The sequence below is a fragment of the Diospyros lotus genome, chromosome 2 (genome assembly GCF_014633365.1).
Source record: "Diospyros lotus cultivar Yz01 chromosome 2, ASM1463336v1, whole genome shotgun sequence".
Lineage (NCBI taxonomy): Eukaryota > Viridiplantae > Streptophyta > Magnoliopsida > Ericales > Ebenaceae > Diospyros > Diospyros lotus.
This window is the reverse complement of record NC_068339.1, coordinates 40,921,060-41,065,238: the sequence shown is the minus strand read 5'-3', so window position 1 is coordinate 41,065,238 and position 144,179 is coordinate 40,921,060. Positions and strand designations below refer to the sequence as shown.

The following is a 144,179-nucleotide window of genomic DNA, read 5'->3' as shown; positions in this document are numbered from 1 at the left end:
TTCTATATAATGTAATCCTTTGATATTGTTTATTTTTATGATTTCTAAAATTTAAAATAAATAAAATTTCAATAATATTATGATTTTTAAACTTTTTATTTATTTTTCAAATGTTGTGTTTGTTTATATTTTGTACATATTTAATAAATATTACAAATAATTAATTATTATACATTTAATATATTTTTTATTTTATGCACATGAAATATATTAATTGATATAGTTAGAATTTAGCAATATTATGATTTTTAAACTTAATATATTTATTTAAATTTTATAAATTATTTTTTTTATATTCATCTCATGTTTAAATGTATATTTAATTTTTTATAAAATTTAAATATATATATATTTAAATATTCATCCCAAATTCAAATATTTATAAATTAATTGAATAAAAATAAAAAATAAAAAATAAAAAATTAACATTAGCAATGGATTGAATATTATGTCGCTAAATCAGCAACGGATTTGGATAATTCGTCGCTAACTTTTATTTTTTTATATTTTTTATTTAAATTAATTTTAAATTTTTATTTTAAAGTTAGTGACAAAAATAACTATTTTAGCGACGGAAAGTTATTTCCATTGCTAACTTTAAAATAAAAAATTTAAAATTAAATTTTATTTTGTAGCGACAAAAAGATTTTTTTGTCGCTAAAATTAGTGACCGAATATTAAATCAATTGCTAAAATTATTTTTTTTCATTTTTTTGTTTTTAAACTAATATTAAAATTATTTTTTATTAAATTTGGGATGGAATTTATTTTCCGTTGCTAATATTAGCGACATAAATTAAATTCCGTCGCTATATATAAATATAATTTTTATTTTTTAATATTAAAATTTAGCGACGGAAATAATATTTCGTCGCTAATTTTAGCCACGGATTATTTTGTTCGTCGTTAAAAAGTTAATTTTTTAAAATTTTTGTTTTTTTATGGATTAATTTTTTTTATTGCTAAATTCCGTTGCTAATTCTCACAAAAAAAAAAAAAAATTTCACAATCCGTCACAATTTTATCACTGTTCCGTCACAAAATAGTGAAGGAAATTTTCATCGCTAAATCCCGAATTCCTTGTAGTGTGCCATCACCTCCCCCTTCCCCACACTGCCACTTGGACCGCCCTCACTCCCTCGCCAGCCGCACTTGCATGGTTCCCTTCTCTAGTTAAGTTTGTCATTTGAGTGTAAATTTAGTCTTTAAAAAATTAAAATTTATGTAATTAATTTTATATTATGAAATTCATATAATATAATTAATTTTATATTGTGTAATATATTTGAAAAAATATTATTTGTGAGATTTTATGTAATATATATAATTAATTTTATATTATGTAATTAATGTACTTAAAAGCTACAATTCATGAAATTCAAAAGAGTGTTTCTAAGTTCACTCTAAATCTCGATAGAATCAGAGTCACACTATTCTCGTTTAAAAAGCTTACAACAGTTTTATTTTCATAAGTTCATTTGATTTTGAGATTTCCCAATTCCCCCCCCCCCCCCCCCCCCCCAACCCAAAGAAATCATTCTAATCTTTGTGCTAGCATGATGCACATGGGTAAGTAGAAGATTTAAAGCAAAATTCTAATCTTACTTAACTATGTATTGGCATTTGGTATGATAAGACAAGAGAGTGGAAACAGTAACCCTTACACTCTTTATTTTTGTTTCCTTCAATTCTTAGCCCATGTATTGGCATTTGGCAATATACTTTGCTGCATATCAAACTTTATTCATTCCTCTGCGGTCTTGTGCCAATAGGAAAGTCCTTCATTGATAACTTGTCATGCTATGGTACCCTTTATTGCCTTATTTTATGTTTCCTCCATTTCTTAACTATGTTTGGGGAATGAGAAATCCTACTTGTATAGAAATGCCAATACATAGTTAAGTAAGGGGTGCGACTGGCGTGGCGACGGCGGATCGAGCGGTGGAGGAAGGGAGGGAGGGCGAATCGAGTGACAGTTAGTAAGTAAGGGCTAACTGCGAATCGGGCGGAGGAGGGAGGGACGAATGGCGCGAGCACGGGTACAAACAAAGACTTCCAAAATTTAGGCAACCTTCCCATGATATAAACAAAATTACCTATTGGAATCAAGAAAATGAAGAAAATCTTCAATGCTGATACTATACTAGACCAAAATACTAGGAAATCTCGGGCAAAAAACTGCAATCTATTAAATACTCAAGTCCCATAGAAAGTAGACTTGGCCAACAACATGATACCTTAATCCCACTCAGCTATAAGCACTATAGCTCATCAGAAAGTATACGCAGCCAAAATAAATCCCATAGAAAGTAGGAAAGATAAGTTAAAACAAGAATATACACCTAACTAACATTGGGCATTCTTTATCAATCCTGGGGAATTTGATTTTCATGTAATGTTTTCTGGTTCACATTCATCCACATACCACTTAATAACATTCAGACATAATAATTTGTGGAACTATCAATACCTCACTACTGAGGTACTTCCCACAATGAACATAGGCATCATATACATTTAGATCTCTAAATCCAATTCAATGTCCAGCTCCTAAATGAAAAAAAATTCAAAAATCATCAGCATATGAAACATCGGAGCAACAAATCTCCGTGTTGAATCCTTATTTGCACACATTGTACTTCAACTAAATGCCAAATATAGTAAGAATGCAAACAGAATGACGGATCGAGCGACGATGACAGGGATGATAGTCGATCAAGTGGCGGAGGGTGGGGGCAACGGTAGATCGAGCAAAGGAGGGAGAGACGAAGGACGCGAGCGACGATGCGGGTGCGACGCGATTTCTATGAGATTGGCGTTGGCGGGGTGACGCTAGTGTGAGCGGCGATCGGGGGCGACGACAATGTAAGTAGTGGTGGGTGGCGACAACGACGTAAGCAGCGAGGGTGGGGGCGATTGCAACACGAGTGACGGTGGGGGCGACGGCAATGCGAGCCGCAGTAGGGGGCGACGGCAATGCGACAAGATGGACAAACCACATAATTAAGATAAGATGTAGAAAGAATTTACCTTTACTATGTTTCATCCAATTCTATAAATATTCTATGCATTTTTTGCGTGTATATATATATATATATATATGCACCCATTTGGAGAGAACATTTTATATTTTTTAAAATAGTAATGTTAAGAATTTACTTTTTATTTTTTTAATGAAAATGTGTCAACTAGGTTTTGAAATCATTTTTTAGTGTAGATAACAACATTAGTACTCTTTTCAAAATTAGAAACATTAAGTTGGAAAGAGACGTACGGGAAGGACTTGAACCTGAACCGGGCCTCCGTCTTTCCACTGAGTCTAAGGTATCATCATTAGCTAATTCATTCCAACTGTTTTAAGAGACTAATGTATATAATGTAATGAGCAGTTGGCAAAGAGGATAGAAAGAATAAAAGTATTAAGGGCTAGCCTGATGCTTATATATACAAGTCTTTTGATAATTGACATATATAATCATTAATGAAGAAAACAGTTATTGATCATCGATCCCATAACTAATTTGCTCAATCAAATCGAAAAAGAGATGAGCAGTTTGCATCTGCAGATCAGGAATATACAATTAATATTAATGGGCGAATGAGAAGGAACACTGAATGGTACGAGGAAATTAGAGATCGACGCCTCCCAACCGATTAGTCATCACCACCTCAAAATCAGCATCAGTATTGTGATTGAAGCCATGAACGCCTGCAACTTAGGACGACTCGAACAAATCAAAACCCACAAACCGCGCGCAATACTGTCATGGAAATTAAGTGGAAACCCTAAAAGGAAAACCAGAGAAGGAAAGCCATATATACCTTGAAGGTGAGAAGACAGGACAATGTTGCTGGAGAAGAAGAAACCATTCCCTGAAACCCAATGTGGTAAGTGACGCTGCCGTCCGGCTTAAATAGCCCGAAGTTCCTCTCCGATGTCGGCCCCGGCTTCTGATTCTCGTTAAACAAGGCGAAGACGTAAGCCTTCACCCTCTTCTTCGGCCGAAACGGCGTCCCTTTCTTGCTCGCCAGCCGCTTGCGGAGGTTTCGGTTGTAAATCCTGGCGTTCTTCAAATTGGCGCCGGCCTCGTTCTCATCGCCGCGAGACGCCCATCCGGTCTCCGACACGATGACCTCCGTCTTAGCAAACCCAGCCTTCTCCAGCGCCGCGTAAGCGGCGTCGACCATTGCGTCGAACATGTTGTCGTAGTGCAGCCTCGTCTTGGCGTCGAACACGCCGGCGTTCGACTTGAAGAGTGCGTAGTTGAGGTCGATGTGCTCCGGGTCGCTCTTGTAGGCGAGGAAAGGGTACGCGTTGATGTAGAATGGGGAGCCGATCTGGGAGAAGAATTGCAGAAGCGGCTTCATGATGGGGAGAACGGTATCCTTGAAAACACACGCCGACGGCGGATAGGAGTTGGCGAAGACGGCCTCCGAGTGCGGCGACGAGACCTCGATGGTGCGGGCCAGGCCTAGGCTGTCGAGGGCGTTGTACACGTTCTTGGCGGCCGGCAAGAGGACCTCCCCGAGCTCCTGGATGTCCGGATTGCCCAAGACCTGTATGTATGTATGTATGTATGTATGCATGCATGCATGCATGCAAAAGATAAAAGTTTAATTTTTAATTTTTAATTTATCAGGACAAGTTTTCAAATTTAAAAGAGATGGCGATTAACCTCGTTGCCGACGGCGATTCCTCGGATTTTAGTTCCGGGTAGGAAGGCCTGGACGTTATCCTTGACCCAGGACATAGTGCGGTCCTGGCTGACGGCGAAGTCCTTCAAGAACTCGTTGCCGAGGCCGACAATGATTTCGATGCCGGAGCCATGGAAGGCCTTGAGAACTTCATGATCGGCGTCGTAAATTCTTATGTTCTTGATCTTGTTGGCTCTGAGGAGCAAGGCCACGTTTCCTGGCTTAGGGAGATTGTCGGCGATCCTGCCGTAGTTCACTCCAAACGTCCCGGTGAGACCATGATTAGCTGATCATATCATCATCATCATCGTCATCCATCACCACAACATTGATTATCAACATTAACGAAGATTTAGAATTAATTAAACAAGCAAACAATTCAGTCATTAATTAATTATTTAGAGAACTAATAATAGAAAGTATAGAATTATTATGTAATTAATTAAAAACGAAGACTGATGAAACAACAATATATGTGTGTGTGTGTGTATATATACCGCGAGGAAAGTGGAGGAGCAGGAAAAGGATAAGGAAACCGAGGAAGCGCATGATTTTGATTGTTTGGAAGAGAAATTAATAAGGAGCGATGGAGATGGTGAAGCAGCTGGGAATGGGATGCATGTATATGAAACAGGTTAGAGGGGGAGGTGTGGAAATAGCAAATGCAAGGAGAGAGCTATGGTTGCATATCAGTACGGCATATAAATGGATTGGATGATGGCAGATTCCTGCAGGGGATTGAGATTAATGATGCAAATGGATTACCACTTACTTTGGCTTTGATTTTAGGACTTGGAATCTGATTCCATTTCCACCCTTTCTGCTTTCTTTTCTCTATCGTTGTCTTGTCTTTCTCTCAAAGTATTCCTTTTTCTCTTCGTTTGCTTTCTTGTTTTGGTCGGGGGAATAGAATATTCTACGTACGTCTTTGTATGTATTTGGTAGACAGTGACTGCGTGTATACTATAAAGGCTAAATTTCCTCTACATATAAATCATTTTTGAGTTTTGTTTAAATTATATAATTAAACTATCGTCGTATTTTTTAAAATTAACACAAATCTTTCATAAGTTTTAAGATCATGAAGTACTTTGCCCCCTGCTGGTCAATAAGCGATTGTTAATTCCTTGTAAATCTCTAAAATGCAATCACTCTCTTTTTTTAATATAATTACAAACAAAAAATAAAAATGACAGCTAGTGGCAGTCGATCGACCACCATCTAATGGGAGAAAAAATACGTCAAATCAATAACTTAATATAAGAAGTCAAATATTTTGTTTTCTCCCTTCTTGAGTGAATCTCATAAGAGTTAAATCAAACAGATATAGAGTAATATAAAATAAATGCAATAATTACTAAATCACAAGAATACCAAAATTTTATGTGAAAAACCTTGTCAATGTGAGGAGTAAAAATCACGAGACCATAATCCATCCAAAACTTTTATTATAATAAAATAATGGGTACAATCATTCTTCTCTAGATAACACTAAAGGCATGCTAAATTCTCAAGAATTCAATAATTCTTGGGACATTAAAATCCCCAAAAGCAACAAAAAAAAATTAACCCAATCATAATTTTCTTAAGAATAAAGATTCTTGGAATACCATTAAAAAACAATAAGGAAATATCTCACCAAAAAATGCCACTATTCAGATAATGATTCCACCCAAATTGACTGTTGGATTTGAAGAATAATGAGTTGCGAATGTGCTATCCAAAAATCATAACGATCGGACCAAGGGATGCAGAGTATCCACGATTAACCAATGACTGTCCAAACTGCCCAAGTATCTTGAACTCACAACCATTGCCTTTAGGGGGCGTTTGATACGGGAGAGATTTTTAGATTCCTAAGAATGTTCTTGTGAATCTTTGATTGACAGAATTTATGCAATTCTATATTTGGTTATATTTAAACAATTCTTAGAAATGTTGGGTACTCTTTTTTGGAAATATTATATTTTTATGTTTGGTTTAAATGTAACATTCTTGAGAATCTATATTTTTTTTCAAAATTACCCTTATTTGATTTTTTGTTTAAAAATGAAAAATTCTTTCTAATATAAAAAATATTAAAACTCACAACCTTTTAGGACGTCATTTTTTTTACACATTATGTTTATATCTGTGTGTATATTTATATACATAATATGTATGTTTATATGAATATATACATATATATATATATATTTGTAAGAAGCAAGTTATGGCAAAGATAATCGTGGCTATGGGGTTATAAAAGGGTAATGGATGTTTTAAACTTTTTATTTGTTAAAATTTTTCCCAAATCCATGGGAGTCCAAAATTCTCAACTCCCTTATGAAAATCTTTTTGTAGGAAAGTTGATTAAAAATAAATCTTGCGAATGTTATTTTTCCAGAATTCTTTTTTAAATAAGTTATACTAAACATAAGAATATAGATTCCTAACCTAACATTCTCAAGAATCTGAAAATTTTTCCTATATCAAACGCTCCCTTAGTTTTGATAGAAAGTTGGCGATTGAAACTAGGATTTTCTCACACAATCACACACACATGCACAAGCATACGGTTGCCCTAATTTTGTTCCATATATATAATGGAGTCCTTTATCCACCAAATTAATAATCCTTGGACCCTTTTTCAACTAAACCAATTTTTTAGGCTTAGGCCTTGATCCACCACACATGTAGACAAATACCAAACAAATTTCTCTATTCGTCTTATGTAGTGGAAGGAGTTTCCATCCAAGCAATGGAACGACAAACATTAAGCTTCTCAATCAGCAAGGCCTTTGTCATCATGTTTGAGCCATTATGATCTGTATGATTCTTCTCAAGTTCTAATGACTTGGAATTTAATGCATCTTTAATCCAATGACACCTCACATCAATATGCTTCAAACTTACATGAAATGCAGCATTTTTGTCAAGGTGGATTGCACTCTGATTGTCACAAAATAATACATATTTCTCCTACTTGAACTCAAGCTCTCTAACAAAATTTTTCATCCACATTTCTGTAACCTTGATTGTCATGACACTGCTTCTGTGGTCGAAAGTGCAACACATTTCTGTAACCTTGACTGCCATGACATTGCCCTACTTGAGAAAGTAACAAAATAACCAGAAGTGGACTTATGAAAATCAACATCTTCCGCAATGTTTGTATCAATGTAGCCAATTAACACTGGTTTTTCACTCCCAAAACCAAGTTTCAGATCAAATGTGTCACGAAGGTATTGCATAATTCACTTGATTGCATTCCAATGCTCTCTTCCTAGATTAGTAAGAAATCGACTAACACTGCCAACTACATAAGCTATATCCGGTCTTGTCCACACCATGGTGTACATTAAACTTCCCACTACGGAGGCATATGGAACTCTTTTCATATCTTCTTTCTCTTCATTTGTTGAAAGACTTTGCTTAATGATTAATCTGATATGAGTAGCAAGAGGAGAGCTAGAAGTTTTACTCTTATCCATGTTGAACTTCTGGAGTATTTTCTCAATGTATTTCTCCTGTGATAAATATAACTTCTTGGCCTTTCTGTCTTGAATGATTCGGATGCCAAGAATCTACTTTGTTAGCCCTAAGTCTTTCATAGTGATTAGTGGTTAATTTTGTAAAAATTATATTATAATTACACATTTCTTTTGATCTTAAAAATGGCTTAAATTAGATATTAATATATATTTTATGGTTATATACAAGTTTAAATTGAAAAAATGAATGAAATGAAGTTCTAAAGTAAAATTTAAAAATAATAATAATATATAAATATATATAATACATATACATCATTATATGTGTGCATGTAATATAAATATATATAATATATAATTTATTAATAACACTAAATTATTTTTTTTGTAGGCATGAAGAAGGTGGGATTGGAGATTCAAATTGGATTAAAGAATGAAGAATTAAAGTCCATGAAAAATTAAAACCCATGAAGAATTAAGGCCCAATTTGAGCAATCCATGGAAGATATCATTTGGAGAATGCCCAAGTATTATTTTTAATCCTAATGAAGATCAAAAACCTAATTATAGAAATCTATTTTTATTTTTTTAATGTGAGTGCTTTATTATGTGTGTTTTTTAGCTAAAATCTATTTAACTATTAGGTGTGTATTATAGCTAAAATATATTTAACTTTATGAGTGATTTATTAGGTATGTATTTTAGCTAAAATCTATTTAATATTAGGTGTGTATTATAGCTAAAATTCATTTAATATTAGGTGTGTATTATAGCTAAAATCCATTTAACTTTAAGTGTGTGAGTGTCCATTAGATATAATTATGTCTTGTTGAATAATTGAAATTGTGTGGTTTATATTGCATCTTGTGCCTTATAAATAGCTCACTTGATTGCATTTGTAAGTGTGATTATTATTCTTGAATCAAAGTTTAGTTGTTTCCTTAGAATTCTCTCTTTGAGAATTGCTTTTGTTCTCTCTTATTTTCTCTATTGTGTTCTTTTGTGATCTTACTTCCTTTATTTCTTCTTTTAAATTCTTATGTCATTTATTGTTACTTTATTATTCACCACCTAAATGGCCGGTTAGTTTATACTTTTAAATTTCTACAATTTTAATTATTGTCTTTTAATTATCTACCGCCTAAATGGCCGGTTAGTTTCTGCTATTTTAATTCCTGTCATTTAAATTCTGTTATTTAAATTACGTCATTTAAATTCCTGTCAATTAACTTTCAAATGGAAATGAGTAGCTAAATCTAATCTTGGGTTAAGGCAAGGACAGCGTCCAACGCCAATGATTCCCAAAGAAAGCTGCACTTTAAATGAGTAACATTAATTTAAATTTCAGTATGAGTGTGTCTTAATTATTGAGAAATCACTAGGTTTGGATTGGAGCGTAAGCCTAACTTAGAGCTTTCATGTCACGCATGAGAGTTACTAGAACTGGAAACGCTATCATACCCAAACCCGGATGATTAATTTAGTTATTTTGTGTATTAATTGCAATTGAATTTATGGTAGTTTTTTAAATTAGAATCCTGCATATCATGTATGAGGATTGCTTAAACTAGAACTATTATCATCTCTAATTGCAATTAATAACAAACCCTCATATCTGAAATTCAATTAATGTGCTAATCTTTTCTGCTAAAAGTTGGGAATTAACGGGTTGGCACCGAAATTGTCTTAATTCAAATACTATCCAATTTTATATTCTCACATTCAATATTTATTTCAACTTCTGCCTTGCTTTATTTTATAGTATTTGTTATCTAAAAAAAATCATAAAAAATCTTGTTATCAATCTATCTAAATGTGTGTGCGTGTGTGTGACATTCTTTTTCTTTTGCCATAAATAAATCTCTCAGTGGACGACCTGCACTCATCCAGAAAGTATAAATTTAAATTTGGACTACAACTGCACTCGTACACTGACGAGTATAAACCTCTCACCTAAATAAAGAAAAAAATATAAAATTTTTATTATGTTTTTTTTTGTGTTTTAATTACATGGTGAGAGTGCAGTCACATAGCAAAAACCAGACTCAATTCTCAATCCTCGAGGCACTCATGCCAATAATCAGCTTGTCATCAATATAGAGTAAGAGAATGATAAAGTCATCATCGAAGAATTTTAATACAAATACACAATGGTATGAAATAGTTTTTATGGAGCCTTTCTCCCCCATAACTGATTTAAACTTCTTATACCACTATCTTAGGACATGCTTTAGATTGTATAAACTCTTTCTCAATCTGCAAACATAATTCTCCTTTCCTTTTACTTCAAAATGCTCTAGCTGCTCCATATATATTTCTTCTTCCAAGTTATCATGAATGAAGGCTATTTTCACATTCATCTGTTCAACTTCTAAGTCAAGATTAGCTGCCAAACCAAAAACCACACAAATAAAAGACATTTTCACAACCAAAGAAAATATCTCATCAAAATCGACTCCATTTTTCCTAAGTGAATCCCTTTACAACCAATCTAGCGTTATACCTCGAACATGAACTGTGTTCATCTTCTTTCACTCTGTATACCCATATATTTTTAAAAGCTCTCTTTTCTTTGGTTAATTTCACCAACTCAAAAGTATAATTCTTGTGTAGTGATGGCATCTCATCTTTCATTGCATCGAGCCACTGCTCCTTATGTTCATCTTTCATAGCTTCCTCAAGGCTCTGTGGTTCTCCCCCATCAGTTAGCAATACATATTCATCAGGAGAATATTGAGTGGAAGGTTACTAGTCTCTAGTAGACCTATGGCTGCACTCTCACCCTGCAATTAAAACACAAAACAAAATACAATAAAAATTTTATATTTTTCTTTTCTTTATTTTGGTGAGAGGTTTATACTCATCAGTGTACGAGTGCAGTTGTAGTCCAAATTTAAATTTATATTTTCTGGATGAGTTCAGGTCGTCCACTGAGAGATTTATTTATGGCAAAAGAAAAAGAATGTCACACACACGCACACGCATTTGGACAAATTGTCAACAAAGGTTTTTTTTATGGTTTTTTTAGACAACATAAAGCAAGGTAGAAATTGAAATAAATACTGAATGTAAGAATATGAAATTGGATAGCACTTGAGTTAAGACAATTTCAGTGTCAACCCGTTGATTCCCAAATTTTAGCAGAAAAGATTATCAACCTTAATTTAATTTCTGATATGAGGGTTTGTTATTAAATGCAATTAGAGATGATGATAGTTCTAGTTTAAGCAATTCTCATATATGATATGTGGGATTCTAATTTAAGCAACTACCATAAATCCAATTACAATTAATACACAAAACAATTAAATTAATCATCCGAGTTTGGGTATGATAGCATTTCCAGTTTTAGTAACTCTCATGTGTGACATGAAAGCTTTAAGTTAGGCTTACGCTCCAATCCAAACCTAGTGATTTCTCAATAATTAAGACACACTCATACTGAAATTTAAATTAATGTTACTCATTTAAAGCGCAGCTTTCTTTAGGAATAATTGGCATTGGACATTGTCCTTGCCTTAACCTAAGATTAGATTTAGCTACTCATCTCATTTAGAAGCTAATTGACAGAAATTTAAATGACGTAATTTAAATAATAAAATTTAAATGACAAGAATTAAAATAGCAGAAACTAACCGACCATTTAGGCAATGGATAATTTAAATGACAAGAATTAAAATTGCAGAAATTTAAAGGCATAAATTAACCGGCCATTTAGGCAGTGGATAATAAAGTAACAATAAATGACATAAGAATTTAAAAAAAGAAAGAAATGAAGTAAGATCAAAAGAGAAAACATTAGAGAAAAGAAGTAAGAACAAAAGCAATTCTCAAAGAGAGAATTCTAAGGAAACAACTAAACTTTGATTTAAAAATAATAATCATACTTACAAATGCAATCAAGTGAATTATTTATAGGCCACAAGATGCAATACAAACTACACAATTTCAATTATTCAATTAGACATAATTATATCTAATGGGCACTCACACACTTAAAGTTAAATGGATTTTAACTATAATACACACCTAATATTAAATGGATTTTAGCTAAAATACATACCTAATAAAGCACTCATAAAGTTAAATGAATTTTAGCTATAATACACACCTAATAGTTAAATGGATTTTAGCTAAAAAACACACCTAATAACACACTCACATAAAAAAAATAAAAATATATTTCTATAAATTGGTTTTTAATCTTCATTAGAATTAAAAATAATCCTTGGGCCTTCTCCAAATGATATCTTCCATGGGTTGCTCAAGTTGGGCCTTAATTCTTCATGGGCTTTAATTCTTCATGGGTTTTAATTCTCATGGACTTTAATTCTTCATTCTTCAATCCTTCATGGGCTTTAATTCTTCATGGACTTTAATTCTTCATTCTTCAAGCCCACCTTCTTCATGCCTACAAAAAAATAATTTAATGTTATTAATAAATTATATATTATATATATGTATTACACATGACACATATATATATTAGATTATATTATATATATATATATTACATGCACGCATATAATGATATATATAATTTTATATATTATTATTATTATTATTATTATTATTATTATTATTTTTAAATTTTACTTTAGAACTTCATTTCATTCATGTTTCGATTTAAACTTGCATATAATCATAAAATATATATTAATATTTAATTTAATCTATTTTTAAGATCAAAAGAATGGTGTAATTATAACAAAATTTTTACAAAATTAATCACTAATCAACCTGTCTCTAGTAGACCTCCTTAGAGGAACACATGTTGGAGTTTCTTATATAAGTGACTGCTCATGAGCATCATCATCTATCTCAATCTGAACAAGATTATCTACATCATCAGTACCCTGTCGATTATCCTGAACTTCTTCAATTTGTGTCTGTGTCGATTCCGATGTCAAAGGAATTAGATCCAACTCAACTAAATCATCAGAAGAATTTGGCATTGGCTTCTTAGTTCTATCAATATCCTCTATAGTTTGATCTTCAATAAACACAACATCTTGACTCCTAATGATCTTTTTCTTAATTAGATCATATATCCTGTAGCCAAACTCATCCTGACCATAGCCCACAAATATACACTATCGTGTTTTGACATAAAGTTTATACCTTTCATCTTTGGGAATATGCACGAATGTCTTACATCCAAACACACGCAAATGATCATAAGAGACATCTTAACTCGTCCAAACTTTATTTGGAACCTCCAAGTCTAATGGAACACATGGTGAAAGATTCAACAACCAGATATATAGCTGTATTTAATGCTTTACCTAAAAAATAATACAACAACCCTGTATGCAAAAGTAAGCATTTGACTCTTTCAACTAATGTCATGTTTATTCTTTCAACCACACCATTCAATTGAGGGGGGTTTGGTGGTGTTTTCTGATGTTGAATTCCCTATTTTCTACAATATTCATCAAACAGTCCTAAATATTTACCTCCATTGTTAGTTCGGATGCACTTTAATTTCTTTTCAATATCTCTCTCAACTGAAGCCTGAAACTACTTGAACACATCTAATACTTGATCTTTTGTCCTCAAGGTATAAAACCACATCTTCCTTGAATGATCGCCAATAAAGGTCACAAAAAATCAATCTTGTACCATTGTCAATCTCCAAACACATATCTCCAATACCCACAACTTTTGCCAAACCATCATTTCCCATATTTACAACTCCATAACCACAGGTTGTGTAAGATGCGAAGAAATCTCTACGAGATTTGGCATGAATGGTAGCACCACTATCAACCACCAAAAAGGTATTATGACAAGTTAAATTGACAACATCAGTATCATAGATAATGTAGAAATCACCTACAACAGTTGCTGCTTGATTACTATCAGCTTTGTCATCTTTCTTCTTTTCTTTACTTTTGTCACTTTTTTTTGTCTCTTTTCAACAATCGACAATATTTCTTAATATGTCCATTTTTACCACAATTATAGCACTCGATGTTGGCAAATTTATTGGACTTACTTTGACTTTTACCTCTGTTCTCAGAACCTTAGTTTGGACTCATCCCCCGCTTTTCAACAACTAAATCATTTGACTGTGAAGAACTCCTATTTGTCTTTCTTCTCATCTCTTTGTTCAAGACACTACTTTTTGACAAGTCCATAGAGATCACACCATTTGGAGCTAAGTTAGACAACGATGTCCTGAATGTTTCCCAAAAGTCTGACAAAGTATCAAGGAACCACAATCATTGTATCTCGTCTTCAAATTTAATACCTATCGTAGTCAACTGATTAATAATACCCTGAAAAGCATTCAAATGATCTGTCAAAGGAGTTTCATCCCAATACCGCAAAGCCATCATTTGTTTTATCAAGAAAGCTTATTATTTCTAGTCTTTCGAGCATACTATTACTCGAGCTTACTCCACAAACTATGTGCATGTGATTCTTCACTGACATGATTTAATACATTATCATCCACCCATTGCCTAATATAACCACAAACTTGTCGATGAAGTAAGTTTCATTCATTATCTGCCTTATTAGCAGGTTTCTCCTCAGCAAATACCAATTAATAATAATTTTTCATATAAAGAAGATCCTCCATCTTCCTTTTCCAAATATAATAATTCGAACTATTCAATGTAATCATTCTACTTGTATTAACCTCTATCGTTCACCACAAGAAATAATCCTAAACAAATAATCTTGCTCCGATACCATTTGTTGGGAGAAAAGACACGTCAAATCAACAACTTAATATAAAGATTCCTAAATATTTTGTTCTCTCCCTTCTTATGTGAGCCTAGTAGGAGTTAAATCAAATAGATATAGAGTAATATAAAATAAGTGCAACAATCACTGAATTACAAGAATACCAAAATTTTACATAAAAAATCCCCTTAATGCGAGGAGTAAAAACCACAGGACTGGAGTCCACCCAAAACTTCCAATATAATAAAATAATAGGTACAATCATTCTTTTCTATATAACACTAGAGACATACCAAATCCTCAATAATTCTTGAGACACTAAAATTCTCAAAAGCAACAAAAAAAATTAACCCAATCACAACTATTTCAAGAATAAAGATTCTTGAAATACCACTCAAAAACAATAAGGAAAGATCTCACCAAAAAATGCCATTGCTCAGATGACGATTCATCCCAGATGGACTGTTGGATCTTGATTTTAACTATTGGATTTGAAGAATAATGAGTTGCAAAGGTGTTGTCCAAAAATTGTGACGATTGAACCACGAGATACAGAGATATCAAGGATTAATCGATGACTACCCAGATTGCCCAAATATCTTGAACTCACAACTATTGCTCTAGGTTTTGACAGAAAGTTGGCAGCTGAAACTAGGATTTTCTCACACAATCACACACATGCACATGCATACGGCTACCCTAGTTTTGTTCCATATATATAATGGAGTCCTTTATCCACTAAATTAATAACCCTTTGGCCCTTTTTCAACTAAACCAAATTGTTGGGCTTAGTCTTTGATCCACCACACAAGTAGGAAGATACCCAACACCACCACCATTGTCATCGATCCTTTGAACCCAAAATGGGTTTGAGGGATTCGAACTAAGTGAAGACAAGTTTAGGTTCCTTCGTATAGGTTCAATAGATCTAATTATATAAAGAAAAGGGGAGATTAACTAATCTAAGAACCCAACTGTTGACAAAGAAGGGAGATATGCATGCATGGTATTAGCCAATAGTGAAGGCAAAGATGGTGCTCGTCAGCGATGAAGGCAAGAATGTGGTAAACAGTGATAAAAATAAGTATCAATAAGAGAAAGATGAAAAAGAAATTAAATGAGCGAGGGAAGAAAAAGAGATAACAAAGAGACACAAAGGGAGTATTTTTAGAATAGGGTAAAATGTACATTAAAATTCTTCTTTGGTACTAAGATATGTATAAAAATAAAATAACTATTAGTAATTATATATGTAATAATTAGATATATTTTCCCATCTTTGAATATGTAAAGTAAAACTAATAGAACATACTGATCACTTCATTTATGTTTGTCAATTATATGAACAGATAATTAATCTTTGGGTTAATCCCGAAGTGTCTTATAATGTAAACTTCAATTTACTCATAAACAAGTATCATACATAATCTTAATGTCATCATCAAACATAAGGTTTGTGGCTAATTAAAAACAATTTAACTTGAAATTTAATTACTTTAAAATTTTGGCCACTTTGATGATTGACAAATTATTCCTAATATAAATTTAAAATTATAATTTTTTTCATAATTTTCATTTTTTATTCATTTTTTCGATGGGTTCGTTATTGGATCGGGTTAACCCAATCCAAATATGCCAAGATCTAGTTGGATTCGGTGGGTTAAACCTCTTTAATAGGCTGGGCCAACCCAACAAATCGAGTTGACGACTTGTGTAATGACCCTAACTTGAGTCTAGGTATTTTTTTTAATATTTAATTTTAACTCAAGGGCATTCTAAATGTGGGTAGAAGTATTTTAACAATTTACTTTGATGGCATAAAATGATTTTGGATTAATATGAAATTTTCTTGGTGCATGTGATCATGAATTTAAGTGTATGGGTCTAATTTTTAAGAATTTGGGAAATTAATATTTTGGACTCCATTTAAATAGTTAAATGAGAGTTCATGGGTTTATCAGATGGGTTAAATAAATTGTTGGGTTGGGCTTGGGCCCAATAGTAAAAGAGATTTAAATTTTATAATGTGAAAAAAAAAGAGAAAAGAAGAAAAAGAAATTAAAATAAAAATAGTCACCAAATGTCAAAAACGCCCCCAAAAGCTTGTATGTTACCAAAAAAGGAGGGGCAAATCAATCTTTTGGGGGGGAACAGTGCAGTCCAACCTTCTCTACTTGTCTTTTACTTTATGCACAGATCATATCTCCACTTTTCAGTGCCTATAATATACCCATGTTACCCCCCACTGTTGCATTACTTCTTCTTCTTCATTCGTTGCTGCGTGTTTCTGTTGTTGGTTGAGTGTTGCACCTTTCATCAGGCAAGTTTATCCTGTATTTCTATTATGTTCTCAAGTCCAATTTCTATCCATACACTCTTTATGTATTACGTGAAATATGATCAACTGTTGTTTTGTTTCTCTATATTTCAACTATGGCTTTGTTTCTCTATTCCCTGTGAGTCCCTTTGATGTATCCAAATGGGGTTTGATTTACTCCAAGGTTTACTTCTGGAATGGCCTACTTCTATTTCTTATAGGAGTTTTGTTCTTTTGTAAGTCTGAAACAGCAAGTTTGGGGGCTCTTCCCCTGTTCCAAGCAAACACACACACACACACACATATATATTGTCGACGTCCGAATTTGGTCGACCGCGATTCGTTTTGCTCGTTCTGATAAATGAATGCGAAAAGGGGAAAGAGAAGACGTACCAGGGAGATTTGAATGATTCGGTCAGCGCTCCGACGATCGGTACCTGCAAGCACTCCGACGCCCAAGAAAGTAAGGGAGTACGCTGTGTATTAGCAAGTCAGAGAGTGAGAATGTACCTTGTCTCTGAAGAGAACCAACTAAATATAGGAGAAGGAGATGTCCTCTCCACATGTCTTGTCTTTTGTAGGTGATGGGACTGTATACCGGCGCTAGTGAGGTTTCCTAGGTGGCAGCATGGCGTTGATTGGTTCCTTATTAATGTGGATGGGATTTGAGACAGACGCACGAATACCTAGTAGAGGCTGTAATAATATTGATGCAGGATGGTATGGGGCTAGGATGGGACCTTCATGGGCTAAGAGATAGGCAGAGAGAGAGGCCAGATTGGGGCCCAGATGGCTCAGCTAGAATGATGCCTAGCCCATCATTATTCTGCAGTCTCCTCGCTCATGCAAGCTGATTAGTCGGTCTGTGAGCTGATAGCGTCATTGGGAGATTGAACTAAATGATCCCACTGTCTGCGAACTGAGAGTGTCGTTGAGAGCTCACATGGTTCGCGATTCAAGCTCGAAGTTAGGTGCCGTGCGACCTAGAACTAACAACCTCAAGCTTGGGTCCGTTGGGCCTCGAGTGATTGGGCCAGCCTGCAGGGTTGAGTCCATCCTGCTTCATGCGAGCAGAAAATACATATAACATTAGCCCCCCAGCTCTTAGTATGATCTACGGACTAAGAGCTGACGTATGCTGACTGAAGCGGGCTATGCGATTTGTCGATCTGCCTTTTCAACTTTTGCCCGATCATTTCAGATTATGCCATCTCGTGCCGACGTCCAGCAGATCGTGGACTATAATTTTGTGGCGAGCAAGAGCATACCATGATGAAATAACATATGGGTCATACTAAAGACCTCGCCAAGATATATGTCCAGATAGATCATATCACGAACTCAACTAACATACCATAGTTTCGTAGAAAACTTGATAGAGTTGTATTCTGTTGAAATTAATCAGCATTGCCAAGCTATATGTCTAGACAGATCGTGTTATGATCTCAACTAACATACCACGACTTTCAACTGTAACGACAAGATAATAATAGTTGATTTATGTGATGATAATCAGATTGATCTGAGTCTTGGTTGATACGTCATAGAGAGATAATATCTGGATCATATCAGAAAACCCGCCAAGATATATGTCCGGGTAGATCGCGATGCAGTCCCAGCTAACATACCATGGCTCTGTCGAGAGTTTAATCTGCGTCGCCAAGCTATATGTCCAAGTAAATCGTGTTGCGATCTTAGCTAACATCCCATGGTTTTTGCAAGTTTAACGAGCTGAGAGGGAACATCCAGGTAGGTCGCAGACCATGACTTGAGTCAAGATGAAAGGACCCCATCTAGTGAACCCTTAGTTCGGAATGATTAATGGAAGTGGTTTCCCAGTAGGTACCAAATCATGACGTTAAGTCAAGATGAATGGTCCTCAGCTTGCAAACCACGACCTGGGGAGGGACCAAGATGAATGCTCAGATAAGCTGCAAACCATAGCACAGAGGCTAAGAGGAATGGGCCCCAACTCGCAAACCATGGTATTTCTAACCCCAATTTTAAGGACATTCAATCGAACATCAAACATGAGTAAAGAGCAATAAGCTTACAGAATGAAAATCAATAAATTCCAATCAGAATTATTTATAAAAGAAAAGCTGGAGCATAAGTAAGAATCAGTTACGCTCATTGGGAGTAAGGATGGGAATGCTCCGCATTCCAAGTACGTGGGATAATAGCCCCATTGATACGATCTGTTTCCCAGGCTTTGTTTGATAATATAGGGGCGTTCGTAATTCTAGCCTAGTGTCCGATCACTGGCCTTTTGAGCTCTATGAAGAACAAAGCGCAACCCGATATCACCGACGTTATAACACCGAACTCGAATCTTTATGTTGTAATTTTTGTAGCTCGTTGTTGATGATAGCCATCCTCATGTGATCGTAGGTGCTCAATCATGCTCGAGAGCTCGACAAGGCTCTGGTTGAGCCGATTGCTGAGGCTTCTAGTATTTTGGTCACACCACATAATCATGTAAGCGGCCATTTCCGAACAAGTCCTCGATTGCGTCCTTCAATGCTTGACACTCGGAGGTGTTGTGACCCACTTCGTCGTGGTAAGCACAGGACTTGTCCTTATTTCTGAATCTGTTGGGGGTCCTTATGGGATTAGGCCTCCCAAAATCCTCCTCGCCCTTCTTAGTAGCGAAGATCCTATCCTGAATGTTGGACATGATATTGTAGTTGTTATAGCAACCTTGGTGCGCAGGTCGTTTGTAACCTAGCTCGCTCTTTGAGTTCTTAGCGACCTGATCATCGTCGCCGTTGTCACTCTTCTTGTTGTGGCTGGTGCTTCCAATCTCATTCTTTCAGGCCATCCAGCTTCCTAGAGCAAAAGGTTTCCTCCCATCTGACCTCCTTCGTAGCTCGTTCATAGAACTCGCCCAGGTCCCTTACGGGGGATTTGTAGATGCTTTCATAGAGCTTCTCATCCTTCCGAAGCCCCACAGATATCGTAGTCAAAGTACTTTCATCCGATGGAAAATCAACAGTATTGACTTCATGCCTGAACCTCTTAATATAATCCTTCAGGGATTCATTGGGCTGCTAGAACACGATAGTGAGGTGACAGGTTGGGCGAGCTACCTCCTAAGCGACCTGTATTAACTTATAAACTTTCTCTAACACTCCTCCCAGCTACAGATGCTGCGAGGACGGAGACTCCCCAGCCAGGTCCGAGGTATATCTCCCAAGGTCGTGGGGAAGACACAACATTTCACCAGTAAACTTAAAGTCTAGAGGTCCATCAGGACGTTGAAAGCATCTAAATGGTCTTATGGATCGCTATCTCCGTTGTATTGAGGGATATTAGGGGTCTTGAATTTACGAGGGAGAGGCTCCAATTCGATTTCCCTGGAGAGTGGGGTCCTTTCTTCGTGACCTTCCCTCCGATCATGAATCCCGTATCTTGCCTCCAGCTGTTAGACCCTCTGCAGTAGTCCTTCCATGATGGGGTCCTAATCCATAAACTGCCCAATACGAGATCGCTTCTCCAGTTCCCTAGCTTGCTCTGGCGAATAGCGATCTCGCAGCATATGCCACCTCTTATTCTCGAGGTCTAACGAGTTGCAGTATGTGGCACGGCTTGGGCTAACCCTGGTCGAACTTTCTCCATAAGGTGAATTCCCGTGTTATCGGGGTGGCGTGGCCTCCGCCTACATTTGGGCAATGTGAACTTGCGCTTGGGCCAACGTCCTAACTGTATCAGCGAGTTGCATGACTATGCACTCTAGCACTTTTTGACACTCCTACAAAGCCTGTATCGCCTCCGTTCCAGGGGTAGGGGCCGCAGATTGGTAGGGAACCCACGTAGGGATGGCAGAGGCGACTCCAAAATGTGGGGGTACAGAAGTAGTTGCAGCGGTTGCGACTGCGCCCTCAACTGGTGGAACTTCCGATAGTTGATTAACATGGTTTCAAGATTGATTGGTCACCACTTCAAAACTTCTGGTGTTTCTTGCTCTTGGCATTGCTATCGATCAGAACGGGCCCTCCTTCTAGCGCCAAAATGTCAACGTCTAGGTTTGGTCGACCGTGATTCATTTTGCCCATTCTGAGAAATGAATGCAAAAAGGGGAAAGAAAAGACGCACCAGGGAGATTTGAATGATTCGATCAGCGCTCCGGAGGCCGGCACCTGCAACCACTCCAATGCCCAAGTAAGTAAGGGAGTACATTGTGTATTGGCAAGTCAAAGAGTGAGAATGTACCTTGGCTCTGAAGAGAGCTAGCTAAATATAGGAGGAGGAGATGTCCTCTCCACATGTCTTGTGCTTTTGCAAGTGATGGGACTGTATAGCGACGCCGATGAGGTTTCCCAGGTGGCAGCATGGCGTTAACTGGTCCCTTATTAATGTGGATGGGATTTGAGATGGGCGTACGAATACCCAATAAAGGCTGCAATAATATTAATACAGGATGGTATGAAGCCAAGATGGGATCGTCATGGGCCAAGAGATGAGCCAAGAGAGAAGCCAGATTGGGGCCCAAACGGCCCAACTAGAATGATGCCTAGCCCATTATTATTCAGCAGTCTCCTCGCTCATGGAGCTGATTAGTCAGTCTGCGAGCTGATAGCGTCGCTGGGAGCTCGAACTGAATGATCCCGCTGTCTACGAACTGAGAATGTCATTGAGAGCTCGCATGGTTCGCGATTCGAGCTCGAAGTTAAGTGTCGTGCGACCTGGAACTAATAACCTCGAGCTTGAGCCAGTTGGGCCTCGGGTGATTGGGTGGGCCTACAGGGTTGAGTCCAGCCCGCTTCATGCAAGCAGAAAATACATATAACATATATATATATATATAACAGCCTCCATTGTTGTACCAGTTGAGTGACCCACTTGTATATCCATATATATATTTGCTAACAGCCCTTATATATACATGTACACACGCCTCCTGTTTCTGTCCCAGCCAATCCATCATTTACATATTCATATATAGATATATATGCGCAACAGTGTAGTCTCTCTCTCTCTCTCCCTCCTTGTTTCATTTAATCCTCACCCACTTATATGTATACATATGCTCGCACGTTGAAACACCCACTATGGACATAAGCACCCAAATAATATATATATATATGTATATATATGTTTAATACCATGTTCAACACTCACTGAAAGCGTAAGACACTTAAATAATATATATATATCTGTATATGTATGGTTGCTACTCTTTGTAAGTTTAAAAACAAACGTAAGGCACTTAAATAATATATATATGTATAGTTTGATACTCTCTGTAAGTTTAATGTAAGGCACTTAAAATATATGTATATATATATATATGTATACATATGTTTAATACTCTCTATAAGTTTAAGAGCACCCAAATAATATATATATATATATATGTATACCCATGTTTAACACCCACGCACCCATTGTATATTGCCATGAGCATTATTTAATTATCTATTAAATGATTTTTGAATATGCCCAAATTTATGAGAATTCATATCAAAATTTTCCTTACATTCTTTTAATAGTGATTGGAATATGGCCAATAAATTAAATGTCATCGTGTGTAAAGATTAATAGAGTTAATGTACGTGATGTGGTTCTTTTAGTTGCATGGGAACTCTAATCATAAATTTGAGACTTTTTGTGGAGGTATACTTGTCATCAATACGTGGTATTAAACCATAGAGATACTTATTATGCATTTGAGAGCATGGCATCAAGGTTGGTAACCTTGCGTGATTTCATAAATAGCTTGTCAAAATATGATATATATATATATATATACTATTGTTATTAAATTTTGCGCACCTATTATTTTGCGCGGAGGGAAGGGTACCCTAAAGCACCTGACACAGGACGAGGTGGCCATAGCCTAGCAGGTTGGCTCTATATTGAATGTGAGTTTTTATTCTCTTGATGCATTTTAGCATATGTTGTTTGATGGCTTGCGAGTCTACGAGATTTGATTCTGATACTTAATCTCATGTTCATATTTGCATAGTAATATATGGTGACATGATGCATTTAAATTGAAATTTATAAAGTCATAAATTACGAATCTTGTATAAAACTGTGGAGTTCTTGATTACTCTTTTTGGTATCACCATATTCTTGATTCCTGTTCACTATTCATTGCTTCTCGAACTTACTGAGCCTTGTGGCTCACTTAATCTTCCTTGTCATTCTAGGTAAAGGGAAGGCCGTTTTCAGGGGCGAGTCTAGTAGGACTAAGGCCCAGGGATAGTGGTGTACGGAGACGCGTCCTAACTTAAAGATCCTATTAAGCATTTTGATGAGGCTTGAGATAAAATGATTTTTATTTTTTTAGTTAACATTAGAGCCTCTTAATTATTTTGTATGGCCTTCGAGCCCCAAACTTATGAGATATTAGAAGTGTAACTGAACCTTAATTTAGTTTCCGCTGCTAGTAATGAATTGAGTTTTTGTTTTATTATGGTTTATTCTATATCATCTCTGTGATGACCTCCTTTCGAATATCCTACGCTAGCGGGAATATTCGAGAGTGGGCCCTTATAACTTGCCTTCCTTAAAAGGCTCTACGGTTTTATCTTATCCCTTCTATAACCACCACTGTTATCGCATTTTCCTTTTTCTCCTATGCTATTTCATTGCCACTTTCAATGATTGGAGGAAGAAGGCCAACGGCCAAAGGCCATCGACAATGGCTTACGCGACATAAGCCTCCAATGCCACTCACTGTGTCAGCAGCCAGGCGAAGGCCAATAGTTGAAGACTTGCAGGTCATAACAACCATGGTAAGGACATAAGGTCCACTATTGGTCAAAAATTGCGAAGAAACCCGCAACTGATCAGACAAGGCAAAGGCAAACAATCATAATTGGCGGCAACACAACGAAATAACAAGCCACGGTAGGTAATGACATGATAAAAGCGAGAACCCACGACTAGAAATGGCGTGGTGAAGGAGGAGACCATAACTGGCGACAACACGAAGCATAAGGCCATGGCCAGAAGACAATGAGGCATGGGGTAAAGGCAAAAAGCTACAATCAAGAAGAACATGAAAGATCCTTGTCTATGGCGAACACCAAGGACCCACAACCAGCCGACGACAACAGAAACACAAAGAAGATAAAGAGTTGCGACCCAGAACCACTATTAGCCATTCGTCGTCGTCAGCAACTACCACAAACCTTTTTGTTCCAACGTCTAACGATAAGACTCTTCAACCATCATCTCCTTTCCTTTTTTTTATGTGCAGATTTATTCATGTAAAGGTAGAAATCATACAACTTTAAATGGAGAAACATGAGTTTCTAAGCTTGGCTATGATACCACATGTAAGATATAATATTACTTGTAAAGATAACAATAAAAACATACTACGAAATGAGCCCCAAGGAGCACACAACCTCTTGAAAGTACACACACTGACATTTGTGGACCTTTTAATGCTCCATCTTTTGGTGGAGAAAAATATTTTATCACCTTTATTGATAATTTTTCATGTTATGGTTACATTTATCTATTACATGATAAATCTCAATCAATTTACGCACTTGAGGAGTATATTAAAGAGATTGAGAGATAATTAGATAAAAAAAAAAAAGTGAAAATTATAAGATTATAGTATTTGTGCCCAATATACAATGACGGGTACACCACAACAAAATGGTGTTACAGAAAGACATAATCATACATTAATGGAAATGGTTAGGAGTATGATAAATCACTCTTCTTTACCCTTATTTTTGTGGATGTATGTATTAAAGGCTATCATGAATTTGCTAAATAGTTCCTAGTAAGGCAATTCCAAAGATTTCTTTTGAACTGTGAACAGGTAAGAAACCCAGTTTAAGGCACTTACATGTTTGGGGTTACCCAGCAAAAGTAAGAATTTATAATTAACGTGAAAATAAATTGGACTTTAGAACAATCAGCAGTGGTTATTTTATTAAATATTTGGAAAAGTCCAAGATGTATAGATTTTTTTATCCTCAACATAGTACTAAAATTGTTGAATCTAGAAATGCTAGGTTCATTGAAAATGGTGACATTAGTGGGGGTGAAGGAATGCATGATGTCAACATTTAAGAAATTAGGGTGGAAGCTTCTACACCCAAAATTGATACAATTGTTGTTCCTCAAGTTATGATGCAACCAATAATAGTCAAGAATAAAAAATGAATGATCAAACACTCCATAATGAAAATGTCAATAATTAACCAACAGTAGTTGAACCACAAGTAGTATTATTAAGAAATCTCAAAAAGAAAAGGGATCTACTATTTTTGATGACTATGTGGTTTATCTACAAAAGTTAGAATTTGACTTAGAAATTGATAATGATCCAGTTTCATTTACGCAAGCCATGGAATGTGATGATTCTACTAAATGATTAAATATCATGGAAGAGTAGTTAAAATATATGGATCAAAATTAAATTTGGGATCATGTTGATTTGCCTGAAGGGTCTAAAATGGTTGGATGTAAATGGGTTTGTAAAACCAAACATGATTAAAAAAAACATATTTAATGACATAAAGCCAAACTTATTACCAAAGGTTTTACTTAGCTGGATGTCATTGATTATAAAGAGACATTTTCATCAGTCTTTAAGAAAGATTATCTTAGAATCATTATGTATTTAGTGGCTCATTATGATTTAGAATTACATCATATGGATGTCAAAATTGTCTGACTTAGTAGAATTTGGAGAAAGAGATTTATATGGATCAACTTGAAGGTTTTTCAGTTAAAGGAAAGAAACACATAATGTATAAATTAAAAAAATAATATACAAACTTAAACAAGCCCCCCGTCAATGGTATCTTAAATTGAATAATACCATTGTTGTATTACCCGAAAAACTTTCAGGTAAGAAATATGAGGTTTCAAAGGAAATCGGTATCAAAATAGCCCAAGAAAATGTCCGAATCGACTAGAGGGAATGCTTGGGGGCTCATATACCTAAGGAAATAGGCATATACCTATTAATAATCTCAAAAAATGATTTTTAGCATCTAGAGAAATTGGATCAAGAATGATTTTCGGTACAGTTAAAATACAGCTACAATTCTGGTTGAAAAATTGAATTATCGTAGGAGACTTTCGAGAGGTCAACGGAACCCCAATAAATCTCATATTTAGTATGTAGAACAACCCTTTAGTGGTTTCAAGAAGAAACAAAAGGATTTATGATCAAAATGAAGATTCAGGCCTAAGTGCAATTTCTCAAATTTGCCCGAGGGAAGTCGAAATGTCATTTTTTCAGAATTTTAGAGGAAGAAATGAAGAGTTCAAAGCTTGAGGGACTCAATAGAAGTTATAGAAAGTTCAAGGGTTTCATGGAAAGGACAAAATGTAAAGAAGTGAAAATGAAGGGGTAAAAGTGATATTTTCAAAACTTGGAAGCTGTCATGGCAGACCAAGCTTCTGGCCACCCTTCCCATCACCGAATTTGGTGGCAGAAGACCCAAGAAATTGGCAAGGGATGTCGGGGTAAGGCCCCATAATCAATCTTAGCTGACAATCGGCCTTGGCTTGGTCGAGAACGGCAAAATTTTTGATCGAAATCAACAATAATTTACCCTCAGTAAATCAACTTTTGGGGAACTTTTGGTGCATTTTGGACTGATCTAAGGCACAAGAAGGCCTTAGTGGCTTTGGGTGAAGCAAGATTCGTCGTTTTGGGGTTCGAATTTGACTATAAATAGAGGATATAATGGTCGAGTGTTTTACAAGATTTGACCTTCAAATTGACCTCATTTTTTAACAAATTGAAGTACAAAACCATAGGGTTTTTGTTGCTCATGAGGTGAGGATCATTTCTAGAGATTTTGAGGAATTTTGGAGTTCATTTGAGTGGTGATCGGAGCTTTGCCAAAAAATCAAATCTCGCCGGAGTCGGACTGATTTTTGCTTAGAGGGAGGTCTTTCGGATGTTGTTTCAAGATCAAATTTGGACAGAGTGATCGACTCAAGGTAAGCTATCTTCTGGTATAGTCAGTTTAATTTTCCAGTGTGCGGGCACCAGAGAAGATGATCGAAGATAATTTTTATTATTTTTAAATGCTGAAAATAAAGGAAAATAGAGTAAAAATAGAAATAAGATGGAAAAAAATTATAAAAAAATATCCAAAAATACAGAAAAAATGAATAGTTTACGTTTATGAATTTTTATTTGAGGAATTTCATGAGAAAATAATTATTTTGAATTTTTGAAAGGAAACTTAATTAGAAAAAAAATAGTAAGAGGTTTTGAAAAATTCTTAGAAAATTTCTGGAGATTATTTAGGAATTTTCATGATGAACCATTGAATAAATTACTTGATTAGGTATTTATTTTAAATTTTAAAAGAATTTATGGCTATGAAAAATAGAGAAAAATTATGAAAAATTCTGGAAAAATTATATTATTGATTTTAGTTGAAAGTGATTGGCCAGGAAGTGATTGGCCAAGGAGTTTGAGGATTTGCATGATTTTTGAGGTTGACACCTTCTGTTCAAAGTGAGTGGTTTTACCCCAAAAACTTATACATGTTATATTTTGGCTATGTTGAGCATGATAGTCATGAAAATGGCTAAGTTATATGCATTATATGAACAACTTATCATATTTATACATGTATTGTCGCATCGATGTATTATAATTTCTGCATGGCACGATATTATTGGCATATTGATATTCGTGTCGGGTCAAGATGTTGCCTTGATAGTGTAGTCATAAATTCCCTAAGGGCAAATGATGGAACAACGTTAGGATTATCCTGAAAGTAGGTCGGGATTCTGCCTAGGGTTCCGTGTCGGGCTGGTGGGTTAGAAAAGTTGCACTAAGGCACATGTTTATTCACGTTATTGCATTATGCATTCATGTAACTGTCATTTTAACCCTCATCTATGAAATTCATCTTCTAATGTTGGACGTATGTCCCTGGAATATTCCACATTCCAGGTGAGTCGACCAATCGAAAGGGCAAAGGACTAATCGAGACATGAGCATGATGGAGATTGTGATAGGTCCTAAGCCAAGGCTAGGACAAGTTATCCTATTTAATTGATTTACTTTATTTCAGTTATTGTAATATTATGCTGATTAAGTAATATACATAAACTCGTGGATGTTATGATTCGTTAGTAAGGTTTTTTAGGTTTCGATCTTATTTCGCTAGTAATTATGAATTTCATTTCCTTAATATTAATTTTGGGAATTGATATTATGCAAATGTGTTGAGGATTTTAACTTGATTCATGTATAAAAAAAAAAAAAAAAATCCTAGAACACTGTTGATTGGTTGGTGTTACAATCATTTTTTGCTTTCAAGAGAACACTGTTGATTGGTGTATATATATGATGGTCAGTAAGAGCAAATTTTTTTTTCTAATTCTATATGTTGATGATATATTATTAATTGCTAATGACTTTGGTTTGTTACATGAAACCAATAAATTAATATATCTCTAAGAATGTTGAAATGAAAGATATAGGATAGGCAACCTATGTGATAGGAATAGAAATATTCCGTGGTAGAACACAAGGATTTTTAGGCTTGTCTCAAAATGACTATATTAATAAAATTTTAGAGAAATTTAAGATAGATAAATATTTTCAACTGAGGTAGTTCCAATTCAAAAATGAGATAAATTTAAGCAATTCAGAAATGAGATAAATTTAACTTTATGCAATGTCTAAAAATGAATTGGAACAAGAGCAACTAAAAAATATTCCTTATGCATTTACAATTGAGAGCTTAATATATGTTCAAAGTTACACCAGACCAAACATTAGTTTTGTTGTCAGAATGTTGGGCAGGTATTAATGTAATCTAGGTCTGGATCACTGGAAAGCTATAAAGAAAGTTCTCAGATACGTACAAGAAAAGAATGATCATGTGCTCACTCATATGAGATTCGATCATCTTGAGGTGATTGAATATTCAGATTCGAATTTCGCTGGATGTGTTGATACCAAAAAATCTACATTTGGCTACCTATTCCTATCAACTAGAGAAGTAGTTTCATGCAAAAGTGTGAAGTAGTTTGTCATCGTTGCATCCACTATAGAAGCTAAGTTTGTGGCATGCTTTGAGGCCACAATTCATAGTTTATGGCTACAAAACTTTATTTCAGGACTTTGAGTTGTCAACAATATTAACAAACCATTGAAAATTTATTGCGATAACTTTGCAGCAATATTCTTATCTAAAAATGATAAGTATTCTAAGGGTGTTATGCATATGGAAATAAAATACTTGGCCGTTAAAGAAAAAGTTCAGAAACAAAAAGGGTCAATTGAATACATTAGCACCAATCTTATGATTACAAATCCTTTAACAAAAAGACTGTCACCCAAAACATTTAATAAACATGTTAAAAGACTAGGTATTTTTGGACATCATTAGAGACATTGTATTATGACTCTATTAAATTTATACATTTGACACTTTGAGCTCATTCACGTGTTTATGATATTTCCTGTTTTTTTATTTGTATACATAATTGTTTTGGAGTGATATTGATAGGAATAGTCTTATAAGAAAGACATTAAAGTTGGACCATTATGACTATCTTCATTAAAAGTCATGTTAAGTTAAAATTTAGTATTATGATACATGGAAGGGACTCTGTCAGAGAATTGGCATACAATTGTCATGACTCACATTAATATTTCAACTTAATAGTGATATAACATTATAGCCAAAGTAGAAAAAATTCTAGTATGATATTTGCCCACAATATGTTCTTATTAAATCATGAAAGTAATATCATATGAGTCAAGTGAGAGAATATAAGAATTATTTGTGGCTCACATGATAATTGAGATATGTATTTTATCATATATGATTGTATTTATCTAATGAGATAATTACAAGATTTAATAAGATAATTGATTACTAAAATTTTATTTAGTTTAGAAGATATATATAACTCTTAATAAGTCTTAATGGGATGCTACATTTACACTTATAAATAAGAATTTGGTCCTTTCTCTACCATAATCACAGAAAAAACACAAATTATCTTTCTATTTGTTGTCCATCATCAAGATCAGGGGTTAAAAGGGAGAAATCACATTCTTCAATTCTCTCTATCGACAAACGTCTTTTACATCTTGAAATCTTAATGGATCAAAGTACGTTTTCTTTATGAAATACATGAAGTTTCTAGATTTATGGGCATTATATTTTGTTGTTTGTTGTTATCTTTACAAACAATATTATAGCTTAGATAAAATTGTCAATTAAGGTACTCTTTTAAAGGCGGGGAAGGTTGGTGACTTTTTTAAAAATATAGACTTAGTCGGTGCAATTTAGACAAGGTTCAAAAGTGATATGCAAAATTTACCTTAAAATAAGATAACATAAAAAATTTTACAAATGGATTATTTTTAATATTGGGTAAGTTTTACACACTCTTCTTGAGGTTTGATACAAGGGCACTGACTACCCAATATTTTAAAAAATGACACTAATTTCTCCTAACTTTCATCAATTTCTCCCTTGTTGTTCAAAAACTATTGTTTTATAAATGCCTAAAAAAAAGCCTCATATTGATATCATTCTATTGTTTTTTCTCTCTCCACTTCACCTCACTTATTTCTTTCTCTTATATATCTCATTAGCAAAGTCAGTGAGTTTGTCAATAATAGACCCCCTTTATTTCTTTCTTTCTCTTAACGGCACAATGGATAAAAGCTACCTATCTCAAATGAGGTTGTAGAAGGGTTTTACAACCCTATCGTTGGTGGGTATGCAAAAACCTTATCGTTGGAAATATTGGGGAAGTGAGTCACAAATTGGAAAGATGAAAAGGAAGAAAAAAGATGGCGACGATAACACATTTACTACATAGCGCTAATAGATATAGCTCTCTTTCTCTCTTCCTAAGTTGGTTGGGTTTCCAGCCTCTCTTTCTTTTTGTCTATCTCTCTTTGTCTTTTTCTCCTCTATCTTTTATTTTTTCTTTTTTGTACATCAAGTGATTTGATATATTGAGACAAGATCTATCGAACTCAAAGTTAGATTTGAGATATGAACAAATGAAATCAGAGGATTTGGATTTTTTTTTTATCAATTTATTGAATCTAGATGCGGTTTCAATCTAGGTTTAATTAGCCAACGATGAAAAATGAGAAATGTTAGAGATCGAGAGGCAAGAGAAAAAAAAAAAGGTAATTTAGTTAGGGATAAAATAGTCATTTTCCTTCACAACAAGGGAGGTTAGTGATCGATGACTTTTTATCAAATCTCATGGCTAGTGTGGGAAAGTTACCCTTTAATATTTTGTGTTTTTTATATTTATATTTTAATATATCTGCAACATACATAAATACATTTTTTATCAAACTGAAGAGGTTAGTTTAGAGAGGAAAAAAAAAACAAATCATCAGGATCTAAAATATTGAAAATAAATCATATGAAATATTTATAAAAATAACCTAAATTACCACCAATATTAGAGTGGGATTGACATCACTTGAATGTCATTTCAATATAACATTTTACATGAATTCTGCAATAATAATACCAATTCTTAGGTTTGGCAAAGTAAGAATCTGTGACTATGTTAGAAAAAAAACAAAATCGTTCACTATATATCGACAAAGAATTAATTCCCCTAGTCACCATTTCACGCTCATTTTAATAAACACTAATTTAACAATTAAGATTTCTAGTTGAATAATCAAGTATTGACATCATAAATGTCAATATTTATGTAAAAAAACCTTTAAGTTCTTACGGAGATTTAACAAACGAAGATTGAGAGATCGTTTTTTGGAGATCAACCTTTTTAAATCTTCCTCTGACGTTATGTGTAGTTGTATGCAGGTTTTTTGTCATGTTTGAAGGAATAGTCTTTATTCGCTATTTTAGTCTTTTTCTTTTTAATTGTAGTTGTATTATTTGAGATATGTCCTAACATAAAATTGTAGATGCTTTTGATTTATCAATGAAATTTTTATTTATATAAAAAAATAATTAAGATTTAAATTGTTCGTTATTGTTATTTTGTTGTCATTAAAAATGATTAAAAGTATTTTTGCAAAAAATATTTTAGAAAATTAATTTTTATCTAAGTCATATAAAATAGACTCCATATAATATATAATCAAAAAAATACTTTTACCAATCAAATTACTATAAAACATATATAGCAAAGAGAGAGGATTGCCAAGTTTATGTGTAGGTCTTCTTTGGTGTTTGATTTGTGTTTGGGCTGTGTAGGATTTTGTTGGACCCCTTTTGCAATTGTTAGTAGGTTTTTTGTTTAAACCTAAAGAGAAAGTATGTATTTTGTGTTTTGGAAGTATTATATTATTGTATTCTAAATGAATCGCATATTTTTAAATGTTTGTGATAAAAATACTTTTGTAAATATTAAAAACATGGCGACAATTGATAATTTGAGAAGAAAAATTAGTGGTTAAAACTCCTTGTTCGTTTAGGTATACAAATTATACTGTATCGTCAAAATTAGACGAGGTTTAAATATTCAATAAAATTTTATAAACCTCTTTAAGTTTGGTTTTAGTTGTTGGATCCAATCATCTAACCTAAACAAGGGCGGATCTAGCAATTCAGGGTGGTGTGGAGTGAAAAATATTGGGTTGGGTTGAATTCAAATTAGACTGGGCTATTATTAAAAATTCAAAATTTTTATCTTCAAAATTTAAATTTTATTATAGGTTGTCTTGAACGGGCAACTCACACATAAATTCGCCCTTAAATTTAAATTTTTGAAAATATTATGTTACTCATATCAGATAATATAATATTTGTTCGACATAGATAAAATGAGAGAGGGGTATGGGCTCTAACCCCTTCCCAAACACCCTCCTTACATGTCTACGTCGGACAAACTCGAGATCGACAAGAGAACAAATTTTCCTAAACTTCAATCCAACTTAATCTTAACTCTATTTCTTTTCAAAGTAAACCTGAATCACATTTAAATTAAAAAAAATAAAGAAAAAAGCTGAAACCACATGAACCCTGTATGTAAATCTCAATTTTAGAGCATCTATACCGTATTAATTAAAATTAATTATTGTCTTAATAGAAATAGTTAAATAACAATAAATATACTTTATTTTTAAATAAAATACATATATTATATCTTATTTTTAATATTTAAATCATTTTTAAATTTATGATAAAGGCATGAACTATTTAGTCAATTAAAAATTTTATTTAAATATAATAAATATACCTTGACTAAAAATAAGATATATTTATTAATATTTAACTGTTGTGACAATAATTAACATTATCTATTTATTTATATTAATAAATTTTTACAAATTGTATTGAATTTATTTGAACCTTACAAATTCCTTTCAATGACAAAAGTTAAAAAAAAAATGAAAAGATACTCAACAAATAAATTTATTTAAAAGCATGTAATTTTAAAAATCCTATTGCTTCAGTTATTTCCAATAACGAAAAATGAGAAAATAAAATGACACTCATACATAACTTTATTTGCATTAATAATTTTAAAAATTCCATTGAAATCATTAAAATATTACAATTTCCTTTTAATGATAAAAATAAAGAAAAATGTAAAACACTCATTAAGCAGACATATTTACAAAAAAATGGCAGTCCTTAAAGGATTTTATCTTTATTAATAAATTGTACAATTTTTGTAAAATTTATTTAAATATTACAATTTTATATTAATAAATTTTTAAAAAATCTATTAAAATTATCTAAATCTTACAATTTTATATAAGAGAAATTAAATAATAAAAGAAGACAAATTCCTATACTCTCCCACTAGTAGTTTATAGATTAAGCACATTATTACATTGCTCATGTCTGACAATATAAAATTTATCAGGTAAATTTAATATATATTCATTAAACTTTAAAAATATAATTATTTATTCATTGAATTTTGAATTGTTACTATCTATTTACTGAACTTTATTAAATGTCAATCATCCATCACCTATTATATTTTATAAACAGAAAATGTCTAGGTGACTAATGAAATTCAAAAAAATTTAACAAACACTCACTAAATTTAAAAAATGTAACTATTTACTCACTGAATTTTAGATTGTTACTACCTAGTTATTGAGCTTTATTCAACGTTAACCATCTATCACCCATTACATCACTATCTGGTCTTACAAACAAAAAATGCACATGTGGCTAACGAAATTCGAAATGGCCCAATCAAATCCTTATTTTCGATCAACTCAGCTTCAGCAGCGACGATTGCTACTGACCCTTTCATTGCCCTCGCCTTGCCTTGCCACCTTACTACCTGGTGCCTCATCGCTTCACCTTTCGCGAGCCAACCACCGTTGTTGGATGACATAGAGAGATAACCCTCTCACCATGACCTGGTGCCTCGTCGCTGCCTCACCTCTCGTTGTCTTACCGCTCGCGTCCGAACCATCGTTGCTAGAGTAAAAGAAGGAAAACGATAGAGATAGAGGGATGCTGCTGAATTGGCCGAAAATAACGATTTGATTGGGCCATTTTGAATTCCGTTAGTCACATAAATATTTTTCGTTTGCAATATCAGACAATGATGTAACGAGTGGTGGATGATTGACGTTAAACAAAATTCAATAAATAATAATAATCTAAATTTTAGTAAGTAAATAATTATATTTTAAAAATCTGTGAGTGTTTATTAATTTTTTTTTAATTTCGTTAGTCACGTGGACATTTTCTGTTTATAAGATATAATGGGTGATAAATAATTAATATTGAACAAAGTTCAGTAAACAGATACTAACAATTCAAAATTAAATAAGTATATTTTGAATAAGTAATTATATTTTTAAGTTTGGTGAATATACATTAAATTTACCCAAGATTTGTCTAATGGGGACAAAAGGCGTGGTCCCAACCCGGCACCCCCGCATACCCGCGGGTTGTTAGACACGGACAGATCATTGCCCTGTAGATCAGTTGTTGTTATTTACATAAATGCACCTCCAATTAAAAATAGCAATGCCAGATGCAAAGCGAATCTATAACTGATTAAACTCCTCGCAGCTAAATCAACCCCAGAAATACAACACTAATTGGGGCATCAACGTGGGAAGCAAAGCAAAAGTCAGACGAAACACAAAAACAGCGGTCATTATTTATACAGAATAAGATCATATAATGACGACGACGACGATGACGCCGCCTCCACCACCACCACCACTAAATGCATTATTATATGGCTATCAAAAAAGGGTAGGACTAACCCAAGAGAGATTTCCAGCAGCGGAAGCAAAACAGGAGCTGGAGGGCGTGCGGAAGCCACTTGTTCATCGTGGACGGTGAAGCCAAAGCGGCGGCGGCGGCGGATCGGCCGCAGTAGTTGAAGCCATACCAGACGTTGTTCGGAATCAAAGTGTTGTAGTAGAAGGTGTCGCAGCCGGTGTTATAGCTGCACACCTGCACCGACTCCGGCCGCCAGCCGTCGTATCCGCTCCTGTACAGATACAGATAACACACCTGGTACAAGCACGAGCCGCTTATCTCGTACGTGTCCACCGAACACCGCTCAAACGTCCCCGACGCCGGATCATCCAGCCCCGGCGCGTACACCTGGTAAGGAATAAAAACAAACCGCCATGATTGACGTTCAACAACAACGAAGAAGTAACAGATCCACGAGCAGAATTGCAAAAATCTAGATGCAGAAATTTCAAATACTATTTCATATATATATATATATAATAGGTATATCGGAGAAGCATACGGATTGACGGAACCTGATAGCCATAAGCGTCGCCGAAGGAGAGACTGATGTGATCTCTCGTGTACTGAGGAGAAGAGCAGCTCGTCTTGATAGTCACCGTGTAAGAACAGCTCGAAGAACTCTGCAAAAGCTAAAGGCAAAGCCGAAACTTTCAATCACCTATAGTTTTTCTCAGGAATGTGAAAATCCCTCGTTTGTTGTTACCAATAGGCGATTGATTTCCTTACCAGAGTGTCGTTGATATTGACGGATAAGTCGGATGACAGAGATTGAGGCTGAAGAATGATCGATTGAGCTTCGGAGATGGCGACGATGAATAAGATCGGTGCAAGGAAGAGAACAGCCCGCACTGATTTGCTCATCTTCTCCAGAAACCCTTTGTTGACTTCTCCTCTGCTCACTTCGGAACCCCTGTTCTTCAACTCCTTGGTAATCAATCGGACAAGGGTAAATCGGTCATTTACTTTTCACAGCAACAGGCGCGTTTGGATGTAGTGTTTTCCTTGGTATTATTATTTTTGCTTGGAGTGGCTGCCACGACTCCCACGAGCAACTTGAAAATGTTTTTTTTAAATAAATAAATAAAATTACTTGTATACTTTTTATTTAAAAATAATAAAATTAGATAAAAATTACAGAAAAATATTTTGAAAATTTTCAACCAATGGCCCAGAAACGACGCTGCGGCCTCCACGTGGAATCGTATATTTCCAGAACAAGGGAAGTTGCTGCTGAGAAGAAAGAAGGGCATAAATATCAGACCACGGGCTCATCGTCGTCTCTCGTTATTCACAGCTTTGCCTACACGTGCAACCATGCGTCTGGGAAAAGCATCTTTCAATGCCTGTCTATTTATATAAAATAGCCTGAACTAATAAAAAATAAGATAAATATGATGAAATCTTATAATTTAAGTAGCTGTAAAATTTTAAAAATTATAAATAAATCTCGAGTGCTAGCGGAGCCAAAGTTCAATTTACTTGAACTAATCAAATCAAACCTATTCAACTTATTGGTTCGTTTCGATTTTTTTTCTTTCATTAGTTTAATTTGATTAATTTTTTTCAAAAATTTAATTTTTAATTTTTGATTCAATCTTTTTATTAGAAGAACCAAATTAATTAAACCAATCAAATTTTAAAATAATATTATTTTGATATTTATAAAATGACATCATTTTCTTTAATTTTGTTTATTTTCTATTAGTTATTTCGATTTTTTTCAATTTCTTCGATTTAATCAGTTTGGTTTAATTTATACAATTTGAGTTCGATTTTTTCAATTATTAATTTGCATTTCTCGACAAAGAGAAATGATACAATGATGGTCGACGTGAGAAGAGACAACGAGAGAAAGGTGGTTGCTGGAGACAACCATGGGAAGGGGAAAGAGAAGGTGACCAAAGGATGTAAAACTAAATTTATAATTGAATAAAAGATATTTTTATCATTTGAGAGCCTCTCGTGACAAAACTCTAACTTAACAAATTCTAATTAGAATGCTTGAGGACACATAAAATGCAAGACTAAGTAACACTAGTCCTTCTCATCATTTCAAAAGTAACATCAATTTTTCTATCATAATGAATCATTTTGTCTCTATATTTATCTCTCTTCTCTCCTCTCGCTCTCTCTCATATCCCTCCCACCCTTCACCAATGCCTAATCCCATCATTTCTCTTTCTTTCTCTCCCCTAACAACATTAATATTGTTGTCAAAATAATTATTATTCTATCTTTTTCTCTATTCTTCCTTTTTTTTTTTTTTTTTTTGTCATGCTCTCTCATCTTCCATTTTGTTTTCTTGTTTATTATCAACCAAAGCCATCACCATTTGATGGCCGAAATCTTATCACAATTTGATGGGGTTTCAAGGTTGCAGCCATCAATTCCTATTCAACCACTAATAGAGAATAATGCCAGATGAAATTAAGAGTGTGTTTGATTGCACATATTTTCTATGAAAAATATGTAATTATTACACATTTTTTATGAAAAACAATCAAACACTCTTAATTTTTCCATAAAAAAATATGTATGGTACAACCATTTAAAGCTTTTTTTCATGAAATTTATTTTCCAATGGGATGAGATGATTTTTGTTTTCTAGATAATATTACCTAGAATTAAATTCTAGGTAATGCAATCAAACATACCTTAAGAGTGTGTTTGATTCTAAATAATATTTAATTTTAAATAATATTTGCCTAGAAACTAAAAACCACCTCACCCTCTTAGAAAATGAATTTCATGAAAAAAAATTTAAATGTTTATACCATTTATATTTTTCTATAAAAAAGTTAATAGTGTTTGATTGCTTCCATATAAAATATTATAATAATTACACATTTTTTATGGTAAATATGTGTAATCAAACACACTCTAAGTGAAAAAAACTAAGAAAATGAAAAAAAAGAGTAAATAAAGGGAAAAAGGATGGACAGTTGACCCGTCGATCACTACCACCACAATCATCATTTCTAGATAAGTCAATTGGCCATAGACGAGGTATTCTCTCTCCCTTCTCTACATATATATATATATATATATCATTCATATAGGTTCTAATATGGAATCCATCAACTATTCTTGGTTTGAAAGGTTTGCGTGTGAGATAACAAAAAAAAAAAAAAAAGGAGAAGGGAGTAGTAGCCATGGTTTTTCGACAATTCTCCAACTATGAGGCAAATAGGACAAAGAACGGAATAAAAGTAAGTGAAAAATTATTTAATCTTTTTAAAAAATTTAACTACATTTAATTAACAATAAAGGAAAAATGTTGTGTAGTCATTAAAATCAAAGGAGGTCAATCTTACATTTCAAACAATAAGGGCTATTGTGTTTTTTTTGGCTAAACCCCAAAGGTACTATGTGAAATTTACCCTTCTCAACGTATCAAAAATGGTAATGATCCCTCTTGAGGTTATTAACCAAGCATCACTTTCCCCTGTTGGTAAATAGGTGTTAATTTTTTGTAAGTACCTAATAAAGACTTGATTCTCTCCTTCTATTTCTTATGTAGTTATTGAGAGAAAAAAATAATAATCTAGGAATCAATTGCATTACCAACCACCACCATCAACAAAACTACTATACGGGTTGCTTTTCAACTCTACTAGCAACAATTGGATCTCTAATTCTTCTCTACTCATAATCAATTGGCAAAATCTCTACAACTTATGTTTTGTGGCTAGGCATCGCAAGGACATATATCTTTCTTCAACAATAAAAGTTAATCCTCTTTTTAATCGGGCGTTACACTTCATCCTCGCAGCATACCAATGGTAAGCAACACACTTTCTTCTCTAGGATGGCTTTAACTAGCATGTTTTGGCTTCTTTAATGACGATCGCGATGTGTTCTAGATAACAAGGATTGTTCTGCATTTCTAATGTTTGTCATTTTCAATATATTTGATAAACTTATCTTGAGACTTTTGAAAAAGAAGTCACGTGATTTCTTATTTTGATTTTTCTAAATATGTTAATCTCTCTTTTCCCCCCTCAAGATAGACATATTTTGATCCTTACAGATAAGAAAAAAAATGACGCTAGTATCCTTTAGTGCATTCCAAAAAATTTAGCAGACAATTTGATAAAAAATTTAGAATACTTTTTAGACTTATTTTGATTATTTCATATCTTAGTCTGGAAAATATTCTGACCTTATTTTAATACTTCATTATCTTGCTCATTTTAACAAACTCTACCTAAATTGAGTAATGATTTCTATCTCCCTAACTGCAAAGATGTAACATCACATGGCACTATAAGGGACTAACCATATAATAGTGTTATGTTAGAACTAAGACACTATGTATGAAACTAAGAAAATTAACCATGAACAGAAAACTAGCTATAAACAAAAGGCAATTTATCAAACAACCCCTCTACAAAATAAATCCACACCACATAATGAAATCCAAGCCATGAATACTATAAGATAAAGGATTACTATACTATTAACTTCCACGATTAACAAAGTATTATAAGATAAAGAAAGATTACCTAAGTAGATTAAGATGTGGAGGTTTGATCTTAACTCTTAGATTGGTTAAATTGTTTAAATGCAACTTTTAAAACTTCCACATAGTACGTAAGTCTTCTATATCTCTTCTTTCAATTCACTATTGCTTGAAGTTGAAAATGCATGTTTTAGTTCTTTTTAGTTTGATTCTTTATATGTCAGGGCCCGCTTTCGGATATACCCGCTAGTATAGGACATCCGAAAAAGAGTCCTTTCAAAATGGATTATAAAAGCAAACATAACCAAAAACTTCATATAATAAACAAGCTCATTTCCAATATGAGCGATAACCATTTTTACAACATTTCTTAAGGTTTTTGAAGTCATATACTTCTCAAAATAAACAAAGGCGCCATTAATCATACAAAGATAAATAACCTTCGACACCGGCCCTCCACACAAATCCCAAAATCTTTAGGTCGGGGGAAATCTCTGTACACATCTGCAATTAACTTCACGCCCCACTAAACTCCCCTTCTGCTATAGATTTTCCCTTACCTAAAATGATAATAAGTAAACAAGTGAGCCACAAGGTTCAACAAGCATAAATACAACAAAGGAGATAAGATATATGGATTCCTAAAGGCATGCACAAAATAAGAGTCAATGGAAGACTTTTACCCGACATTTAGGACAAAGCTTTGGATCATGCCTTCATCATTATTAATACCTCAATAATTGGTATTTCCTTACTTAGCAACAAAGCACACATGCAACTCATAGAGTGATATTTGCACAATTTAAGTGCTGGCATAAAACCCATTTCTTTCCATATGTGACTCATAGCACAAAAAGCCACTAACTCATGCTCATGCAATTTTATATAATGATAGAAAAATACATGCGCCACATTGGTCCTCTAGGCCTCCACATTCATGACAAGAATGCATACATATATAAGAAATCCATCAGCCACCACAGTGACAGGAGCATCAACTACCAGGTTTATGGCCACCTCACCCCGTGCCAAGCGCTCATTGGGATATCCTGTCTCACACTTGCGGAACTTAACTGCCGCGCAAAAATAATATTAAGAGGTGCTAAGATAATGATAGCCATGCATCACACAAGATAAGAGAGTTCCGCGGAGAAGCCAACCAAAAGCATAACATAACAACTTCCCAAAACATGATCATTATGGGTAATATAGATTTAGGAAAGCCTTAAACCACTCAAAACATAACCAAAATATATCATATTATATATCAAATTAAATCCCTTGAAGTCTAGTTTATGAAGTTTCAAACGGATCGCAATTCCAAGTTCTACGTCAAAAGTTATGGTCGAAAAAGCAAAACATGCGCAGAGTAGTCAAAGCTGCGACCGAGTCGACTTGACCCGAGTGACTCGCCCAAAATCGAGTCGACTCGACCCGAGTCGACTTGACCTCCTGGACGAGTCAACTTGGCCAAAAACGCACAAAAAGGGTAAAAAACCCACCAAAAACACTCAAAATGCTCACTAAACACCCCAAAACCATCTCAAAACAACCCATGGCTAATCTCCTAACCCCCAAGTTGTCATTCCATGAAAGAAATATGAGGAAGAACAAGCCCCATGGAGACCCAACAAAAAGACCCATTGACCTCTTTGAAGGAAACTCACATTTAAGAAAAGATGAAAGCCAACCATTTAACTCAAGCTTTTCAAACACCATTTGAGGATATGAATATACATAACTTGGATCACTCATATGAGTTTAACTTGCATCAAAATAGAAGAAATGGAGAGAGATGCTTGCCTTAAAATGGAGAGACGAACAAGATGATGAAGACCCTCCACTTGAGCTTGCTTCCCAATCAACAATGGAAGAAAAAGATGAAGAAGATGATGGAGAAGAACTGTCGAGAGAGCCAAGAGAAGAGAGACGAAAAAGAAGGAAAATTGCAAAAGAAGCAAGAGGGTATGGACACCCTCTCGCCAACCACCCAAAAACCCACCAAATCCTTATTTTCTTACCCTTTTTTTTCCCTCTTACACCACACACACACACATCACTTTATGAAGCCCCTTATGGACTTTTAGCCTTTATTTTCTTTTAACAACCAATTTACACACAAAATTAACACACATATATATATGTATGCAAAGGCCCACTTATAAATAACCCAAGCCCACTCAAGAGCCCATCCATGCTAGGCCCATAAAATCTTTCGACCCATCACTTTCTTTGGACTACAAACCCTTGGTCCAAACCCACTACATAACCACCACACAACACTTTAACAAACCCTTTTTTGGATTTTGTTAATTTTATTTTATTTTCCTTTCCAATTTCTTTATTCACTTCATTATACAATTTACCACATTGCCCTTGCCTTTTTCTCTCACCACATACAAAAGATATGCCATCTTTAGACATTTGCTTCTTATTTCATTTCCTTTCTCTTTTACTTTAATCAAACATTTTACACACAAAATTATATATAATAAAATTCATTATCAATACCCACTTGCTACATGGACCAAGCCCATCTAAATAAAATAGCCCAATTCATTCTTTGTCCAATGGATTAACATAGAAAATATTTAACTTATATTAGGCCCAAAGGCCTCAACTCATTTATCATATAATTTCAAATCCACTTTTATTGGGCCTCTCCATTCTTGGCCCACTATCCATTAAAGTTAAATTTCTCAAGCTTCCACTTTTATTGGGCCTTTTAACCCTTGGCCCAAAACCCATTACACAATACACATAACCCATATCTTAAATATTCACCTGCACATTATTTCACTTATTTTCATTTTCTCAAAAATAATACTCTCAATAATTACCTCTTTATCAACACCCAAAATATTTATACATTTTTCTCCACATCTCTTTAATTCATATTTACCCAAATTTAGCATTTCACTAATGGCCTCATGGATCACCATGCTTCAAATGCTCAGTTCGACCACTAATATTCCCATAAAATAATTACATCATTAAATTCGCATAGCGCCTGGAATAAAATATCAATGATGCCTAGACCCATTAACGGGTCGTTATATTATAAAAGAACATAATTATTTAATTAAGAGTTAAAACAAGTCTCAATGATTTGAAGATTCGACATTTAAGGATTTAATTGGATAGTTTGAACTAATTCATTCTACAAAACAAAGTTCATGGTATAATTTAATATAAATTAAATATACTTGGGTGTGAAAAAATTGAAAAGGAGACTAAAGCGAAGTGTCATTACTATTTTCTTCTCACCTTTCTCTACAAGAAAAACAGGATTTAGCGACGGACATTTTCGTTACTATTTTGCTACGGAATTGCGATTGATTGCGAAATTTTTTTTTTTAGAGAATTAGCAACATATTTTAGCGATGGAAAAAAATTCCATCGCTAAAAAAAATATATATATTTTTTTAGTGATGGAAATAATAATTCGTCGCTAAATTAATATTAATTGAAATAATTAAAATTAGTTTAAATAAAAAAAATTAAAAAATTAACAATCCGTCGCTAACGTTAATTTTTTAATTTTTAATTTTTTTATTCAATTAATTTAAAAATATTTAAATTTGGGATGAATGTTTAAATATATAAATATTTAAATTTTATAAAAAATTAAATATACATTTAAACATGAGATGAATATAAAAAAATTAATTTATAAAATTTAAATAAATATATTAATATTAAAAATCATAATATTGCTAAATTCTAACTATATCAATTAATATATTTCATATGCATAAAATAAAAAATATAGTGAATGTATAATAATTAATTATTTGTAATATTTATTAAATGTGTACAAAATGTAAACAAACACTACATTTGAAAAATAAATAAAAAGTTTAAAAACCATAATATTATTGAAATTTTCTTTATTTTAAATTTTAGAAATCATAAAAATGAAACAATATTGAGGGATTACATTATATAAAAAGGAGTCTAAGAGCTATTTGTCAATCTCTTTTTCTTGATAAATAGGAGAATTTTTCGCTAAGTTAAAAAGTTTAAAAACCATAATATATGGATGGCATTGTGTCTTATACTTGATAACAATATCATATGTCACTATCTAATATATATAAACATTGTAACACAATTAAATATATAATTAATTCATTTATAATGAACAACTAGAGAAGTGACATGTATTGATCAGGATAAGAGAGTATCAAGATAAGTCCAAAATAGTTTTTGGACGAAAATATGGAATGGTTTCCCCCCTTAATAGTTATACTATAAAAAAACTATAAGGGTTAATTTTTATTTTTAAAGTTTAAGTGTTATGTATAAAACATTAATGTTGACCAAGAAAAAAATAAATATATCTCTTTATTATTTGTGCTCTTTAATTTTGTCTTTGAATTATAGATGAAATTCAGCAATCTAGAACCCACTATATTCATCAAATGGGTTCTGCCATTAGTATCATTCTACTCTGTAATTGGGAATCCTAAATGCGATGGAAGTTTTGGATTTTTATTTTTTAATTTTTTTTGTGAAACTCGAAATTTACCCTAGTAATTTATAGATGTTATCTATGTTTCGTTTAATATAATTTTTATTTATAGAAAAAAATATATTTTTAAGATAACAAACTATTAATAAATAATTCAATATATCAAATTAATTTATTATAATTATTATATTTATAATATAATTAAATTTTTAGATAATTACAATAAGATTTTATTTAAATTATTTTTATAAATTATATTATTTTTTATTTAATTAGTAAATATTAAAAAAAATAAATTCAAGTCTTTCCTAACCAAATCGCCCCTCCCATCCCTTCCCCCCAAAAATCCCTTAATCCCCAAACCTTCCTCCAAATCTCTAAATCCCCCATTCTCCCAAATCTCTAACCCTTTCTAGCTCTCTCGCCCTCACCCCTGCTTTCGCTTGCTGCCTCGCCCTCACCCCTACTCTCGCTCTCGCTCGCTGCTTCACCCTCGTTCGATCTCGCTGGCTATCTCGCTCTCGCTCTCGCTTGCGACCTCGCCCTCCCTCTCGTTGTCTCGCCCTCGCTCGTGGCTCACCCTCACCCTCACTATCTCGCCATTACTCTCTCACTCTCACTTGCTGCATCGCCCTCACCTCTCTCTACTCGCCCTTGTTTCTCGCTCGCGGCTCGCCCTCGTCTCTCGCTTGCTCGCTCTGTCTCTCTCGCTTACTACCCCTCACCCTAGCCCGCGTCTCTTGCTTGCAGCCTCTTGCCCTTGCCCTCACCAAGGTTAAAATTTTTATTTTTTATTTTTTGGATATTTATTTTACTTTTTATTTTTAAAATTTGTTTGCTACTCATGTTAAATTTAGTAAATTTATAGTGTTTTGAGTATTAGTTTATTTTTTTCTATTTAATTTTTTTTTCTTTCTTTCCAAACAAAAAAGAAAGAAATTATTTATTTCTTTTATATGTTTTTTCAGTAAAAGAAATGTTCTTTTATTTTTTTATATGTTTTTTTTATGTTATTTCATTAAACAATTATTTATTATGTTGTTTGCTCCTCATATATTTTTTATATGCTTCTTTCTTTTTTTTGTGTTATTTTATTTATTTATATATTTTATTTTTTTCAGTAAATTATTAGAAATGTTTGTAGGATTTTAATTTTATTCTATTTTTGATTATATTTAAAGTTTAAATATTTAATATTAATTAATTATCTTCTTTTTTAATAATTTTATGTTTGTCTGTCAGGATTGTAGTTTTTTTCTAACGTAGTGAAAATATTTTTTTATTTTTTAATTATTATTATTATTTTTTATTTTAATTTTTTATTTTATTTATTTATTAATATGCTAAAATACTTTTTAATTTTTTATTTTATATTTTAAAAATAAAAAATATATTTTATAAAAAAATTTAAAAAATAGCGACAAAATATTCCATCACTAAAATAAATTTTTATTTTTCTATAATTTTTTTTAAATAGGGACGAAAATTTTCGTTACTAAATTTAAAAAAAAAATACATTTAACGATGAAATTTTCAGTTGCTAATTCGTCGCTAAATTGGCGACGAATCCGTCACAAAAAAAGATAGCGACAGGAAAAGTCCGTCATTAAATTGATTTAGTGACGAATTTTTGGATTTAGCAACGAAAATATTCCGTCGATAAAATCCGAAGTTCTTGTAGTGTTTCTTCCTCTTCGCAAACCACATATTTGCTACATTTGGTTCTTCACCATTTTTGTGTCCTTAAATAAAAAGAAAAGTTATACACTAATCACCATCTAATAGAAATATTGATATATACATATAAAAAAAAATATTAAAAGAATATTTTATAGTACCATTCGGTATGCTATCTTCCAGGTTGGCTTGCTTCCTGTCTTGGGGGCATGCACAACTTCTCTTTGTTTTTTGAATTTCTCTCACCTTTTTCTTATTTAAATTCAAAGAAGTTAGTTAATAATAGTCAACATGAAGTATATCAATGAGACAAATAATTGATAAAGTTAATTAGAAAGCAATGGTACTCATTAAAAAAGTAGAACTCGAATTACTAAAGACTACTAAACCTAATTAAGAAAATTCAAACTTGAATACTTTATTCTTAATTAATTCGAGATTGTTTACCTCGAATGATGAAACTTAAAAATGATGTTCAACAAGCCATTCTCAATCTTCTTGATCTTGAATCCGCTCAGGTTTTCTTTTAGAATTTCTTATACATTATTGTAAGACTTGATATGATTTTTGACAAGTCATTCCCACTACCTTTTTTGCATCATAATATGAAATCTAATAAGAAAGACTCTTCCATAAGAGTTCTTTCAACAATTGTAATAACATAATAAATGACTTGTTACTCCATCAACCTAAACTCTTCATATGCAACAATTTTAAAATTGTAGATAATCTTAAAACTTGTGAACCTAGATATATCGATCACTCAAAGTCATCTATCAACTCATAAAATCGTTTGACTTCATTATTTAATTTTATTTCAAGCAATTTTTGGGCACTTGAAAGAGCTAGCATCTCCACTATTTTCACCTAATCCTTTAGATAGAGGGATAGAGGATACAAGTCCATTATAAATTGTTAGAACTCATCATTACTATCATCTAGAGCACTATTATCATCTTCTAATATCTTATTTTTTTCACCATCAAGTTTAGATTGAGGCTCATTTCTCATTTTACCATGATGATACCAAGATGTATACCCTTTAGATATTCAGTGTATAGATGTGCTTCAATAGACTCATGGATTCCAAACTTAATATTGTAACATTTCGTACATGGACACCAAATCTTATTTTTGACACCTAACTTCTTGAAAGTATAATTAAGAAGCTTTTTGTACCTCTACTTGATAAGTATCATTGAGTCGATAATTGACAAGATTCATCCACTTTTCCCTAGGTGACATCATCTCATAAAAGAATGAAAAAACATTGGATTTCACCTAAATGATAGAATAATAGAATAATTTAGCTAAACCATGAGTAATGGAGTCGGATAACCATTCGCTCTTATTCTCAAAGGAGTAGAAGCATGGAGAAGAAAAATAAATTAAATTACAGAAGCTATACGAGGAGACAAGTTAATAAATATGTGTCCTATAGCACATCATTACCTATTAGGTGTTTTTTTTTTTGGTTACATGTGAAACAAATGTAAATGTCTATGCTAAATGGTGTGTTGATGATATATATGCTAAAAGTATATAGACATGTTAATCTTATCCTATTAAGTTCTTGAATGTGGTTTCATATTAGAATTCTAAATGCATGCACGCATGTCATTTGTGAATTTTCATCAAATCATAAGAAAAAATAAAAAACTATGTCAAGAAAATGGTTAAAATTTTAGAAATAGTGATCAAAAGATGTATAGAAGTGATAAAATGGTAAAAACTTATGTTGATGAAAAATAAGAAATGGGAGCGATTCCCACCAACTTCTTTAGGAACATTATGGGAAATCATACCCACGATGACATCATTACATTATTTTCAATCGATGGGTGACTTCCTTACAATTGATAGGGGAATGGAGGGCTTCTTCGCCATCCACCTAAGTTATGCAGAAAAGTGAAAAGGGCATTTCTATCGTGAAGGATTCAATCTAGCCACTCACAAGTCATCTTTCTTTGGCTGTATTTTAAGAATTAATCTCATTCTTTTTTTTCACCTTGAAATATTCCTTCGAAAAGGCTATATAGATTAATCTTTAGATGAATGTCTCGATATTGACAATCTTTCATAAGGCAAGAAGATTGACAGACAGAGAAAGAAAATATTATCTTTCAAAGAAGAGAAGCAAAAGCAAACTAAGTACATACATAAATAACACATGATTGCTACACAACAGCTACTAACTGTAGCCGCTGTGCGACAAGCAAACACTAACCTTCTTGCATACCAATCAACAAGCGTATGCTTGTTGCAATGTGGCATGGCAACCTCTCCAATCATCCAACTCTCCAACATCTTCCAAGTTATATTTTTATTTTTTCACCATAGTGTAATTTCAACTTATCAACAATCATTCAAGTAATTGTTTACTTAAAAGTGAAAAATCCCCATAAAAAAACAAACTCTAAGACATCTAATAGCTACCTACGCTAAATGTCAACTGTTACAAACTTGAATAAGAAACACAAATATCGAAAGACATCTAAAGACAAACAATATATACAGAGATGAAGATTGAAAAAGACGACACTAAAACACAAAAAGAAATAGAGAATAAGGGGTACAAACCTAAAGATGAAGAACTTCTAATTGTCGGAAAACTAACGCTAACGCAAACACTGAATATGACTATCTTAAAAGAGAACTAAAGGTGTAATTGGTGTTATGCACACATAAATAAAAAGTTGCATTTAACAATTTAAATTTAATTTTTAACTTAATTATATATTTGATGTTAAAAATAATTCACAATGTTAAAAATAAATCACAAAAAAATCATAAAATAACTCAAATTTATATAAAGTTTGAATTCAAAACCCGAGCTGGGGCGGGGCCGGGCCTCTGGACCCCCAAAAGGGAAGTTGGATTTAGACAATTGGGCTAATCAAGCGGACTGCAACAGGAATGGTGATCTTACTAGTTCTTCTGTTCGCTTAAACTACGGGCCTCAAATCAATCCCCATTAAATCATCGTCGCCTTCTCAGCTTCTTCGATTCGATCTACCCTTCTTCTGTCGGCCTCTTCTTCTTCTACTCTTCACCCACCCATTTCAAGAAGAGGAAGAAACAGAGTTTATCCAGAAGAAAGTTGTAGGAGAAAATGTCGCTGTGCAGCGTGAAAATGGCGGAGGAAGTGTGGTTAACGTGTCTCACCCACGCTTTATCTACTGAGACCGAAGAGATCATGGGCCTTCTTCTCGGCGACATTCAGGTCCCCGCATACCCTACCCTTTCTCTCCAATTGTTCCTGCTCACATTAAGTTTTTGCTTTCTGCGGTTTTACTTCTTTCCCCAAATGGCCTTCACGCCCTAGGCTAGTCTTCTCTCTATCTAAACAATTGGGATCACGAGCGAACTGAACTTTCATTTGTTTTCGCTTTTCTTCTATTTGTGGTTTCGTCTCTATTTGTTCCTTTCTCATGAACTCACGCTATTTCTCCTCAAATTATTCTGTGCATTTCTCGATGAATTTTACCTTAAATTTACATTTCTTTTGAATTAAACCTGTCTGGTTTATCGCACCTTTCGCTGTATTTCCAGTGTTTCTGAATTTGCAGATGGAGAATGCAATGTTGTATTAGTTCCTAATTTCCCCCTTTTCTAACCTTAGGTTCAGATGGACTCAATTAGTTTATCATTCCCCTTTGTTTGTTCATAGCTTTGCGTTTTCTGGTACTGATCGAACAACACAGTTATAGAAGAAGGACGAGTTGTGAGATTTTTAGCATGCAGCTTTTGCTGCCTTTAGTTGGAATCAATTTGAAAAAAGCTTATAACTACTATGGTTGGTTTTGATATGTGCTATTTCAGAACTCACAAAATGGGGGTGTGACTGCACTAATTTGGGGAGCATTGCCACAACCACGTTCTGATCGGCGGAAGGACAGAGTAGAAACTAATCCTGAACAGTTGACTGCTGCTTCTGTTCAGGCTGAAATATCCTTCCCCTGTTGCTTTCTATTTTCCCTTTGACCCTGAAAATTTTCTTATTTATGGTTCTTTTAATATTTGTTTTTGCATTTCCTTTCGATGACAATCATTATGTTGCTTTTTGGATGATGTTATCTCTGTAAGTTGCAGCATCATTAATGTCGTTTTAGTTGTACAACTTAGGTGGCAAGAGTGAGAAATATTGTTGGTTGATAAGCATCTTTATAATAATAGCAATACTTCTCTGCCTAACCCACCCACCCGACACCTGTTTTAATAGCGATCCACTTTGGGACACATGCAAGTGGTAAGCACCTTGGATTGTAATTTCTATGGTTCTCTGAGAATCCACCCATCTGAAACCCCTTCATATATGGGGACATGGAGAGGGAATAGATGTCAATACTTGTGATTTAACTGTTCTTGTTTTCCCTTCCTGTTTCAACTGAACCAGTTAAGATTTGCTTGTCTAGCTAATTAAATGTGGTATTTCTGGGGAGAAAATATGTTCTTTTTGTTACTATTTTCTCAGTTTACAAAATTCTCATAGCTGTCTTAGACTCTTGCAAAGTGAGATTTGGCCGAATTTGATTGCTTAAAGTAATGATATTTAATCATTATTGCTCCGCTTAAAATGGGATAAGCTTCCATTAGTAAGAACCACAAGTGTGGATATGACATGCTTACAAACTAGGAATATAATGATTTGGAGAGACCTAGGGTAGTAACACGGTGAGGATATTCAAAAAAATATATTTATGGTAGCTATGTCTACAAAATAATACCCAGAGTTTACCAAATATTGAAAACTGCCATTAGTCAATATAATCCATAAACTCAAATATCATGCTACATACAGAAGTAACAGTTTCATCACACAACCGTTGTACCGTAATTATAAGAAAATATATGAATTCTATTTTTCACAAGCAGAAACATCTCAAAGTTAAAAAAGAAACAAACACACGTTCATGCATGCAAAAGTAAGGTAGGACTTTTGTACTCAAGATTCACAAGATAAGGGGGGACGGGTTGTGGGAAGGAGGGAGAGGAAGAGAGGTGTGCATGGTGCGATTTGGTTCGGTTTGGAAGAATGTAGAAATCTTGAAACCAAACCATAAAATTGTGGTTTGGTGTGGTTCAAACCATGGTTTGGATAATATAGGAGTTATGTGCGTGTATATATATTATAAACAAGATTTCTGATTAATAATAATACTAAAAAAAATTATTTTTTTCCTGACAACTGCAATAATTTGATAAGCATTTGGAAGCAACATCAATTAGTTTGATATTTAAATTAGTTTATATATATTTTTAATTTGCTTGATTTTTTACTCTTCGTGCTGCTTTACTCTTTGTTTATTCTTTTAATTAATTTAGATTTTTTTACTCTTTGGTTTTATTCTCTTGCTTTAGTTTCTACTCTTAGTTCAGGTTAGTATCTGCTCTAATATTTTTTTTACTGTCTTAGGTTGGTTTGTTTAGGTTAGTTTTTTATTTAAATTTTTTATGAAAAGTTAAAGAAAAATTATTTGTATAATTTATTTATAAAAAATTTATGTGCTAATTTGTATAGTTGATTAACCCTCAAGTGTAATTTTGAAGTATTATTTTTTTTTATTTTATTTGTCTTTCATTTTTGCTTTTTTTGGGGTACTCTACCAGACATTATTTCTATTAAGTGATTTTATTTGTTGACCTTAAAGCATTTTTAAGAAAAAGGATGATGGACTCAAAGAGGAAGAAATGGCATGTAATTTTTCATGAAATGGTTGAAACTACTTCATTTCTTGATGCATTTGAGTGGAGTAGAGAACACATTTGAACAATAATTACTATGAGATTGTATGTCAGAACATTGTTTATCCTCTATTTTAAGGTGGTGAAAAATTCTGTTGTTGACAAATCCAGCTAAGTTCTAGGAAGTTTTCAGTAAAGTCTTCAGATGAAATGAAAAAGTAATGGAGGTATTTTTAATTTGGTGGACTAGTCTGAATAAGATTAGATTGTTGGGGTTAGAGCAAATATTTTAGGTGCCAAATTGGGAATGGTTGAAGAAAAAGTTTTGAAAAAAAAAACAGAAGATAAAGTTGGTCAAATGGAAGATCACAGACCATCTAAATGATAAAGGCAGAATAAAATTGCTTGAGCTTCTAAAAAGGAGTATAGATTTTTGGTTGCTCATACAGCTTGAAAGCCCTAAAATAAAATGTCTGGTATCATACCCCAAAAAAAGCCAAAATGAAAGACAAATAAAACAAAAAAAATATATTTTATGAATATTGGAACATGTTACCGAATAAGGTAATCTGACCAGCAGGTATATGTACATCAAGAGATCTTACTTTGTAAAATATATCTCTTATTTCCATGCAAATTTCTAGTCTTATTTTCCCTTCTAATTTTCAGAACTGTGAAGAAATATTACAGCTAATGATACCATGAATTTGCAGTTTTCCAAATGAAACACAATTTTATGTAATAATCCAATTGGACAACCATATCTAGTTACTCGCATGGAGGCAAGAACTCTTTCCCCAGGGCTGTAGTGGGATTTCAAATTACAGAAATCCATCTCTGCAATTTTGGGTGGTAAATTTGCCTATCCTGTACAACTCCAAAGTTCTAATTGCAAGCAAAAGTTTTGTGAATTCTGACAGCCTTTTTAGGCAATCTGTACTTTACAACTTTATAGAAATTTCTTTTTTTATTTATTTCCTTTTTCTGGATGAGTAAAATATGTGGATGGGCACTCGGTTGTCTTTTTAATCTGCACAGTATAATCTTGTTAGTCTGCTGTGATCTGAACTTAATACCTTTTTACTTGTTTGCTAATTGAATTTATTACGTGACCTTGTGCAATTAACTGCATAGAACAAAATGACTTCAGCAACAGGAAGAACAACAAGAGTAATTGGTTGGTACCACTCGCATCCTCACATCACTGTTCTTCCTTCCCATGTTGGTAAGTCAAATGTTCTTCTGTGAATAACAAAATATTTTTATATTTTGATTTTATTGGTCGCATAATATTAAATTCTTCTATTCATACTTAATGTGGTGAATCGGCAAGTTCTCTATTTCATAGAAGAAAAGTTCCTTTCTTTTGTATGTACATTCTATTGAACAAAATGTCCCCACAGAGAGTGAGAGAGAGAGAGAGAGAGAGAGAGAGAGAGAGAACTGTCAGCAATGAAGGACCAGATCTGGTTTCTATTCTCGGTCAAGAGCAAATCAGTGAAATCAGTGATTGGTTGATATGTTTCCTAAAATAAAGATAGTATTTTTTTGATTTAGATATCTGCTGTATATTTCTCCTTCATTGGCTGTATCTTTTTTATTAGCTGTTGTATTTTAGGATTGGGTGTACTTTCCTATCCATACTTGTAGTCTTTCTTATTAGGAACCTCCTGATTTAGGAAAGGAGTTTTTGTATATAATTTGTCCTACCCATCTAAGGGAAATAAGATTGAAGAAGAGCATTTTTTCATCTTTCTTGACAACAACAAATTCAGAACTGCATGAGTTTGAGCGGAGTTGACCTAAGTTTTGTAAATCTAGGCAATTTAGTAATTGCCTTTGCAATATAATCTATCAATAACATCCATCTTTTGTGCAACTCACAAGGCCCTTTTATGTCCATATTATGCATGGGCATAGGGGCAAAGGGTATTGATGCTTTAAACTAGGTATGGGAATTAATATTTGTCATATAAATTATGCATGCAAGTGGGGACAGATATCACTATTGATTGAGTAAAAGACTCTTAAGGCACTAATGTCAAAGAGAGAGAGAGAGAGAGAGAAGAACAACAAATTTAGAATTGCATGAGTTCGAGCTGAGTTTACGTAAGTTTTGTAAATCTAGGCAATTCAGTAATTGCCTTTGCAATATAATCTATCAATAACATCCATCGTTTGTGTAACTCACAACAAAGCCCTTTTATGTTTTGTCCATATTATGCATGGACGTAGGGGCAAAGGTATTGATGCTTTAAACTAGGTATGGGAATTAATTGTCATGTAAATTATGCATGCAAGTGGGGACATATATCACTATTGATTGAGTAAAAGACTCCAAAGGCATTAATGAGAGAGAGAGAGAGAGAGGAATAATAAATTCAGAGCTGCATGAGTTTGAGCTGAGTTGACCTAAGTTTTGTAAATCTAGGCAATTTAGTAATTGTCTTTTTATTATAATCTATTGTTATGTCATTTGTATTAGATTAGAAGTTATGTAAACAAATATTCTGTATGCTTGCATTGGTATGTTTCCTTTTCTAGGTTAAGGTTAGAATAAATAGTCTTCTAGAAGGCATGTTTCTAGAAGAGTGGCCGACCGATTTAGTTAGCCGGTTAATCTTGGTCAGTTGGTTAGTTATTGTAACCCACGACCCTATAATCTATAAATAGCGATCGTGGGGCAAGTCAAGGGAGTGTGTTTCATTCCGAGAAAGGTTGTTTCTTCAGTTTCTATCTTGTGGGTTGGGATTGAGTGAGAGATCGAGAGGAAGGCTGAGAATAAGTCTTGTAATCTCTGGAATCCTGGTAACTTTCAAGGTATATGGGCAAGGTGGATTTGGGAAACTCTTTGTAATCATTCTCAAGTGTGTTTTCAAGATAGTAGATTGGAAGGCGAAATTGCAGTCTGAACGTAGGTCTCATTTTGAGACCGAACCAGAATAAATCCTTCTTGTGCTCTTACTGTTTTCTCGGTTCTTGTTTGTGTTGCCTATATCATTTGTATTCTTGGGTGTGGGAGTGATTAGGGTGAGCTATTGAGTTGCGAGAATTATTGAGATTGTTGTGCTTCTACTCTAACATCTATCAATAATGTCCATCTTTTGTGCAACTCACAAGGCCCTTCTACGTTTTGTCCATATTATGCATGGGCATAGGGGCAAAGGGTATTGGTGCTTATGTTGAATTGATCACATAATCATGGAATTGGTTGCAAATTATCTCTCAATCTAGCTTTCCTAAATCAAAACAGATTTTATCTTCAGAATTTAGAAAGAAGTCTTGTTTTTGGATATTTCCTATTTTTGTTTTGTATCTTTTTCCTTCTTTGTATAGTGTACAACATATTTTTCCTTTTTATGTAACTTTCCTATGTTGTATTCCGCTTCCATATTAATAGGGGATGTAATACTGTGCATATTAATCAAGAATACAAAATTGTTCTTGTTTCTCCTACATCTATGGTATCAGAGCCTATTATCTCTGATTATCAATTGTGAGCCTTTATTGCCATGGTCACTCCTTTGTTTCTCCTTCATTATCCTGCTGCTATATCTCCCTATAATGTCGGAAATTTTTTAAATTGCTTCTCCCATTTCAAGGAGAAGCAATGTCGATTGAGCAATTTGTTAGTGGGGCTCTAGCTAGTGAGCTACCAGGAATGCCCCATTCCTACTGTCTAGATGGTGGGAACTATCTTCAGTGGTCTCAGCTGGTGAGAACTTTTCTGAAGGGCCGAGGGAAAATAACTCATCTCATTGGATCAACACCTAAGGCTTTAGATCCTAATTTTGTTGCTTGGGATGCGGAAGACTTAATGTTAATGTCTTGGCTTTGGAGTGCAATGCTTCCCGAGGTAAGTAAAAACTATATGTTTTTATCTACCGCTAGAGATATATGGGAAACAATTAAGAAGACCTACCCTAAGGTGCAAGGTGCATAAGTTGCATATGAAATAAAAACAAAAATTAGTAGCACAAAACAAGGGTCTTTGTTTGTAACTGAGTATTACAATCGGATGAATGGATTTTAGTTGGAATCGGACCATTATCAAGACATAAAAATGGTGTGTAGTGAGGATGCTATTATTTTGACCTCTATGCTGAAGAGAGATAGAATAGTAGAGTTCTTGGTAGGCCTTAACCTTGAGTTTGATAAGGTGAGAGCACAAATACTTAGCAGGGAAAAGATGCCATCATTAAATAGGGTCTATTTTATAGTAAGAAGTGAGGAGCACAATGTTGTGTACCTAGGGTTTAGTCTAGGGTTGGATTGGAAATTGAGAGAAATCAGAGGGCAATTAGATGAAGAGGGAGGAAAATGCAACAAGAAATAGGGGAAGGATTATAGAGGAACAGCAAGGAGATGGAATCGAAACAGAGAAGGGGAGTAATTAGAGAGAGCAGAGGGAAACGAGAGGGAGATTGGGAGAGAATTCTAGAGAGAGAAATCAAAGCTTCATTTATCAATTCAAAACATAATTCCTCCCATCCTCAATTGTGGCTTATACATAGTCTAACAGCCTCCCCACATAATCCCATATGCAATACAACAAATAGCCTAATTGCCTATAACTAAGGACAAAGCCTTATAATAGAAAAAAGAAAAGGAAATTACAATTATTGTGTAATGCATGTAAGCTATCTACTAATATAATGACAATTATAGCTGTGGGGATCCTTGGGATTGTGACACACATGAGGACAACCATGTTTAATGATCATAACATGGAGGGATTGACCATGGTAACTAACAAGGTGTAGAAGTCTCTGCAAGGTAGAGATCAGTCTTCCTCAAAGCAAACTAAGGTGGGGCTATGGCGTACTTACTACAAGAAGCCAAGACATACAAGAGAAATATGCTTTAAATTGCATGGAAAAAAGGTAGTGTTAAAATAAATGGGAGGTTTCAAGAACTTGTAGCCTAAGAACCAAGCAAAAGCCTACCTCTCAACCAAAGAACCAAAGGAGCCAACTGAGAAAGTTGACTCAACTGTCTTCTCATACTTGGGAGAATTGAATGCAGAGGAGATTGGGAAACTGAAGTCTTTCTTAAAGACTCTTCAAGGAGAATGTTCTTTGGCTCAAGCAGGTATGTGCTTTAATTCTGAACTCTCTATTACCTCATATATAGCTAGGAATGAACTATGAATCTTAGATTCTGGAGCTACTGATCACATGACACCTAACCTGAAAGTGTTTGAAAATTATAAATCAGTAACCAACTCCAGAAAAATCACAGTTGCTAATGGCCAAGCTATTCCTATAGTTGGGCAAGGGAATGTATGTTTGAACCCCTCTCTACTTGACCAACATGTGCTTTATGTGCCTAGCCTCTCCACCAATCTACTTTCAATCCACAAGCTTACCCAAAGTCTTAATTGCCATGTGATTTTTTCACCTCATGATTGTGTGTTTTAGGATCTAGCCACAGGGATGATGATTGGTGCTGCTAAGGCACTAAATGGGTTGTACTACCTACAAAGGAGTAGTGAATCACCTTCAGGAGATCAACCTAGCCCAACCTACTCCTCTCTGCTCACTTCTACTCAATCTGATGTTTGGTTTCAACATTTTAGATTAGGGCATCCATTTTTTACTTTGTTAAAAACCATGTTTCCAAATCTGTTTGAAGGTGTAGATGTCAGTAATTTTCATTGTGATGTGTGAATTATCTAAACACCATTGAGTGCCTTATGCTATTAGCAATAAACTCTTATTGTTTCCTTTCTCCTTAGTGCAGTCTAATGTGTGGGGGCCTTTTAAAGTTCCCAATTGTTTTGGGATTAAATGGTTTGTATCATTTATTGATGACTACACTAGAATGACATGTGTATATTTACTTAAAGATAAAACAACTATTAGTAACATCCTACCTTCGTTTCATAAGATGATTCTCACTCAATTTGGGGTTTCCATTAAAAGGTTCAGAACTAATAATGAAAGAGACTACTTTAATCAATAAAGGGGGATTATCCATAAATCCTCGTGTTGATACCCCCCAGTAGAATGGAGTTGCTGAGAGAAAAATGAGGCATCTCCTAAATGTTGCTAAAGCTCTCTTGCATCAACCTTCTTGTTGTACTTAGGACCGCCACACACACAACCTACTATCCCTCCAAGAACTCACCAATTAATGAAAGAGACTACTTTAATCAATAAAGGGGGATTATCCATAAATCCTCGTGTTGATACCCCTCAGTAGAATGGAGTTGCTGAGAGAAAAATGAGGCATCTCCTAAATGTTGCTAAAGCTCTCTTGCATCAACCTTCTTGTTGTACTTAGGACCGCCACACACACAACCTACTATCCCTCCAAGAACTCACCAATTACACCCTCAGAAATTAAGCCACGCAACACTCGATAGAAATCACAAGAAATAGGAACACAAACAACAACTAATCACACAAGAAACACAAGATTTTATCCTGGTTCAATCTCATAGATGAGACCTACATCCAGACTGCCTTAGGCCCGGCCCATGAAAACTCCACTATCTTGAATCCTTACAGCGATTACATGCACTAGAATAATCCTCTCTTTCTCTCAATCTAAAACCCTAGACTAAACAGAGAAGAACACCCCAAGAGAAAATACAAATCAACCCTCCTCTCGGCCTAGCACATACTCGCTCAACTCTCTCAAGACAACCCAAATGTTTTCATGATACTTCCAAGCCCTCCCAACCCCTATTTATAGACCATAGAGGCGGGCAAGGTAGTTACAACCAATTGCCCATCCTAACTGAAATAAAACACCTTCTGGCCAGCTAAAACAAACTAACAACCACTCATTACAATAAGAAAATTATGCTAACAGATTTACTAAAGAAAAATGCTAAGTACAGAAAATTAATCTAAGACAAATGTTTTCACACTTCTGTTCCAAAATCCTTTTAGGGTGAAGCAATGCTAACTGCAGCCTATTTAATCAATAGGGTCCTCTCAAGAGTGCTAAATCAGCTTACCCCATTTCAGTGTCTCTTTTCCCACTTTCTAGAAATTGGTCTTCATACCTCTCTTCCTCTCAAGGTATTTGAGTGTGTGGCTTTTGTTCATGTCTCTAAACATCACAGGGATAAGTTTGATCCTCGAGCCCTTAGATGTATTTTTCTTGGCTATTCTCCTATCAAAAAGGGTACAAGTGCTATCATCCTTCCACTCAAAAGATCCTTGTGTCTAAAGATCTGACTTTTGTGAAAAATCAATCCTTTTTCGAGTCTCCTACTTCTTGCCCTCAGGGGGAGATTATAGCTGATGACCATGATCTACCTTTTTTGAAGACTCTTCTTTAGAATCTCGGCCTCATCAACCACATTCTTCTCCAGATCCTATCTCTTCTAGTTTTCCTACTTTGCCTAACCCCAAGTCAGCAGAATCAGGAGACTTGGAAACATCTCCTGATTCTCCAATATCAGTCCAACCAAGGACATCTCCTGTGAGGTTCAAAGGCTCACCATATGTGTACAAGAGGGAGGAACAACCTAATCCATGTGCCAAGCAGGGCCCATCATCTGTCCCATAGTCAGGTTTGGAACTAACTCAGTCCTTTATTTTTCTTGATCTTGTACACAGTGATCTGGATTTACCTATTGTTATTAGAAAAGGTGTTAGGAGCTGCACACAACATCCTATAGCCCATTTCATTTCTTATCACAGGTTTTCCCCTAAACACTAAGGATTTTTGTCTTCCCTTGATTCCATAGTTATTCCTAAGTCTGTAGAAGAGGCATTACAAAATCAGAATTGGGTACATGCTATGCATGAAGAAATGAGGGTCTTGAAGAAAAATCAAACATGAGAAATGTTGCCTAGATCAAAGGGAATTCAACCTGTAGGGTGCAGATGGGTGTTTAATGTGAAATATAATGCTGATGGTACATTGGAAAGGTAGAAAGCCCGGTTGGTAGCTAAGGGGTATACCCAAACTTATAGCATAGATTACTTGGAGACATTTGCACTCGTGGAAAAAATGACTACAATGAGAATCCTCTTATCTTTAGCTAGTTGTTATGGCTGGGAGTTGATGCAATTAGATGTCAAAAATGCCTTTCTACATGGTGATTTAGAGGAGAAGGTCTTTATGGAGCCACCACCTGGTTTTACTAATGGAGTATCAGGTCATGTTTGCAGATTAAAGAAGGCTCTTTATGGGTTGAAGCAATTCCCAAGAGCCTGGTTTGATCAGTTTTCAAAGGCTATAAAGGAAATGGGGTATTGGCAAAGCAAGGGAGATCACACCCTATTCATCAAGCATTCAAAGAAAAGCACTCTAATAGATTTACTTGTGTATGTAGATGACATTATTGTCACTGGAAATGATGATGATGGACAGAAGCTATTAAAGGAGAATTTGGCCCGTGTTTGATATTAAAGACCTTGGTAGACTTAAGTACTTTTTGGGGATAGAGGTTGTCTACTCTAAGAATGGTATATTTCTTTGCCAAAGAGAATATACCATGGACCTATTAGAAGAGATAGGGCTGCTAGGTGGCAAGGCATGAAGTACACCCTTAGAACCTAATCTGAAGTTGGGACCAAATGACAGTCTAGTGGTTGATAGGGGGAGATATCAGTGACTAGTAGGCAGGTTAATCTACCTATCTCACACTAGGCTTGACAGAGCGTTTGCTGTTAATTTAATGAGTCAATATATGCATAATCCTACTGAAGAACACATGCAAGCAGTGAAAGAATATTGTGTTATCTTAAATCAACACCAGGGAAAGGTCTTTTATTCAAATCAGGGAAGGAATTGGAAGTTATAGGCTCTCTTGTTTATAGATGATCTAGTGCAGGCTACTATGTATTCTTGGGAGGAAATTTGGTGTCTTGGAGAAGTAAAAAACAAAGTGTAGTAGCCTGGTCTAGTGCTAAAGCTGAGTTTCGGGCAATGGCTCTTAGTTTATGTGAGTTATTGTGGCTGAAAATTGTGTTAGATGATCTACAAATCCCTAGTCATGGTGTCCAATGAAATTTTTTTTTGACAATCAATTAGCAATTAGCATTGCACATAATCCAGTGCAACATGACTGCACCAAGCATATTGAGATTGAACGCCATTTTATCAAAGAAAAGCTAGAAGCTAGGAAAATTTGTTTACCCTTTGTTACTTCAGAAAATCAGCTAATTGATTTACTAACAAAGGGTCTACCTATCAAGAGGTTTGAAGAGCTTTAGGGGGAGTGTTGAATTAATCACAGAATCATGGAATTGGTTGCAGATTATCTCTCAATCTAACTTTCCTAAATCAAAATAGATCTTATCTTTAGAATTTAGAAAGAAGTCTTGTTTTTGGATATTTCATATTCTTGTTTTGTATCTTTTTCTTTCTTTGTATAGTGTACAACATATCTTTCCTTTTTATGTAGCTTTCCTATGTTGTATTCCTCTCCCCTGTTAATAGGGAATGTAATACCATGCATCTCAATCAAGAATACATAATTGTTCTTGTTTCTCCTACATCCTTTAACCTATTTTTCTACATTTTAAACTAGGTATGGGAATTAATATTTGTCATGTAAATTATGCATGCAAGTGGGGACTGATATCACCATTGTTTGAGTAAAAGACTCTAAAGGCATTGATGTCAGAGAGAGAGAGAGGAACAACAAATTCAGAACTGCATGAGTTTGAGAGTTGAGATGACCTAAGTTTTGTAAATCTATGCAATTTAGTAATTGCCTTTGCAATATAATCTATCAATAACATCCATCTTTTGTGCAACTTACAAGGCCCTTTTATGCTTTATCTATATTATGCATGGGCATAGGGACAAAGGGTATTGATGCTTTAAACTAGGTGACACGACCCTAGGATATTAGAAGGGTAATACTATAATTGGGCTGCATACTGTTGTAATTCGGTTAGATCATATTGTTGTAATTCAGTTAGATGCCTTGGTTGTTTCTTTGTTTGTTGAGCTTTAGTTACAATAATTGAAGAACAAATAGGTATGCCTATAAAAGGCAAGTTGCGAGGGGATTTTTTTTTTTTTTTTTTTTTGGGGGGGGGGGGGGGCATTTAGACAATTAAAGATTGAATCTTCCCTATTTTCCTAATTTCTCTCTTATTCTCTTTCCAACTTTCTCTCTACTTCCAATTTCTCTTGAATTTTACCGAAATTGCCACTGTTAGATTTGAGGATATGATAATTGGTATTAGAGTCGACGCCCTTGGTAGGCAAGTCGATAGGCGAGCACATCGGAGGCGACTCGAATAGACAAGTGTTCACGATTGGTGCGGGAGTTCCATTGAAGGTGGTGACGTGGACAGCCAGGAGGTTTGCGATTGGTGTGGGAGTTCCGTTGAAGGTGGCGATGCGGATAGATAGGGGGTTTGTGACTGGGGCAGGAGTTCCGTTGACAGTGGGATTTGAAGATGACAGGTAGGCCTATCGAGACAATTAACTAGGCCAAACAAGAAGGAAGTGTGTGTTAACCGAGGGTGGTAGTCGGTGGAGACATGGCAGAAGAAACAAAAATGAAACAATTGGAAGCCCGATTGGATGCGATGGAGATTGGCCTTTGCCAAACTTAGGAGCAACTGGAGGGTTGATTCGAATGATGGAACTCTGGCTCTGCCAAATGTAAAAAGAGGTGAGTTGTGGCAGGGCCGAGAACACGATGACCAAAGATATGTTGATGTCGGTAGAGAAAAATGTGAAGGCTGAGATTATCGTTGTTCATAAGGATGTTTCTAGTCTTCGGGAGGAGTTTTCCGAGTTCGGGCAGCAATTGAGGATTGTTCTGAGTTTATTTTTGAGGTTTCCCAATGCAAGTCTGCCAACATGTTTTCCCCTAAGAATGGTCACAACTCCAATCTTGGAAGGAGCAGGGATTCATTACCGTACTCCAAATCCTCTAGGAATAGGGGATCAACCAGAATTTGTAGCAGGGGCCTCCAATCAAGGGGGATATACAAGCCAGACCAATACACCGATGCCAAGGCTGGAAATACCGGCATTCGATGGGGCTAGTCGGATCTGGCGCTGTGAAAGGTTCTTTTCATTTCCATGTGGTCGAAAGTCAAAAGGTAAATTTGGCAGTGTCTTAACGACGTGGTGGATGTGTGGATTCAGGGGTGGGCAAACGGTCAGAATTGAGTTGGCATGAATTTGCGAGAGAATTTTGTGTTCGCTTCGATGAAAGAGCAATGACAGATGTGGTAGAGGAGTTCAACAAATTGAAACAGGAAAGTGCATTGGATGCTTATCTAATCAGGTTTGAAGAATTGAAATCATTGTTAACTCTCTCTTACCTGACTCTGGATGAACCCTACTTTGTGTCCAATTTTATCAACGACTTGAACGATGAACTAAGGCCGACGGTGAAGATGATGCAACCAGCCACCGTCAAGCAGGCTGCAGAGAAAGCCAAGCTCCAGGAACTTGCATTGAGAACGATTGTCAAGAAGTACACGCTCTCCATGGAAGTTCAGCCTTCGTTCAGTCAACAAGTGGAAGGAAATCAAGGGAATTCTCAAGATTATCCTAACTTTAATACAACTAAATCTTCTACTATGGAATAGCGAAGGAAGTTAGGATTATGCTTAAAATGTGGAGACAAATTCAGTCCCAGCCATCAATGTCGGAGGCTGCTACAGTACTGCACATGGAAGGATTAGAAGAAGGAAAGGAAGAAGGTGAAAAAAAGGTTGTTTTCCAAGAAGAAACCGGTGGCTACAAGATATGACCGAAGAAGTGTGGCAGAAATTATTACAAAAAGAGATTCCAGAGGCTCAGCTACACTCGATTCATGCTGTTGAGTTAAAAGACGGAGAAAGAACATTCAATGACTGTGAACACTACTACTCTTCAGCTGCCCCATGAAGAAGTGTTAGAGGAGAAAGGAAGAAAGCATGATAAATAAGGCAGTAAAGGCTGGTATCGGTTGATGCATCAATCTATAGCTAGATTTGATACTTCTTAGGGACAAGAAGTCGTTCAAGAAGAGGGGATTTGTCATGACCCTTGAATATTAGAAGGGCAATACTGTAATTGGGCTGCATACTGTTGTAATTCGATTAGATCATATTGTTGTAATTCGGTTAGATGCCTTGGTTGTTGCTTTGTTTGTTGAGCTTCAGTTACAAAAACTGAAGAACAACCAGGTATGCCTATAAAAGGCAAGTTTTAAGGGGACGGGGAGCACTCAACCAATTAAAGATTGAATGATCCCTCTTTTCCTAATTTTTCTCTCATTCTCTTCCCAACTTTCTCTCTCCTTCCAATTTCTCTTGAATTTTACCGAAATTACCGCTGTTAGATTTGAGGATATGACACTAGGTATGGGAATTAATATTTGTCATGTAAATTTTGCATGTAAGTGGGACAGATATCACTATTGATTGAGTACAAAACTCTAAAGGCATTAATGTCACAAAGAGAGAGAGAGAACAATAAATTCAAAACTTCATGAGTTTGAGCTGAGTTCACCTAAGTTTTTTAAATCTAGGCAATTTAGAAATTGCCTTTGCAATATAATCTATCAATAACATCCATCTTTTGTGCAACTCACAAGGCCTTTTACGTTTTGTCCATATCATGCATGGGCATAGGGGCAAAGGGTGTTGATGATTTAAACTAGGTATGGGAATTAATATTTGTCATGTAAATTATGCATGCAAGTGGGGACAGATATCACTATTGATTGTGTAAAAGACTCTAAAGGCACTAATGTTAGAGAGAGAGAGAAGAACAACAAATTCAGAATTGCATGAGTTTGAGTTGAGTTGACGGAAGTTTTGTAAATCTAAGCAATTTAGTAATTGCCTTTGCAATAAAATCTATCAATAACATCCATCATTTCTGCAACTCACAAGGCCTTTTTACGTTTTGTCCATATTATGCATGGGCATAGGGGTAAAGGTATTGATGCTTTAAACTAGGTATGGGAATTAATATTTTTCATGTAAATTATGCATGCAAGTGGGGACAGATATCACTATTGATTGAGCAAAAGACTCTAAAGGCATTAATGTCACACACACACACACAAGAACAATAAATTCAGAACTGCATGAGTTTGACCTGAGTTGACCAAAGTTTTGTAAATCTAGGCAATTTAGTAATTGCCTTTGCTATATAATCTATCAGTAACATCCATCTTTTGTGCAACACATCAGGCCCTTTTACGTTTTGTCTATATTATGCATGGGTATAGGGGTAAAGGGTATTGATGCTTTAAACTAGGTATGGGAATTAATATTTGGCATGTAAATTATGCATGCAAATGGGGACAAATATCACTATTGATTGTGTAAAAGACTCTAAAGGCATTAATGTTAGGGAGAGAGAGAGGAACAACAATTCAGAACTGCATGAGTTTGAGTTGAGTTGATGTAAGTTTTGTAAATCTAGGCAATTTAGTAATTGCCTTTGCAATATAATCTATTAATAACATACATCGTTTGTGCAACTCACAAGGCCCTTGTACGTTTTGTCCATATTATGCATGGGCATAGGGGCAAAGGTATTGATGCTTTAAACTAGGTATGGGAATTAATATTTGTCATGTAAATTATGCATGCAAGTGGGGATAGATATCACTATTGATTGAGTAAAAGACTCTGAAGGCATTAATGTCAAACATGTGTATGATTAACAAACTGTACTAGTGGTGGAATAAAGTGGTACAAGAAAAAATCAAACCTAGGAGAGCTTGCTAAAAAATTTTACATACGTGTTGTATTGAAGAAAACCTAAAGAGGCATATTTTGGCCAAAAAAGAAGTTAAGAAGGTAGTTACTGGAGCAAACTCAAATGCATATGAAAATTCATATCAACAACTTCACATAAAAGATGGGGAAAGAGATGTATATAAACTTGCTTAGGCAAGAAAAAGAAAAACAAAAGATTTCAGCTAAGTAAAATGCATAAAAGACTAAAACCAAAACATACTACTAAATGATGAGGCAATCAAGGATTTCTCAAAGTTATTCAATGAAGATGGAGAAATAAGTGTTATTGTAATGATCCACTTTCACATTAATTGTCTATTGGGGAGGTCTTGATTACTTGGTCCCATGAGCCTATAAGTCACCTCAACTATTATTTTTGGGTGAGGACTCGTGGTGTTACAAATGGTATCAAAGCTAACCCAGGACCACTACTATGTGGGTGTGGCCTAGTAAAGTGTTCTGATTTTTCCTTGGGTCAAATTGATCGTTATGTGATTTTTGACCTCGCAAGGACACTAGATATTAAAGGAAGGGAATTTGTAATGACCCAATCCCACGTTGGTAGTTTACTAGAGAGGTTTTGGGTATATTACTTAGTTCCATGAGCCCATCAGTTAAGTTCAGCTAACACTTTTGATTTCTAACCCATGATGTCCAAATGAAAGAAAACAATTTTGTAAAAGTTGTAGTAAAGCCGTTGGATCAAATATCCAGATAGAAGCATGAAAATGCATGGGAGAAGAGGGCATTTTTTGCTTAATGAAATTATTTAATCCAATCTTAAATCAAAAAGGATGTTGGAAGAGTGAAAAAAGAGCATTTTGGTGCCTATTTATAGGAATAAAGATGGTTAAAATTTTTGAAAATTATAAAAGAATCAAGTTAATGAGCCATACCATGGTTGTCAAATCAAGTTATGTATCGTGAATCAGAAGGCCTAAATTTTGAATCGTGAATCATATCATATCATAAGATACAATACCAATTTGATAAATAGTTTAACAAATATAATCTAAAAGATGTCTGTACTTATAACATGAATAAAATACTCAAATAGTAAATTTAACCCAAGCTTAACAATATTGATATCATGTATGGAACTAAAATAAGCTACCAAGGATTATAAAATTAACTGTAATTCTTACATGAGTCCTACATAGTTGGGCAGATTGAACTATCTGGCTAAACAAGACCAGATATTGATTACCCAGTCAATTTATGGAAAACCCAAGAACTACTCATTGGGACGCAGTTATGAGAAAGGACTCTCAGAATGGTATTCTCTATTGTCATTGGGGTCATGCCAGAATAGAGGGCTTCTTGTATGCTGATTGGGCAGAATATCCATCAAATAGGAAGTCTACTGCTGGTTTTGTGTGTTGAAACGTAGTGTCATGGAAGAGCAAGTAAGCAATCTGTGGTTGCTGGTTCAAGTCCAGAATCAAAATATAAGGTGGTGGCCCAATCCGCTTATGAATTAATGTGGATTCGTCAACTACTTGAAGAGTTGAGATTTTAATAGTTTGACACCTACAAAGCTTTGGTGTGACGATCAAGCCGCTAGTCACTTGCATCTAATCTAGTATTTCTTGTGTAACAAACATATTGAGGTGGATTGTCACATCACTCTAGAGAAACTCCAATAGAAGGTTATTGAGACATGTTATGTGAGAACAGGAAATCAATTAGCCGATGTTTTTACTAAGTCATTCAGTGGAACTAAAATGAGTGCTATCTGTTCCAAGCTAAATATGCATAATATTTATGCTCCAACTTAAGGGGGAGTATTAAGAGAATTTAAGTAACTTTGTATTTGGAAACATTTTTATTGTAATGTAAATATGTTCAGTGATCTCCATTGTAATGTATTGTGAATATGTATACATACTACCTTTGCTTCTCAATCATTTTCTCCTACAGGTTGTAGTTGTAGGCATAAGCCATTACACTCTAATAAATCAAACATGGACACAGGGAATAGACAAGGAGGTATGGTAATTTTAGGAAGTATTAAAATATTTCATGGTTGGGATGCATTAACAAATACATATATATTTATATTTGTGCATGAAAATATAGCCATTTTCATTTTTTTATCACAAATAAACTTATTTGTTTAGACATAAAATAGCAAAAGGTTAATTTTCGCATTCTAAATACCAGTGAAGTAGTAGGAGCTTGTTATATCTATTCTGAAATATTTTCATTTCAAGTTAATAGATTCACATTGATCTTGCTTATAATTGGTTTCAACTTATTCTTTTAAACTTTTATGCCATATACATGTTACCTTACGAGCACATGCTCAAGTGTCCTAGGAAGTGTCTGGTTATAAAAAATTAAAAGATTGTGTCTGACATCTATCTGGAAGTGTCTGAGCATCTTTTCTCCTACCTAATTTATGATACATATCTTTATATCTCCAGATTGAGGGGAAAGGAGGTCTGGGACATAGGGCACAGAGTTCAACATGTTGCGTGGGTGGAACTTCTTCTTGCTTCTCTTTTGTTGGTCCGCAGTGGATACTCCTTGCTTTTTTTTTTTTTTTTTTGTGCAGTTCTTTAAATGGCTAAACTTTTCCTGTAGATAGCATCTATGATTCTATGATTAGATCGTCAGGTTTACTGCTTCATCTCTTTCCTTGGCACTTGATTCAGACCCTCTTAAGGCTGTTTTGTGTTTAGTGACATTTTATTTATCAAAAAGGTTTTTTTTTTTTTTTTTTTTTTGGGGGGGGGGGGGGGGGAAGGGGTTTAGGGATGTATGCTTTACTGGATTAGAGACTGGTAAAAGATAATTTACTTGGTAATTTGTATCTTTTAAGGACACTGGCTCCAATGCACATGTCCAATAGATGGGAGTTTGAAACAAAACAAACATTGACTTGTCCCGATGGTATGCAGTAGGAATGTGTTAATCATCTAGTGCTTAAATAGTTTCTCTTCGTTGATATGAATCCATTTGACATTGTAGGTATGCATAATATCTGTTTTTGTGTATTTATTTATGGTATATCTTTTCTTAAGTTCTTTTCCTGTGAATATAGGAAAAATATATCAAGTCTTAAACTATTTGCTTTTTCTGTTAATATCTTGTGGCTAGATTTGAAGCAGTTTCTTTTAATACCTGTTGAAGTTCTACTGACTTTTTGAATTTAGATTTGTATGTTAATACTTATGCCTTCTTCAGATGTGCGGACACAGGCTATGTATCAGCTACTTGATTCTGGATTTATTGGGCTGATATTTTCATGTTTTAGTGAAGACGCGCATAAGGTTTGTGGTAATTATGTACTAGTCAGGCATGTTCTTTTTTTGCATGTGTGTGCACGTGTGTGAAAATGTGTAGCATAAGTAAGTTATGAATATATTTGGCATATTTTCAGGTAGGAAGAATCCAAGTCATTGCTTTCCAGTCCTTGGATGGCAAGCAGAGTCACATGTTGAGAGCAGTTCCTCTCTCCCCTATTAATAGAAGTGCACTTATCGATTTAGAATCATCTTTTAGTTCATCAGAGAATGCATCCACTAAATCTAGTTCTGGAAGAGCAGAAATTCTTGAACAAGATACGGGCAACTCAGGAGCTACTGCTGGGGCTTTTAAGGTATATCGCTTTCTTCTCAAAATATATAAATTTCAAAACTTAAAAAGTTGAATCCTACCAAAAAAAAAAAGGGGAAAAATAAGGAAAAGTTGAACACATTGTATGTTTATGATGCTGGAAGGTTCAATCCTGTTTTTGTGTTCATCATGCTGGTGGTATGCTCATGTAGTGTTTAGGGGGCCTGTACATGTTATGAGGACTGCGTTAGGGAACCTTCTGCTTTTTATTGTTTTTTAGACAATTTCTCGTGCTTTCAGTTAAATGCTCCTGTAACCAAATTTAACTTGACATACTTCATTCCTGTAAAATGGTAAATTACGCCAGATCTGACTCAGAAAATTTCTTCACAATTATATTTGAACCTTCCTGTAATCTTTCTGGCTTTTTTTTGTTCTTTGGGGGGGGGGCTCATAAAACTTTATGGTGGAGCACATCCTCACCAGTATATGCTTTGCATCTACAAGTTCTTGTAAAAGCTTTAATGTTTTTTTATCCTGTATTTTTTATTCTTGTTCTTACCAAATACTTCTGGATAGGATTAGATAAGATCTCTCTTCAGTGGGTGTTCCTATTGTAAGGGACAACTGGTGCCATTAGGTAAACTCCATGTATATGTATCAACTTAGATGTGTCTCTAGATTATGCCTGCAGACGCTGCTAAAATTAATTGGGTTGCCATCAGAAAAGGGTAACATCCAGAAAAGTTATCTTGTAGCAGTAAATTTTATGTTCGACTTTCTGAACCAGAGTAACTGCACATGACATATATGGATTACTGTTATCAATAACTTTGACTAAGAAAATTGGAAAGTTTTGATAATTGAAACACCTGAACCATTTGGTTTAATTATTATATATCTTATTCCATTTTTGCAAAAGCATTTTTAAGATATTAGTAGCTGACCTACTATATGTAATCAATAAGGTGGTGGACCTGATCATTTAGATCTCAGAAATGGCTAATTTCAGCGGGTCCTTGAACGAACTTTTATCATCTCTATAGAGGGGCAGGACCTTGTAGGTCCTGTAAGTTAAGATTGATGATCTTTTTGCTTCTATGTTGTTTACATCTTGCTACTATCTCTCTTTGATCAGTTACCAATCCAGATAGATTATATGTGATTGGCTAGGGTGGAAGATCATCAGATCCTGGAGGTTTCTTTGGCAGTACTGATGCCAATTACTCAGGGACCGAAAGAATGGGAGCAAACTACCGTGCCGAAAACTTAGATAATGCTATTGTTGATATAGACCCCATGGATATGTCAGACAGTATGCAAGAGGCGTTGCATCGTTCAAATTTGGACATGAGGTATGATTGAGTATGTACTTCATTATTTCTTTTTGATATGGGTGGGGGAGGTGGGGCTGAGCTTTTACAGAGCTAGGGTGTTTTATGATATTTCAAACGTGGTTTTATATTCGGTACATTGACCATTATGAGGCTTTGGGTTGATATTCTGCTAGCCATTAAGTTGACTTTCAATATTCTTCTAGTGTTGAGTTTTATTTTTTATTCTTCTAGCATTTTGTAGTTTTTAATATTTTTCGTGTTGAACTATGTTATTTATGCATCCATTATTTATCAAATCACAATGTCTTACCCTGCATGAATTTGGAAGAAATTGATTCTTAAGATTAATCTTTCAATGGTTTTTCTTTGCTGTCAGTGGTGCAGAGTTTGTCAGGAAGGAAATCCCCCTATATGTCTTGCCAACCTCGGCACTTCTCAAGCTTGATTGCCCCTTGGCATCATTTACAGATTTGCAACTTGTGCTATTTGAAGAGGAGCAAACAGCATATAACCAAGCCATCTTACAAAATGTGAGGTACTGTGTCGTCTCTTCTTTCTTGTACACCTTCTGTATTATTTTTCTTGAGTTAACAATTCTTTTTTTATATGATGTTATCTTTTTATTTTTCTTTCCTTTTGGTGCCTTAGGGATGGGAAAGTGCACCCGCTTACTTTCATCCATCACACATCAACTTATCAGGCATCCATGTGCAAATTAATGGAGTACTGGTTGGAAACATTTTCAACTTCTCTTTTTGTAACTTTGTGCTCAGCAGTTTATTTACTCTCATTGCCTTTTTCTGACTTGCAGCTTAAGTCCTGCCATAAATGCTCTCCATGACCGTTTGAGAGAAAATGAAATTCGGGTATCAAACAATTCCATTTTTTTCACATTTGATGATAAAAAAATATTGCAATCTATTAAACCATTTGGAATTTCATTAGGAATTGGTGTTTCATCTAGGCCTGTAAGCGGTACCTAATCAGGTTGTAACTAACAAATCCATATCCGGACCATTTATTACATTTGTCATGGGATCCAGAATTGGGTCTGGGTGATCATATATATCTTCAGTGCTAGACCCACAATAGATTGGAGTGGATCTAACCGGATTTGTTGATCAGTTCATTAGTTTAGTAGCCAATATATGTGTTTATAGATAGAGAAAGTTCATCATCATGGAGAGAGATCCAAAGAGGTGAGTGAGATTATAGAGAGAGATTTGGCAATACATTAGGGTTTGAACTTTGAATGAAATGGGTTTGAGATGGGAGACAATGGCAATCCAACTTCTTTCAATGTGTTTGAGTTTTTAAGATGGGCTGGTCAATCTCTTTTAATTATTTATATATAGGGTAAATTAGCCATACACCCCCTAACCTTTGCTATTTGACTCAAGACACTTACGAAACTTTAAAATTGGCCCAATTAGTTTCTAAACTTTTCAAAAATTAGCCATGACACCCACTTTGCTACTAACAGCATTAAGTCAATTGACCATACACTCCCTAAACTTGGAATCTTTGGCGCAGAGACCTCTTAAACTTTTTTTTTTTTCTGCTACTGCCCTAAAAGTTTCCCCAAACTGATTTGGTGAAAAATAAAAGTTCAAAGTAAAGTGGTGTACAGTCAAGATACATAACGATGCTAGTAATAGAGGGAGAGTTGTGGTTGGTTAATTTTAGAAAGTTTAGGGACTAATTGGGCCAATTTTGAAGTTCAAAGGGTGTCCCAAGTTAAATAGTCAAAGTTTAGGGGTATAGGGTCAATTTACCCTTATATTTATGTATTTTTTTTTGTTTTTTATGCATGGTATAATAATATATTATATATTTAATTTTAAGAGGTTTGGATTGAAACTAATAAATCTATTTCTAGACCGTTTATTATATCTATAATCAAATCTGAAATTGGGTTCTGGTAATCGGGCCTAAATAAATGGATCAAAACCAAACCTGGTCCCTTTACTAGCCTAGTTCATCTGATTTTGTGTTTGAGACGTTTTGAAATTTGACTTTCCCCTAGGCCTATTTATTTATTTGATACCTAAATGGGAATTTCTTCTAGGAAAGCATAGGAATTCATGTTTAAGAATAAGGACTTGTTTTTCTAAAACTGACTGAAAAGACATGGTCGTGTTCCACAAAACTTACAAGGTATTCCAGAAACTATTCTTACTCAAACAAGTGGAGGCTGTACAAATTTCCATCATTGTTAATCTGAATGTTTTACCGAGTTTAACTAGATTTTAAGTTTTTATGTATTTTGCTATAAAACAAAAAAACAGGGAAGAAGCTTTAGCAGTAAATTCAAAGTATAAAGATGCCATGTGCCGAAAACCTGAAGAGTACTTTTTTTATCAGTTTGTCATTGAATTCTTAGTTTGGATCTGCACTTGCCTCATCATCAACAATGATTAGTGTTACCATTCTACCCTTGGTTGTATTTTCCATGCTCCAATGATTTTTCCTGAATAACATCATGGTCCTTTGAGTGTGGCTGTTGCGTGTAAAACCTGAGTTGAATTAGAAAAATTAGGTGCATTCTTCCCCCTCAACTCATCTGTTGTGGGTTGGGGGTTGAAACAGTTTATATGTGAGTTAATTCACCATATGTGGTCTCTCGCTAAAATTTAATATGTGAGTTAATTTTTTTGAAACAGTTGGCAATGCTAGCTGATGAAGCCAAGACATTGGAGACAGAGGCCTTTAAAGGCAGCGACTCAAGTTTGAGTTCGCCTCGTAATGTTTCATCGCGTGGCTTTCGAACAAGCACCTCATTTGGCAGAGAATTGTATAGCCCTACTGAAGCTGTCAATTTGAGAAATGTTGCTGGCAGCAGAAAGGGATCTTAATCTAATGGACTGGTCCTTACAGCAATACTTCCCAGAGAATTTTGAAAGTTACCCGCTAGCATTTTCTTCCCCCCCCCTAAACTCCTTGCAGGTTCGATGGTGGCGCAAGTTTAGATTGGATGATGCCAGAATTACATGATTTGTTGTAAATTTTGGTCAAAAATTCAGCTGCTGTAGAGGAATTGTTGATTTAGATTCAAGTTTCAAATCGTTATCTTCTAAATGGTGGCGCTTGAAAAGTTTATTTTATGGGTTCAGTGCAAAGTGGGATATGTGATACCAATCCCCAGTATATATTATTGATAATGAATTTAAGTGTGAATAACTTTTGTTAAGGGTTTGAAAAGTTGGGTAACTTCGTTACTAACTTTGGGTTTTCATCAAATCATATGAAATGTTTGTGATGTGAATAGGTTATCTATGCAGGCTGTCTTCAATAAACGAGACTAAAAATATATTGTCTATCTATTGGGCATCCTTAGCATATGAGACTACTTGATTTGCCTCTATGCGTGGAGCATTTATTTCCCAAGTTAGAAATATGTCTATCTTAAGAATTAAATACATGTATTAGTTCCGAGATGATGTATTTAATGTGTAAAATTGTATGTAATGATTTGACATGATGCATACTTGGTCTTCTGTGTGATCCGGGGGGCATTCGCCTGGGGGTAATGCTCAAGTATGATATGATTTAGAGGCTGTTTGGCTTACCCTTTTTTATTGAAGCTTTTAAGTGAGGTAGTTGTTAGTGTTGAAAAAATTAGAACAAACAACAAGAACAAAGCCTGGAGTGGAAGAATTTGGAAGAAAACCCTACTTCTGTCTTAATATTTGATTATACCATAAGGTGTTTAAATAGACTAAAGTTCCTACAATTTAGAAAATTTAAAATACAAACAAATTTATTTAAAATACAAATACAACAACATATCTAGTAACAAATCTCTTAAATTTTAGAGATAGATAAGATTTTATCTCCTCTTAGATTTTAGAGAGATTGGAGGAATTATCGATATTATCATATTTCAACATTCTCCCCTCAAATTGAGGAATGAATATCTATCATTCCAAGCTTACATATTAGATCTTCAAACTTCTTGATTGCCAAGCTTTTTGTGAATACATCAGCTACTTGTTCTTCAGATGACGCATGAGGGATATAGATTAAACTTGCATCCAATTTTTCTTTGATAAAGTGTCGGTTTATCTCAATATGTTTTGTCCTGTCATGTTGAACAGGATTGTGTACAATGCTTATAGCGGATTTGTTATCACAAGATAACTCAATTGTTTCCTTAGTTTTTATCTTCAAATCATTTAGGATAATCTTGAGCCATAACAATTCACATATTCCGAGGGCCATAGCCCTAAACTCTGATTCTGCACTTGATCTAGCCACGATACTCTATTTCTTACTTCTCCAAGACACTAGATTCCCACCTAGGAATACATAATATCCTGTGGTCAATCTTCTATCAGTGATAGATCCAGCATAATCCGCATCAATAAAACCTTTAACATCAATTTCCCTTCCTCTCCTAAACAATAAACTTCTAACTGGATTAGTTTTGAGATAGTTAAGTATCCTCCTTACAGCTTGCATGTGCTCCTCAGTTGGATTATGCATAAATTGACTCACGAGACTGACAACAAAGGTAATATCTGGTCTAGTATGAGAAAGATATATTAATCTGTCCACTAACCTTTGATATCTACCTTTGTCAATTGGTTGACTCTCAGGATTCTGCCATAGTTTTCCATTAGGTTCCACTGGGACACTAGAACCCTTACCTCCAGTAAGCCTTGTTTCAGCAAGTAGATCCAGAATATATTTACGTTGAGATAGGAAGATACCATCTTTAGAGTAGGCTACTTCAATGCCCAAAAAATATTTGAGGATACCAAGCTCCTTGATTTCAAATTCTAGAGCCAAATTCCTTTTTAGCAGTATTTGTTCCTCCTCATCATCTCCTGTCACAATTACGTCATCCACATATACTAGCAAGGCTGTAATTTTTCCTTCTTTTGAGTGCTTCATGAAAAGTGTATGGTCACCTCGGCTTTGACTGTATCTCATAGTTTTCATGGCTTTAGAAAACCTCCCAAACCAGGCCCTTGGAGATTGTTTGAGCCCATAGAGAGCTTTCTTGAGCCTGCATATTTTTCCCTTTTCTTTTTCTTGAAATCCTGGAGGCATCTCCATGTATACTTCTTCTTCTAAGTCTCTATGAAGAAAGGTATTCTTAACATCAAATTGTTGTAATGTCCATCCAAAACATGCTGCCAAATAAATCAAAATTCTTACTGTTGCCATCTTAGCTACTGGAGCGAATGTTTCAAAATAGTCTATGCCATAGGATTGACCGTATCCTTTGGCTACTAACCTAGCCTTGTACATGTCCAATGTTCCATCAGCCTTGTATTTTACATTAAAAACCCATTTGCAGCCTACTAACAAAACCCCTCTCGGTCGTGACATAATTTCCCAAGTCTGATTCTTATTTAAGGCTCTCATCTCTTCCATCATAGCTTGCTTCCAATTCTGATCTCTTAGGGCCTCTTCTACTAAGTTAGGAATGACAATTGAATCCAAATATGCTAGGAACCCTTTGTGTTTTTGAGACAGCCGATGGTAGGACAAAAAATTGGTTAGAGGATGTTTGTGTACAGCTTCGGACACCTTTCCTAACAGAGCAATAGGAAGATCTAAATCATCAAAGCTTGGGTTAGAAAGGTTAGAGCAATCCGAAACAGGAAGTTGGGAGTCTGAACTAGAAAGCTGGGATTCATTTTCTAGACTAAAAGATTGTATAAATTCCTTACCTTGACTAGGATCAGATGGTGGCACTTGCTGTGGTTCCAGGATAGGCTTTCTTCTTCTGAAAACATAGGGAGAACCCTTAAATCGGCTTGGAAGCTGCTGAAGTTGCTTGCTGGATTTCTGGCCTAGTAGCTGTCGAAGCTGCTGGCTAGATGTCTGGTGAATCTCAGGATCAATCTGAGGTGAGAGAGAACTGGAAGAGGGAGATGGAGAAATATTAGGTAGTTGAAAAATATCCCCCACCGCTGCCTGGTCACCATCTAAATGCTCTCTCTGATGACCAATCTGATGAGAAGAGAAAAAAGGTTGGGTTTCAACAAATGTAACATCCTTTGAGATATAAAACTTCTTTGTCGTTGGATGATAACATTTGTATCCTTTTTGGGTAGGAGAATAGCCTAGGAAAACACACTTTAGGGCCCTTGGATCAAGTTTGTCTCTATTTTGCTTGGGAATATGGACAAATGAGACACACCCAAAGACCTTTAGAGGAAGAGGAGAATGCTAATTTAGATCTGGAAAATGATTAGATAGAAGCTGAAATGGTGTTTGATGGTTTAAGGTTTTTGAGGGTACACGGTTTATTAGATAGGCTGCTGTAAGAGTGGTTTTTCCCCAGAAAGTTTTAGGCACATTATGATGATGTAGAAGACTTCGTGAAACATTAAGTAAGTGTCTCATCTTCCGTTCCTGCCACTCCATTTTGTTGTGGAGTGTGGACACAAGAAGACTCATGAATGATCCCTTCTTGTTGAAAGAATTGATGCAAATGATTGTTAACATAATCCTTTGCATTATCAGTTCGAAATTTCTAGATTGGACACTTGAATTGAGTGGAAATTAACTTACAGAAATATGGTAAAATGGTGCTAACAGCAGCCTTTTCTTTTAATAGGAAAACTCAAGTTATTCAAGTACAATCATCAATAAATGAAATAAACCACCGAGCCCCCCAAACAATTTGGTATTTTAGAGGGCCCCCAAAGATCGGAATGAATCAAAGAGAAAGGTGTAGATGATCTCTTATTACTAGGGGGATAGGACACTCGGTGATGCTTAGAAACTGCACACACATCACACTAAAATTCACTAAGGTCTAAGGACTGAAATAAATAAGGAAACATTGTTTTTAGAAGAGTGAATGGGGGATGACCAAGTCTGTAATGTTGCAGCCAAACATGGGCAGTGTGGTTAGATGTAAGCTGAGAGAATGCAGCAGTCCCAAAGACTTGATTTCTAGTCGAAGGTTCTTCTCCTTTTCTTTCTAGAAAATACAGCCGATGCTGTACCCTAGCTGCACCAATCATCTTCCCGGTCTTCAGGGCCTGAAATTCACACATTAGCAGAGAAAGTGGCATAGCAGTTTAGGTCATTAGTAAGCCTATGAATAGGCACAAGGTTGGTAGATAGATTTGGCACATGTAGAACTTTTTGAAGGGTAATATTGGGACTGAGGATGACTAGTTCCTTGACCTTTGATGGATACTGAAATCCCATTAACAATGGTAATCTGTTTAGAGGTTACAATAGGCTCATAAGTGTCAAAAACCAATGGATTAGGCGTCATATGATCAGTGGCTCCTGAATCTAGGATCCAAATGTCATTCTTATCAGATTTAGAGGCATTAAGAGAAGCTGAATGTAAACAATTATCTTGTTGGGCGAAAACACAGTTTCCATTGTTGAGTCTTAAGAAAAGCCTTAAGTTTGTTAATTTCCTCACCATCAAGTTGTGCAAGATCAGTACTTGGATTTGATTCTATCTTACTTGTTGCTTCTCCTTCCTCGTGCTGTTCTTTGGTAGATATATAAGCCTGTTTTTGTGCTACCATATTTTTAAAACCTCCCATCTTCTTTAACACAGCCTTCTTGCCATGAAGTTTGAAGCAATTATCTCGAGTATGCCTAGGCTTGTTGCAAAAACTACACCACAATCCTTTATGATTCTTTCATTCTGGTTTACCCATTCTGAACCTCGTCCCATCCTTTCTTGCTGTAACCATGGCTGATCTTTCTGTTCCACTATCATTCAACATGACTTCCCTTTGGTTTTCTTCACTCCTTACCATAGCAAAGACTTCATTTAGGGATGGTAGCTTCTCCCTTCCAAAGATCTGAATCCTAACTTGATCAAATTCAACATTTAATCCAGCTAAGAATTCCACAATCCTATCTCTTTCAATGATTCGGCTGAGTATGGCAGCATCATCACTGCATATCATCTTGATTTCTTGATATTGATCTAGCTCTAACCAAAGGCTATTCATATTGTTAAAGTACTCAGTAACAGTTACAGATCCTTGTCTAGTACTATTAATCTTTGTTTTGATATCAAATATAACCGAAGCATCTTGTACCTTGGAATAAGTCTGCCTAATGGTGTCCCAAATAGCCTTGGCCAAATCTAAAAACATATAGTTTTTACTAACCTCAGGTTGCATGGCATTCCATAGCCATGACATGATAAGGGAGTCCTCGATATCCCATGTAGGAAAGGCTAGATCAGTAGACTTTGGTGGCGAAGCAGTGAGATGTCCTAGCTTCCCCCGCGCTTTTAGAAAGCTTCGAACAAGTTGCGCCCATTGGAGGTCATTCTTGCCATCCAATCTATAGGATACATGCATGCTCGGCAGTTCTCCACTGCCCGAACCAGGGAAGGTTCCTCCACTTCCATTTGTTCTAGTAGTCAGATCTGGTTCTGACTCACCAGTAGCTAGACCAGGATTAATATCCGAGATTCTCGACATCCTTAGTACCAAGGAAACCAAGAGAGGGTAATGAAGGCCTAGGGAAGGAAATAAGGACTGAGAGGCAAGAGTGCAATGAAGGCACGATGAGATTTTACGAGCAGAATGAAGGCTCTGATACCATGTTGAAAAAACTGGAACAAACAATAAGAACAAAGCCTGGATTGGAAGAACTCGGAAGAAAACCCTACTTCCGTCTCAATCTCTGATTATACCATAAGGTGTTTAAATAGACTAAAGTTCCTACAATCTAGGAAATTTAAAATACAAACAAACTTATTTAAAATACAAATACAACAACATATCTAATAATAAACCTCCTAAACTTTAGAGATAGATAAGATCTTATCTCCTCCTAGATTTTAGAGAGATTGGAGGAATTATCGATATTATCATATTTCAACAATTAGTATAAAAGTTATGTAGTGTTTAAGTTAATAACATGTTTAAATAAATATACTTTTAAGCTCTCAGTTAATAGTTATGTGTTTGGTTTGTAAAAATTGATAAATTGTTAAAATTTGACAAAAAGACTAAAATAGACATAATATTAAATAATACAAATAAAATTTATAATTTTTTTATTTTTTATAAATAAAATTATTTTTTAAATGTTAGATAAATTATATATATTTATTAAAAAATATATTAATACAATATATATTACATTTTTTTATTTTTATCTTAAAAAATATTACCATTAATATATATATACAATATATATGTATATACGATATATATACACTTACAGTTGCAGTCGATTGGGGATGACGACACCAGCGATGGAGGAAAAAGGCGACGATCGAGGCTAGAGGCAGCGGCTGATGGCGACGACTGGTAATGGAGGAGAGTCGACGGATCTAGATCTGGCAGAGCTTATGGAGAAGATGATGAGAGAAAGAAGATGGTCGCATGTAAATATGAAAATTATATGAGGGCAAAATAGGTATTTTGCTTTGTCAACTCTCTAGCTTTTTTTTCCAAAGCTGGGGGGCACTAGCTTCTGTCCAACACTGTTAAACAACGTTAAAGTTGTACAACTTTAAAGCTATTAATTCTTGTCAAATACTTCATCATTAAAAGTTGTATAACTTTAAAGTTGCTTATGTAACTTATAAGCGATCAAACTGCTAAGCCAAACAACCTCTTAGAACGTGTTCTCACGTATAATTCTCGTTACTTTATAAAAAAAAATTCGAAAAAATAGAATTGTTACAAAATTGTTTAAATGGAAAGATTACCAAAAAAATAATAATAATAATATGATAAAAGATATGCTTATAAATATAAGCCACCTTGATGGTTGTCAAAGTGAAGTCATTGTGTGTAAAATGGTGGTTGATCGAATTTCATATGTACTTTCGTTTCTACCACATAATTGTTAACGAAACATGTTTATATTTTATAAAGATTCATTATAACATTTGGATCCATACATCATCACTCATTTAAAGAATTCAAGAAGCACAATTCTATAAACAGTTTTGTCTTAGCCAGCTAGAGTATGAAATTAAGAGTACACCAAGAAGAGTAACTAGATGAAACTTGGGAGCATTTAAAATAATTCGTACTTGACGTTCAAGTAAAAAATTAAAAAAAATTTACATAAAATAAAATTCAAAAATTAGATGGTAGAATCTAAAAAAGAAAAAATAATTAATTTTCAAAGAAAATTTAAGGAGCAGAAGGGAATGGAATGGAAAATGGAAAATGACAGACAAACTAAATGTGAACAAAAATTGGCTACTATCCTGAGAAGCACGGCAAAAGTAGTCCTTAAAGAGACAAATGATAGAACTCCGAACCTTAAGAAGTCTTGATAATAGAATGAATAGGTACAATTGAAAATTAAAAATAAGAAAACTTGCTATAAGGCTATATATTAGTGTAACAATAAAAAAAATCTAAAAAATTATAAATAAACAAAAAAGACAGCAAAAATAGCTATTAGTGAAACAAAGTCAAAAGCATATGAAAATCTATATAAACGACTTGATACAAAAAATAGAGAAAGTGATATATATAAATTAGCTAAAGAGAAAAAAAAAACAAGGGATCTAAACTAAGTGAAATGCATAAAAGATGAAAATCAAAATGTATTAGTGAATGAGAGAACAATTAAAGAGAGATGGAATGAGTATTTCACAAAATTATTCAATGATAATGAGAACACAAGAGTTAGGTTGGGATATCCTAGTGACTCCGAAGAGAACGTAAACTATGCATTTTATCGATGCATAAATTCAAATGAAATAAGACAAGCATTAAAAAAGATGAAAAATCATATGGCGATGAGACCAGATAATATACCAATAGAAACATAGAAATGCATGAGAGAAGAGGGCATCTCTTGACTAACAAAATTATTTAACGCGATCCTTAAATCAAAAAAGATGTCAGATAAGTGGAGGAAGAGTACTTTGATTCCTATATACAAGAACAAATGAGATGTTAAAAACTGTGAAAATTATAAAGTAATTAAATTAATGAGCCATACTATGAAACTCTGAAAAGAGTAACATAGCAGAGACTTAGAAAAGAAACAAATATCTCGAAAAATCAGTTTGATTTCATGCCTGGTAGGTCAACAATTGAAGCTATATACCTATTAAGGCGCCTAATGGAAAGGTATCGAGATCAACAGAAGGACCTGCATATGATGTTTATAGATTTAGAAAATACCTATGATAGAGTCCCTAGAGAAATATTATGGAGGGTTTTAAAGAAGAAATGAGTTTGAATAGCCTATATACAAGCCTTTAAGGACATGTATTACAGTGCAGAGACGAAGGTTAAAACATGCAAAGGGGATACTGAACTATTTACAATTACAATGGAACTGCACAAAGATTCTGCACTAAGTCCATACTTATTTGTTTTAGTAATGGATAAACTCACTAAACACATTCAGACAAAGATGCCATGGTGTATGTTATTTGCAGATGACATTATTGGTGGATGAAACAAAAGAGTGAACACTAAGCGTGAGATGCGGAGAAATAATTTAAAATCTAAGGGATTTAAATTAAGTACAAGGAAAATAGAATATATGGAATGTAAATTTAATAAGAATGTAAGAATGGAGAATGTTATAATAAAATTAGAAGACCAAATCTTACAAGAAAAGACCATTTTCGATATCTGAGATCAGCAATTCAAAAAGATGAAAAAATTCACGAGGATGTCACACATAGAATTAAAGTAGGTTGGCTAAAATGGAGAAATGCATCGAAGGTATTATGTGATGATAAAATCTCATTAAAACTGAAAAGAAAATTCTATAGGACAACTATAAGACCAATCTTGTTATATGGCTCAGAATATTGAGCAGTCAAATACCAACATGAGCAAAAGACGAACGTAGCGGAGAAAATGATGTCAAGATAGATGTGTGACCAATACAAGAAAAGATAAAATTAGAAATGAGGTTATTCGTAATAAGGCAGGAGTAGTGCCAATCGAGAAGAAGATGAGACAGACTAGACTCAGATGGTTTGGTCATGTGAGAAGAAGACCAAGAGACGCTCTTGTGATGAGAGTTGAAATGGAACAATTAATCAAAAAAAAGGGTAGAAGTAAATCCAAAAAGATTTTGGAAGAGATATTAAAGTTTGATATGATGTATATGGGTCTAAATGAAAATATGACAAAAGACAGAAATACATGAAAGTTTAGAATTCATGTAGCTAACCCTATATAGTGGGATAAAGGCTGAATATATTGTTGTTGTAAAGCCAAGCAAAAGAGAGTACGGCAACATCTTGTTCTGATCTGTGGAAACAGTAGCTGGCAAAATATAGTGAAAGCAGCACAGCCAGAAGGCTGCAGTGTAGCAATTGGAAGTTGTATGTTTATACCATTTTTTTCTCAAGCAGGCAGTGCAAAGGGAAAAGAAAAAGAAAAAATAGGAAAGAAACTGAAAACCCAAACAGCCTGACCTGACCTGAAAGAATACCCAAACAACCGGGAAGTTCATTTGTTCCCTACTACAACTCAAAAATTTTCTCACAGAAACAAAAGTGAGGAGGGCCCTCGAGGCTTTCTTAGTAACCTACCTTCTTACACAAACACAGGTAACAAGAAGGTGAACGACCTTTGGAGTGATGAAAAATATGTTATTCTACAATAGAAGAAATCAGTTACCAGGCAACCTCTCGTGCAAAATGTGTTGGTTTCATCATCCCCCGTTTCCTGTTTCAAAGTGGAATAACATCTGGATCCAGTGTGTTAGGGTTACTGCTTTGGCGGGAGGTATTCAATTCAATATCCCTTGCAGCCAACAAGGTCTTTCAATTCATGAAGAGTCATCACCGTCTCCATCAATCAAAATCCATCTCATCACTTCCCTCAATGTCGCTAACATCATTAAATGGTTCCAGATCAGAACCACCTTCATCTGTTTCCATACCGCCCTCAGGTTCTTCTTCACTTTCATCTTTGTCCTGGTAAACAATTGGCGGTGTGGTGCCATCCTCACCAAAACCATCATCAGTCTGCACAAAGAATACTCAGTAAATTTTACACCTGACCATCTCGTTTATAGATCTGAAATCACTCACCCCTTTATATAGCAAGTCTAAGCGGCTACATAGCTGAAGAGCAGGATGGAAAGTTGAAACTCTCGATTCTATGAGCTGCCAAAGATTAAAAAATAGAAGTCCCATTATAAATAAATAAAGCATCTTAAGAAATCTGATACCAGTAAAAGAAACAATTACCTCAAGCACTTGTTGGATTAGCAAATAACAACAGTACAGTAAAGAAATTTATTATGTACTTATCACGTCCAAGATGATTAGTGAAGCAGAATACATGGCCAAACCCACCTATTATGATTTAGGCTTGATAGTGGGGTGGTTGGCGTTAACTACTGTGTCTAAGTTGTACACCTTAAAAACACAAGGATAGTGAGACAAACCTATGTTCGTAAACCATGCATGTGAACTCCATAGCGACAGGAAAGCAAATAATGTCAAAAAAGCAATCTTCTTATAAGCAAGTAAAACAGCTATTATTTCCAGTTACTAATCCAAGAGTCTGAGTGCATGAGAGTTTAAAACCAGGAAGAATTTATACCTTTGACTATAGTATGACCTTGACTTTGTGCAGAAAATCAGCTATATGCAAGTAAAAGTATTTAAAGAATTTGTTTAATATTGCAATGCAATGACCAGTTCTGACCTGATATAAAGAATTGAGAGCAATTAAAGAAGATTCCTGGGACATTATTCCACTTGCATGCTCCAGAAGTAAACTCCTAAGCCAGGGAAGGGCACGAGCCAGCACAGCACCCCTGTCAATGAAATGTATCAGAAACAAAATCGTCCCACAAAAATACCAAGTCCAAACAAAAAGAGGTTAAGAGGAACACAAACACCATGTCTTAACTTCCTAAAGAGTACTGCATCAAAAGCATTCACCATGCATGACATAACAATGTTAAAAGTTGTCTAGAATATAGGATAAGAAGATCAGTGAAAACAGTGTATTTTGAGGGCCAATAAAGTATTAAATAGAAGTTTATATCACAATCTATAATTAGTAATAGTTGGAAGGTTAAACTGTAAATATCTAATAGTCTTTGTTAGGATATCCGCCCACTATTATAAATAGAGGGTAAGGTGGTAGCCGAGAGAGGTAGATTTTCTCATTCTATTGTGTTGAGCTGGACATTCATTTAGAGAGAAAGGCTAGTGAGCAAGGCAGCTTTGTACTCTTGGAGAATGAGTATTGGATGTACTTGGGAATAGGAAAAATTACTCAAGCTGTTGTACTAATCATTCTTGGTAATAAAGAAGGCTGCTCTTGGTGGGTGTGTGAAGGCTGGATGTAGGGTTGCAATCACTGCAATCCGAACCAGGATAATCTGCTTGTTCTTCTTGTTGGTTTGCGTTTCTGTCCTGTTTTTCCAATTCCATTTTTCTTGTTTTTGTTTCATATAATTTTCTATTGTGTGATCGGCAAATAAATCCGAGAGGGTTTGTGAGGGTGTGAGAGGATTGTTCATGCCTAAATATTCTCATCTAAGTGTGACTTGATCAGTTTTCTTGTGGGATCTAGCAACTGCCAGTGTCCCTAGGTATAACAAACAAGTTTATAGGGTCATCAACACTCATCAGCTTTGAGCCCCTGGGGTGTCAAGCATGAGTTAGCACCACAAGATTCACCATGTTTGACATGGGCAAGTGATGATTGACTGATTCTTTTGTATGCAGTCCACATTATGATAATAAAAAAACAGAACCAGCAGGACAATTTGTAGCCATGGAATGATGGTGGTCACTTTACTGGTTATGAAAATCTATCTTTTCTATGACTACTTTATCTTTTCCTGGATAAAGCCTAGAAAAGGCATAGCATTTGCTAGAGGTTGTTTCCTTTGTGAGTAATGCTGAAGCGTTAACAAAAATGAAGGGCTGATGAAAATTCCTAGATTGAATACGGGAGAATTATAGACAGTAAAAGCAGTCTACTAGATCAAGCAAACATGTCAATTTAAGAGAAGTAAAGCCCACCTAAAGTCAAAAGTGACTTAACCACCCCATATGCTCCAGCAAACCCAGGCATTTAGAAACATGCAATCCAGAATCCAAACACCTATTTGCATGCAAGGTAATAGAGATTTCACGTCATACCAACCAATTCCAGGTTCAATGCTGAAAACAAAGGGCTTAGATAATTTTATTGTGATAATTTAGATTCTCCAGATTAACAAGAATTCACTTCTTTAGATTGATTTTGAAGTTCAAAATAATTGTCACCAAATAGGCTTATGTGCATATAGTCATTTCCATAATATTTAAAGATAATATACTTTCAACACCAACATGACTCCACAAAGTACTTACCTTCAAAACTCCAAAAGAAGCTTAAAATACTAAAAACATTAATTGAAAAATCCATACTGGTTAAGAAACATAGAGACTGATACTTCATTTCATTATTCATAGCCATTAAAAGAACCAAATAAGCAGAGATGCTTTACCTAGACTCTGTTACAGTTATCAGCAGGTTTAAAAGCTTGAGAACATGGGCAGGATTTAGCAGTGAGACTGAATTTGCAATAACCTGCAAGAAATACAGGGTGTAGAGTACGGATATTCTCATCATTAAAAAATGTTACCAGAGACAAAGGAAACGGGGAGAACCTTTTCGTCTTGGGTAGACAAGCAATTTAAGAGAAGTGCTCGATCATCAGCATGCAGTGCTTGCTTAAGCAAAACATGAACTGAGTCCGCACTTGGAGGCTTTGCATGATTTTCCTCAAGGCTCTTGATCTCACTATTATCTAGTAAAGTTAAATTTGCAAGTTTCTCACCCATAGTTGGCTCATTTAGATCCACATCAATTTTCCTTCCCTGCATTGGCTCTCCATGACCCATTTCTAGTAGCAAAACCAGTTTATATGTTAAAACAATCTGTAAGGTTAGTTACTAAGGGTCTTCTTAAAAACATAAAAACTGAACATGAACATGAAAAAGTCTTGGTCCAGCAAAGCAATCTAAACATGGATCAATTGACAGCCAGAAAGTGTCAATTAGACTTTACAAAGTACAATATCTAAACAATTAACATCACCAAAGTTTTAGTTTTCACAATGAGAATTTTCTTTTTCATTTTTTGGTGGAGTGGATATTCAACTTGTTCCATTGCCAATTGACATTACAATTCTTAAAATGAGATACAAGGGAAGAATAAAATTTAACTCCATCTCCTGGCCTTTCCCAGAAACACTTTAATATTTCTAGCCAGAGTATCTGGATGTAACAGATCAATAGAAGGAAGAACTAAAAAGAAAATGGTTGAATGTTGATCAAACTAGATTAAAAGTTGTGCTGCCCAACTAGGATCCCCAGCCTGGGACAACCACTTGGATGGTTATTGTGAATCAAATGGACCAAGCTCAAGTTGGCTAGTACTTTCAAGTCAGGACTGTTTAGCTGAGGTTAGCCATTTTCTAGAACTTAATGTCTTTATCTTAAAACCTCAACAGACAAAATATATGATTTATGTTGTGTAAGCAAACATCCAAATGAAAGTTATACATTGATATCTGTGTGGATAAATAGGTCTGGAACACTCTAAACACATTGACATGTGTCCACATAAAAATAGAGTTATCCAACATTCTAAAAACGTATAACACTTACCAATATCAACCTTGTTTTCTGTATCAGCAAGATCCAGATCAGATGTTGCATGTCTTTTATTGGCCTTTTCACTTTGGATCGGTATAGCTACTGCTTCCAAATCCTTTCCATGTAAGCCTGAAAAAGGTTTACACAGCAACATTTCAGACCCATTAACTAGACCAAAAAAAAAAAACTGTAAACAAAAATATCCCTACCAATATATTAGCCAGAAAGTAAAAGGTTGTAACGAATATTAGCCAAAAACATAAGTTGTAGTGAATTTTTTAAACACAAATAATAAATATATCACTTGCATTGGCACATTATAGTTGTGAATGAATGGGAATACATTTTTAATCCAGTGACTTTTTGTAATAGACAGTTGGAAAGAACTTTTACACTACAAACAGTACCATGGATTTCTAAGAACAAATTCAAAACTGGGGTTAAACAACTTCAGGAAAGGAAGAACTGAAAAGTGACATGGAGAATGTTAAACCAATAGTTTCCCACAAGACAGACTGACATCATAAACAATCAGATTACATAAAGCCCCCAAAAGAAAGGTGTAAAGTAATTAACTCTCAATAAAAAAAATAAAAAAGAAAAAGCAGTAAAGACAAAATGGTAGAAAATCTGATTGTTTTTTGTCTGCCAACACAAGCACACAAAGTTCTCCACACCTTTTACAGGAAGAGCACCATTTTCTTGAATGGTCTGACTTGTTTTCTTCATTTCATTACCGGGACTTACTACAATGTCCTCTCCTGAGCTACTAATATCCAACAAAGAAAACTGTGGACACACGGTGGAACCATATGCAATAAGGACTGTAACCCGTCCATCACTCTCCAAGGCATGCAATCTGGCAGCCATTATTGAGAAGCGACTCTTCCTGGTACTCCTGTCATTCTGCAAGTCCATTTCATCTCTGCTAGGTTTAACTGTCACCTTTGTTGGAGTTATTTCCTCCTCAGAGATGGTTTTCAAGTTCCACAAATAGGCAACTCCAGACTCTGAAACTGATAGGACAACTACTTCTTCATTGGCACCATTCTTACATTCAAGTGCAATTGGAGGACGTCTCATGGAAAGAACAGGTCCTTTTATTACAGCTCCAGTACTCAAATCACATTTCCACACTTGAAGGTGTTTCTGACCAGAACCAGATGTAATAATGGTCTTGACTTCATCAGCAATGGAAATATGATGCAATATATCCTGTAACAAGAAGCAAAATATGAAGTCTCCTAGAACTTGTTCGACAATAAATGTTAAAAAACTAACATCACTTGCCTCATCAGCAGTAAACTTTAGCAGCTCTTTTCCAGTTTCCCAACTAAAAATTCGCACCTTACCAAGGGCTGTGGCTAAGGCTTTCTCATCTGCCATAAAATGAAGGGATAAAATTAACTAAACCAAAAACACTGGTTAACAATGAAGATAACTGCAAAGCCTTTATTACTTGCCATGAGAAGTAGCTGTAGAAGAGATATGCCTCTTTGAAACTTTGAACTGTTTCACAACTTCCCCAGTTTCTGAGTTCATCTTATAAGCCATTCCTTCTTCACTAACCATATGAAGAGTCCGGCCGCCATTTGTAAAAGATAGACCAGAAATACTACTATAGAGAAAAGATAAAGCATAGTATTATTTATCGTGTACTATAGGTCACTGTACCACAAGCAACAGTAAACATGAGTGTGTACACAAAAGTTGGAAACACTGTGCTACCTTTATTAACAGGTAAACTTTTAAGGCACAGTATTGTGTTGGAAGCCAATACCAGGTGGACACTCAACTAAAGGTGTTGTATTATTTTTTGAGTTTTTCTAGAACTAGACACTGGAGAGAGAACCATATCAATTTATACCTTTATTAGAAGGTAAACTTTTAAGGCACATTATTGTGTTGGAAGCCAATACTAGGTGGACACTCATCTAAGGGTGTTGTATTATTTTTTGAGTTTTTCTAGAACTAGACACTGGAGAGAACCATATCAATTTAAATAATATTAGCCCCACAATGGAAGTTTAAAACAGTAATTTAGAAATAAATAATAAAATAATTAATAATGTGGAATTATATCAATTCTTCCCCGAACCATTTTTTAAAAAATTTTACAACCAAAATGGGATGCCTGATCTACAGTTAAAACTGGTGCCAAACTTTCCAGCAATTTTATTGTGATTACTTTATATCCTTGCCCATAATTCTATTTTCCTTTGGTAACCCATTTTTGCATTTATTGTCTTTCACCATATATCCTTCCATTATCGGTATCAATTACATCAATCACCTGTCTGCAAGTGAGAATTACTATTTCATTCTTCAGTTACATTAGTGAACCCTTTGTACACTGAAAGAATTTAAACTGGCCATAAAATCTAGGTTTCTTATTGTTGTTCAGCTGTATTGCAGAATAAAGGAGATGTTTGAAGCTATGGAAATTTTCTGAAGGAATGAAGTCGATGAGCCACTCTACAAAATCTTGGAAGAGAGAAATTGAGCAAAGGTTAAGAAGAGAAATCACGGTGTTCAAAAACCAATTTGGTTTCATGCCCCTGATAGATCAACAGTGGAATCTATATACTTGTTGAGGCACCTAATGGAAAGACATAGATAAACAAAAGGATGGACACATTGTGCTTATAGATTCAGAAAAAGTTCATAACATAGTCCCTAGAGAAATCTTCTAGAGGGTCTTAGACAACAAAGGCATCTAAATTGCTTATACACAAGTTACTAAAGACATGTATCATAGAGCAAAAATGCAGATCAGAATATGTGGAGATACAAAGGCTTTTCCTGGTTACAATTGAATTAACAAAGAGGAGATGCAATAAACCATACCTCCTTGCCTTAATAATGAGTGAATTCACTAAACATATCCAAGTAGAGGTGCCTTGGTGTGTGCTATTTGCCAATGACATTGTTTTCAAAATTATGAAAACAAAATAAAATTATGAAAACACCTTTTTCTTCTTTTCAGATTTGAAAACAAGTAACTAAATGCCATTTCTATTTTTGATTTCAACCTACAACTAAAAACAAAATCCTACTAAACTAGTCCTAAATTTCTTGTTGTTGTTCAAATCCATTGCATTTCACCTGGTTAGCTATTGATGACACTTGCATGGCCCATTGTCCATTTTACTGTTATGCGTGCACAGACACACACACATACCAAAAAAAAAAAAAAATAATAATAATTTCTTTAGGGTAAATTTCACCCAGAGCTCCTGTGATACAAGTCATTTAAAAAAAAAGAAAAAGATTTTCTGTAGGGTCATTTTTGTATTTGTAAAGAAGTTGTTTCCACGGCTCAAACCCGTGACCTTTCATTTACAAAGGAGCAAACCTTACCATTGTTACCAAGGCTCACCCTCAAGGCCTCACCCATAGTTATGACTATACAAGTCTATATTGGTTTATTTTATAACTAATTTCGACTTAATCTTTTAAACATGTGATCCTGGTCTAATTTGTTTAAGTGATGGACATCCATGTTCTTTCCATAGACCCAAAAGGCCCAAAGTGACTGAGAAATGTCTAAAAAAGAGCATCCCCAACACAGACTCTCCACATCACCAAAGTTGGGGGAGTATCATCTTTGACTAAGAAATGACTATCTTCATAAAAAATTTAATAATAATATGGCATGTTTGAACAAGCAATGACACATTTTCAGAGCATTTGTCTGAGTGTTGGTCTCATACACAACATATAACATGATGCAACACCTTTTTTAGAGTGTTCATGCTTCTTATTCATTTTTCAACTAAAACTCCAGTTTTGATTATTTTAAATTAAATATATTCTTTTGTTGCTCATGCAAAAAATACTAATTTTCTTTCTAACAAAACAACACCTGCATTTTGATAAACCAATTTTTCTTTCTTTTTCTTTGAGCATTATACAGAAGCATTGCCTAAATAGTAAATATACCCATATGGAAATAATGAGATTAGAACATGCATGACAACTCATGATATCACTTCTTTAACATGGATCATCAGGTGATGGCTTTATGGTTTCCACTAATGTTAACATGTACTGCTTTATGAATAACCCCAACACAGCAGTATCTGTAATTTCAACTGGAAAAAAAATAAACTTATCATGTATGAGCACTGGCATAAACAACTTACCCAGCATGACATCCAGTCATATTCCACTTTCTCTCACCAGCTAAAACATCAACAGCCAAAACTTCCCCAGCTAAAGAGCCAAGAGCTAATAAGAAAGTACCACCCTCTTTTCTTCGCTAAGATTGAAAACAGAAGAAAACTCCACGTATCACAAAACCAACCAAAGTAGGAAGTAATCTTGAATGTTTCCTGAGAGTTTGTGGATTACCTTCTTCCCAATAAAACTACAAGCCATACAAGAAAAACTAACTTCTGAATTGGCATTTGACTGTGCCCACTCAGCAAAAAGATTTCCACCCTTTGTGTTCCAAATCTGTGAATCATCCATCAAGCATCTTAGTGAACTGAGAATATAGAACAAAACAAATGCATACATTATACCAACAAAGCCAATTTTTTGTTTAGTTTGAGAAAGTCTGTCAACACAATTGACTGCAGCTACTTAAGTAGTTAAGCATAAACCCTGAGAACATATACAGTTCAAAAAGCTTTTCCTGCTTAACCCCCACGTTGACCATCACCTCAAAAGAGACAAAAGAAGGAAGAGGAAGTTTTAAATCTTAAATTGGTATCTGTTTTTCCTGGATCTCCATGGACTGGCAGTCATAATAGCTGCTCAAAGAAGCAAAAAGGAATCAACTCCAAATTGGCATCAATGTCTAGCATAAATGATAATGTACCAAATGAACGGTTTTGAGATTTATGAAACTACAAGCAACTTTCCCTGAACTAATTTCATTTCCCTAGTAGTAAGTAGTAAATGTGAAAAAACTAACAAGCATTACTCCAGACCCTAATGAATCCTGAAAGTTCATTAGCATATTCAGATAAGACATGCAAACATATATTAAACCCATTGGTAAATCAGTGAACCTGTGTGCTTTTATCAGAGCCAGTTTCCAATATGAAGAATACTTGGAAAAACTATTACATAAAACAAGTACAAGCTTTCCAGAATTATTCAAATTGGTTCTTAGATATGTATCCATCCATAAATCAATACACAGATATAGATATCAAATGCCCGGATTTCCAACCCAGTGTTTACCAAGAATAACTAACTCATGTCTCTCAAATTGAAGAATTTTAACAAAATGCTCGAGGTCAACATTTATCTTTTTAAAAAAAAAAAACCAAATTATACCATACGCAATAAAAATATCAGTGGCCACGGAATCAAAACCTTCGTCGATTCTTTTCTCCCTCACTTTAAGTGTGTATCAAATGAAAACAAATAATTTAAAAGAATCTATTTGGCCAAAAAAAAGCGAAAAGTAATGACTTAGAACAGTGAACACTTGTTTGGGCCCTTAATTCAGGAATAGTTGCACGAATAGAAAATAATTTCACCTGAAACCACCAGGCAGAAGAAATGTCTAATCTCTAAGGGGAAGAAATTAAATTCAAGAAGATTCAAAATTGTGAACTGCAATATGCGATGAAGCTTCGCATTTGACTATACATATATATATATATATAGAGAGAGAGAGAGAGAGAGAGAGATTACTTTGACGATTCCGGTGGGGTATAAGATGGCGAGATAGTCGCCTTCAGAAGTGAAAGATGTGATCAGCGATTTCAGTTTCTGTCTCGCCATGATTTTAGTAAACAAAATAATCAGACTGATCTCAACTGCCTGGTTAGAGAAGGAGAAGGAGAATAAGAAGAAGAGCTGCGGGGCGGGGCGGGGAAGCGCAGAGGAGAGAGGAGGCGAGGGTTTTGGGTTTTACGAAAGAGAGCCTTTGTCTTTCTTAATTCTCGTACCAAACCGTAAAGCTATACGCTCCGCTTTTTTTATATTTTTTTTTATATAAACTCTATTTATATTTATAATATTAAATATTTAAATTTTTTAAAATTACCACTGTGCGATCTCACTGTTCATACTCTAAGTATACTCATCTTATTAATAATAAATTAACTATTAATTTTTTAAATAAAAATAAGTGTTGATATTGAACTAAAATTGTTCAATTGAAAATTAAAACGAGCAGGTTAGCAAATTTATCATGAATTTCCAATCATCCTAAATTACAATTACGATTGTTCTTCACTAAATTTTATTTTCTGTAATTACAAATATTTCTCTCTTCTTCTTAGGCCCATTTAATAGTCTTCTTCTCACTATGACTGTGACTCTGACTGACGATTTCATCTCAATAACACTCAATTCTATTTTCAAAAAAATCAAAAAAACACCATTCTAACATTTACTTACATTACAAATAGATAGTTCCATTTTTAATTCTATACTTCCTTCCTGGTATAATCACAAATTTACATTTACAGTCCTCGTTTCAATTAAAATAACATTTTGCCTTAACTGCTCAACCTTCCAAATCATAGAACAAAAATAAGCTCTTATAAGTTATAACCATCATCCTCATTCCTCAATACAACTACCCTTTTTGAATTTCTACAACATAAGCTATAGATCTTTATCACTCATAATCCTGACTCCCCTGAGATATTACATCCTTTCCTATTATACCCCAGAAAGCAAAGGGCTGGTAGTATTGTCTGTTGAGAATTAATTAAAAATAAAATATATATATAAAAAAAAAAAAATCCTCCGTGATTTCCTAAAGCACAGAACAACCGAATGAATGCACGGTTAGGAGATCAATCCTTTGCAGTAACATGACCACATGCAACATTGAGCAGCCAACAACTACAACAATTAGGATGGCTCCTACTCAAAACCATATCCATAAGCATCCAGATGATTGAGTATTAACTGCCACCAAAAATTCTGTTTTGCATCGGCGGGCTGTTTTAGGACATGGGCATTGGTACTGTGTCATACTCCAAAGGCAACTGTAGAGGTGGATCAAGCTGACCCAATCAGCTGTGCTCGCCTGCAACTGCACGAGCAAATCCAGTTATCAGGAAAAAAACGTCACAACTGTACAAATTTGCACGGGTCGTCATTTCTGGTAAACTTTAGTAATGACGGCTATCTTTGGTATGAAACACAGAACATTCAGATTTGGGAGATGAAAAATAATAGACTAGCCTTTTCATTGGAATGTCATTGTGTTCTAAACCATTTTCTTACACCAAATACGTACCTAGACAATTGCAAATCTAATGCATTAAATTTCCCGCAACCCTTAAGCATTTACCATCAGCCCAGACAAACCAGAATCACCGTAAGTTTTCAATTATATTCCCTACTGACACTTACCTAAGCATCAGCCAATTGAACACACACATCATTTCTTGGTCACCGTGGAGCACAAATATTTAAGTAAATATTCATTGGAGGAACATGTTTCGGCCAAATCTTGATGCAATCCGGTAATTGCCTTCTGGAATGACTTTAGAGCAGGGAGCAAATTCCTGCAGTTTTGCTGGATCGACTGACCATGAACTTTAAATAGCTCCTGCAGCATTAACCAACCATAAGGAAATATCAGATCTGTCTAACTTGACCATGTCAAAGGCAAGCATTTAACTAAGATGAAAGTATAAGAAGGCTAAAGTTGCAAACAAACCTGACACCATCGAAGAACAAACTCCAAGTGCGGGCAATTTTCCAGAAGATCTGCACAAGCTTCAATTAACCTTTGCAAATATCGGAAAGGGACTGATGATGCAACCACTGGAATATCTACTGGAATAATCGCTAGAATGCACTTTTTGATCAGTGCATCTTCATTTAACCGCAGGCTAAGAATCAGAGCCCTGCTTGGTTGATCTTCAGATAGTGCAGCATCAATTGCCTGTCCAACAAAGGTCAAAGATTTAACCGAGAGTGGAACTCAAACATTCTTACAACCAAAGGCAAGCTAAAGTTCCCTGAGAAACTGGAACTCAAAACATCAATTGTGAAAGCAACATTTATGCCCTGACAAACTTTCTGGTCCTGATTATAAGTAGTTATATAGCCATATACTTGAAAACGGAATCTTCATATCAGATCGTCTCATCTCATCTAGAAGCAGTGACAAAAAAAGTAAAATTCCAATAACTTGTATCACATACCTCAGGTGTAACATCTATGTCTAGATCAGTAGGATCAAAGATAAAGGATTCATCTATGGAATAGACTATGACCCCTTCTGTTGTGGCAGCTGCCCAACTTCTGCCTGTTGGAGCGATTCTGAGGCATTTTGTCCGGATAACAGGCCTTCCACTGTTAGGTAAAGATCCTGGCAAATTATAACCCAATTTTCCCCGGGTTTGTTTATCAATGCCTTCCTCTGCATCACTATTGTCATCGTCAATTAAATCTAATGGACCAGCTTCAGTCATTTTCTTTGAGTTCAAGAAGTCAAGAACTCCATCCAAAGAAAGATTGTGGGTTATCTGAAACCTACGGAGGAGTACCTGTAAAGTGCAGAACATCCATGTGGCATAAACAGAGTTTAAAATATCAAGCAAAACAGAGGATAATGCTGTATATAATCATTCTATATGATCACACATCCATCAGAGAATATCGGTAATGAGTAGAAGACAAACCATAAACACACTCATAAGAGTTTCTAGCATTAAGAGATAAAACAGAAACACTCAAAACAGATGCAGATAACAATAATAGGAACTTCAGTGATAGCATCGGAAGCCTTCCCAACACTTTGGTTCAAGATACATTCACGATCATAGGAGAGGCAGTAACCTCAGACCTCTAAGAGATAACACCAGGAATTCAGGAAAAGCTTAGTATTAGTTATGTAGTATGTTCCAAATGGGCTGAATTTAAATGCTCAAAATCAGAAAAGTTGTGTATAGATTTAAACTGCTTTCACCAATTTATTGCATGTGGAATGGAAATTGGACCAGGTACGCCACCTTTTATGATTGCATTGCTGAAAACTAAGGTGACAATGGAGTAATCATCATCATCACAAGACTCAATCCTATTATTGGGGTCAGCCACATAGATCCTAACTCTAATCATTTCTATTTATGGTCACATCTTCTACAAGGTCAGTATATCCTATGTAATGTCCAAGTGTTTTCCACCAAGATCTCTTTAGTTTTCCTCTCCCTCTTTCATTACAAATATCTTCCACTCTATCTACCCTCCTTGCAGATACATTTATCAGTCTTCATTTCACATGTCCAATCTATCCTAATTCCATCTCATGCATCTTACCTTCAGTATGTGTCACTCCAAATAATTTTGGATCACTAAGTTAGTATTTAGTAGTGCTTTATAGTAACCTTTGGCAAGCACAATCACCTTAATCTCATCAAGTTAAATTTCACTTTTAATTTGATTTAAGATACTTTGTAGCAAATGAAGATCTGTTGAAAATCCTTAGAAAGTAACTGATTGAAGTATAATCAAACTACCCCCATTATAATATTAAAACAATGAAAAATAAAACTCTTATAGTCCACCCTCAAAAGCTTCTTCTTCTATGAGTCCTTACATCAAACATATCTGCCATGGTTTAACCAATTACATATCAAAGTTTGAACAGCCAACTAATTCAATCTTATGCAGCACAAGATTATTGTACAAATAAAAAAGTTTGGGGTTTAATCAATGCCATTTCACTAAATGATATGGATGAGAATGGTCTATATTCAGCTCAAATTTAAGTAGGGGCAAACTAATGTAGAAAAGCACAAAACCATGTTCTACAAAGGGGTAGAAATTGATTTCTAGACAAGTGTATCAAACTAACCTGATCAGCAACATCGTACATGCAAATGTATTTACTAACTCCCCCAGCAAATATATAACTCCCATCAGCAGAATAACACAGGGTTGTGAAGCACTTTCCTGAACTGGAGTTAGCTGCCGATCTGCGATCGGTCATAAGACGGCCATGAGCAATGTCTCTACGGGCCTCAATCGTGTACATTAACAAGCCATCAATTGGATCCCAGAAATGTATTTGGCTATCTAATGTGCTGCAGGCCAACTGCTTTCCATCTGGTCGATAAACAACTGTAAGAACATCGTGTGTATGGGGAAATGTTTCAACTGCACCTTTTCCTTCAAAAACATCCCACAAGCGAACAGTTTTGTCCCATGAAGATGAAGCTAAGATAGCCTAAGGATGAAACAAAATGTTCCTTTAAGCTCCATATCAAGCAAGAAGAAAGGAAAAAAGAACTGCAACAGTTACTTGGAATATTGTAAACAAGTGCATTGTATAACACAGAAAGAATAATATTAAGAATGGAGGACATCATAAGAAGAAATATAAGAAGAAATATTATCCTACATACACATAAAAGACAAGTTGACTCACAGTTGTAGGAGAAAACATTAGGCCATGCACAGGACCCTCATGACCACTAAGAACATCCAGCAGCCTTCCTGTCTTCATCGACCAGACAAAAATCTAACATACATACACAGAAAATGACCATTTTTGAAGACAAAATAATAACTCAGAGTTAGCTGTATCCAAATCCATCCTGAAACAAACACATACCTCAAATGAATCAAGAGTTCCAGCACAAATCACTTCACCACTTTGGTCTGCAGCCAACGAAACAAATTGCCTAGAGGAAGGGGTAGTGAAGGTCCTAAAGTTCCGATAGCGGAAAAGATCCCATGCACGTACAGTGCCATCAAGAGATGCACTTAAGAGACAATGGCTATTGGACGTAAAATGGAGTGCAGTGACTGCATTAGTGTGCTCCGAAAATGTAACAAAACAGAAGCCTGAGGAAACAGTCCACACCTATAACAACCAAGTCCATGAGCTTCCACACAAATTTAACAGAGGAAAGGCCTCAAAAGAATCAAAAGGACATTTTCTTTTCTTTTCTTTTTTCTGTTAAGATAGAAAGAGAATTTAACCCAAAAGATATAAAACATATCTTTTTACTTACCCTAAAAAAAAGAAGAATTTAACCCAAAAGATATAATACATAGATGAGAAATCTTCAGGATTCAGTCAAGTATTCAACAACAAAGAAAAAAGAAATTCAATACAAGGACAACCAGACCATGCAAAGTGCATTATATGAATGAAGGATCCTCTATACACACATCTAGTTGTATGAATCAAGAATTATCTATACACACATCTAGGATGGTTAAAGCCACTATAAGTAAGAACGTCACTCACCCAATTGCCAATTCAGACATGCTTAGACACAACACAAGCATGCATGCTTTTATACATGTTATATTTTAGACAACAGAGAAGAAAAAGAGTTAAAATAGTTTATCCTATTTATCATACACCATTAAGTCAAATTTCTTCAAACTAGCCTGTAACTATAGGAAACCCACATTATCATATTTCATTTTTGACTCACCTTGATTTTGTTATCATCCGCTCCAGTAGCCAATAGCTGTGAATCTGGAGAATATGCAAGGCAATTCACATCAAAGTAATGCCCCTGTTGTTTCAAGATGTAACTCTCCGATTTCCATTCCCAGACAAGCAACTGTCCAAGTTTTGCACAGCCAAACGTCAACCAATTGCCAAGATCATTGAACACAGCAGTGGTGATCTTCTCTCTTGATATAGACAACAAATGAATGCATACAAAGTCCGGCATCTGATACAGCCCAAAAACACCATTTGAGAACCCCACAACCACGAGATCAAGACCCCGATGATAGTCACAGGCTGTCAATTTAGCTGGAGCCTGCATAAAGTAGTCCTTTTTTAACAATTCCCACTTCCCTGTATGCAACAAATATTCACTTCTTTCATCCAAATTACTATCTCCTTCATCCAAATTCTTCCTTTTCTTTACATTACCATCAACATCACCATCGCCATTCTGGTTTGATGGCCTCTGCTCAGGCGTGCCTGGTGAGGGTGGTTCAGAATTTTCCACTCCTAACATATCATCAGCGGTATTGTAACTCCAGGTAAAAATTGCACCATCACGGGATAATGTGTAAGCCCTAAAGGCTCTGTTGGTTTTCTTATCGACACCAAAGAAAGCGCCAACAATCGTGTCTCTGTGACCAAGCAACAAGAAAGGTTTCTTATAACCACTCAGTTTCTCCAAACAAAACAACCTGGCAGTCAAATCCTTCGACCCAGCCAGCACGTACTTTGAGCACGGACTCCAGTCTATCGCCGTAACCTTATCATCGCAGTTGGCAAACGTCCGGACCAATTCGAACGGAAAGAATTCCTTCTTGAAGCCGGGGGAGCGCCAGATTTGGAGCAACTTACCGACGGCGACGGCGATGAACGCCCCGTCGGGGCTGAACTTCAAGGCGGATACGGGTTTTTTGAAGGAGATGCGATGGAGGACGACGCGGCGGCGGAGGTTGATGAAGAGGCAACGGGAGTTGTCATCAATGACGAGGAGAAAGACGCCGTCAGGAGACACGGCGATGCGGGCGACGTTGGAGGAGGATTGACAGGGAAGGGTTGTGGTCTCCGACTTGACGAGGTCGGTGACGGAGATCCGGTTGCCGACGGCTGAGATTAGGAGGGTATTGTTGGAGACGACGACGTTGCCCCCTCTGTACGGTGCTCCGAGAAGGTTATGGAACCTGAAATTCATGGTGACGAGAATAATCTGTAAAACCCTAGCCGGCTGCCACCACCATGGATGAGAGCTTAAACCCTAAACCTAGAACTCCAGCTTCAGCTTGAAAATAACTAGCAGGCCAGGCTTCCCCTCAACTATATTTTTCTTGGCAATTAACCCCCAAACTAATAAAGAATTCGCACACAACCCCTGTATTTATTTGAAATTACATAAGCGGCAGCAATAATTAACTTACAGTTTTTAATTTTTATTTAAAAAACTCATGTGTAATTATATTATAAATAATTAACATTCATATCATAATTCATAACTACTAGGCATGAGAACAAAATAATTAATATTGGTAATTTAGTAGTTGAAATATTTTAAATAGGGTTATTCTATACTTCGATTATTCAAATATTTTAAGTACAAAGAAATTTTCTTTTATTTTAATTTTCTGATGATTTGCCAATCAATTATAATATACATATTTAATGATCAAATCATTTTAAAAAATTTATATATATTGGCACTATTATTACATTTTGAATGAGAATAGGTGAATTGACCTTATTCTCATTGAGTTAAACCAATCATATCAGAGTCAAATCAGATTTTTATTTCTTTGTATTTTTATTTTATTTTTAAATAGTAAAATTATAATAATAATGTGAGATATCTAGGAATATTTATATATCGTCTATTATTTTGCTAATACTTGGATTAAAAAAATTTGATTTCTAATTTAAATATTTAATCTAAACTTTCGTTTTTCATCACAAATTTATGTTAATATTGTTGTATAAAGTATAAACTTTCTCTAATTGTAGGATAATATTACTTATATAATACACTTTTAAATTTATTAAGTATTATGTGTAGATTTTATGTTTTATATTATGGTTTTAGTTAATAAATGTCATAAAAATACATTTCGATTCAGCTACAATTTGACTGATCAACTGTTTCTACTTAATATCCTAATCTAATCTAATCTAATTTTTTTATTATTAACTAAAAATACTATATTATTATAATAATCCAGAAATTTATTCCTATTAATGAGTTTAGGAAAATTAAAAATACTATACCACCAGCCCTTTCATATTTCTAGCCAGAATGTGCTTTTGCATTTGTTCTAGAGGATGTCACACACATATATGTATGCGTGTGTGCGCGTGTGGCATTTGGTAAATTTTTCAGGATAATAATATAAATTTGGAATAATTTTTGAATATCCGGTCTCAATATTAATTGTTCTTGTTGCAAAATTGGTCCACAACCACAGCCACCAATGAATCCCCTTTCCTTAACAAGAAGAACCAACTGCGGCCACAATTATTTGTGCTCCCCTGAAGAAAACTAATGGATTCCACAATTCCAATAAATGACAAACCCCCCATCCCCATGTCTCCATATCCAAAGACGGGAACAAAAAAAAAAAAAGAAAAAATAGCCAGACTAAAATGCCTGACACAGGCAACTATCTTTAGAGCAAACAAAACACAATTCCCTTTGAATTGTCAAGTTGGAGAATATACTTGATACGGTCTACCCCCTGCTTTTCCACCAGATTTTATTCCAACAGCAACAGGAATTACTGAATTAGTGATGTTCGTCGTCACCATGTCCGTCTGGAGGTCCTCCTGGACCAACCACTTCCAACTGCAAAAAAAACAATGTATCAATTTACCAGACTCAGTATTCGGGTCAGTGCGGGAATTAGGGCCCCTATATAGCCCCCCAAATGCAATCCAAGATGTATGTGTTCGGTGGCTTGCAAAATTAAATTACGCGCACTTTAGGTTTCCTCAAACAGCTCCTAGTTGAATCTTAACCCGACAAGGTTTAATAATAAAAACAAACTCAGCATATCCACTGAATGTGGATAAAAAAGAAGACATCGTAGTTCTCTGCAACAGGTTTCAATTTGCTAATGCAGAAGTAGACCGTAGGGATGAAGCTATCCAGAAGTCGCTCTTAGCCAATATGATAAGGATTCAAATATATATAAATATAGTTACCAAATCCTATTGTTAAATTTCAAAATTTGCTTTGCTCGGATTGCAGCTTTTAACTAATTCCTGTTCATGTATTGAGCTAGCTGCCTTGTGGTCTAATTGAAATTCAAAACTTGGAAGGAAAACTTCACATCCAAATTACATGTTCAAGTCCATCTGTTCCATATCCATTATAGGTTTATGTGACAAACTCAAGGCTTATATTGAACTTACCACGAAATACTGTGAGCACACTGGACATTCATGTGGCTTGCCTTTCTCTAGCCAGAACCATACAACATCATGCTCATCTTCTGTTCAAAAGATCAAAGAAATGTGTGCTAAATAGCTATAAGCAACATGATATAGAAAAATTTTACCAGATAGCCATAAGCAATATATGAATTACTCATCCATGAGGATGAAAAAAGATTGCAAGATGATTGACGGCACAATCAGAATGGAACATAACTAGGACTCACCCCCTTCACCTCCTGGGCATCCAACAATTCTTTTGTCGTAGTAGGACTTGATGACTGCTGGTGATTCCTACAGACAAACAGAACGAGGAAACCATTCATGGATGCTATCATGCTTCCAGAATCAGCACAGCCAGTTCAAAGCAAATCAGTCACAGTCCCCAGTCCACCAATTTTAGTAGTTCAATTAATTTTATTACAACCTAATATAAACTATATAACAGACCGCACTTCCCCCACCCACTCAATAAATAAACAACTACATCCAATTTGGATGACAAAAAAAAAATACTTGCGCAACAGTTTATGCAGTACCTATAATTGGAATATTGGTGCATATTTCTAAGCAGAAAACACAGCCAAGCTAACAAGAAAATGATGCAATATACCATACTTGAAAGTTCAAGTTATATAGCCTTAATGTGGCAGTTTCATACTTGTCATTTGGAGTTCCTCCCAAATTGGATAGTTGCTGACATCATATATAGATGCATTTCACCCTCTTAGAAATTTCATGTTACTCTAATTTGATGTCATCAGGGATAATGTGATATACAAATTATGGCCAGGAACTCTCATTCTAAGGCATCACGTAACCAAATCTCAATGTTACTTACCAAAAACTTTAATCAGCATAAGACTTCAGCAGAAAAAAACATTTCAACGAAATATAGGTGTTTCCTTTGTTTTTGTCTTTGGAGAAGGGGTGCACCACAAGCGGTGAACATCAAAGCCAGCTAACTCAGGCACAAATGAACAGACATGGCAATTTGATTTATTTCTGGGAAAACATGTCAAGAACCAACAAGTTGAGGTCACTTCTGGGTTGAGGCCCTGTTCTTAAGGCCACAGAATTAACCAAGATGCTAAAAGGCTAAGTAATTTTTGCCTGCTGTGAGCTCTCCTCATATTTTATCAAGTCAAGCACAAAGAAAACCCTCATGTTCAGTTAGTAAGCAAGCCAAAATTTGTCACCATTTCACTTGCCTTGAATGAGCTCACAAGTTGTCAAAACCAGTAAAAGCACCCTTGAAATCTATATCCTCAGAGTATTGCAAAAAGAAATAATGGTGATGTTGAACCAGAAAAGGTTCAAGCACACAAAATTTATCAGCCCTTTACTCAAACTCAATTTAACTCTGCAAGCTTTAGATTTAAAGCTCATCAATGCTGCTATATCTACCTGATAATGATGATTCAAATTTTTTCATCAACAAAGAGCATTTACAAGTTCATCCTGCCCTGACCATACCCTAGGTTCCAAAACTGAAGGGGGTTAAATACTGTTTTTCATCACTATATTTGTACCAGTGTCAAATGTGCCTTTTTGGATCTATCGCAGTGAATATGATATAGTTATTAAAAATGTGTTAACACCTATAAATGATGAAAATTATTTTGAAAGGCAAGTTATGAAAATTGTAAATTCAAGAGAGTAGAATTTAAATGATTAATATGAATGAAGTTCCATTAGTTAACAGTAAGGTCAGAAAATAAAGGTTTTTTAGAACCACTATCTTGGCTGAAAAGTCTCACCTCATTGTTATTCAACAAGTAGTACTAACTTAAGATGCACTAATGTGAATACAGATAGAAAAATGGACACTGGATACAGTGACCTAAACAAAACAAAGAAATAAGAGTAAAGATATGCCAAAGGCACAACAGAAAAAATGTACTTTTCATTAATACTGTTTATGAACCTAATAAATAAAAAAGCATTAAAACTTACCATCATCCTAATATGAGGATGCTATTCAATATAATTATAATAATGCATAAAAAATAAGAGAAAAATATGAATAAGCCAGCATAAAGATACCATTAAATCCATGAGTGATGATATAAACAAAACTCAACATATAAGGTCAAAGTCTTTTGTCAGAATCGTAATTTAGGCTCATCTTTATGTTTTTTATTCCTTAGTAAAAAAATTCGTTGTTATTTAAGGTTTTACCACAAACAAAATTCTAGAAATCTGTATAAAGCCCTGTCATGTCATCAAGCTTGTCCAAAATAAAACAAAATAAAAAAATATATAGCTAACATTTTGCTTGTCTATCACGTTGTGTAGACATATATGCATGTTCAATCCGTGTGGAACATGAGAATGACACCCAAAATGAAGTCTTCATACTTCTTACGTACAGACTAGCCCATCAGTTGTCTCTCTCTATCCCAAAACATTAATTCCTCACATCTCAAAAGCCTTGAGATAGAGATTGAGAGAATGAAAAGGCCACATGCACAAAGTCCATGGAAATACAAACAGAATTGTCAATTTAGAGAGGTCAAGCTTGTTCTTCTAGCATCTGCAAACAAATGGCATCTCTTCACCAGATGAAGCTCAATAAATGGATAAATAATTTTAGTTAGAATTTAGAAGGGGGGGGGGGGGGGGGGGGGGGGGGTGTCATTCCATTAGTTGATTTTCTTTTTTTTGGGTCATTCAGCCAGTGTCACATTTTTTCAGCTATGCTACAACTAGTGAGGCAGCAACAAGATTTGCAGCCAGAGCAATCATCAGCAAGTCCTCAACTGATGGTATAGGCAGGTGTCTCAATCTCATCAGCAGTATAGCAGATGAGCCTGTCAATGAGAGAAAGGACAGAAAGAGATGCTGGAATGAGGATTTGAAAGGGTTTCAGCAGGTGACCAGAGTCATATGAAGCTACCAGACAAAACTAAAACCAACAATGAAATGGCTGAGACCATAGATGTCATGAGACATATCCAAAAAGAAGTTCCTTGGTGTATGTGTCATGACCCTAGGAATTACCCAATGATATATTAGTAAATATAATAGGAGGAGTTGGCATATAATATACAATAATTGCAATTTCTTTTCTTTCTTTCTGTTATAGTGTTTTGTCCTATTCTACAGGCAATTAAACTAGTTGTTATATTGCACATGGGAGTATGTGGGAGGCTATTAGACTATATATAAGCCTCAGCTGAGGTTGGATGAATTATGCTTGATTTGAATGAATTCTTAATTCTCATTTCTCTCTAAGACTCTCTCCAATCTCCCTCACGTTCCTCTTGTTTCTCCCCCATTTTCTCTCAATATCTATCCCTCTTTCTACTGATTTCTCTCTTCCTTCAATTCTAATTTCTTCCCCAATTCCTCTTTTAACCTATCACGAACCCTAGGTTCATGACAAATGGTATCAGAGCAGTTCATCCTTGGTTGTGGTTTTGATTCAAGTTGAAGATAGTGAAATTACTTCCGGTGATTAAGACCCCAAATCAAGGAGTGTTGGCTCGGATCTGAAGGAGAAGTAGGTGAATTGGTTGCGAAACAGAAAGGATCGTAGGAAGTGATCCTAGACACAACAAAGGATGGATTGAATAATTGAGTCAATCCATTCGGGAGGCTGTGCTAGAGGCAACTTGGCCAACTGGTTCTGACAGTGCCGTTGATGACTCTTGGGTTGAAATTCAGTAAATGTTGGTCGGAGATTGTGGACGAGCAGACAAGACGTCTCTAAAGGAAGCTCCGACGATTCATAGAAGCGGAAGAGTAGGTTGATTTGTGACTAATTTTTCCGAGGCTGTTGCAGGTGCATTAGTAAGACGAAGAAAATATTCCAGCGAGTTCGATTGTCGATCAAGGCAAACTCAAGGAGTGTGGTAGTCCTCCAGCCGTGGTCAATGAGTGGGTGAGAAAAAAATAGTCGGCAGGAGGTGATCGTTGACTCTGCAGCAATCACGAGCAGAGCCAATCTCGGGCATCTAGGCGAGCACTCTCAGTTTGAACTTGGAAGGCGTAACAGGCACTCCTGTTCCGAGTCTTGAAGAGGAAGGCGGACAACTGAGGCCAAAAGAAGAGGCGCGGCTGGGAAGATCGCTGAACCATTTCAATTCTGACGAGCAATGAAGGCGTGAAGTAGACCTAGGTCCAGGTGATCTGGAAGCTATAGTTATCGCAAGCAGATCGCGAGCAAGTTCGGAGGGTGTTATCCCTCGCGTTAGTCAATTCTGATTGGGCGGTGAATTCTGACACTCGCTGGGAGGGGAAGTGGGTCGGGCAAGTCCTCCGACCAATTCTTGGTGGCTTTGAAGGTGGCAGAATAGGTCTGGGTCTCAGCTAAGAAGTGTGGCAATTCCGGTATCTAATTCCAGTAAGGCTCGTAGCAGCTAGGAGTGGAGTTTTGAAGGCATTCCTAAGTTGGTGAGCCTCAGCCATTGAGTGGCAGAAGTGTGATAGAGTAGCAGAAGTGTGGTGAACCTTGTTGAAGAACCGAGCAGTGAATTTTTCGTGTTTTGAGATTTAAGACGGAAGGAAACAAGATTAATCGGAAATTGACAGCGAGCAGTCCAGGCTGTCTAGGGTGCATTCAAATCGATTATTGGTTGTGATCTCTATTCGGAATTTGAAAGAGACTCCTAGAGCAATTCCGGTGATTCTCAATTGTTGCGATTTCGATTGTGATTCTCGGCTGACAGTTAAACGATCTAGAGGACTCTAGAAGGCCGATCAAGTCGCTATAAGTGTGCGATTTCTTCCGCTATTACAATAGACTTGACCTTGAAGCATAACAGTGGCTGCAATTTGCCACTTATTGGATCAATTTTAGAGGTGATTGGGTGAGGCAGTTACTGAAGGGAATTAGGATGGAAAGAGTTGTTGTTTCTTGGCCTATTGCTTTTCCAACCAGTGAGATTTCGACCAGGAGGAGTAGTGCATGAAGGAGTCCAATGGAGTCTCAGTTGCAGCAAAAGAATACTTCATTTTCAGTTAGAATGGAGCCTCAATGGCAACCAAAGAAAGCTGCATTTTCAGTTGGCAGCAACAAGGATAAAGAGTAGTTCAATCTAAGGCGCAAGGAAACAACCAGTGGAATACATGAAGAGTGTAAGAAATTCAGTCAAATGTTCCGCGACAAGCTACAGAAGTTTGCAATGATACTGACTAAGAAGTATCATTACAACTTCCCCGCAGAATACTTTGATGATTATCAGAGAAATTTTAAGGAGGAATTCCTTAAAGTGGAGCAGCTGAAGAAGGACAACCTTGCTAAAAGTAAATCCTTGGTGTACTCCAACTACCAACAAGTAAAAATATCTCCACTTGAGGAGGCCCCTACTGAAGATATGAAAGGGTCTAAACATATTGCTCCCTTGGTCTTGACTGTGGAGAAGGCTGAGGAGTACATGAAATAAGAGATTGGGGAGGAGGAAGTGGAGGATGCCACTCAATCAGTTGGTAGCTTCTCAAGCACTACCACTAGTGCTAAGACTCCTGATGCCATTGATCTCCTGAAACAGCAGAATAAGGAGTCTAAAGAGAATGAACAAAGGATTGCACCGGGTACCTTGCTTGGAACATCTCACATGTACGTCATTGGCATGGACACACAAGACAAAGCAAAGGTAACATTGTAGCAAGAAGAGTTGGAGGTAATGTACAGATTTTTACCTGCAGAGAGGATTGAAATTTTGTCCATAATTGAAAATGATGGGGTTGTAGGGTTGACGGCACATTTGGAACCATATTTAACGGCACTAAGAGGCGGATGACTGAAATTGGTGTTGCAGCAAGTCATATTGATGTTATTGTTGAGGAAAAAGAAAAGAGAAAGCGAGAGACAAGGGAAATAAGAGATAAGAACAAAAAAAGGCAAAGAAGAAACCAGTGGGTGAAGATGGGCATTGAATAAAGAAGCAACGGCTAGGTGGTAATAAGTTTCTTAGGGACAAGAAACATTTCAAGGAGGGGGAATTGTCATGACCCTAGGAATTACCTAAGGATATATTAGTAAATATAATAGTAGGAATTGGCATACAATATACAATAATTGTAATTTCTTTTCTTTCTTTATGTTATAGTGTTTTGTCCTATTCTATAGGCAGTTAAACTAGTTGTTATATTGCACATGGGAGTATGTGGGAGGTTGTTAGGCTATATATAAGCCTCAGCTGAGGTTAGATGAATTATGTTTGATTTCAATGAATTCTTAATTCTCATTTCTCTCTAAGACTCTCTCCAATCTCCCTCACGTTCCTCTTGTTTCTCCCCCATTTTCTCTCAATATCTCTCCCTCTTTCTACTGATTTCCCCCTTCCTTCAATTCTGATTTCTTCCTCAATTCCTCTTTTAACCTATCACAAACCCTAGGTTCGTGACAGTATGTTATTTCCAAACGATATTATTTTGATAAATTAGAAAAAAAGTGTGAATACTAAAATTAATTTATGGAAAAGCACCTTAGAATACAACAGTTTCAAATTAAGTAGGTCAAAAACTGAGTATCTGGAATATAAATTCAATAAAAATATAAGTGTGGAAGATGTTTTCGTAAGACTTGAAGATTAAGTTATCCAAAAAAAAAAAAAGCATTTTTGATATCTTGGATCAATTGTCCAAAAACAAGGGAAAATTATGAGGAATGTTACTTGTAGAATCAAGACATGAATGTTAAAGTGGAGAAGTCACCTAGTATCTTATATGATTATAAATAGGGGAGAGCAAAAGTCCAGTTTACCCGAACGAACCAAACCGAACCGACTTAACTTGTCGATTGGGTTTGATTTTTTTTTTTGCATCGGTTCAATTTGGTTAATTTTTCTCAAAAGTTCGGTTTTCGGTTCCATTTTTTGATTGGAAGAACTGTACTAACCAAACCAACTAAACTTTAAAACATGTTTATAAAACGACATCGTTTCTTTCAATTTTGTGTGTTTTCTATCGGTTTTCTTCAGTTTTTTTGTGTTTCTTCTATTTAATCAGTTCGATTTACATTGTTTGGCTTCAATTTTTTCGATTATCGGTTAGTTTGATTTTTCGGTCGATTCAGTTCGGTTTTGCTCCTCGGTTCGATTTAATCAGTTAGTGGATTTCAGTTGGTTTGATAACCAAACCAACCATTTGCACACCCCTAATTGTAAAATCCTTTAGAGTGGTGCCTATTAAAGATAGGATGCAAGAGTCACAACTAAAATGGTTTGCAACTGTCAAAAGAAAACTAATAAACAAACCCATAAGGCAAGTGGATCAAATAGAGAAAGTTTGTAGCAAACAAGGATCAAGAAGGGAAAAAAACAAAAAAACTTAGTGAAAAATCCTTAAATATGGCATAGGATACAATGACCTTACAGAGGAGATACCAAAAGATATAGATGGTTGGAGATCTAGAATTCATGTAGCTGACCCCTCGCAATGAGCTTAAGGCTTGTGATTGTGGTTGTACATTAGATATCCATGAAGTGGGATAAACCATTCCCGTCCATTGCATATTATACTTTAGCCTAAATTAAATATTAGCCGAAATTAGCCATAGCCCGTAGCACATTAGAAATTTCATGATAAGTAGATAAAGCCAGTTCATTCTGCATCAGATAATAAAAGCTTTACCAACTGGAAATGGTAATTCAATTCATTCTGCATGAAACTGGTAATTAAAGGTTACATATTGAAAATATCAAATAAGTCGTATATAATCAAACTACTGGATGGAAGGTGGCAAGGGGGTATATTAGCCTCCTCTGCCACCAAGGTTCAAGCCTCTCTAGGGCCAAATTTTTATGTGCTCACCTACTGTGTGTGGTTTGGACTATTACGCGTGCCTGGTGAGTTTACCCGTGCCCGCCTGAAGGGTAGGGTAGGGGCCGTGGATTCTCATCGATGGACCCAAAAAAAAAAAACTAGCGCATGGAGAATATGACAGACTAAATACTAATTATCATTTCATAAGCCGAATTATCCTGATTGTTGCAGAGGTAACTATCCAAAGCAAGTAACAACAAGAAACAAAATCCTGTGAGCTACAGATATAATACTGACCTTCGTACCGAAAGGACCAACTGGATAATTGACATCTAGAAGTTCCCGTCCCTAATTGAAGCAAACCAGTAAAGAACAGCATTATTCTCTATTACATACACTATTAACCGAGATATTCCATTAGATGCACATAAACACGCAATACAAACTGACTTCAAGCTCAGCTTCTAGCTCCTCGCGCTCGTGTCCAGTCGCAATAGGCATCACATCTTCAACTCTCTTCTTCGAACCGACGCTTTCTGCAGCTAATGCACGTATAACGCACATATTACAAAACCATAGCCTGTGGAATCCGAAACCGGATCTCGGAGTTCGCGATGAGACAGAGGAGAGCTTACCGGAATCGGAGCTGAAGTGGCGAGAGATTAGAGCGATGGAACGCCGGGAGGGCGGCGGAGAATAGGAGACGTCGAAGGAGGCGAATCGATTGACGGTTGAAGCAGATCGGCGGGAACGTAGGGTTCGGAGCTGCGAATTGTAGAGTAGTCTTCTCCACATGATGATGAAGATGAGCGCTAGGGTTTCCGGAGGGGGATCTGAGGTCGGGGCTCTGCTGTGCTTTGGGAGGTTGGATCAATGGGAGAGGAGAGATTCTTTTGTCTCATGGAGGAAATGAAGAGAATGAGTATATATATATTATATTCGGGAAACGCTCTCCCCCCAAATAGTGGCCGTAGCGGCAGAAGAGTTGGGGGTGGGGGTTGACTCGCACGTGCCATATATACGGCAAAATGCAAAATATCATGAAAAATTGGAACATCTCATTCTCATTCGCAATCCTATTTGGTATGCTTTATTTTAATAATTAAAATATTTTTATAGTAATTTAATAATAAATAATTTGACATTAATTCGGCCAAAAAATTGAAAACGACGACTATAATTTTTAGAATATTCCGATACATTAAGTAATAAATGTTATTACTAGGTTTAATTTTAAGTTTGTAGAAATGTATTTTATTGTTTTCTTGAATATATAAATTATAATATATAATTAAATAAAATAATCTATATATATAATATTATCCAGATATAATATTATGTTTGTGATTGCTTATAAATAAGATAAATTACAATTAGGGTGCATTTGATTATAATAGAAAATTTACATAGAAAAAAAATAAGTTATAGACAATTGAACTGACTATAAATAATTTGCATGAAAATTGTCAATTAAGGGTATTTGATTACCTTAATTTTTTACTTATAAATTATTGTATTTTTCTATTTTTTGGTGTTTGATTACCAATTTTTTACTTAGAATTAATCTATCATGACCCCCTCCCAAATCCATTTCCTTCTCCCTGTCTCCCTTCATATCTCTCTCCCAAATTAGATTTGGTATCAAGCTTTGTCGTCGATCGCGCTACTCCCCTTCCTCGTGATTACTGGCCTTGCTTCTTCTCTTCCTCGCAACCATCGGTCGCGCTTTTCCTCCTCCTCGAGCTTTGCTGCCAAACCGCACTATTTCTCTTCTTCACAACCGTCGACCTAGCTTCTCCTTCTTCTCGTGACCGCCAACCGTACTTATCTTCTTTCTTGCAACCACCGACCGTTCTTTTTCTCTTTTGCTAGATCGAGTCTTTGAATGATTTGCAAAAAGGGGATTGAGACGTAGGCTGATTTCCATTTCCAAGAAAAATTTATTCTCACCCCTCCTATGAGAAAATCTTTTCCAACAAAAATAGAAAATATGCATCACGTGACTAAAAGTGGGAAAAGAATTTACCTAAAAAAATTGGCCAATTAAACAACTTAAAAGCTAAAAATTTGGTAAAAAAAATGACAATTTTTTATGAAAAAATGTGCAATCAAACGCACCCTTAGTATTTTTAAGATTTTTTAAAAAGATATAAATACTCTTTACTTATTAAAAATAGGGTTAATTACCAACAAAATTTCTAAACTTTGGGCAATATATCAATTCTATAATAAGCTTTAAAAGTTATTAATTTTACAATTTTGTAGTACTTCTACAATACCATTAATTTTTACATAATTAATAATTTTTTGATGCATTTTAATAAGATAATGCTATTTGTACAGAAAAAGGGTTACATAATGGTTTACAGATTGATGAAATAACCCATTTGCCCTTATAATAAATGACCTAAACTCACCCAAAACTCTATCTCTTTCCCCTCTCTCTCTCTCGTCCGTCTTACCCTTGCCATCGCCGCTTGTTGTTCGCTGCATCCTCGATTATTTTGGGTGGCCATCGGTTGTTGGAGCATGCAGCGATGAGGAAGTGAGGCAACAAGGTGACGGAGGTGAGGCGAGGTGGCAGCGGTGAGGTTGCAGCGGCGAGAGCAGATGAGAGCGAGCGGTGAGAGGCAACAGAGGCAAGGCAATAAGAGGCGGTGAGGTGGCAGCAGCTAGGTTGTAACGACGAGGGCAAGCAGCAAGAGCAAGCGAGACTGTAAGGCAATAAGGGTAGTGACTGGCAGCAGTGAGGTTGTAGCAGCGAGAGAAGACGAGGCGGTGAAGAGAGCAAGCGAGCGGCGGGGTGATAAGGTTGTAGTAGCGAGAAGAGGCGAGGTGGTGACAAGAGCAAGTGAGGGTGAGACGGGCGGGGAGAGAGAATAGGGTGAAAAAAATTGTGATATATCGCGATATTTTGATGTCAAAATATCGCGATAAATCATGCCTTTAAAGGGTTCTGTAAACCCTCTTTTATACGAATAGTGCGATCCATTTTAATATTGATTTTTGTTTTATTTTTAAAATTTAATCCTGCGCATAACAAGAAGCTCTAACTATATATATATATACATGGTCAAGTATAAAAAAATTAGAAAAAATCAATAATTAATAAATTAAAAGAGTTTTTTTTTTACAGTATTGAAGAATTGATATAAAACTAAAAGTTCTGTAAAATTAATAACTTTTAAAATTTGTTATAGAATTAATATAATAATTAAAGTATAATGTTTTTTTTTAGTAATTAACCTTTAAAAATAGGGTCATGCTTTTTGTACATTATTTATATATACCTTGGGTTACACAAAACACATAAATGACATAAATACCTCTTGCCTTAGTGCACCTCACTATGTCTCACCGTTTTGGGTGAGGACATTTTAGACATTGATACATCATTGTATAGGCCTAGGTGTATACAATAATGTATCAATAGCATTTTTCTTAAAAATAATAATGATATCCCTTGTCATTTACATATTCTTATCAATTTGCCTATATTTTAAGGAAAATGCTGTTTATGTAAATAAGTGGGTTACCCAGAGAATGATCGAATGTGCCAAATCATAAAAATGCCCTTACTCAATTTACAGATTCACCACCTTCCTGTCCTTGGTTGTCTCCTCTCTTCTTAGCCATGGTCGTCTCCAGAAAGCTTCGCCTCGCCCCATCGTCGCCTCGCTTTGCCTCATGATGCGTCTTGTCACCTTCACGTCGCCTTTCGACGTGCCTCGTTGCCTTCATCTCACCTTGCGTTTCCTCGCGATGCGCCTTGCTGATCGTTGATGCATCATGTCATCGCCCCGTTACAGCACCTCACGCGATCATCGTTGCATCCTGTCGTCACCTCACCATAGCGCCTCGCGCCGACTGCCGCTGCACCATCTCATTGTTGCTGCCTCTAGATAAAGCTTGGTTATGCTTTATGAATTAAGCCGATCAGGCTTAATTCGCTTATTATGCCCTATTAGACTTAATTCGCTTATTATGCCCGATTAGACTTTACGAATTAAGGCCGATCGGGCTTAATTCGCAGATTAAGCTCGATCGAGGTTCATGATAAAGTCCGAATAGGATGAAGTCCGATCCGATCATCGAATTTGTACATATTCTCGGTACATGTAACACGGTCCCATATTTTTAATGTTTTATTGGCACATGTGGCGATAGTTTGACGATGGCCAAAGGTTTGGCCACGATTGAATTGGGCAACTAATATGGTCCCGTCACAATCCCATCATGCTAGAAATGAAATGGTAATAGAAATAAAGGAGGGAGGAAGAGAGAGAGAGAGAGAGATAAAGAAGAGAGAATGATGGAAGAGATTCATTGTGACGACAGTGATACATCTTTATCTTCATGTTTTTCTGTTTATCTCTTTTATTAAAACATCCATCTATAGGGTTCTCTCTCATTTCGTACCAACCCCATCAATAATAAAATTTTCATCACCTCCATGGAAGAACTCAGATTTGAGTTCATTTGATAGAAAAAGCCCAAACTAGCTTATTTGATACGTAGTAGTTAATCACCTTTTAGTACTTCTTTACATTTTATGCTATAAAAGAGAAGATATTTTAAGAATTTTTAAAAAATTTAACAGCCATTTTTCATGGTATAGAAGAAAATGCTTCACGATCAAAGAAGATAGTGATAGGTTATTGTCCATAAATATTTGTATTTTTTGGCCAAACCTTAAGAATGTTTTGTCTTAGTGTAATTTACCTATAAAAATAAGATAAATAAACTCTAAAAGTATGGAGGTTTGCAGCCAGAATTAAATTGGGGATCAAATCAAATCAAGCAAAAGTTTAAAAATAAAGAAAAAGACTATATTTAATTCATGAAATTGATAACCAATTATAAAAATAAATAGCGTTACCACCCTAACCCTAAGTTTTGGTCAAAAATAGATATTATGTCATATTTTTAATTATACATAACTATTATTAACTTAATCATAATTGTTGCTCAACAGCAAATACAAAAGAGGCATTGGAAGAACAAGGGAGCAAATACAGACATAATGCTGCCATTGGAACTACTCACTGAAATGCAGGTTTATAGAAAAGAGGCTAACTCACATTAAACCAAAACATTTAGAGAGTTTGAAGAATTAAGTGGACAAGTATGATCTTATGTCTTCATTTTGGTTTTTTACTTTCCACTCCACTTTCAGCCTGCTGTTCATAGAAAGCCATGCTCCAGCCAAGATGACTCAAGTAAGAGCATTCTTATTCTTGGTCTGATGGTATGGCTTTCGGCTATAAGTTCTTGGGCTTCTTGGACTCGGGTTGCTGGCCCTTCTGCTGATATTCCTCAAATTTTCTCCTCAAAAACTTGAGGTCTTGTTCACTCACCGAGCCATTTAGTTTTTTGTTCAACTCGTATGCTTCGGCTAGCTTCCTCTTGCAGTCTTTGCTTGCAGTATCATGAGAAACCACTGGAATAAAAGTAAGGATAAAGGATAAAGGTTAGAGCTACTTGTTACTTGAACTAGGAGAGGGAAAGAGAAAGGGAAGTGACAGGAGCTGCAGTATAAAATGAATGAATGCATTGAAGGGGCCAGGCAGGCAGGCATGTCCTCTTACGCTATCAATGTCTTACTGTCGAAATGTGAAATCACACTGGATTTCATACAGATTTTTTTCCTATTGGATAAGAACACTACAAAATTATGGGTGTACGGAAAAGGGAATGAAAGATACAATCTCATAAGATTTGGTTTCTAGCAAAGAGAAAAATAACCTAACTCGGTTTGACCTACTGGAAAGCAAGCCTTACCCTATAGAACTAATTCCTAGTAGGATCAATTGAAACAAGAATTCCCTGTTAAGCTTGCTTCAACTACACTACCAGGATCAATTGAACTAATTCCAGCAGGATCCTTCCACTACCAGGAAGGAATAAGCGTACATGAATATGCTCTTGTTTCCATGAACACTAATGCATAAATTCAGTACAAAATGGGAGGAAATTGGGCCTATGCTTGAGAATATACAAGTTCAACTCCCCAAAATATATTCTAGAATTAGACTTTGTTCAGCATAATCTATCTACTAAAACCCACCTTTCTTAAGTAAGAATAAATGTGTTTCGCATCAGTTACCAAATGGAGAGATCACAAAATACCCTCAAGTAAGTGAATAGTTTCATTCGTTAGATAAGGTATTCTTCAAACATTACAGAAGTTTGCAGCCATGGCATTGTTCTTATCACGGCATACATACTGTTGGGTCCTCCTCAAGATGACATTAATTCAAGCCTTCAAAAGCTTGCAGCCATTTAGCAAATTGTCATTAATTGTACTTCTTTGCCCCTTTTCTTGAGGACATTATTTTGTTGCCTAGGAACTTCAAAAAGAAACCAAGAAAATTCATTTGGTCAATATGACATGTCCACCTATCAAGTACTTAATTAGTTTCTCGAGTTTGAATGCTTTCCCAAGTGTGCCTCCCTTCCAAACAAGTTTTAGCTATATACAACAACAGGTTGGAAAGAGACACCTTAAAAAATTTCATTCCCAATAAAGAGGCAACAAGATTAACCTTAACATTTGAAAGGCTAGTACTTGATACTAAAGAAAAATTATTTTTCCAACCATACATCTATAATGTTTGTGGCCTCACTCACAAATTTCTTTCCTAAGCAGGATGTTTCTATTTCAAATAATGACGTTATTTTTTGACCTCCCTAGGAGGCCACAACGAGGTTTATGTTTGTGCATCTCCCAATCTTCAAATGTAGCTTTAAAAAGAAACTGATCATTTCTAATAGTTATAAGATGGGAGTGACGGCCTTGTGATAGAATGCCTTTTGGCATCTTCAATTCAATGAAATTTGGACTGCGATGGAGGTAGTCACTAGTGATAGTAATGTTAGGACAGTGAGGATTTCGAAATTTGATAAGGTTCTGAAAGTCCCATCCAAGAAAAGGAATCCATATTCTTGCAACCCACTTTTGATTCATTCAATAAGGGAGACAGTCCACGGCCAAGATAAAAATTTCACAAAAGAAAAGCTTTGGAAAGGATTTGTCAGTGTGGTCATCTCAGTCAAAAACTCGCCCCCAGAGAAAACAGGTATGATAACACTTATTCCTGCTCCTTGCATTAACAATTTCTTGCCATGTTTGAGTACTTGGCAATTTCAGGCTTGGTTCTAGTGGTTGCAAGGTGACATGCATGATGACACCCTAGAGAATGTGGACAAGATGCTTGCTTTTGACAAGATACCAGCTGCTAAAGAGGGGGTCACTGCGCCTAGAGCTTGGGACTTCAGCAAATTTTGTCACACACATTATCACCTCCACCTATGAGTCAGCCAATAACCATGCTTCATTTGCATTCGGACCTTCCTGCAGGCAGTGATATCCTAGTGCCTGGGGAAGAAAATCGAGTAGCCCAAACTTAGCCATTCATGACAGTCCCATGACTGAGGAGCTTCACATGATTGAGGATGCTACTGAGGCTCAGGGAATAGAGGTAGACATGTGTCGGAGGTTGGACCTTCAAGAAGATATTCCATCAACTGAGTTGATCTCTTCCTCACCTGTTAGGGACAATTTGCCCGATGACCAAGGTTCCATTTGCATGAGGATACAACAGAGGTAGGAACATCTGTTAGTCCTGCTTTTGATATGTTTATGTGTCAGGATGTCCATTCTTTGACCTTGGGGAATTGCTCTATTCCCCAACATATCGAAGGTGTTGCCGAGTTGCTGAAAAATGGTTTATGATGTGGCATCAACTGAAATTACTAGAATACCCTTACGCTCTGATAGTCTCACCTGCCACGCGGACCACCTGAGAGACCGACACGTGGCAAGTCAACACTCCGGAGTGGAGCCCGGGAAATCCGGGCCGAACCGCAAGACCCGTTCCAGCTTGACCGGGATTCTCGGGGGTCGTGCCCGCTCATCTCGGGTACCCCAAAACGGTTTCGCCTATAAAAGACAAGGACTCTCGCCAGGTATAGACAAGCTCTACAGCTCTTTCACTTACTACTACTTGCTTCACTCTACTGATTTGAGCGTCGGAGTCCACCCCGGGGGATCCAAGCCCCGGCCCTCCATTGTCTTGCAGGTCCTACACCCGAGGTCCGACATCCCCAAGTCCGAGGTTCCATTCCCGAGGTCCAGTCGCAGAGGTGGCACGTGGTGGTCGGTCCCAAAAACCATCATCATTTGGCGCCCACCGTGGGGCCGACGTCCATTCTCGCTAACCTCTTCTTTCCCTACCTCGCGCTTCGGACTTCAACTCCTCACCTCGGACCTCGGTCTTTTCGCGAGTGTCAAACGACTTTCACTCCTCGCCACAACTAACCACATGGCTCCCCGAAAAGACGTGACTCGCAGCCAGGTCGGAGCCAATCTAGAAGCCCTGCAACAAGGAGAGAATCCACCACCTCCAGCCAATCCCATGCCGGAGGACCGACTCACTAGGTTGGAAAACCAGGTCCAACAGCTAACTGAGTTGTTGACTGGTTATCTACACCAGACCGAACAACATCGTTCGCATGTGCCCTCTCAGCGGGCGGAGCATCAGTCACCTCCTCCTGCTCGGGAGCCTCGTCAATCCCGCCAGACGGGTCAGGAAATCCACTCCTCGGAGGCGGCAGGATCCACTTCTGCCCCCTCGCGAGAAAGAGGGACTTCGCAGGAGAGACGATTGCGTTTCTTAGAGAAGCAAGTCCACGAACTCAAGAAGGGAAAGGAAGAGTTGCTCCACCCCGGCTCTAACCAACCCTTGAGTAAGGGCATCATGGCAGAGGTTCCACCGGAAAGGTTTCGTATCCCCTCCATCAAGCTCTATGATGGAAGCACAGATCCCTATGATCACGTCGAGCTTTTCTCCTCCCACATGCTGGTGCAATCGGGGTCGGACGCGATGTGGTGCCGGGCATTTTCGGCCACTTTGGGAGGACATGCCCGGACCTGGTACTCCTGCCTTCCCCATCGTTCCATCAACCGCTGGGAAGAGTTGAAGACCTGTTTCTTAGCCCACTACGCTCCCTTGAAGCGCCACCGGAAGTCTTCCATGGCTCTGGTGAACATCAAGCAGAACCAGGGTGAATCCCTAAGAGATTTCGTGGCTAGGTTCAACGAAGAGGCATTAAGTATCGATGAGTTTGACCAGCGAATCGCAATGGTGGCTCTTCAGAATGGCTTGAGAGCTGGGCCATTTGCTCAGTCCTTAGCCAAGACTCCACCTCGTACTTTCACAGAGGCCTTAGCCCGGGCTAATAAATACATCAACGCCGAAGAAGTGATGAAGGTGAAGCGGGCGGAACAACCTGACAGGAAAGAAAGAGAAAAAGAGAAGAAAAAACCGGCCCCAGAGCAGAAGACGGACTATCGTCCCTCCCGAGCTCCCGATCGCCCGAGTTTTGGGGGTGCACGTGGAAGCCCGGTGAATTACACTCCCCTGAATACAAGTCGAGCAGAGATTCTCCTGGCATTGGAGGATAAGAATTATTTACGGCGTCCTCCCCCGCTGAAATCTCCACCCAACACTCGAACTAAAAAGAAGTATTGTCGTTTTCACCGCGACCACGGCCATGATACTGAGGATTGCATCCAACTGAAAGAAGAAATACAAGAGCTTATCAACCGAGGATACCTTCGGGATTTCGTGGGTCGAGGAGGTACGAGCTCGGGCAAGGTAGAACCCAAGTCGGAGCATCGAGGGAGGTCTCCTACTCGAGATCGCTTTCGAGAGCGAAGTCGAACACCCCCCCGGAGAGAAGGAAAGCAGCCCGCCGAGGAGGGAGGACAGAAGTTTATCTTGTACACGCTGGCGGCAGGGACAGTTCCAGGGTCCCACTCAACTGCTCCCAAGAGCACGGTAAAGGAAGGGGTGGTCATCACATTCTCTGAGGAGGATCTTCCGAGTTATCCCAGCTATTCGGATCCTCTGGTAATCACTGCTCAAGTGGGAGAGTGGGAGATGAGGCGAATCCTCGTGGACCCAGGTAGCTCTTCAGAGATTCTCTACAAGAGGGCATTCCTAGGGATGGGGTTCACGCTCGATCAGCTAAGGCCAGTCCGTGTCCCATTGGTGGGTTTTGATGGAATGGTGATCCATTCTGAAGGTTTGATCCGGTTGCCCCTGACGGTCGGTAGTGGTCCTCATAAATCCCGAGTGACGTTGGATTTTTTAGTGGTAGATGTGCCCTCGGCGTACAATATGATCCTTGGTAGGTCTGGGCTTAGTGCTCTGAGGGCAGTACCGAGTACGTATCACATGGTGTTGAAATTCCCTACTTCGGGAGGGATTGGCAAGGTAAGAGGAGACCAGCGGCAGGCTAGGGAATGCTACGTGGCCTCCTTGAGTGCCACTATGGCCAAGGGGTCAGAGTTAGACTCAAGACCGAATCGGGAGGCGGTCCCTCAAGCTGGTCAGGGTCAGATGGAGACGGAACAGGTGAGAAACCCGAGTATTGGAGCAGGTCAGAGGTCAGTAAGGGAGGAGGGACAGAATTCCGCTGCCCCTCCCACTGTGGTTACTAGTTTCATCTTGGAAGGTCCGGAAGAGCCTAAGACTTCAGAGCCAGTGGATGAGCTCGAGGAAGTCCCACTGGGGGAAGAGCTCGGTCGGACGGTACGAATCAGTGCCAAGTTACAAGAGCCCTTGAGGTCCGAGATCCTTTCACTCCTACGCCGATATCAAGATGTGTTCGCATGGTCTACCCTAGATATGCCGGGGATAGATCCAGCGATCATGACACACCGCTTGGGGCTCTATTCGGATTGTGTGCCGGTAAGACAAAGGAAGAGGAAGTTTGCCTCGGAGCGGGCTAAAGCTATAGAGGCGGAGGTGGAAAAGCTTATGGAGGCTAATCATATTCGGGAAGTCAATTACCCAGAGTGGTTAGCCAACGTGGTTCTTGTCTCCAAGGGATCGGGAAAATGGAGGCTTTGTATTGATTTTAAAGATCTTAACAAGGCTTGCCCGAAAGACAGTTACCCCCTGCCCAGGATTGATGCGTTGATTGACGGAACAGCGGGGTGTCAGCTAATGAGCTTCCTGGATGCATTCCAGGGGTACCACCAAATCCCACTACACCCTGAAGATCAGGAAAAGACGGCCTTCATCACGGATAAGGCTACCTATTGTTACCGAGTTATGCCCTTTGGGCTGAAGAACGCTGGAGCTACATATCAGAGGTTAGTCAACAAATTGTTCAAAGCTCAACTCGGTCGAAACATGGAGGCTTACGTGGATGACATGTTAGTCAAGAGTCTATTGGCTGAACAACATCCGGACGACTTGGAGGAGTGCCTCAGAACCTTACGCCAGTATCAGATGAAGCTCAACCCGGCCAAGTGTGCCTTCGGGGTTACAGCTGGTAAATTCTTGGGGTTCATGGTGCATTACCGGGGAATTGAGGCTAACCCTTCGAAGATAAAAGCCATACTCGAGATGCCTCCCCCTCGAAGTATCAAAGAAGTGCAGAGGCTAACCGGGAGGATAGCAGCTTTAGGGAGGTTCTTGTCAAGATCTGCGGAAAGACAGTTGCCATTCTTTAAGGCCTTGACTCGAGTCCAGAATTTTGCATGGACAGAGGAATGCCAGGAGGCATTTGAGCAGCTGAAACGATGTCTAGTCTCCCCCCCAGTCCTGGCAAAACCACAGCCAGGAGAGTCACTATATATTTACCTAGCTGCCTCGGATGAAGCTGTCAGTTCGGTTTTGGTACGGGAGGAAGACAAAATCCAAAAGCCGGTCTATTATGTGAGCAAAAGGTTGGCTGGCGCTGAGATTCGTTACACTCCAACAGAAAAGTTGGCCTATGCCCTAGTCATCTCTGCTCGAAAGTTGAGACCCTACTTTGAGGCACACCACATTATCGTCCTATCAAGTCAGCCGCTGAGGCATGTGCTGGGAAAGCCGGACTTGTCGGGGAGGATGCTCAAATGGGCAGTAGAGCTGAGTGCTTTCGACATCGACTATCGACCTCGGCCGGCCATCAAGGCACAGGCTCTTGCCGACTTTATCGTGGAAGGCACCCTACCAGATGAAGCAAACGAGGGGATTTCCCAGACTTGGACTCTCTCTGTAGATGGTAGCTCAAGTGTCGGAGGCAGTGGCGCTGGATTACTACTGCAGGGCCCCGATGGCCAGGCTTGGCCGTATGCCCTCCACTTCGAGTTCAATGCCTCTAACAATGAGGCCGAGTATGAGGCGCTCATTGCCGGGCTCAGACTAGCGGAACAGATGGGAGTCAGGGATCTGGAGGTATATTCTGACTCAAATTTGATTGTGCAGCAGGTCACAGGAGAGTTCGAGGCTCGAGAGGACGTCATGGCCCAATACTTGGCGATAGCCAAGGATCTTATGGCACGATTTCGGATAGTGAAAATCAATCATGTCCCACGAGCGCAGAATGCAGTGGCGGATGCTCTCTCGAGGATAGCTGCTTCTTCCTTCCCTAGGAATTCCCGAGCTGTTTACATGGAGTCGTTGCCCCAGAAGAGCATAGAGACTGAGGCAGAGCAGCTTTGCGTAGAAGGGGTTGAAAGTTGGATGGATCCCATCGTAGCACATCTGACCAAGGGATGGCTACCTGAGGAGGAACTGGAAAGTCGAAAACTCAAGCGCCAGGCTGCCAAGTTTCTACTGGTGGGATCAGACCTTTATAAGAAATCCTTCACTCAGCCGCTACTGAAGTGTGTGGGGCCGGTCGAAGCCGACTACATCCTAAGGGAAATCCACGAGGGGATTTGCGGCAGTCACATCGGAGCTCGGTCTCTCTCCCAGAAGGCACTTCGGCAGGGGTATTACTGGCCGACAATGATGAGCGACGCTGGGCATTTGGTCCAGACTTGTGAGAGATGCCAAAAAACCTCCAACCTGGTTCACACCCCGGCAGCCGAACTCACCCACCTGGCTTCACCCTGTCCGTTTGCCAGGTGGGGAGTCGATATCCTCGGGCCTTTTCCACTAGCGGCTGGACAGAACAAATACTTGATAGCAGCCATCGACTACTTCACTAAGTGGGTGGAGGCCGAGCCTGTGGCGACTATTACAGGTCGGAGGGTAAAACAGTTCCTTTGGAAATCCATCGTCTGCCGGTTTGGTATTCCAAGGGTACTAATAACTGACAACGGCACCCAATTCGAAGACCGATCCGTGCAAGAATGGTGCCGAGAGTTGGGGATTAAGCAACATTTTACCTCGGTCGCCCATCCTCAAGCTAATGGGCAAGTAGAGCTTACAAACAGGACCATTCTACAAGGACTCCGAGCTCGGGTTGAAAAGGCAGACGGCCAATGGGTAGATGAGCTCCCCAGTATACTATGGTCTTATCGAACCACACCGCGAACGGCTACAGGAGAATGCCCTTTTACATTGTGTTATGGCTCGGAGGCTCTCATCCCTGTCGAGATTGGGGTGAGGAGCTATCGAGTGGAGCATTTCGATCCCGAGATTAACGAGCAAGGGCTAAGGTGCAACTTGGATTTGATGGATGAGCTCCGAGATCTGGCACGAATTCGACAAGCCGCATATAACCGGCGCATTGCTAGGTACTACAATCGACGAGTCCACGCTAGGAGCTTCATGCCAGGAGACCTTGTCCTACGACGGTTCGACGTGAGCCATCCTCGGGACATGAATAAACTAACTCCGAATTGGGAAGGGCCGTACCGGGTGGTGGAATCCCTAAGTCCGGGGGCATATCGACTAGAAGACATGGAAGGCAAGCCCCTGAAGCATACTTGGAATGTGCAGAACTTAAGGAAGTTTTATCAATGAGTAGGGGAATTCCCTGAATCTCTTTGTACTCTTTTTCTTTACGACTAATGGCAAGGCTTCTCTTCATCTAATAGCAATTGTCCAAAGGATCATACTTCATTGAAGAAAAATCCAAGGGTCACGAGCCCTAGGCCGTTCTCAAAAGAGGACTAAGGGCCATGGAAAGAACCCTAGCTAACACCCTCCTTCGCGTGGGAGTGGCTAAAAACCAAGGGTCACGAGCCCTAGGCCGTTCTCAAAAGAGGACTAAGGGCCATGGAAAAACCCTAGCTAACACCCTCCTTCGCGTGGGAGTGGCTAAAAACCAAGGGTCACGAGCCCTAGGCCGTTCTCAAAAGAGGACTAAGGGCCAAGGAAAAACCCTAGCTAACACCCTCCTTCGCGTGGGAGTGGCTAAAAACCAAGGGTCACGAGCCCTAGGCCGTTCTCAAAAGAAGACTAAGGGCCAGGGAAAAACTCTGGCTAACACCCTCCTTCGCGTGGGAGTCTCTAGAATCCAAGGGTCACGAGCCCTAGGCTGTCCCCAACGGTGGACTAATGGCCAAGGAAAAATTACAACACAGCACCCCCATGATAGTCGACCAAGGGAGAACCAAGAGTCAAATTCACCCTCGTCAACTATGGAAGGGATCGAGGCTCAACTAGTCTCAGTCCATATGTTCGCAAGCAAAAGATGAACAGTCAAAGTGAAGTACTATATAAAAACCAGAGGATCCAATACATGATAATAGGGGAAGTACAAAAAGGCCCTAGCTAAAAAAAAAAAAGAAGAAGAAGAAGAGCTCAAGCATCAGGAGGCGCATCACCATCGTCAGCCATCTCCGAGTCCTCCATCCCGGCCACAATCTCCGCAACAGACCGAACAGTGGACATGTCCAAGTCTGGATGAGCTCGTAATACCTCTGTCTCATGAGCTTGGAATCCCTTTGTCCAAGCGTCCTGCAGGTTCTTCTGGAGGAACTCCTCTACCTCAGGAAGCTTGATGGGCTCGGCATACTTGCGCTCGTATTGGCGAATGACTGAGTTCGCCCGAGATAGCTTGGAGCTCATCCGAGACAGCTCTGCCTCTAGCCCCTGGATACGTAGGTCTGAAGCCTGCCGCTGGGAGGACAACTCATCCAAGTTTTTCCTGTGGCTCTCCAGTAACTCGTCTCTTTCCTGCAGCTGGGTGTCTAGTTCCAAGGTCTTCTTGGAAGCTTGAGAGAAACGTCCGGAAAAGTCCGAAACGAGTGTGACCACCTACAATAGGCAAGGCAAGTAAGGACAACATAGATGAGACTGGAGGATGTTGATAAAGTATAGATGATTACCTGGGCCAGATACTTGCACAATGTGGCTTCTACGGCCTCCGAGGACTGCTCGGCCAACACCTGACGATCGGCGGGAGTGGCAAAGTGATGAATCATACGTCTGGCCACCTGAGTGTTCCGGCTGAGATCACTTGCCTTCACTCCCCAATCAGGAACATGGTCTGGACTATGGGGAGGAGACTCCGGGGCTGGCATGAGCTCTCTCGGAGGATGGGAAGTCCTCTTCCTTTTAGCACGACTAGGCTCTCCTTCCTCAGCAGGAGGAGCATTCAAGGCAGCCTTTCCCCCCGTAAGAGCTGGGGCGCCCTCGTCCTCCACGGGTCTCCGTTTGTTCTTCCCCCAGATAAAAGCTGTGCTCACCATTTCAGCTGCAAATGTGCAAACAAGATATTAAGGGCAAGAAAAGCGAGGTAGAAAAGTATGAAGATAGTGGAAAAATGACTACCCAAAGTGACATCAGGCTCGAAGCAAGTGTGAGTGGATAAACCCCCCAGGTACAAGGTGCGATCACATATCAGGACCCGAGCGCTGATAGGGTTCAGCTCTCTCAAAATCTGAATATTGTGAAGCTCGTCCTGCGTGATCTTGCGACTACGGACCTTTGAGGGCTGGAAAGCCCACTCAACTGGCACCCCGAAGCTGACCCCCCGGTCTTTCAAGCCAGCAAAGAAAAATCTACTCTTCCATCGTTTTACCGATGTGGGGTTATCGACTACGAACTGACGCTGGTTGAGGGGGGAAAAAGCAAATCGAGGTTCAGTTTTGCTAATGGAAATTACTTTGAACATCCTAAAGAAAAGTTGAGCAGTGGGCTCAATGTCCCGAGCTCGACAACAGAGAATGAAAGTAGATAGGCACCTCCAGCCATTGGGAGTCAACTGAGAGGGGCATAACCCAACGATAGCAAACACCTCAACTACAGGAGTCGCGAGAGGAAATCTAAGGCCGGCAGCCAAGGCCTGCTCGTAGACGGTGATACAGCCATAGGGGGCCTGGTGAGCTTTCAGACCTCGGGGTTCACTATACCAATACTCATCATGAATGAGACGGTATTTTCGGAGGAGGGGAAACAACTCCCTCTCGGTTATGGTAGAATGGTCCGTGGTTAGATCCTCGGGTAAGCTTTCTAAGTTGGGATCACTACTCACATGAGACTCCGAAGTGGGATGAGGTGAAACTCTCTCAGGCCTCCTAAGTTTCCCAGGCCTACGAAGGGGGCCGTGAGGGGGGCTGGATAACTCGGTGTGTGATTCCTCACTACTTGAGCTGGTACTAGAGCTCTCGGAATCGGAGGAAGAAGAAGAAGAAGAAGACATGCTAAAAAACGAGCAAAAGTAGTTAAGAGAAGGTCACTGACCAGGAGAATAAAGGCTGAGGTCAAGAAAAAACAACCACGACTGGGCTAGAGCCTCGGAGAGCTCAGTAGACGCGATTTAGCTTGGGAAAACCTCGAGTCACACCTGCAAAAAAAGAAGAGCCAAGGAAACAGGTTAGTAAAGTTGTCTTGTTTTAAAGATCGTTTTTGTTATTATTAACAAAGGAAAAGCCCGAGGACTTTGTCAAAGCCCAAGGGTCGGCCATGGCCGACCCAGGGACACCCCTAACATATATATATTATATATATATGTATATATATATATTAAATTAAAAAAAAAAAAAAAAAAAAAGGGGAAAAGTCTCAAGGGTCGGCCATGGCCGACCCAAGGACACCCCTAACATATATATATTATATATGTATATGTATATATATATATTAAAAAAAAAAAAAAAAAAAAAAGGAAAAAGAGAAAAAATCTGCAGAAGGAGAGCAGGAGGGGGGCGGCCATGGCCGACCTCGGCCATGGCCGATTCGGCCAGGGCCGAACCCCTCGGCCCTGGCCGACCTCGGCCAGGCCGACCAAGCGCTCGGCCGTGGCCGAGGGGCTCGGCCTCGCCGAGATCTGGCGAGGCCGAGCATGGCCGAGCCAGAGCTCGGCCTGGCTCGGCCATGGCCGAGCAAGCTCGGCCTCGCCTTGGCGAGGCCGAGAGCGGCCGACCTCGGCCGCGGCCGAGGTCGGGCCAGACCAGGCCAGGCCGACCTCGGCCATGGCCGAGGCGGCCTGGCCAGGTCAACCTCGGCCAGGCAGGGGCGCCTGGCCGAGGGAAAACCCAATTTTTTTTAAAAAAAAAAAAAAAAAAAATAAGCAAAAAAAACAAAGAGAAGAAAAGATAAAAAATAAATAAATAACAAATAAGAAAAAATAAAAGCAAAGGAGGATGGGAAAGACTAACCTCAAGGAGATGAATGCTTGTCTTGAAATAATAAGTGTGGGGTGGGGCCTTAGGGCTTATATAGAGGGGACCCAAAGGAAGAAAAATTCAAAATGACAATGTTTCCCTCCAAACGAATTCTTCCCTCCAACCAAAACTCATCCCTATAATTTCAGGGTAGTAAATGAGGTTTTAAAGCACTAATCTCAATTTTAAAAATACTCTCGTGCGCCTTGGTAAAAATCAACAGTCAGGCAACCTACTCCTCGACCCAGCATGGTTTTCAGCTCGGCCCAAGGAGTGGGGGGCAAGTGATGTGGCATCAACTGAAATTACTAGAATACCCTTACGCTCTGATAGTCTCACCTGCCACGCGGACCACCTGAGAGACCGACACGTGGCAAGTCAACACTCCGGAGCGGAGCCCGGGAAATCCGGGCCGAACCGCAAGACCCGTTCCAGCTTGACCGGGATTCTCGGGGGTCGTGCCCGCTCATCTCGGGTACCCCAAAACGGTTTCGCCTATAAAAGACAAGGACTCTCGCCAGGTATAGACAAGCTCTACAGCTCTCTCACTTACTACTACTTGCTTCACTCTACTGATTTGAGCGTCGGAGTCCACCCCGGGGGATCCAAGCCCCGGCCCTCCATTGTCTTGCAGGTCCTACACCCGAGGTCCGACATCCCCAAGTCCGAGGTTCCATTCCCGAGGTCCAGTCGCAGAGGTGGCACGTGGTGGTCGGTCCCAAAAACCATCATCAGTTTATATAACCATCCTTGGCTCTAGTTCTGCCAACTCTCCTGCAGTTTGTCCAATTACCGATTTAGAATCCTTGACTATCTTCAATCTTGTCATGACAAAGCACCTTGATTCCATTAATACCAAAATTAGGTAAAGATTAACTTGAATGCACTATCCATATGTGAGCAGAAGTTGAGAAATGCCTGCACCTCCATTTCCCTGAGTAGCAGAGCCAGCAAAACTGAGCCATCTACCACTAGTTTTTGCATCAACAATCTAATGGACTTGGCAAATACTTTCACCCTTCCTCTCATGATCTCGGCAAGATAACTGACCTGATAAATAAGCCGGTGCCTGGCTCTTATTGGCTCTTAAGTGCTATGCAGGTGATGTCATATCTAGAAAGTGAGATACCATTTTTCCATTTGTCCTGCCACAACACGTATTGAATCGGATCACTAACTCGTGCCCAATGATTGGAAATGCCATAAGTAATGTCTAGCTTTTGGCATATGAAGATGAAAGCTATGTAACATCTATCCATAGGTGAATTTAGTCGATCTGCACCCTGGTGTTATTTTGGCTAATATGGTAAACCGGTCTCTCTAGCGCTTGGGTTTAAGTTCCGCTAATGACTGGAGTGTCAAAGTCAGGTACAACCACCATAGTGCTCTAGGCATCAGGCAAGAGTTATGTTTGTGGTGAGGCAAGCAAAGGCTTAAATATTTCAAAGAAACGCTGGTGCTACCGGCCACAATTGAAAGATGTTTGCAAGAGACTTTTTTTTTTTTTTTTTATGATCTTTTAGATTTGCTAGCGCAGGAATGCTTCACATAGTTGTGCTTTTCTTGGGTACCATTGTTTTCACAAATTCACACAATTCCCCAGGACTTGCTGACATTGTAGTATACAACAATTATTGGAAAATGAATTAGGTAATTGCAATAAATACAATCCCACATCAATAGTCTTCTAAGGGTCTTTGATACACATTACATAGGCCTTTGAATTCAAATGTCATCTTTAGCTAGTACTTTTGAGTGAGGAGGACCCATGATGTTAAGTGGTATCAAAGCCAACACAACAACACTACCAAATGGGCATGGGCTAAGAAAGTGTTTGAGACTAACTTGAATTAGATTGAGATGAAATTTCTAGCTTGGTAAGGGCATGAAGATTTAAAGAATGAGAGTTTACCATGACCCAATCTCATATTGGTAGTCTACTTGAAATGTCTTGGGTATTTTACCTAGTCCCATGAACTTGAGAGTCATCCTCAACTAGAACTTTCAGGTGAGGGCCTCTGCTGTTACTCTAATTATATAGGACACGCCAAAACTATCAGTGTGTGGAAAAGAGGAATGAAAGATGAAGCAAAAAAATGAGAGAGAGAGAGAGAGAGAGTACCAACTCTTCAATGCTAGGGAATTATTATTCATGGCACTCCTAGGATGAAATTCTCCTAAGATTTGGTTTCTAACAGCAGGGACGAACCTCTCCATGTCAAGTTGGCTTAGTAGCAATGAGCTTAGCATTAGAGTGACATACCAAGACAAACCTTGGCCCCAAATCATCAAGCCGCATAACCTCAAGAATTCCAGGTTTACTCATCCCCAGTTATTTGGTACTTGCACACTTTGCCTCCTAAGGTTGGGCTGATCCCTTACCTTAGTATCCTAGCCTAATTTTTTTGGCTAATGAACATACCTAAACATTGGCCAGATTCCAAGCAACCATGCCCTATCTCAAATACCCTCCATGCTTGTGTTGGTGTACAAATTTCTAGAGTAAAAGTAGAATTTGAACCTAGGAATAAATGACAAAAGAAAGAAAAAACCTTTGGTGATGATTTTGTCACTTTCCTAATAGACAATGATCTAATAACCTATACAAAGGTTGTCAGTCCTGTGACCTCTCCTGATACGCCTTTCTGGAAGGAAGCAAGACAAAGTGAAATAGATTCTATTATGGAAAATCATACATGAGGAGTAAGTAGATCTAGCTCCTGGTAATAAGCCCATAGGCTTATATTTGATTTTATATATCCACTTACACCCAATAACATGCTTATCATGAGGAAGAGTAGTAACAGACCAAGTATGATTAAGCTTGCATAGCATCTAACTCAGCAGTCATAGCATCCCTCAAGTGAGCATATTGCACAGCTTGGTGGTAATATTAGGGTTCAAAGGTGGAAGAAACAGTAATGAGAAAAGAGCTATTGGAAGGAGAAAGATTGGAGTAAGAAACATAATTGTGCAAAGGGTATGAGGTGGAGGTTTGTGGTCTAACAAGTTACAGTGGAAATCTTGTAGGTAGGAAGGGGGTTTAATAGCCTTGGAAGACCTGCGAACAGGAGTGGAAAAAACAGGATCAATAGGGTAGGAATTGGAAAGGACAGATGTGTCCTCAATAAAAGCTGGAGAGGGAGCATTTCCAGGTGAGGAGATAGAAGAAGAGGGCAGGTCAAGAGCTAGTTTGGGTAAGACTAAGTCAGGAAATGGATCCACCACCTCATTAGAAGTTGTGATAGAATGGAAAGAAAATACATGTTCATGGAAGACAACATACGAGATACAAAAATGGATTTGGTGGCAATATCATATACCTTGTACCCTTTTACACCTGGAGGATATCCAATAAAAATACAAGTTGTAGCTCTGAGATGAAATTTTGCTCTATGAGAAGGCAAGGTAGAGGCAAAACATAGGCTGTCAAATACTCTAAATGAAGCATGGTCCACAGGAGATTGATAAAGCAACTGGTAAGGAGACTAGTAATGCAGAATAGAAGATGGGGTGACCAAAAAGGCAACAGTGAGAACACACTCTCCCCAAAATTTAATAGGAACCCGTGACTAGAAAAATAGTGCCCTAGCTAAATTAAGGAGGTGTTGATGCTTTCGTTCTACTATTGAATTTTGCCCAGGTCTCTCAACACAGGAAAATTGATGAATAACTCCCTCAGAAGCAAAACAATCTTTAAACTACAATTCAGGAGCATTATCTGATCTAAACCTCTTAACCACCGTGTTAAATTGAGTTTCAACCAGGGAGAAAAACTTTGGAATAATGGTTCTAGCATCAGATTTATGCCTCATGAGGAAAACCCAAGTAAACTGTGTGCAATCATTAACCAAAGTGAGAACGTATTTGTGATCAACATAAGTTAGAACATGGTATGGACGCCCAGTATCACAGTGGATCAGATCAAAAGCACATTGAGACAAATGATTATTCGAAACAAAAGACAACCTTCTATGTTTAGCTAAAGGGCATATTAAACAAGGAATACTTTCAGTGTTCTTGTAGTCAGAAGAAAAATGCAGCAGATCTTTCAATTTTTCCATCTTTTTAAAAGAAGGATGACTAAGACTGTTATGCGAGGTATGACAACTAACTACATTAGCCATTGTAGCAGTAGCATTACATGCCCTATCTACTATATTGTCATATACGAAAGAATCAACATCAATGACATACAGACTTTCAATGAGATTACTCTTGCCAATCATCTTCGAGTGGTGCACGTCTTGAATAATATAGGTATGAGAGAAGAAATTGAGATACAAGGAAGTCTTCTCAGCTAATGCACTCACAGAAATCAGGTTAAACTTGAACTGAGGTACATAAAGAACATTCTCAAGCACCATATGAGGATTAAGCTTCACAGTCCCAATAAAAGACACAGAAATCCGACTTTGATCAGGCAATGTAATAAAGGCATTCTGAATAGGTCTCAACTGATCAAATGAGGATTGATTGAAACAGATATGACTCATGACACCTGAGTCTACTATCCAATACCTAGGATAACTAAGTACTAGATTAATAGAGATTGAGAAGCAAGTACTTGATGTCTGATCAGTAGAAGCATTAGGTTATGCGCTTGGCGTAACAGCAAAAAGGTGTGAACTTAGCATATTCAACAAATGCTGATATTGAGCAGGGTTCAAGGACTGCATAAAACCACAAATGTCCTGATTCTTGGATTAACTAGAATTAAAATCAGAAACCTGACTTACAATAGTAGAGTTCACTTGATTAGAATTATTCCTCTGTTTAGGCTTATATCCTGGAGGATAACCGTGTTGTTTGTAACACTTATCAATAGTGTGTCCATTATACCCGCATGTGTGGGTCGTTCTTTCTTCTTAATTTTACCATGACTAGGCTTATGCACATCACGCTTAACAGAGAATAGTACAGATTCATTTCCACCAGCAGAGCTAATAACATTTCTCTAATTTTATTCTTGAGAAATAAGAGCTAAAATTTTACTAATGGGAGAAATGAAAGGAATAATAACATTTCTCTGACACCATATTGGAATGAAAAGAATACCTCGTAATCTTGCTCCCTGCCTAACTGTACAAACAACTAACGATAACAACTTAAGCTAATATCTGATAAAGAGATTTACACGGAATAATCCGAGGGACATGTTGTCTTTGGTAAAGAGAAAAAATTTATAAGTTAATAAAATCTTTGTATGGATTAAAACAAACTCCCAAACAATGGGATGAAAAATTTGATAGTGTGTTCCTTACTTATGGGTTCATGATTAATGATGTTGATAAATGTGTTCATAGCGACTGATCACTAACGAGCTGAAAAATGAAGGAATTGAGTTGAAAGAAACCTTCGTTGCCAGATCTCTCATTGAAAAAGCTGCCAAACCATGGAGAGATTACAAGAATGATATGAAGCACAAGAAAAAGCATATGAACATGGAGGATCTCATAGTTCATATTAGTATTAAAAAGAAGAACTGGAAAAACGTTGAGAAGTCTGAAAAGGCAAAAGAGATGGCTGCAAAGGCAAGTGATTGCAGGAAAGGCCTGCAATGCACATATCTGAATTCTACCGAATGAGCAAGCAAATGCAGTTTCAAACCAGCTTTTGGAGGACATAAAGATATATATGAGCAGAATCATGCATAGGCTCATTTCTGTCTGGTGGACCGCTTAAGGTACTATGGATAACTTAATTTGTGAATAGTCCACGAAACTTTTTGTATACCCTTAAATGGATCAGCAAATCATTAGAGCACCATTAGAGCACTCTCATTAATGTCGCTGAATGGTTAAATGGTTTAAATTAGTTGTCTCCAGAGGGAGCCAAAGTAGAATTGTCTGTAAGGTGCGGAGGCATGCATACAAGAGTACAACTTTAATTACTGACCTGGTTTAGGATAGTCTCTTCCAATAATGCAATTTGCTTTAGTTTGAATGCTTAATGGAGCTGTCCATGGCTCATAGATATATTCCTTTGGCATATCTAGTAAAAAACACAAGATTATACATTTATAAGATGAAATAAAACACAGCCCGTAGGAATCCTATGCCCATTTCAACTTACCTTTCAATATGGGAAGGAAATGCCTAATGTAATCACCATTTGGATCATATTTCTTTCCAAATGAAGTTGGAGAATAGATACGGTTGTACTGTAAAAAAAAAAAAAAAAAATCAATTATCAGATTTTGACTAAGGGTAAATGCTCAATATGCTCCACAGAAAAATGAAAATTCTGAATCTTAGCACATCCATCTCGCCACAACTTTCTAATGAGAAGATACAGTGTGGCTTGAGTTTTAGAATCCAACTCCAATTCAAGACAAGATTTTCAGTATGCAAAGAAGACAAAGTCAAAATAGTTATCAGAGGGTGAACCAAACATCAAACCATTATGATGGTTCACAGCTCACCAATTCAACCATATAAATATTGTATATAACATGTAGCAAAAGTTTATAAAAAGAAAAAGGTGTACTAGTAGGTGTTAAAACCACACTAGGACCTTAGTTTCAAGCCTCACCAAGCTTATATCTTCTTTTACTTGGAGAAGCAAGGAACTTAATGAAGGTTGAACAGAGTAAAACAATTGAGCTGAAATGGCAGGTTTAGTCAACTCTACTAATAATGCATGTAGCTGTTGGAAGGTTACCTGGTAGAAAAATGATGAGCAAGAGAGCCACAACCAATTTCCATTATTAATTGCCCAATCTGAATCTATCAACAGTCTCTCAAAAATGTCACGCCCTTTTTCCCAATGGACAAACTAGCAACAGAAAAAGTTGACATCAAGCAAAGGAGATAACAGAAGTTAAAGCCGTGACTCATGAGAACTGAAGTCACTTACTAAATCTCCACGAGTTAAAAAACATGCAACAGAATGCCTTGCAAGATGGTGCATCCAACCCCACTTGTGAAGCTATAGCAACATAAACTTAATTCAAATTTTATTACAGAGGCAAACTCCAACACCATTGGTCCTAAATTCAAGGGAATCCTGTTCACAGAACAAACCTGGACCATAATAGCATCAATCCAGGGGAATCCTGTCCTGGCATCTCTCCATGCTGCCAGAAGTCTATCATCAACATTCCAAGGTATCTACATCAGCATGAAGGGTTTAATATTCATCAAGGTTGACAAGGATAAGGTTGCATAAAATCAGCAGGTTAGGTAATTTAGAACAATCTGAAGATTACTATAAAAAGTAAACAATTCAGATGCCACTTTGCTAGCAGAAGACAACATCAGAAAAAAGCAACGTGACCAAGCCGTTTGATTACGATATTTCAAGTTGAGACTGAAATCTTCACAAGTCTGCGCAATTGAAAAGTTTGCATAACAGAATAGGGGTGGTGCTAGATTGCTAATTAAATTCCTAAGAACTTGCATCTGAAAGATGTAAATAAGAATACTTTCCTTCATCAAAAGGGCAGTACACCAATTAAATGACTGTTATTATGACACAGACACAACAATGGGTTTTGGTATAGTTAGTGGAATGGGCTAATATCTAAATTGCAGTAATAGACTGAGTCACACATGTATTTATGGTGTAATGAGATGCAAGCCCAGGAATGCCATGTAAGTGGACATGATTATCATAGTCATGATTTGTTTTACTCATATGAGCACATCTTTATGAAACTTATTTTTATAGTTGGTTTTTTGTTTCAGATTGTAATCTAATATTGCTTTAAATCATCTTAAATGAAATTCATAAATTTTAATAGTATACCTGATATAAATTAATTTCAAGACTTTTTACTAGTAACTTTAAACTTAAAAAGCTATACATTTAGAAACTAATCCCTCAAATTTTTATTTGATGGTTCATTTATCACTCCTGCAGCTTTTTGTTGTTATCGTTTTTTCTTGTTCAATTAAGAACTCCTCTTTTAATTAATTTAAAATTGTTATCAGTTAACATATTTCCCTATTATTAGAATTTTTTTTCTTAATTTTTATATGATATATAAGTTTATTTGTCATGCTCTTTTAAAGAAATAAAAACAAATACTTGAAACTAAATATATTTATATTATGGTTTTTTATTAAACTGATAGGATAACATGTAATCACCCAGTATTTAATTGTAATAATAACTTCCACGTTAAGTTGGAGAAGTTTAGGTTATCATAGATATTCAATGTATTTGAAAAAAGAAGTTTCTAAGTTCTCAAAGATATTGGTATTTAACCGGTCACTTACCTCGTTAAAAGAGCATCAAAAAGTTAAAAAGAAAAAGAAAACCACGACAGAGGCTTTGACAATTATTCATAAATCGCCACAACGTTTTATTAAATGTACTCAAAATCTTCTTAAGAAACCGCTTTACCAGTTTACTCAATGTTGGTAAACATTTACTACAAATGCATAAATAGTCTAGTTGGTTCCTTTACAAATCCAACGTGGTTTATTCAATGTTTAAGATTCTAAGTTCCTTTTTGGTTTGCTAAAACTGAATGACGATTTATTCAATACTGAATAAACAGTATCAAAGGGATTTATGAGGAGGGTTTAAACTGATTTATGGGTTCTTCATTATTTTTGAGAACTCAATTGTGGTCAAGTTTTGACCAGTAAAATCAGAGAGTTTTAGGATGGGAATTGTTTTTAGTCAGAGTTTTATACTCCCAAATTTTTTTCAAAGGGGTTTCAAAATCTCGGATGAAATGTGTAGAATATGATTAAGATGGTTTGGTCATAAGAAAGAAAGATCAATGGATCTTGTGAGTAGGGTGGATGGAGAAGTAGGACAAGCTTGTAGCAGAAGATATAGAGGAAAATCAAGAAAAAATTGGTAAGAAACTTTACATAGTATAGAATAGCCATCCAAAAAATATGGTCACAGATAAAGGGGATTGCAGAACTAGAATCTCCATCTAGTGAGACTAAAGCTTGGTGTGTTTGCTATTATTGCTGGAAATATTTCAACTCTAAAATATTAATATTAAATTTATTGTCACATAATTATAATTTTTATCAAATACTGTGTTTTAATTAATATTTTCAAGATATTTAGTAGAAAATAACAGAACTTTGAATAAGAAATGTAATAGTTTTAGTAACTGTTTTAAGGAGTTAACTTTTATTATTTTAAGTCCAAAATTATTGATGCGGAACAGCAGTCAAAATTGCAGAAAATAGGGGAATTTCAGTTATAAATAATCAAGGAAGAAGAAGAAGAAGAAACTATTATATCAAGGAATTTCAGTTATAAATAATCATTTAGTGATGCATTGAAAGTCAAATTTTGATGAATAATATTGGATATTATTATTGGTTCTAAGTAATCGAAACTATTCTTATATTTTCTTCAGATTCTACATCAAGTTAGCTTGGGGCCTATCTGATTTCCATTCCATTTTGGTTTTTTGAAATGGAATGGTGTTTGAAAATGCAAAAATCATTTCATTTTTGCAAAACCCATTTCAAAATTTTTGAAATAGAATGAAAAAAGTGGTAAGAGAAAAAAACACATTCCATTTCCCCCACGTCAAAATCCTTTTCTTCCCTTTCTTAATTAACACAATATAATATTACATAATATAATATATGATATCATATAATCATATTATATTATAAAATTATATAATTAATTATAGCTATAATTAGCTAAATTATATTATATTAATATAATTATATGAATTATAATAATTAATTATATTAATTTAGGTTAATTTAACTAAGTTAGTAAGGGAAGGGTTTTTAATGTTGGAACATAGATTCAAAAAATCAAACACCGTTTTCAGTTTTCAGTTTTCATTTTCATATTTTTGATAGTTCACAGCAAATTCAAACAACATTTACAATTTTCATTTTCTTCAATAAAAATGGAATGAAAATGATGGAATGGAATAAAATGAAAAATTTTGACAGCATTTTCAAGCAGCCCCTAAGAGTTGAGAAAACCAAAAAGAACAAAAAAATCAACGAGAATGAGTTTTACCAAATTATAGGTATAACAGGATGTAATCGGGTTGTAACTTCTATAATGCAGTTAGAATGTGAATATCATTAAATCAAGGTATCGGAGATGTTAATGGATGCAACCCTTGAAATTCCTTTATATTCCACAAACACAGTTACAGCCCTGAGGAGAAGAATTCTGGAAAGTAACCAGAAAAAGGGTATATACTTCTACTAACTCTATGTTGTGCCTATTAGGTATCAACTCAGTGAAGCATGCATGCAGCAGAACACATGCAAAGGTATGCCATATTTATGAGCACACAGCCTTCTTCAGTGGAAGAGTTAAATTCAGTTTCAGTCATATAGAGTTCTTACCATAAAGTGAAAAAGTTTAATTGGATAAAAGGAACTTCATCATAAGAATTAGTAGTAGAATCATAAGGTATTGCAAACTAGAATTCTGCAAATGCAAGCATTGAAGGACAAGAAAACAATGCTGCAAGAGCTAAACTATTTTTTTTTTTTTCAGAAAACTGACATGTAAACTTTAGTTGCAGAAAATCAGGGGATGGGAGGCAATACCTGCTTGCTTATTCTATTTCCTTCCATTTGATCAAAGTGAGGAGTTCCATAAGCAACAGTGTAGAAGAAATCTCGCCATAACAGCTATAGGAGTTTACATTACTGGTTAGTTCTTTTCTGTCAAAGTTAGGATTGCAAAAGGCTACTATATAGAGAGAAACAAAAAACAAAAAAATTTCTATAACAGCTAGAAATTTCAAAGTAACCAGCAGTTTTTTCTCTTCGTAATTAGCAGTTAGATGGCTTAATCTAAAACAATAAGCATTTCAGAAACGTGGATTGACCTGTCCAAGAAGGGACACTGGTGGTAATGTGTGACTTTTGACATTCTTCTGAACTTCCTGGATGCACTGGTAGAAATATCTTGAAGAGAGACACCCAAACTTCAAAAAAATTGAAAGAGGAGCCAAAGAACATAATAGATAAGAGTTAATCAACTTAGACTTCTTCAAGTAGTCAGGGGAAGAAACAAGTAAAACAGCTCAACCTATCTACATCTCACTTTCAAGTAGGGTGATAATACAGTTGTAGCTGGCTTTAGAAATGCAGACGGGTTTCCCTTTGGTTTCTCAAACTTTGCTACCCACTCCTGTTACACAAATAATCGACAAAGTTTCAAATCAACACTAGTACCACACTCAGCACTAGAAACTAGTCAAATAGATACTTCCACTATTTCAGGAAAGCATTAGACAGAATGTTAAGGGTATCTATAAGATCTGGAGAAATGGTGAATGCCTAGCCGTGAAAAATCACTATCAAAAGCAGCTATCTTGGTTCGAGAAAATGGCTTGGGTTAGCTTTTACATTACTTCATAAAACTTCGAGGTTTCAGCAACCCAAACTTTGATGGTAACTTGGTAACTCCCATTCACTTTGAGACACACCAGATCCAAAAGATAGATAACAAGCCTACTAGATGACAGTAAAGTGTCACAGAAAGTTGGCATAAACCATACCCAAGTTATGGAACTAATTTCATCAGCAGGTTGCAAGGAACACACACTTGGACATTCTTCTAATTATAGTATTCTGTTCACAGGACCCTGAATGCATTAGCTTTACACAATATAAATCCTAATAGAGTTTCAATTCCCTTGCATTGGTACTTAGCAACCCACACACAGTACAGAGATCCCAAGCACTAAGTAACCGGATGGATCAGGTTGAAGATTAAAGTTCAGCATCCTCATTCAAAATAAAAGCAAGAAAGAGCTGAAAAGGGTTATAATAAGAAAAGAATCTTTGATGAACATGCAGCTATATTTTTCCTGAAAGAAAAAAAAAGCGGCAACATAGGTAAAAAATCATAATGCGCTATATACGTAGAGCCTGAGGAAACAAGTGGAAAGGGAGAAAGAGGATATGACACATCTTTCAGGTAATTTGAAGCTTGTGAACTTTTAAGGAAATGTTTACAGTGAAGATACACACCCCCCCCCCCCCCCCCCCCCCCTGGCACACTGTGTCTAGAAAAGACACCGAGAATTTATCAACTAGTCATTTCACTAGACAGGGAAACTTCCATTTATTTGTGGAAATCTACTCTCATACCAATGGAAACTGGTTGCCCCACCCATGCTTTAAGTCACTCAGTTGACCCCTCTCCCTATGGCCTTGGCCCTCCATTGTACCAAAAGAAAAAAAGCAGAGTCATACCTTGTCATTAATTGCAGCTCTCAGCCTCTCCAGTGCTACTGATTCACCACCTCTAAAAGGAGTAGATTCATCCTGCAAACAACTTAAGGATAATTCCACAGAAAGGCAAGTGCTAGAAAAAGTAGTAGCTTCATACCTGTATAATATCTTCATAACCAAGTTCTTTAAGTGTTGGAACATTTGAAATCTTAGAGTTCCCAACATTGCCAACCGGGGGTAGCCAAGAAATGGTTGTTGAGAGAGGTGAAGATGCCCAAGAGGGGTGCCCGGCAAGCTTCACAAATGATTGGTAAGTCAACGGTGGCCTTCCACCATTCTTTTTCATGCAGTTTGTCAGAAATGGAGATATAAACCACGTGTTCCATCCAAGAAGAGTGCAAGAAAACTCATAAGTTTCACTAACTAATTCCCCCTTACAAGCAATGGGGTGATACCCTTTCACTCAAAATAATGATCAACAATACGATGCAAATCTGATACCAGATTCTTACCTTTTGTATAATATCAGCAGGATTAAATAGTGTATGACTCACAGGAGAGAAAATCTCAACGCCAGCAGCAGAAGCATAGTCCTGCTGGAACAAACACCAACTTTTTGTTACTGATATATAGAGCAGAGGCAGATAAACATGAAGCTAATGAACATTTTGAGATGCTTAAGGACTCTTACCTTAACTTTAATATCTAAAGCTTGATAGTACGGCTCAGTGTCATGTTCAAAGCATAGCCTTTTAATGTCCCACTGCAAGAACCAAAAAATGAAATGAAGTAAAATAAATGTGCATTATGCAATTGCAAAGACACAAATAGCTTAAGAGGCAATGTCATTGGCATCACTCATGATAGTAGTCAGAAAAATTGCAAAACATTATAATGACCCTCAGTTACATGCTCACTGTGAAAGGTTTCAGAGGGAAGGCTGAGTCTAGTTGATAACTGTGTTAGGATGATAAGTTCATGCAAGAATTACCTGAGTTAGTAAGAGAAAGAGCTAAGGCAATTTAGAGAGTGTCACTGAAGAATCTGAGAAAGCAAATTTGGAACTCCATTATGTCTATTACAATCATATACCCAACTGTATGCTGTGAGCAAACCTTGTGTGTATCGGCTGGAACTGATAAGTTAGGTACGATTAGTGCTCTCACAGGCTAAGAACTTCAGGTCAGAAGAACACTATGACACCTCCCTAAGGTTTGGCAAAATTGCAAGAAACCCCGACGTTAGAGAAATAGCAATAACCACGCTGTTGTTAAATAAAAGGGTAAAATGACCAATTTACCCTTCAATATCTCGTCTCTCCTCTCTCCTTATATAAATATATATATATATGGGGGTTTTATATAGATGCATTTGAGTTCGATGAAACCCAAATGATCAAAGTTTGTGAAACCCAGCGAGAGAAAGAGAAAGACTTACCCATCATTGTCGCCAGCCATTTGAAAAGAGAGAAATAGATGAGGATTTGAGAAGAGAGAAATGCAAATGAAAATTGAAAAAAAAAAATTATTTAAATACAAGGGCATTTTGGTCACTTTCTGAAGTTTAATAGGGATTAACTAACGGTTTGCATTTTGGGTACTCGTTGTATTCTCTCAAATGTCAAGGGTACTTTTTGTAATTACTGTAAATATCTGGGGTATTGCGTGGAATTTTTCCTAATTTTTTTTTTCCAGTTTTCTTTTATTTGATCACCAATTTTTCCTTTTCATTGAAAATTCAGAAAACATATTTAATTGTCATGGAAAACTATTTTCTTATTTTAAAACTAAAAACAAGGGTTTCAAATAGTTATATAGAATGTATTTTCAATTGTTATACAATGCTACAGATTGTTAAAAATAATATCAATCTAAATTAGCATATTGATAACTATATTATTATTGTTATTTAAAGTTAGTACTACAGGTACAATATTTATGATATTGCTAATATTATACTTTTAATTATAATAATTTATTAATAACAATATTAAGAAAATTGGACCAAAGTATTAAACCAAAAATATGAGAAATTCAAGGATCAGTCGTCAGACTGGGGTTGAAGCTCGTTAACCAGTTTCTGGCTTTTCAGATATAACAAGTCTAACTCTCAACGCAGTGATTTATAATATTATTACATTTGAATTATGAATAAATTAGATTAATAGTATTACTAATACAATATTCATATTCATGATATTATTAACAATAACATTTCCATATTAATGATAACCATTTACAATATTGATTATAATTTTTGGTCTTTTAAAGTTTTAGAATATTATTATCATTAATATTTTGACTATTAATACTAATATTTTGATATTATTGGAATATTAGTTAATGATCGATTTTTAAAATTATAATATTATAGTATAATAAATTCTTTTTGATTAATTAATTTTTCTATTTATTAATATTGTTGATATTTCTATTATAATTAAAATATTTTACAATTCATATTTTTACTTATATAAATGATCAAATATATAAATATAAACATAAACACATTGAATAATTTAATATTAATTTTGTTTTATTTAGAAAATAAGGGGAAACTCTTACTATATTTTTTTTTATTATTATTATGACCCAATGTCCGAATTTTATTCGTTTAATAGGAGACCAGCCTCTTCTAGTTCAGATTTCAAATAAATCGGATACGATAATAAATTTATATATTTTTAAATAGACACATAATTAGTCCTCAATAAATAACATCTCCACCAAAAATTATTTTCCTGGCACTTTCAATAAAACTTGGGAATTTTACCACAGGCCAACTCTTACTATTTTTGTACAGAAGAGAAGAGGAGATGAAAGAGAGCAGCGAACCTTCTTTAGGCAGCGAATCAGAACTTCGGCAGGCTCGCCCTTCAAGACCAACAGACGGGAACCAAGCTTCCGGAGGCTGCAGTCCAGATCCACCAGGCTCTCCAGCAAGAACCGGATCCGATTCAACCCGGCACGGCCCGAGCCGGCCGAGAAGGCCGTCGGATCGGGCTCCATGTAATGCGGATCGACGACGAACACCGGGTAGAGGCATCCGGACTGTCCTCCCCCGCCATTAGTGGCGGCGGCGTACTCTAGAGCCGGGTTATCATGGATCCGGAGGCTCTTCCGGAACCACATCAGAGAGTTTGGCCCGCACACCGCCATTCCTGACTCCGAACGGAGATCGATTGATGATGTTTCCGGCCGTTGAACGCAGAAGAGAGGGAGAGACTGTCGATTCTAGTTTTGCAGCAGGGGCGCATTTAAGACGTTAACGGTTTTCCCGCCATGGAAAAGCAGTGGGTTGGACACGGCGAGGCTAACGTGCGCCTTACAGAATGAGATGGAAAATGCGTACGAATTTTTTACACGCGTTGTAGTAGGAGCGGTGCGCGACGGGCGCAGATTAGAACATCCCCGGGGGTTAGAGTTAGAGTTCGTGATCGGTTAACAACGTGCCACATCGTCTGATGGACGGTTCGACACGTCGCTTTGCAATCAGCCTGAAACTCTCGCTTCTTGGCTGCGCATCCATTTATCCCACGAGTAAATGTAAGATTTGGCTTACTTATGTATCCTATATTTTAAAAATTATACTCACGTTTTTTTATTTTACAAATATTAATTATATATTTATATAAATATATATTTTGATAATAATAAAAATGTCTATATAAACATTTTTTTGTGATGGAACTTCAATTGTCTTAAATAATCACTTGAGTCTACCTAAATTAAACAAAATTCAAACTTTTTCTCACTAAAGCTTACTTTTTTTTTTTTTGTTTGATCGAACAATAAATGTATAAAGATTAAAAGAAATTGTACAAGTACACTGGGTATACCCAATGATACAATCATTGACCCAAATAAAGGGTCTCAAAATGAATCAAAACATGAGAATACAAAGAAAATGTGACTCTGTATACTTGTGTTTTGATTTTACGAATGACAGTGTCAATACAAGGCCTATGGTCTTCAAAAATCTTCCTATTCCTGGTGTTCCAAAGATAGTAAACGGTGCAGGCAAGAGCAATCCTCTTGACCTTGGCTTGCCAAGACGATCATCGAGCTTTCTTCTTTAACCATTTTAAAACACTAGGAATAGTGCTCATGAGCCTCGATATGCCCAGCCATTCACAGATAATGCCCCAAACAGATAAGCTGAAAGGGCATTGGAAGAAAAGATGGTTGTTGGTCTCCACAACAGTCCCACAAAGAACGTAGCTTCTGTCAATATCAAGATAGAGCAACCTGTCCCTCGTAAGCAGCCTTGATTTGGCAACAAGCCAAAGGAAAAAAGCATGCTTTGGAACAACACTCGGGTGCCACACATTAGATGCCCAGACCCTCAAAGGGCCTTTGTCACAGAGATAATTATAAGCGGACAAGATGGAAAAGCGACCATTGTTGGTCCAGCAAGATAACCGAGATATGGCAGCATCATTTGACCCAACTTCTAGCAAAATTTTGTCCCTGATCCAGCGGAGTTTCTTGAGAAGAGGGGAGTCATCCCTTCTGCCAGACCAAGCCCAAACGAACTGCCCCTTAAGATATTCATGGGAGACCCACTGGACCCATAAGGAATCCTTCTTTTGATGGATGTCCCATAGAGTTTTAGCAAGAAGAGCAAGGTTCCACACCTTGATATCCTTGAATTCGAGGCCCCATTCCTTCTTAGGCAAACAAACACCCTTCTAAGGAACAAGTGGGTGCTTGGAGTTCCAAAGGAACACGCGGCATAAACGGACAATGCGGACAATAACCGTAGAAGGAATAGGCAGGATGGAGAGCCAAAAACATTCGACTCCTTAAAGCATTGCTCGAATTAATTTTGCTCTGCCAGCATAAGACAAAGTAGTGAAGGACCAAGCATTGATGTAGGCAGCCACTTTATCCACAAACGGGGCATAATGGGAGACTTTAAGCTTTTGAGTAGCAAAAGGGACTCCAAGATATCTAAAAGGCATGGACCCACAGGGAAAGCCTGTAAGGCTTTGGATAATCTCTAAATCAAGACCCACTATGCCGGCAGAGAAAAGGCTAGATTTAAGAGTATTAGTCGTGAGGCCTGAAACAGCCCCAAAGCCATTGAGGTAGTCCATGAGGATTTTAATAGAGATGGGGTCCCTTCTCGCCATGAGCAGTAGGTTATCCGCAAAAGCAAGATGCGTGATCCTTTGATCTCCACATTTGGGATGGAAATTAAATTCGGAATTGCTAGTTGCAACTTTGATAGCCCTGGAAAGATAATCAAGGCAACACACAAATAAGAGAGAGGACAAAGGGTCACCTTGACGAAGCCCTTTTCTGCCTTTAAAAAAATCCTAGAAATTGCCATTTATAACAAGAGAGTAGGAAGGAGATGTGACACACTGCAT

The 144,179-nt window shown here is 36.5% G+C and overlaps 8 protein-coding genes across 16 annotated transcripts; 1 reads left to right on the top strand and 7 right to left on the bottom strand.

The window, feature by feature from the left end:
- Window positions 1-3,428: 3,428 nt before the first annotated feature.
- On the bottom strand, window positions 3,429-5,413 carry LOC127795436 (glucan endo-1,3-beta-glucosidase 14-like). 2 transcript variants are annotated; one of them, XM_052327099.1, is made up of 4 exons: window positions 5,193-5,413; window positions 4,677-4,981; window positions 3,823-4,557; window positions 3,429-3,715 (listed from the first exon to the last, which is right to left on the bottom strand). In XM_052327099.1, the coding sequence occupies exons 1-4, from the start codon at window positions 5,242-5,244 to the stop codon at window positions 3,662-3,664; spliced, it is 1,146 nt and encodes a 381-aa protein (XP_052183059.1). In that variant the 5' UTR covers window positions 5,245-5,413; the 3' UTR covers window positions 3,429-3,661. The 2 variants fall into 2 exon arrangements, with proteins under 2 accessions (XP_052183059.1, XP_052183060.1); XM_052327100.1 differs by having other exon boundaries at window positions 3,429-3,709.
- A 29,674-nt stretch (window positions 5,414-35,087) lies between these two features.
- LOC127794493 (embryo-specific protein ATS3B-like) lies at window positions 35,088-36,307 on the bottom strand. Of its 2 annotated transcripts, none has more exons than XM_052325637.1 (3): window positions 36,072-36,307; window positions 35,858-35,965; window positions 35,088-35,690 (listed from the first exon to the last, which is right to left on the bottom strand). In XM_052325637.1, the coding sequence occupies exons 1-3, from the start codon at window positions 36,204-36,206 to the stop codon at window positions 35,340-35,342; spliced, it is 594 nt and encodes a 197-aa protein (XP_052181597.1). In that variant the 5' UTR covers window positions 36,207-36,307; the 3' UTR covers window positions 35,088-35,339. The 2 variants fall into 2 exon arrangements, with proteins under 2 accessions (XP_052181597.1, XP_052181596.1); XM_052325636.1 differs by having other exon boundaries at window positions 35,858-35,974; window positions 36,072-36,290.
- A 12,555-nt stretch (window positions 36,308-48,862) lies between these two features.
- On the top strand, window positions 48,863-73,421 carry LOC127794492 (uncharacterized). 2 transcript variants are annotated; one of them, XM_052325634.1, is made up of 10 exons: window positions 48,863-49,181; window positions 49,781-49,907; window positions 52,782-52,868; window positions 68,512-68,597; window positions 68,708-68,926; window positions 70,057-70,238; window positions 70,597-70,755; window positions 70,869-70,949; window positions 71,032-71,086; window positions 72,884-73,421. In XM_052325634.1, the coding sequence occupies exons 1-10, from the start codon at window positions 49,071-49,073 to the stop codon at window positions 73,073-73,075; spliced, it is 1,299 nt and encodes a 432-aa protein (XP_052181594.1). In that variant the 5' UTR covers window positions 48,863-49,070; the 3' UTR covers window positions 73,076-73,421. The 2 variants fall into 2 exon arrangements, with proteins under 2 accessions (XP_052181594.1, XP_052181595.1); XM_052325635.1 differs by lacking the exon at window positions 48,863-49,181 and adding an exon at window positions 67,749-67,833 and having other exon boundaries at window positions 49,882-49,907.
- Window positions 73,422-82,429: 9,008 nt separating this feature from the next.
- Window positions 82,430-92,692, bottom strand: LOC127795830 (uncharacterized). Of its 2 annotated transcripts, none has more exons than XM_052327744.1 (12): window positions 92,437-92,692; window positions 91,138-91,242; window positions 90,930-91,045; window positions 88,248-88,402; window positions 88,075-88,163; window positions 87,462-87,999; window positions 86,797-86,913; window positions 85,795-86,030; window positions 85,632-85,714; window positions 83,828-83,939; window positions 83,206-83,280; window positions 82,430-83,139 (listed from the first exon to the last, which is right to left on the bottom strand). In XM_052327744.1, exons 1-12 carry the CDS (start codon window positions 92,524-92,526, stop codon window positions 82,966-82,968), a joined length of 1,890 nt encoding a protein of 629 aa, XP_052183704.1. In that variant the 5' UTR covers window positions 92,527-92,692; the 3' UTR covers window positions 82,430-82,965. The 2 variants fall into 2 exon arrangements, with proteins under 2 accessions (XP_052183704.1, XP_052183706.1); XM_052327746.1 differs by having other exon boundaries at window positions 88,248-88,399.
- A 504-nt stretch (window positions 92,693-93,196) lies between these two features.
- On the bottom strand, window positions 93,197-99,491 carry LOC127795682 (periodic tryptophan protein 2). Its single transcript, XM_052327505.1, has 8 exons — window positions 98,166-99,491; window positions 97,331-97,582; window positions 97,145-97,237; window positions 96,572-96,943; window positions 94,917-95,261; window positions 94,427-94,654; window positions 94,117-94,315; window positions 93,197-93,793 (listed from the first exon to the last, which is right to left on the bottom strand). Exons 1-7 carry the CDS (start codon window positions 99,378-99,380, stop codon window positions 94,145-94,147), a joined length of 2,676 nt encoding a protein of 891 aa, XP_052183465.1. The 5' UTR covers window positions 99,381-99,491; the 3' UTR covers window positions 93,197-93,793; window positions 94,117-94,144.
- Window positions 99,492-100,558: 1,067 nt separating this feature from the next.
- Window positions 100,559-110,241, bottom strand: LOC127795061 (cytochrome c oxidase subunit 5b-1, mitochondrial-like). Of its 2 annotated transcripts, none has more exons than XM_052326503.1 (6): window positions 109,954-110,241; window positions 109,769-109,854; window positions 109,616-109,666; window positions 101,833-101,899; window positions 101,585-101,664; window positions 100,559-101,015 (listed from the first exon to the last, which is right to left on the bottom strand). In XM_052326503.1, the coding sequence occupies exons 1-6, from the start codon at window positions 110,111-110,113 to the stop codon at window positions 100,956-100,958; spliced, it is 504 nt and encodes a 167-aa protein (XP_052182463.1). In that variant the 5' UTR covers window positions 110,114-110,241; the 3' UTR covers window positions 100,559-100,955. The 2 variants fall into 2 exon arrangements, with proteins under 2 accessions (XP_052182463.1, XP_052182462.1); XM_052326502.1 differs by having other exon boundaries at window positions 109,769-109,860; window positions 109,954-110,240.
- Window positions 110,242-114,227: 3,986 nt separating this feature from the next.
- LOC127795466 ((6-4)DNA photolyase) lies at window positions 114,228-142,242 on the bottom strand. 4 transcript variants are annotated; one of them, XM_052327152.1, is made up of 14 exons: window positions 141,640-142,242; window positions 139,497-139,568; window positions 139,318-139,401; window positions 138,963-139,100; window positions 138,827-138,898; window positions 137,670-137,756; window positions 137,452-137,550; window positions 137,168-137,251; window positions 133,685-133,771; window positions 133,518-133,589; window positions 133,323-133,436; window positions 132,735-132,822; window positions 132,558-132,653; window positions 114,228-114,758 (listed from the first exon to the last, which is right to left on the bottom strand). In XM_052327152.1, exons 1-14 carry the CDS (start codon window positions 141,961-141,963, stop codon window positions 114,580-114,582), a joined length of 1,596 nt encoding a protein of 531 aa, XP_052183112.1. In that variant the 5' UTR covers window positions 141,964-142,242; the 3' UTR covers window positions 114,228-114,579. The 4 variants fall into 4 exon arrangements, with proteins under 4 accessions (XP_052183112.1, XP_052183110.1, XP_052183113.1 ...); XM_052327150.1 differs by having other exon boundaries at window positions 138,963-139,142; window positions 141,640-142,241; XM_052327153.1 differs by having other exon boundaries at window positions 139,318-139,398; window positions 141,640-142,241.
- On the bottom strand, window positions 123,568-125,845 carry LOC127795467 (uncharacterized). Its single transcript, XM_052327154.1, has 3 exons — window positions 125,740-125,845; window positions 124,383-124,750; window positions 123,568-124,311 (listed from the first exon to the last, which is right to left on the bottom strand). Exons 2-3 carry the CDS (start codon window positions 124,743-124,745, stop codon window positions 123,856-123,858), a joined length of 819 nt encoding a protein of 272 aa, XP_052183114.1. The 5' UTR covers window positions 124,746-124,750; window positions 125,740-125,845; the 3' UTR covers window positions 123,568-123,855.
- Window positions 142,243-144,179: the final 1,937 nt, after the last annotated feature.

What these genes read in the sequence shown, in the direction of transcription:
- LOC127795436 (XM_052327099.1), bottom strand. Translation starts at nt 5,244, where the DNA reads ATGCGCTTCCTCGGTTTCCTTATCCTTTTCCTGCTCCTCCACTTTCCT. An exon ending in GCTCCTCCACTTTCCTCGCG is followed by an intron (nt 4,982 to 5,192) that starts GTATATATACAC and finishes TGATATGATCAG; the next exon opens with CTAATCATGGTCTCACCGGG. An exon ending in GAATCGCCGTCGGCAACGAG is followed by an intron (nt 4,558 to 4,676) that starts GTTAATCGCCAT and finishes ACATACATACAG; the next exon opens with GTCTTGGGCAATCCGGACAT.
- LOC127795467 (XM_052327154.1), bottom strand. Translation starts at nt 124,745, where the DNA reads ATGGTGAGCACAGCTTTTATCTGGGGGAAGAACAAACGGAGACCCGTG. An exon ending in TGTGCAAGTATCTGGCCCAG is followed by an intron (nt 124,312 to 124,382) that starts GTAATCATCTAT and finishes TGCCTATTGTAG; the next exon opens with GTGGTCACACTCGTTTCGGA.
- LOC127794493 (XM_052325636.1), bottom strand. Translation starts at nt 36,206, where the DNA reads ATGAGCAAATCAGTGCGGGCTGTTCTCTTCCTTGCACCGATCTTATTC. An exon ending in TCAATATCAACGACACTCTG is followed by an intron (nt 35,975 to 36,071) that starts GTAAGGAAATCA and finishes CTTTGCCTTTAG; the next exon opens with CTTTTGCAGAGTTCTTCGAG. An exon ending in GCGACGCTTATGGCTATCAG is followed by an intron (nt 35,691 to 35,857) that starts GTTCCGTCAATC and finishes ATTCCTTACCAG; the next exon opens with GTGTACGCGCCGGGGCTGGA.
- LOC127794492 (XM_052325634.1), top strand. Translation starts at nt 49,071, where the DNA reads ATGTCGCTGTGCAGCGTGAAAATGGCGGAGGAAGTGTGGTTAACGTGT. An exon ending in CTACTGCTGGGGCTTTTAAG is followed by an intron (nt 68,927 to 70,056) that starts GTATATCGCTTT and finishes GTGATTGGCTAG; the next exon opens with GGTGGAAGATCATCAGATCC. An exon ending in CGTTCAAATTTGGACATGAG is followed by an intron (nt 70,239 to 70,596) that starts GTATGATTGAGT and finishes CTTTGCTGTCAG; the next exon opens with TGGTGCAGAGTTTGTCAGGA.
- LOC127795466 (XM_052327150.1), bottom strand. Translation starts at nt 141,963, where the DNA reads ATGGCGGTGTGCGGGCCAAACTCTCTGATGTGGTTCCGGAAGAGCCTC. An exon ending in GAGCTGCAATTAATGACAAG is followed by an intron (nt 137,757 to 138,826) that starts GTATGACTCTGC and finishes TTTGTGTAACAG; the next exon opens with GAGTGGGTAGCAAAGTTTGA. An exon ending in GAAATAGAATAAGCAAGCAG is followed by an intron (nt 133,772 to 137,167) that starts GTATTGCCTCCC and finishes ATGCTGATGTAG; the next exon opens with ATACCTTGGAATGTTGATGA.
- LOC127795682 (XM_052327505.1), bottom strand. Translation starts at nt 99,380, where the DNA reads ATGAATTTCAGGTTCCATAACCTTCTCGGAGCACCGTACAGAGGGGGC. An exon ending in TAATGTTTTCTCCTACAACT is followed by an intron (nt 96,944 to 97,144) that starts GTGAGTCAACTT and finishes TTTCATCCTTAG; the next exon opens with GCTATCTTAGCTTCATCTTC. An exon ending in ACATAGATGTTACACCTGAG is followed by an intron (nt 94,655 to 94,916) that starts GTATGTGATACA and finishes TTTGTTGGACAG; the next exon opens with GCAATTGATGCTGCACTATC.
- LOC127795830 (XM_052327744.1), bottom strand. Translation starts at nt 92,526, where the DNA reads ATGGCGAGACAGAAACTGAAATCGCTGATCACATCTTTCACTTCTGAA. An exon ending in AGAAAACAAGGTTGATATTG is followed by an intron (nt 86,031 to 86,796) that starts GTAAGTGTTATA and finishes TTTTGCTACTAG; the next exon opens with AAATGGGTCATGGAGAGCCA. An exon ending in CTCTCAATTCTTTATATCAG is followed by an intron (nt 83,281 to 83,827) that starts GTCAGAACTGGT and finishes AATCTTTGGCAG; the next exon opens with CTCATAGAATCGAGAGTTTC.
- LOC127795061 (XM_052326502.1), bottom strand. Translation starts at nt 110,113, where the DNA reads ATGTGGAGAAGACTACTCTACAATTCGCAGCTCCGAACCCTACGTTCC. An exon ending in ATGCCCAGGAGGTGAAGGGG is followed by an intron (nt 101,665 to 101,832) that starts GTGAGTCCTAGT and finishes TCTTTTGAACAG; the next exon opens with AAGATGAGCATGATGTTGTA. An exon ending in TGTGCTCACAGTATTTCGTG is followed by an intron (nt 101,016 to 101,584) that starts GTAAGTTCAATA and finishes TTTTTTTTGCAG; the next exon opens with TTGGAAGTGGTTGGTCCAGG.